Below are 109,651 nucleotides of genomic sequence, written 5' to 3' on the forward strand. Positions count from 1 at the left end.
TCCAGTAAATTTCTAAACAATCCTTTGTATTTTGTGTTTCATTGTTAATAATATATTTTATATACATTATATTAATATTCTCTATTAGGCATGCGGATTTTTACAAGCAGATTCTTAAAAAAAATCGCCAAAAATTGCCTTAAATGTCACGCAAGTGTAATAACTATAGGGTAATCACATTTGTGAAATTGGTCATGTTACAACAAACACTTGGTTAATATCTGTTGAGTACCTAAATGGCGACCCAACCAAAATTGCAAAAAAAAAAAAAAAAAAAAAACGTTGAAATAAATTTAAAAAAAAAATATTTTAATTGTTTCACTCTCATTTATGGTAATTTTCGATCTACGGATGTAATCAATAAAAATCTCTTGATTAGTTAGAGCATTTTGCCAAACACACAAAGCCTTCTGGGAACGATCTTTTCCTGCTCATTTTGGACAATCATGTTTCACATTGTTCTCTTACAGCTGTAGAATACTGCAGAAAGAATAACATAGACATTCATATGTATTGCATAGGTATTACTAGAGACCTATAAAATTCGCGGTTTCAAATCCCTAAAAGACATACTCCATGATCCTCTATGCACTCGTGCAAATTACATCTGCTGATTGGTTACCGACTCGTAACACCTGTTGACTGGAATGATCGTGATTAGCTAATTCTTCTGTTAAAGATTTTTCATTGGCCCAGAGTCCTTCAGATAAACTGTGGCCCAATCACTGAAGCAAAATAATGTCAAAAGTATTTGGACTCTATCCTATCGCGAAATGAATCCGCGAATTTTCCAGGTCTCTAGGTATTACTTATTCATTAGAATGTGTCAGAGACATGTGTGTCTATCACTAAATATTTGCTGTAATTTTTTTATAAACCTCTATAAGCTAGACACTCGGGTTAGTAAGAAACCTCCATAAGCAAAAAAAAAATCGCGGTTCCTTTAACTCTCGCTAATCCATGTTCGACTGTGCATATAGAGACATTAAAGTCATTTTTGGTGGTAGCCACAGAAAAATATACCTCAAAAATTTTAGAAAAATAAAACACTTCATATCCAAAATTAAGGAAAATTTATCAGATATTGGAACTAGTTAAGATGCAGATGCAACACCTCTAAATGTTACCGACTGTTTCTTTACAATTTTTGCAAAACACTGAGAACATAAAGTGGATTAAAAATACAGATAACTCAGTCTTCACGTTAACATGTTGTTTTCGGCATAAATTCGTCATCTATTTAAATATTTATTACACGTAGATTAAGAACATGTTAAACTTTGACGTTCGTTGTAATCATTTCCATACCCAAGATACAATAAGAAAAAAAAACAAATAATACATTTAAGTGAAATATTCAAAAAACTAATTCCTCTATTCAATATTATTCATATCTAACTTTTTGATAATTTATTCTGGACAATTTATATCCAGAACATTTTTGCACATTGTAAATGAGGTCCTGAATTCTATCATTGTAAACTTTTTACACTTGCCAGGTAAGAACATGAACTTTACCTGTTTGAAGACATGTTCCATGTATTCAGACCTGAATGCCACTCTGAAAGAAGATACCGGAGGGGTTAAGTTCCACACGGAAATTATTGGTGTTAAGCAATCAGCAAAAATTCTTAGAGTACAAGTATTATAATCCGTGTTTCAAATTGGGTTACAGCGATATTTATGATAGCATCGGTGTGAAATATTTATGCATTATTAGCATACTAAATAATACAATATGTATTTAATATTTAATGTAATTGCAAGTATAAACCAGACAACTCAAAAAAATGTTCAAGATATAAAAAAAAATTATATATATTTTTTGTTAAATAAAATGTGTTATTTGCAGAAAAACTGATTTTAGCTTAATATAATTCAAGCGGGCCTTTAAGGTAATATTTTTGCGATATCCATTCATGTAGTTTTATTTCATTCTATCGTATGTAAAATATAGAACTAATGTGAGCTTAGTAATTTCTTTTTCCGTGCGCCAACCTCTTTAAAAACAGAAATAAACACTTACTGCGCAAGCCAAGAACTGACATTTAATGACGGCAGCATCAGCAAAAAAATTAAAATCATTACTAATTTAAAGAACTGCAAAGACTGAATTTAAACGTTACTAGTATTAAGTAGAGTTATTTTTTTTTTCCCTTCATTTATATAATATTCCTCATCTACTGAAACCGCCAGTTGTTTTAAGATCGTCTAGTGTTAGGCAACTGGTCTCACATGTACGTAACTACACACAACTTCATGCTGCAGCGTTAAAGTGAATTTAAAATTCAATAAAAATCAACATCCATGGACATATGCATACATGGAGTTCTCTTTGTTTCAACATAAAGATGCCATGTTTGAAGCTTCAGCGCCTTAGGTAAAATCAAAAACCGCATAAAACGTTTTTTTTTTTAACTTGTCCAAGTAAATATCATTGTGTGGCCTTATTTGAAGCACATATTGCCTAACAAGGTCATTCGGCACTTGTTTGGAAAAAAAATTAATATATTGCTAACTATGAACATATTGGAGTTAAGAATTTTTCAACACGATTTGAATTTATTGAACATGTTTTAATAAAATTGTGTAGCACCTATATTTAATTTAAAAACTTAAAAATGTATTAAAGCTTAAGGTGACCATATTTTGGTCTACCATCTTATAAAATAATAGTTTGTACTGTAGTTAGAAGCAAAGCATGTTTTTCATACCTTCCTAAAGATATCAGAAATTTTTGATGGTGTTCCAAAAAAAAATTGTAAGGATTCTTAAAGAATCGTAGATGCATCATTTCGTGCAAGAACGTGTTTCTGGCGTCCTTACAAGGATGCTTATCACCTTTGAGGGACTTCTTGCACAAACTTTTAGTACAAATGTGACGATAGTGGGTATTTGAACCATCCTCTTGTATATTTATTATTGTGAGGTAATGAAATTATTTGCGAACAAATTAAATATTACTCGAATATAGATCGTGAACAGTATGTAAACATAAAAAATTAACTCCATAGTAAATAGACTCCGTACAATTTTGCGTTGTACTTGGCCACCAGGATAGACTTTGAAATGCTTTGCATTCTCGAGGACCAGACAGATTTCCAATGGCCGGCTCCTGTGATAGAAGTAAACTAACTGCCTGTTTGAACGCAGCCACACGGACTTCAATAGCTAGAGACCGGGAAAATTCGCGATTTCAATGACCTGTAGGATAGACTCCATGATCCTCTATACGCACGCGGGAAAATTACATCTGCTCATTGGCTACTGACTCGTGACACCTTTTAACTGGAACGCTAGTGATTTGATACTTCTTTGTTAAAGGTTTTTCATTGGCCGAGTATCAATCAGATAAACTGTGGCCCAATCAGTGATGCAGTAAAAAGGGGAACGTTTTTGGATTCTAGACTATCACGAAATGAATCCGCGAATTTTTCAGGTCTCTATCAATAGCTTTAAAACTAGGATTTTTCCCAGTGGTTAATACGCTCATGTTGCGCGTCGAAATACTGATAGCCTAGACACGCACACAAAAGAAAAACATTTTTTTTTTTAACCCATTATAAAGATTTAATAAAAACCAGGGATAATTAGTTCTGTAAACTACTAGAAATCGTAGTAAATTTGTGGACTTTAGTACGAAGAATACTACTGGAACTGGATGTTCGTAGACTCTTAACTGGATTCCAAATTCCGAATTCTGTATTCGATTTCAAGCAAGTTTAAGGGAAGAGAGTATTTGGACAATTGATTGAATATTTCGTAGGTATTATAAAGATGGTGCTTTTAATTTCATGCCAAAGTAAAAAATTTCAGTAGGCCACCCGGAAATTTATATAGCTCTATAAATTAAGATATATCCATGGATATTTTAAAATTTGTAATTTGCGTTAACATTGTAATAATGAAAACTATACTCTCCAGGTTATCCTTCTAATATTATAAACGCGAAAGTTTATTAATATGGATGGATGGATGTTTGTTACTCTTTCACGTAAAAACTACTGGATGAATTTGAATCAATTTTGGCCTACAGCTAGCTTATAACCTGGATTAACACATATACCCCAAATTAATATGAACTTCCATCCCTAAGGGAGTGAAAAAGTGATAATTTCATTTTATAACAGAAAAAATCATAGGTCATAGACAAATAAATAGTGAGTGAGTGTCATTTCTCTCTGTTTGACACACGATCATACACATAGTGAGGTCTGGCAAATTAATATTTTTCTCCTTTGTGAGACCAGTCCGCTTATTGGAGCTCCCAGCGGCTAGCAAAGTAAAGGCGCTAATAAAAGTTTCGTTCTTAACTTCGTCAATAGATAGAGATGCCTTGAATTTTAAACGCACCATCGTTTGATGAGTTTGTCATGTTTTTAATTTTCTTTTGTTTGTGCCGTGTGCGTTCCTATACCATTCATCCGATTGCGATGAAATTTTAGTGATTAGTTATGCGCATGCCCATGAAGGTTACTGAGACGGTATAACTATTTTTCAATAGTGGGAGCATGAATCGTGTCAAAAAAATGTGTTTATTTCATTTTATATGGCGGCACTTCGTCTGTTTTTGTTGTATAAGTGTGCACGCATGACACAATTTATTTAAATATAAAAGAGAGACCGAGATAGAGTGATATATATAGAGTGAGATAGAGACGGAGAGATAAGTTGAGATAGAGCGAGGTATAGAGAATGAAATGGGTTAGATAAAGAGATATAACTATAGATGTATAGGGCTACATAGAGACTTATATATAGGAGATATAGTGGGAAGTATATATGTAGATATAAATAGATAAATAGAGATAGAGAGATACATAGGTGTAGATAGAGATAAATATATATAGAGAGATGGATAGATGATTTGTATATGTGGAACTACTTCAAACATATTACAAAACAAAATTGAATGAGGCATTGCAATGCAGGTCGAGCATTAGCTAGATAATGGAATCTTTTCAATATTAGTAATCTCTTATTTTTCAGCTTTTTTCTATATTGCTTTATAAAGTCTAAATTACATACAGACCAGGTAAATAACTATAAACTGGCAGAACAACGCCTGTCGGGATCTGAAAGTGATATAAATTAATTTTCACACTTGACATTCAAATTAAGAAGACAATTACTAACTACATCTTATTTCGAAAAAGGTCCCCTTCACCCTGTGTTCAGCCCGGGCAACGCCGGGTATTGCAGCTAGTAAAAATAATTTCTTTGCAGCTTATTGCGTCTAAAAACCACTATTCCGAAAGACTATACTGAAATTTTTTGTAGTGATCTCGTTTATTTACACGTTAGGTACTGTTAAATCGATATGGATATTATCTTACATTTTAAAAGAGTTTTGTTTTCGTTTATACATAAGCTACTTAGGAATACGATACGAAGTACGTTTTATCAGTACAAAACAATGCTTACCTCTTGTACTGGTGCTTCAATGTCTACCATGAACTCCCAGGATTATCTTCACAAACACTCAAAATTATACGATAAGCTATCAAGTTAAGCAAGACGTTCGTGTCTGACTTGAATGGCATAGAAATTTTAAATGATTGAAGATTAATCTATTTTTTTAACATTTCATCATTGCCAGATTATAAATAATATTAGACTGTGATCATGATTAAGACTTAAGACTTTTACGAGATACATAAAAGCTTGAGACGTCAACTTCAAACTAGACCTATTACGTTCGTCTCAAGTTATGCAAACCGTACCTATAGGTATGGATTTATATCTAAAAATGAAGAGAACATAAGGTTATTGTTGAATCAATGGTTAGTAAGGCCAAGCATAATCTGGGCCTCACAAAATGTTCACAACACCCACCAGGAGGCGTTCGCAAAGTGATAAATATGTCATAATTAGATACCTGAAAAATTCACGGGTTCATTTCATGGTATGCTAAAATTCTAATAATTATACCTTAGTGCTGCTTCTGTCATTGGTTCACTGTTAATCTGGAGGACTAAGGGCCAATTAGAGACCCTCACTCATAGAAGTGTCGAATCACAGACCACCCAGTCGAGACGACTCACATGTCAGCAGCCAATGAACAGTTGGCATTTGCCCAAGTGTGTAGAGAATATTGGAGTCTATCCTGGAGGTCATTGAATCCGCGAATTTTTCCTGTCTCTAGTCATAATACGAAATAAAGAATCAGAATCTCATATTTTCCAGCGTGGCGAAAACAGTACATTCCAGATGAAAATATAGTCATTATCATTTGCAGCCTCAAGGAAAAGCCTTTCAACTAGTTTCCCGATCACCCGAAACAAACAAGTCTCTAATATAAGAAGGCAAGTAAGTGCATGCTAACGTAATTATGGCAAAAATTCAACTCAATAGTGCTTACATGCTTTCTTTGAGTAGATATCACACAAACGTTTAAATTTACTTGAATGAAAGCTGGTAAATGCCAAGATTCATCGTTACACGCTTTTCTATATAAATGTGTATGTTTATGTTAATTGTACTGCTATAAGAAGTAAACCTATGTTTACCCGGTTGATTTCCCATTATCCAAGTTTGTTAGATAAAGTCCAAAAAAACTTAAAAAAAAATTGGTTGTCTGTAAAGTCGGTGTACGGACGATAGTTTAACCTTACAACGTCATAACAAAACATTAATGAAATTATTGATCCAGAAGAAAAGTAAATATCATATTCGGCCTGAGACTGAGCCGTAATAGGTTTTTGCAACCAAACCATTAAGGCATTAAAAATATTATATTATTTGAGGAAGATTTTTTTTTTAAATTTTTCTATCTTTTGTATGATAAAATCTACCTCTGCATACTTTTATGAATAAAATTGAATCATTTTTTTTTGTATTATCACTATTTTGTATGGATACAAAGGAGTGAAATTAAATGTACAATTTAATTAATAAATTTACTTTTATTTTCATTCATTAATTCAAATATAAGTATTTATTGCTTTTGAAATGTTGCGTGCTCCGTATTTATTTTTACAAGTACAAAAAAAATTGCAACTACCGGGATTCAAACCGACAACCTATGGATTGGAAGTCAGCCATGGTAACCACACGGCCACGAGGCCATATAGAAAATGATGTTATAGATGTTATAAATTAATAATATTCCACGCACGATATTTGTTTGAATTTCTTTTAATTAGCATATTCTCTGTTGGACTCGAAATATTTACACGCTCGTGGGCTCATAACTATAATACGGTGTGTGATTTAGTTGATCAAATAATAACTCATGACAAATAATTACCAATGTTAAACTAAAGCGTGAAAAGTATCACACCAGCAATAAATATTAAGTTACACAGCTAAAACAACACTCATACAAAACTGTTTAAATATACTGATTTACACTAGTAATTAAAATAATACGTACTTGTAAGAACGCCATTTTCTTGCGAATATACTCCCGTGGCGCGGTGCGCAACAATAACCTCGGTTTGCCGCCACGTGCCGGCCTAGTTCTCTGTACCGTCCGTGGGACATCCGTAGTGGGACAATTTTTCGTGCGTGCAGCCAGCGTTCATCGATTTATTAGACGTTGTCACGTCAAAAATTACAAAAATGTTTTCAGTGGCGAGATTTCAGGCTCGCGCTTTCTACCATTGAGATATCGGGACAATTGGAGTTTATAGAGGAGACTGTGTATTATCAACAGTGTGGTGTAATTTTTATAAAGAATGATATAACTTGGGGTTAATTTTAATATTACTATATTAATTTATAAAATATATTCCAGAGTTTTTACAGTACCACAAAGTTTCAATTGGTACACCAAAACGTTTGTTATGTAGCTTGAATTTTACAAAATACGTGTTTTTGTTGCTACACGTGGTTCCAATATCTTTATGATAAATTTCCGTTCATCGAATTCTGTTCTACTTTCAGGAAATTACTCCTACCGAATGTCATATTCGTAGAGCAAATAATGTTATGGTTAGCGATGAAATCAGAATATTTTCATGAAATTATTTTTAACATTTAATATACACTACGAGAGAGCAAACCTTTTGACGTGACAACGTCTAATAAATCGATGAACGCCGGCTGCACGCACGAAAAAGTGTCCGTTACAAACATTTCCCGTTACGTTGTGTCCCGTTTCGCTCATTGTACGCTTGCGCCGCATCTATCTCTCATCTTTTCGATTAGAAAAACCATCGATTTCACTTTTTTGAGGCACATTAAAATTTCAAACACTCCTTTTCGTTTCCTACTTTTCCTATCATCGTCCTATCCTTAACAGAATAACACAGATTGGAAGAAGGTAAATAGCAAACATGTATAAACGTTATAGTTAAAATAATCTCTTCGTTAAAGTAATGAATAGTGACCCGAAAATTTCGCGGATTCATTTAGTCGCAAGCTAGAATTCAAACCTTCACACTCTCGCTCTGTGTTCATGATTTGACCGCAGTTGTTTGGACACGCCCCTCTACGACCGTGAGCCAATGATGCCCAGCTAGGAGAGATGTAAGCGAATCAGGTAGTGCCAAATAACAAGAATAAAAATGTTCTCGCTAAGAAATCAACCAATGGGAAAGTAAACTCTGGGTCGAGCACAACCATAACTTTGAATTCTATCCTGAGGCCAGAAGAATGCGCGAAATTTCCGGGTCTCTAGTAATAAACATATTTAAATTAATGAGTGCAAATAAAAGTAAATGTATCAATAAAATTGTAGATTTCATTTCACTCCTTATTTGTATCCATACAAAATAGTGATAATTCAATAAAAATGGATCAATTTTATTTATAAAAGTATGCAATCAATTCACGAATGTTTTGTTATGACGTTGTCACGTTGAATTATCGTCCGTAAACAAACTTTACAGACAACCAATTTTTTTTAGTTATGATAACCATTAGTTGGTTGACACGTATATGCCACAAGACTAAGACCGTTGAGAGAAACTGAGGTTCTGGGGGACAATGATTTGGTCAGAACCCTCCCCGCTAATTAATGCACTAACCTTCATAACTCACTCATTAAAAAAAATGCGAGCGAGTCTTTAAGTTCTCGCCAAAGATTTGTAACATCTAGCTAGGTAACGAGCTATTTCATGAGTAGAGACCGGAAAAATTCGTGGGTTAAATGACCTCCAGGATAGAATACAATATCCTCTACACACTTGGGCAAATGCCAACTGTTCATTGGCTGCTGACTTGTGAGTCGTCTCGACTGGGTGGTCTGTGATTCGACACTTCTATGAGTGAGGGTCTCTTATTGGCCCTTAGTCCTCCAGATTAACAGTAAACCAATGACAGAAGCAGCACTAAGGTATAATTATTTGAATTTCAGCATAACACGAAATGAACCCGCGAATTTTTCCGGTCTCTAGACATCGACGACCCAAACTCGTCTCTGGTCTGTCGCGCCGGGGGCTTTTGACGACAATAACATTTGTCGAAGTGCTCGATCTCCGTGGAAAGGCGTGTGACTGGCTGGAGAGAGTGGAGGGAGGGGAGGTAACTCTCAGACCTCGGCGCGGATCTTCGGGACGTGATAAGAGCCCCGGGGAGCGCGACGCAGTCTTCAGACGTTCGCCGGAGCGCGCGGCGTCGAGGTGACCGTCGGCCGAAGACCCCCGAAGACCCCCGAAGACCCCCGAAGAGCAATGCCGGACGTGAAGCAGCGCGTGAGCACGGCCGGCGGCGAGGCCGACCCGAAGCAGAGGCGCGACGGTGAGCTGAACTCCCACACGGTGGTGACACCGCACTTGCGAGGGGTCGTCACCACGACGCCGAAATACCACAACGCCGAATGTCAAAATTGACCACAACTCCGACAGCTAGAAAACTGCTGTGTACCACAACAACGCCGAAATAACAACTGAATGAATTTGTGTGTGTTTCTTAAATGTACCTTAACGACGAAATACCACAATCAAACCTAACCTTACCTAACCTAACCTAACCTAACTTAACCTATCCTATCCTATCCTAACCTAACCTAGCCTAACCTAACCTAGCCTAACCTAACCTAGCCTAACCTAACCTAGTCCAACCTAACCTAGTCTAACCTAACCTAGTCTAACCTAACCTAGTCTAACCTTACCTAATCTTTGTGGCAGTTCTGCAATGGCATTTTTCGGCGTTAGTGTATTTCGGCGTTGTGGTACACATCAGTTTTCTAGCTGTCGGCGTTGTGGTCAATTTGGTATTTCGGCGTTGTGGTGCGCCCCCACTTGCGAGCATCCCCTTCCCCCCAGGTTGTGAAACAATTTTCAAACCATCAATGCTACTTCGGGTAACGCGAGGCGAGGTGTTGCAACACCCTGCATTTTCAACTGTGTGATCAGCCGCTTCGCCTACGGCTACTACTGCGGTCCGTGCCATTGTGTCAGCGTCGAAAGTAATGTATTATTGACGTGATATCGTCTTATAAATTGATGAACGCCGGCTGCACGCACGAAAAATTTGCCACGTTCCGCCCGAGCCGAGCGTGCAAGAACCTGCCGATCCCCCGTGCGAGAAAATCTTCTATAATATAAAACAGGTTAAGGCGGGATTTTTAATCTAATTGTTCGTGATTATATTTAAACAAATTATTTATATTAAATTTGCAAAAATCCTGTAAATAATATTTGAAAATTAAAAAAAAAAGTTTTCAATTTTTCATCAATGTTTTCTTATGACGTTATCAGGTAAAATTATCGTCCGTAAACCGACTTTACAGAAAACCCCCCGTTTTTAAATACATTAATTAATTATAAATCTGCCTTGAATTAAAATTCTTGCTTCCGCCACTGCTTTCAAACACTTGTAATTGTCATCGTCCAAGATACAAATTTTCGAAGAATGTGCTCGATCTTATACGCCATGGCATACGGCATTTGGTGGGAGTAATTCCGGAAATGGGACGGAAGTCACATGGAACGGAAATGTGTAACAACTACGGTGCTGCCATCTGTGGCGGATGGTGCGAACCAAAGTTCAATAATACAAATTGGAAACTTTATAGTATTAGCTGTTTAGTGAACTTTAACAACATAGGTGTATCATGATAAAATTCCTTTTCGTAATCAGGGCTTACGTTTTTTTTTTAAGTTTTTTTAACTTTTATCGGCTTCGTTTCATTATATAGTTTAAAATTTGTCAATCATATGAGTCAACAGTATAGACCTGAAAAATTCGCGGATTCATTTCGTGATAGTCTAGAATCCAAAAACGTTTGCCTTTTTACTGCATCAGTGATTGGGCCACAGTTTATCTGAATGATATTCGGCCAATGGAAAACCTTTAACAAATTAAGTATCGAATCACTATCGTCCCAGTTAACAGGCGACACAAGTCAGTAGCCAATGAGCAGATGTAATTTTCCCGCGTTCGTATAGGATCATGGAGTATATCCTACAGGTCATTGAATTCGCGAATTTTTCCGGTCTCTAGTCTACAGTCGACGAACTTTTCCGGCAAATATTATAGCGGTGCGTGCGAAAACTACGTGTGATTCGTGTCAAGAAATGTAGTTGGAAACACTATTTGCGTGTATTTATGGCGCTCAGTGTTAATTTAAAGATTTCTACATTAAATTTAGTGACAGTGTTTCGTATTATAAGTGACCTTGCAAAACGAGAACACATTAATTGAATCGTTTATGACGTTAGAATTTACCCATTTCTGGCCAGTACTGAAAGACTCGTTACATGTTTTTTTTTTTGACGTGACAACGTCTAATAAATTGATGAATACTGGCTGCACGCACGAAAAATTGTCCCACTACGGATGTCCCACTACGGATGTGTTTTTTTCCTAACCTAACTATTTACTAAGTGTATTTGGGAGGGGTCTGGGTAGGAAAGACTCTAAATGGGTCTCAGGCCGAAGCCTATACGCTCTAAGCATGCAGGTTATGAACCATGCAGGAGAGGTAGCATGCATCATGTGCTAAAAGGGGATTGGGGGGGGGGGGGTTTACCCACCATGGCAACGTTTTTTTTTCCTAGCCTAAATTATTCTAAGTGTGTAGGGGAGGGTCCAGGTTAGGGGAGGACCTAAGTGTGTCTCAGGCCGAAGCCTATACACTCTACCATGCGGGTTTTTAACCATGCAGGACAAGGGTGCGTGCATCGTGTGCTTATTGGGGTTTACTGGCCAGCCATGGCTGCGATTGGCGCCATGACTGACGCCCCATTGGTCGCCTAGCTTAAAAGCTAGCTAAGTGTGGCCCAGGTAAAACCTGTATAGACACAGGGAAAACCCAGGGCCGGGTCATGCGGGGATCAAATATCATGCATTAAGCAAGCAGGTAACTACTGGACAAGAGGAAAATAGGGTCCAGATAAGAAAAGTTGGAGGGGCTGAAAAATCAACCATGCTGGAGTTGGGTGCTTGGGCCTTGCGGTCCGCATTTAAATGTTGGGAACTCCTGGGTTATTATTAACCAGGGGTGCATGCGCCCCCAGGGGCGGGCGACTTCACTCATCAGCCCAGTCTGTCCCTAATCCAGACCCCTCCCAAACACACATAGTTTTAATTTAGGTTAGGAAAAAAAAGTAACAAAATCAGCCCAGCTGCCCAGGCAGCCACAGTTAAAACAGAAGTGGGCAGACGAGCCAGTAAACCGGCTCAAACTGCTGGCTCTCGGAGCGAAAGGCAGCCTGACGTTGCGCCATCTTCATCTTCCTTCTTTAGGTCAACAGCAGTACCTTTCAAGCCATGGTGGGGGGAGGGAACCAACCTCGCCACCCAAAATCCCCGAGACGGTTGAAGGTCGCGCCGCTCGAGGCTACTGCTGCCACAGCTACAGCAGCCCCAGCTGAAGGTTCCTGATGTCTTCCTTCAGAGTTCCGATGCATTTCAATTCCGTTGCGCGCGCAGCAGTCCACAGCTCCGCAAGTTCCAGCCCGCAGTTCGTCTAAACTTCGCTACTATGGCACATCGAGCTCCCCTGCTGTGCCTTCACCGACAGAACTGCTTCCTGCCACGCGCCGAGCTACATTCAGGCTACCTTTCACCCCGATAGCCGTGATAACGACTCCACAGGCCGGCCATTGGTCCGCGGACTGCTATTGGTTATTCACAGCCACCCCAGCGAGATTGCAACTCTCGAGCTGGGCTCCCTAATCCGCCACCCGCGGGACTCGGTCGGTAGCAGTTGGCGCTGCTAGGCCGCCCCCAGCACGCACACAAATCCCACACGCACTGCCAGCCTTCGGTTACCCAAAAGGGCGCAGGGAACTCCCAGCCAACAGAGAGATGCGCACGCCCCGAGAGACGACCACCGACTACGGATGTGTTTACGCTTGCGTGGCATCTCTCTGGTATGTTGCGGACGGTACAGAGAAATCGGCCGGCACGTGGCGGCGTACTGCTCAGGTTTCACCCCGCCATGCTGCAGGGATAGGCGGGTTGCGCCGGTTGGATCACGCCTGCGCATGTCGCCACACACGGCTTGGGGCAGACGACAACATAGCGGGGTTCGAGGTTATTGTTGTGCACCGCGCAACGGGAGTATATTCGCAAGGAAATGGCGTTCTTACAAGTAGGTATTATTTTAATTACTAGTGTAAACCAGTATATTTAAACAGTGTTGTATGAGTATTGTTTTAGCTGTGTAACAAAATATTTATTGCTGGTATGATACTTTTCACACTTTAGCTTGACATTGTTAATTATTTGTCATGAGTTATTATTTGATAAACTAAATCACACACCGTATTATAGTTATGAGCCCACGAGCGTGTAAATATTTCGAGTCCAACAGAGAATATACTAGTTAAAAAAAATTCAAACAAATATCGTGCGTGGAATATTATTAATTTATAACACATGAAACAATTAATATCAATGTGGCCTCGTGGCCGTGCGGTTAGCATGGCTTACTTTCATTCCAAAGGTTGTCGTTTCGAATCCCGGTAGCTGCGAATTTATTTTTGTACTTTAAAAATAAATACGGTGCACGCAACATTTCAAAAGTAATGAATACGTATATTTGAATTAATGATTGAAAATAAAAGTAAATTTATTAATTAAATTGTACATTTAATTTCACTCCTTTGTATCCATACAAAATAGTGATAATTCAATAAAACTGATACAATTTTATTCATAAAAGTATGCAGAGATAGATTTTATCATACAAAAGATAGAAAAAATTTTCTAAATTTCTTCCTCAAAGAATATAATGTTTTTAATGCCTATATGGTTTGGTTGCAAAAACCTATTACAGCTCAGTCTCAGGCCGAATATGATATTTCCTTTTCTTCTGGATCAATCATTTCATCAATGTTTTGTTATGACGTTGTCAGGTTAAACTATCGTCCATAAACCGACTTTACAGACAACCAATTTTTTTACTGTAATATTTTAACACTTCATTTCTGTTTTGTCTAGCGTAGATTTCACGTAAACAAGTAAAAATATTTAAAAATTTAAATGATCGGTAAAATTATTTAAAACCATTAATAACATGTAAAAAGATTATTTTATTGAATTCTTAATATTTAATTATTTATCTAGCAAGAGAAAGCTGAATATTTATTTTTTGTCCTTAAACCCCTATTGTATCAAAACATAATTGTTTTAGTTAAAAATTGTATGTATTATTTAGAGGGTCTGCAATAACTTTGAACGGATACAATTTTTCATACTAAGAGAGTTAAGTGATATATTTAGATTTTTTATAACCTTCCGATTTTGCATATTTACTTACTTTTTTCTTCCTGTACTATCCATTTTTAATATTTTAATATTAGTCTGGTAGAAAGGTTATTTTTCGAAACAAAACATGTAATAATGGTCTGTGGTGTACCATATTATATCTTGCCTAATGACATGAGCCATATTTTAAAAATAACTTGCCATGTTATAATGTAATTTTTTACAGTACGAAGAGGCAAAGTTATTCGATTAAAAATTTTTGCCGCATTAGTCGTGTTCTGGAATATTTATTTTCTCAAAAAGTAGAATTTGATTGATTTTATTATTATTAAGGGTAAAGTTATAGAAGTTTGTAATCATAATATCTCAAAATATGATTCAGATGGGGATTTTAAAATTTTGTAATATTAATTCCTCTAACTCTAAAATTACGACACTTTAATTTTATTAATATTATTATTCATCCGTTATTAATAGGCCTATAAACAGGTTTGTTTTCTTCTGGAGCAAGCGGTATGTTTATTTCTTTATATTTCACATAAACCTTCGAGTTTACGATGGTTTTGAGGTCTAGGTTCAATAAAAAAATAGATAGAAATTTTCCGGAAGTCTTAAGAAAGTTACTATTGCAATGAGTAATGTTTCTTCAAAATTCTGCCTGGAATGCCTTAAACCATTGGATAAATATTTAAAAAAATAGCTCTTGACTGACGTATGAAGAAACATGTGTACGCTATACGGAATCGACTCAATAGCGATCAGTATATTTAGCGACACGTTGCTTATAGATGACTGCGCTCCGCATTTAGCACCTTCTTACCCTTGAGCTGACCTCGTAATTAGTTTATGTACTCCGTCTCGCAAGCTGTTTGTCAGGACGTATCAATGGCTACTGCGTTGCGTCCGGCCGCATACGTAAATAACAAGAATGGATAAATACTGTTTAAATACGACATTAAACAAGGTTTTTTTTTTCGAAGATTCATTTCACCTCAGCTTATTTTCAAACTGCCTATATATCCCGCCATTTTTTAAGGATTTTAGAGAGAGGATGACCATAAGACTGGCATACATTTCAAAAGATTCAGCTTACAACAAAAAGTTTTCAAAAGTTGGTCATTCAATATTAAAAAGAGTAGGGCTCGTAATAATATTTATTTTTCTACTGTAAACAAATAAAGAAATTTAGCGGTGCTTCAAGTAACAAATGTAACATGTAAAGTAACGTAATTATTTTTATATAAATAATGGAAGAAAATCTCAAACTAAATTATTCACCCTTTATGTTTACAAACAAATTATGTGTCAAATACTTTTCTACATTATAGTGTCAATTTTTTTTACTAAAGTGCACACGTTTGCTTATATTAAACAGCGTGAGATGCACATACCGTCCATTTAGCAATCTTTTTTTTTTGTTCTTTTCACTTTTCATTATTTTTATTCAAGGGCTAATTTTAAAAGTTTAAATCGTGAACTTTGTTTTATTCGTTTTTCTGTAACAAATGTTTGCAAAATATATTCACTTAGCGTAATATCATGGATATAAAAAGTCGCAAAAGTGATGATAATTACGAATATTCTTGCGCCTTTTTACACCAGTGATATTACATGAGTAAATACATGTGTGATACATTTGTGGCATAACAACAAATGCAAGAGATATATCGAGATAAAATTTGAGTTATATAAATTTAGAATAATTTTTACGCCCCCCTCCCCCCAACCATATTGAGTGTGAGACCGAATGAACCTTAATTCGTGGGGTGAAGTTGCTAAAGCCAAAGATATCAACGCTCAACGCACACCGAAGCTAAACGTTTCTTCTTTCCACATGTGATTGGTATGATAATCACGAGGTGTGTATATAGGCGTAAAACGCAGAACGCAGGAGTTTGGTACTAACCAGCTTTCCTTAAAGTAAACGTACGTTTTGCGTTACTTTAGACTATCTCAATGTCTGTCAATGCAATGCACGTGTGAAGATTCAACATTCTAAAAAACATTTATTGTTGCCACATTGGTTGAGAGGTCAGATTCTAAGGGAGGGGGGGGGGGGCAAGTACCCGGATAGTTTTTGATGTGCAAAACTCTTAGATATCTGTTTACGGCATTTGATGGGAGTAAATTCGTGAAAATAGAACTGAAGTTGATGAACGAAAATGTTTCACAAATATAGTGGTCCACGTGTATCGACATAAAACCGTGCATACTCACTTACGTACACATAAGGGGACAAACCAAAAGTATTAGTGTACCATATGAAACTTTATGATAGCGATACTACCTTGCAATATGTTTCGTAAGTGGGATACCCGGTGGACGCAATTGTGTGTCTGTGAATTCTCTCTATTTCCCTTCTCATGCATTAATTAATAATTAATTAATTAATTGATTCATTAATTCTTTTCTACATTCATTCTTTATTCTGTCGATGACCCGTTTTCCTCTCATATTCAATATTGATCCGTAAATCGATGACAACCTAAGCCCTAATCCATTGAGTTATTTTTTAGATAATTTTTTTTATATATCTTCTACAGGAAGGTATTGCAGAAGAATATAATTATGCAAATTGTACGTAAATAATATATTCGTAAAGTTACAAAACATTTTAAAATTTGGAAGCAATATTTTGTAAAGATGAAATAAGAAAAACTTATATTAGTTTTATTTGTTATAACTACTTATTATTGTTAATTAATTTTGCTGAAATTTATTTATGTTACAAATAATATTCTAAATAATACCGTAATTATTAGTTTTAATATGTTGTATGCACAATCACATAAATCAAAAGTTAGTTTTTACTTAAAAATTTGTTGAGAATGTAAATTTGTGTATATTCATAACTTTTTTCAGTTTTCTATTTACTCGTAATTCGAATGAATAACTCATACGAAAGAAATTCTACAAACCTGTGTTTGCTTATGTTTCGGGCCTCTAATCTTTCTCTAAGCAGAACTGGGCACAGCTGCCAGAAACTTCAAATATTCTCTACTGAAAATGGCAGCGAAACTATCGTGGTCTCAAAAACCACGTTACATCTCTGAACCGGAATCTAAGATATCGCTTAAGACAACAACTTCAAACTACTGCACTGGTGTATGCAATTTTAAGTAAATTATTAACTTCTTTACATTTAAGTTGAGAATATTTTTTTTCAATGTAACATTTTTCGGTAAAGTTTCATTTTTTACAAATTTTTCACGTTTCCAGATTATAAAAAAAATAATTTAAAGAAAAAGTAATTCAATCATTAATAAATTTTGTTTCAAAAAGATCATTTGTAGTGTTATTTTTTTTGTTTGTAATTTATTAAACCATAAAAAGGTTGAAACTAGTTAAGCTCTCTCTCTCGCTATATATATATAAACTAAGAGGCTGACTGGTAAATGTCGATACAGAAAGTACATCATGAGCTAGACTATTTTAAATGCCTGAAGTGTTATATTACGAATGGCGTTAAATGTTAAGGAATAAGTTATATATATACATATATAGACACACACACATATATATATATATTACGAATGGCGTTAAATGTTAAGAAATAAGTTATATATACTACATATATAGACACACACACACACACACACACATATATATATATATATATAGGTGTGTGCCATATATATGTATATATATAACTTATTCCTTAACATTTAACGCCATTCTTAATATAACACTTCACGCATTTAAAATAGTCTATATATGTGTGTGTCTATATATGTATATATATATAACTTATTCCCTAACATTTAACGCCATTCATAATATAACACTTCACGCATTTAAAATAGTCTAGCTCATGATGTTGTACTTTCTGTATCGACATTTACCAGTCAGCCTCTTGTTTTACTCATGAATTATTATTTCTCAGATTTTACTACCCTTCAAATGTAAACCAAATACGGCTGCAGGGTTAGACACAAATTTTTGTTAAAAACAAACTCTAACCGTCTGATAACATCGCGTCTTAGTGTAGCATAAATATGGGATGTCACGAGAAGTTGACCTTAACGAGAGTACCCCATAGTAAACCTTTTATGATTCAGGAACAAGATGTAAAAATAATATGTTTGCAATGTAGGCCCTTAGAAAAGAAAAGAAAATCTTCGTTTCGAAGAAATAAATGCATGAATGATTTTAGAGGATAGGTTGTTACTTATAAAAAAAATTGCTTTGCTGCTTTGGTTCAAAAAGTGGAGTTACGAATGTCAGCAATAAAAAGTAACCAACTAAAACTTATAATTAACTGATATAGTATTTTTCTTAAAATTCAGTACAGTGTTGCCTATTTACAATAAATACTAAAATAAAATGACCTGGAAAATTAACACAAACAAGCAAAAATTACGATGCAAATCAATATATATATATATATATATATATATATATATATATATATATATATATATATATATATATCATAGGCTGTCGTGGACAGAGCTTCCACCTAGCACGTCTGTGTGGATGATGGCTTGCCCAGCGTTTATAGGAATGCCTTGTTTCAGCATCTTCAAGGGTGATTAACACCTAAGGCTAAGTGTTCTGGCACAGTATTTATACAGAGCAAATAAAAAAGAACCCCAATAACACAAACAAAGAAGATGGGTGCATATTAACGACGGTATTAAAATACAAAAATAACAATTTTGGTGTTAAATATGCTACACTTCTAAGCTAACCTTGTTCCTAGTGCACGATAAGACACGGCCAATCCCTAGGGACCGGAAAAATTCGCGGGTGCAATGACCTGTAGGATGAACTCCATAGTTCTACGTACACTCGGTCAAATGTGACCCACTGATTGGCTGCTGTCTTGTGAGACGTCCCAACGTAGCAGCGTGTGATTCGATACAGCTTTGGTCGGGTGTTTCTTATTGGCCCAGAGTCATCTAGGTGTGTTGTGAGCCAATAACAGAGGCTGCATTGAGGTATAACTATTTGTCTTTATTCTATCGCGAAATGAACTCGCGAATTTTTCCGGTCTCTACCAACTCCTTATTTTTGGGGAACGGATTTTGGTGTCGTATCCGTTGCCGATCTGTTGCCCAAATACAGCGCATGCGCAGAGCTGGGTCTGGCTCCATTTACTCATATATAGTCATTTTTATGATCATCGGGTGACGTAGCAAGCGTGTTGGTGTGCCAAATGAAACCTCGTGATAACGAAACTATCCTGGAATACATTTTGGACACTCTTATGGTGATCACGAGAAATAACGGCAATCTTTTATAAGTACTCGTAGAATGGTCGTTCTATTTTTGTGCGATGGTGTTGCTGTCTTCAGTGTTTTTGCCATAGCAATCGTATCGATGGTTTGCGAAACGTCCGCTAGAATGCGCTGAAACCAGTTTCTAGCCTCGCGCAGGGCACCGTTTATTGAAACGTTTGCCAATTTGGTTCCTGACTCGGATTCGGATTGTACACATTCTGGAATACGGCCCGTTAATAAGATTATGGTTGTATTTCAACAAGGCAGTTCTCATTCTCAATCTTACCAGTATGTCTGTATTTTTTTTTCTACATAAAAATGGACGTTCACCATACAAGAATTAGCCACTGTCACTTTTGCTGCACCTATTTTGCAGACATATCTTGATTTCCCAGACCCTGTTCGCCCATCAAGGCCGTCCAGTGGACCGATCACAGCTTTGTACAGCATTGACAAACATTTCCGCAATGTGGCGACAGTATCTTACACGAAAAAAAAGGAACAACCTTGACTTTATTTTCTGTAAGGAACGTTTAATGTGGCCTGTGTCGAAAACAGGACTTTGTCGTGGAACGTTTATTTATAGTGTATTACGTCACACTGTTGTGCACAGAGGATAAGGTGATTACTTAAGGTATCGAATCAGTGCTCATATAAGTTGAGTCATACCTGATCTGGGACTTAATCTTTGACACTAGTCACATGATTGTGAGTAGTTAGCGAACAACTTTTTTTTATCAGGCTTGTTGATATTTTTCCTTATAATCTATCTTAATGCATTTCTATTGACATTCGTTGGTTTAGTATGATAATTTTACTGACGTTAAAATTTTTTTTGTAAATAATTCAATTAAAACATATTTTCAACTATCTCTTACTGTGATTCAAGCCCAGAAACTTTATCACCTAAAGCCGGCGTGCAATCAACATCGCTACGAATGTCAACTGTCAAAGAAGATTCATATCGTTATGGTGTTTCGTTGTACGTACTTCTGCGTATTATACGGTTGTTTTTAATTTATCTCTTACTAGAACACTTTAATCACATTAAAAGATACTAAAACGAGTGATGTATTTTGAAGGATGAAAAGATTACCACACGATAGCACATGGGATTTTTGATTGGGTAAAATCTTGGAAATTCCCTGACAGGACTGAATTTAATCTGTAATCTGGATGATGGTATTAAAACCAGTTTGAATCCCCAAAAATCTTGCAACTCTCACCATCTCAAGACGTGGCGCACTTAGCTCTCAACTTTAACTTTTGTCTCGAATGAACCGTCTTAAGTAGATGCAGAAACGACGCACATATTCAGAATATTTGGTTAAAGAATTGGAATCTTGTTATGGTGAGATTGACGGATAAAAATGTACCCTACTGGAAAACTTAAGTCGGGTTTGTATTACTTAAGGCTCAGTTCCAGATGGCGATGTAGTCACTGAATTTTCTTTTCATATAATTGTTGGAGGGCTTCTTTTCCTATAGCTAGAGACCGGAAAAATTCGCGAATTCATTTCGCAATAGGCTAAAATACAAATAGTTATACCTCAGTGCTGCCTCTGCTATTGGCTCACAACTCACCTGGATGACTCTGGGCCAATGAGAAACACCCGACCAAAGCTTTATCGAATCACAGGCTGCTCCGTTGGGACGTCTCACAAGACAACAGCCAATGAGTGGGTCAAATTTGACCGAGTGTACGTAGAACTATGGAGTTCATCCTACAGGCCATTGAACCCGCGAATTTTTCCGGTCCCTACCTATTGCTTTCTAGCAATTAATTTACGAAATATTATCTAATAGCGCTAAAAACTCACGATTTGCTCATTATTTTGATATACCACGTGATATACCTCTTACAGCTCTAGAATAACTTTTAAGTAAATGTCTGGTGAGAAAGTTTGTGACCGGACAACCACTGGAAGATAGTTTTCTGCATAAATTTGCAAGAAACTTCCTTGAACGATAGTGACAACAAGAAAGAAAATAGCTGACTTGACGTGTGAGACCAAGGCCTTAAAATCGCTGTCCCGTTCCACGTCATTATTTAATAATAATAGATACCGGAAAAATTCGCGGGTTCAATGACCTCCAGGATAGACTCCAATATCCTCTACACACTTGGGCAAATGCCAACTGTTCATTGGCTGCTGACTTGTGAGTCGTCTCGACTGGGTGATCTGTGATTCGACACTTCTATGAGTGAGGGTCTCTAATTGGCCCTTAGTCCTTCAGATTAAAAGTGAACCAATGACAGAAGCAGCACTAAGGTAAAATTATTTGAATTTTAGCATAACACGAAATGAACCCGCGAATTTTTCAGGTCTCTAAATATTACGTTTAACACGGTTAAACTTATATACATTTGAGTAGTCAAACTTCAACAAAATGAAAAAGTTATGGTTAATACTTATTGTATAATTAGCTGGAAATATTGATTTTTGTACACATTTTTGTCAGTATGGATAAGTATAACCAAACTGAATAAATAACTGAAAATTTTTAGGTTTAAAGGCAATGTTTGTGGCTACTGCGTAGTATGGTTTAAAATTATTTTAAAACTTTAATTCTTTTGTACGTCTTTTAAAATTATCACATTTCTGATTATTTTTATAGGCCGAGTAAAATTAAATAACTCATATTGTATATTACATTATATTCTTCTTAGACATACTCCAAGAAAAATTTAAAAATGCTATTTTTACAGTTAATATGCAAAAACGTATTTGATATATTTTTTTTTTCATTTCGTGAAAGTTAAGCTACTCACATGTCGGCAGTTTTAACTGTGTGGAACTTAAATATAAAAAATGACTTGGAATAAGATATACCTACCCCGTTAATACGTACTTAGAAAAGGTAACATGACTGAAGCCGTTCTTATAAACGATACTCCACTCACTTAATTGTCTCTCGTAGTATCTAGGCCTGTTCATAACGTTGTTTACTACCTTGGGTTTGATAAAAGTTTTACTGACCCAGTTCGTCTGTGGATGCGCGGCGTTATCAACAGACATAAGCCACGCGCTATCTTCGAGAAGCGAAGTGATAGTCTAGTTTCTTCCCAACCATGACCTGATACTGACCAGTCTCAAGGAGTTCCGTCAAAAACATGAACCAAATGTCTTCGTGCTTTACAATATGATTGTCATTGGCAGTAATGGCTATGTAACCAGAGCCAGCGCGTCCATATAGGCGAACTAGGCAACCGCCTAGGGCGCCAAGTAGCTAGGGGCGGCGCAGCACGACACATAACAGCTGATATAATATGTTTAACGATTATTGAAACTAGATGAAAATGGATTTTTGAAACAGTTTGGAATGTTTATATTGATATAAGTAATTATTTAAAGTCCACGGTGACCTGTTTATGATTTGCAAAAAGTAAAAAGGTAAAAAAAACACACACAAGCCTGCTTACATTTGATTGTTGACAAAATGTTAGGCTTACGTGATATATTTTGAGGCAAGGAAATTTTTTTTGGGGTGTCTGGCCCGGGGGGGGGGGGGGGGGGGTAATTAAAGTTTTTCGCCTAGGGCGCCAATTTACCTGGCACCGGCCCTGTATGTAACCTATTCAATGTAAGACTCTAATAGGATACAAATCTTTCAAAAGAACTATTAATTTACACAGTGACTGTGTTATTTTTACACCAATGTTGTATTTTCAGAATATCAAATTACTTTTGATGTAAAATTGCCCGATGCGGTTGTTATTTTTCACAGTAAATATGTAAAAATACACAAACTGCGTGTTTTTTTAATTACACAACACAAATTTAAAATTACACTAACACCGAATGTGTAAATTGTCAAAAATATTTTACAACGTACCTTTGCCCTTAGACTTAAATTTCCATCTTGGATTTCGAGGTTAAGATGTGTTGACGTGGTAGATTGTACTGACGTTTCACGGAAGCCATCTTTGACTCAAAATTCCTCAAAAATGACTCAATAATCATAGAAATTTCCCTATTTTAGAAAAGTTAAGTTTTTTCCTCAAAAATTCAAAAATTACTTAGACAGTACCCAAAATTCTCCAAAAAGGCTTAAATTCCCCGACGAAAATCCACCCTAAGCCACCGAGGTAACTACTTTGACTTGACCGTAAAATTCATTTATTTTATTTTTGTCCAAAAAATTCCGAAAAAAAAATCAAACAAATGTATAAATAAATTGCCTGATTGAAAGATTTAGTTACTTAATCGATATCGTTCCTTGGTTCGATTCCCAGCAACAGTAAACACATAAATTATCAATAAAAACATAAAAAATTCTTAAATTCAATTTTAAAAATTAATAAAATAATTTTACGTCACACCCGCCATCTTTATTTATGACGTAACCGCTGCGATAATCGTTACATAAGTCATCTTGAAAATCCGCAACTTTTATGCTAATAAATAGGGATCAATTTAAAATTTATTAAAAATAATAAAAATTAAACTAAAAACCTTTTCCCATCTTTAATTATCTCGTCACGTCCAACATCTTATTTGCGTCTGCTGGAGGCCGCCATATTGTTTTCTCCTGCTAGAGTGCGCCAACACCTTGTTAGTTTAATTTATACCCAATATAGTGCAGTAATTGTTTATTATTACTGTGGCACCCACCATCTTGACATTTGAACACCATATTGGAAATTCGTAATTATTTAGGCATAAATTCGTGGGAAATTCCAGAATTTATTTTTAAAAATCTTCAATTAATATACTGTTTGATTCGATCGATTCTTCTCCTTGGTTCGAAACTTGATCAATGTAATAAAATATATATTTTATGTAAAAAATAATAATTTAAAACACTATAGTGGAAAGTCCAGAAAGAGGCTTAAATTTCTCTACTACGAGGCTCCAGTAAGCCGATTTTGATGACATATTGACCACCGTCTTGAATGTTTTTATTAATTAACCTAGAAATTCGGGAAAAAATCCAAAATTCATCAACAATATTACTCATTAATTTACTGATTGAATCGATGGATAACTGTCCTTGCTTCATTACTTGATCGATGCAAGAAAGTTTATTTAATTAAAATACCAAAAAATACATGTTCAAGTAATAAAACAACAAAATTACAAACAAAAAATGTGTAGGTACATAAATCATACACTACTGCAGAAAAACCATTGCTAAAGTTAGGAATCTAATAAAAACTTAATTCTGCTTCATGCTTGAATTGACTAATTCTCAGCTCCAAATGATTTACTGAATACAGAGACCACCCAGAGCCTTTACCTACATAGTATTTTTCTTCCCGACAGAGGTCTCGATACTATATCGTTGGAATTGTGAATGGGAGTACCTATTCGCTGTCTTGAATGCACAGTTCTTCACTCAAACGGATATAGTTTACCATACACACATCCAACCACAAGTCATATTTTAAACACCCGTACGTTGATACTTCATCAGGAAACTGATTTATATCGCCAAGAAAAGTACAAATGTATTTGCATCCAACTATCGTAACCTTGTGTTCTGGATGCTTCGTAGACATGATGCATTGAAACCTCGTAGACTTGTAGCTACGTAACAAAGAAGCCATGAAATTTTATAACATAATACTGATGGAGTGGTTGGTGCCAAAAGAGAAAATTCAGCCTAAGACAGATGACGCAATTGGAGCCATGTAGACTTGTAGCTTCGTAGTCAAGAACTCGTGTAGACTTATAGTCCTGTATACTCGCAGTTTCGTAAACTTATGTTTTAGAAGCTTCGTAGCTCTATAGCCTTGCAGTCTCGTAAACTCGAAGACTCGTAGTCACGTAGTCTCGTAACCTCATGGGTCGTAGTCGCATAGTAATGATGTCTTGGAGCCTCGTATACTTGTAGCTACGTAGCCAAGTTTCTACGCTGACTTGTAGCTACGTAAACAAGTAGTCTTGTAATCTTATAACACAAAGCTGCTGGAGTAGTTGGAGCTTCGTAGACTCGTAGAATTGTAGCTTCATAGTCTCTTAGACTCGCAGAATTCTAGTCAAATATAATTGGTGCTGATGAAGTGAAAGCCCGTTGGAGCCAATGGCTGTTGGAGCCAAAAGACTGTTGGAGCTAAAATACTGTTGGAGGCAATGACTAATGGAGCCAATGTCTATTGGAGCCAATGACTAATGGAAATAAAAAAACTGTTGGTTTCATAGACTGTTGGTGACATTATATCCTAACTTATCATTGCCGATCGCATCCTACCGAGTTGAATGAACGAGAGAGAATGTTCCTCCTTTTCGTTTAATGAGATTTCGATTTATAGAATTTCCGTCCAAACGTGCTTCGTTCTCATTAAATGCTTGTCCTGCGCGAACGAAGCGAAGTCATTGTGTGTACATTGCGCATATTGCGTACATTGCATACATTGCGTGTACTTTGCGTTCGTTGCGTGTACTTTGCGTGTACTGTGCGTCAATTGCGAGAACATTACGTGTTAGTTCCGTTTCCTGTGTGTACTGTGTGTACGTTCCGTTTTCTGTGTGTACGTTCATTTCCTGTGTGTACTGTGTGTACGTTCCGTTTCCTGTGTGTACTGTGTGAACGTTCCGTTTTCTGTGTGTACTGTGTGCATACATTCCATTTCCTGTGTGTGGTTGTTACGTTTCCTGTGTGTACTGTGTGTTCATTACATTTATTGCGTGTAAATTTAGTGTATTGCGCGTACATTGCGTTCATTGCGTGTTGTAGCTTTGGATCTAATGGTGCGAATTGTAGCTATGGGCGCATTTAGATTTGATGGTGCGAATCGTAGCTCTTGGAGTCTTGGAGCCTATCGTATATTGGTGAGATCGAATTCATTAGACTAGAACTAATAACACCTCAACGAATTTTTTTCGATAATATGATCCTCTTTTTTAATTGTTGTTTTGACTCTAGTATTATAGTAAATGTTTCTTGATTTGACTAGCGTATTATTCCATCCGATGCATGTATATAAGCGAGTCCTAGACGGTTGGTCGCTTAGTTTGTTACTGACGACAATGGTGTAAGGATCACCTAGTTTGTTTCTTCTGGTGCATAAGTCGCGTAATTACCTGTTCTTGAGACCTCTATGGCATCTTTACCGTCTTTAACGTCGAACTCGATGGATTTTGAACCATCTACAACTGGAACCCTGACGTCAACACTGGAGGAGACTTTAACATAAGTGGTACCGCCAGCAGAAGAGACTTTATTGCCGGTAGTGCTGGATGCACGGAAAACACGTCGAACGCTGGTCCGCCATATATGGAGACTTCAATTGGTGATGATTCGTCAACAAACAACAAACATCGGTGCTGTTACTGCAACAAGATTTTCTCAAACAACAGCAATGCTCGACGACACGAGAATAGAGAATGTGCTAAGAACCTTTATCGCAAAATGATTGGTTGTGAGAAATGTCACAAGCAATTTGCAAGACAAGATAATATGAAAACGCACATGAAGATATGCAAAGGTCCTGCTGTTCGGCAGAAAGTAAAGGTTTCTATACAACAACGCTGCATTGATGTTCATAAGAGTATGCCTGGAGATGTTGCAACTGCGGCAACGTCAGTATCTGCATCGGGTCTGAAAGGCTCGTCTTCACCCCCTCGGTATCCTTGCAGCTACTGTGATATGACATTCGCATTTGCTCATGATGCACGAAGACATGAGCGGAGCAAATGCAAGAAGAATCCTTCTCGCATGAAGTTTCGCTGTGATGAGTGTAATGAATGGTTTACTCGAATTGATAGTTTGCGACGACATGCGAAAAAATGTAAAGGTGAAGTCCGTGCGCCTACTGCTGAACTACCTGCAGCCATTTCGACTCCTCGGTTTAGGTTGACGGCTCGTGAGTGAACAACCAAAAAAACTGATGCGCAGCAAACGATTGCTATGACGTCTGAACATGGAACTAAACATAAGACTGTGTTCGGAGCATAACAAGTGAACGATAATGGCTCCTACTTGGCGCAGACTGCATTTTGTAAAACATTGAAGGACTACTATTATCTAAATACGTTTAGTGAGTCGAAAGACATTTGTAATTTTCTTAATGATATCAGACAGAACATAATCAATCAACTTACTGATGACGTAGCAACAAACAGACCTTTGAAATATAACTTGTGGTTGGACTGTATATATGGAAAGCCGTATCCGTTCGATGACAAAGTGAAAAATTGTGCATTCAAGACATCGGCTGCAGTAATTTACAGTTCTAACGATGTGAAGCAAACTGTTAAACACGGTGTCCGGAAACTCTGCCAAGAAGAGGAGGACTATGTCAGCAAATATTTCTGGTTGGTCTCTGTCTGGTATAAACCGATTGGAGCTAAAAATTAGTCATTTCACACCGATGCGTAACTAAATGATTATAAGATTGTTGGCTTTCTCAAGTGATCCTGTAGTAGCATATAAATTATGTAATAAATATTACGTTTGTAAAAGAACGTGTGGTGTTTAATTCCTCGAACCTGACACTTTTCTGGTATTTAAATTTATTTTTAGCTTCGTCCACGATCGAACCAAGTAACTACTCAATAGGTAAATTAATGGTTGATTTTATTGGTGAATTTTACATTTTTTCTCGAATTTCTAGCTAAATAATTATACGATTCCAAGATCACTGCCGTAACGAAACATGCAACAGTAATAAGATCCCATATGGTGGTCGTAGCATAAAGTGTAACGTTGACATCGTACTCAACTATGATTGTGGGCGTAACGGAACATGCAACATTTATATAATCCCAGATGGTGTCCGTAACGATATGTGCAACAGTGGTTTATAAGTAATGTTTTATTAAATTTTTATTATTTAATTCGATTAATTAAATTTTTTAATGATTTTTAAAATTGTTCCCGATTTTCTAACATGAAAATTACGGATTTTCAAGATGGTGGACATCACGTCATACTAGGTGAAGATATATATACTTTGACATAAGTGGTGGGGGTCAGTCTGCCTGCAGCCACTGCGAGGAAAGGATCGGTCGCCATTTTATTTTTTTGCCCTGACCGGGTTCGGACCGAGGACTCTGAGCTCCGTGTCGTAAATGTATGTTTTTTTATAAAAAATATTTTAAAATTTTATTAATTGAATTTTTTTATAATTTTTAAAAAAGATTTCATTAAAATCGGATAATAAATAAAAATATTAAAGATGGAGGCAGTAACGGAAATTGCAACGGTGACGTCATATTTTAAAATGGCGGCAATGGCATCCTTATTTTCAAGGTCATTACCTCGGCGGCTTAAAGCGGCTAGCTGTTAGGAGTTTTAAGCCGCTTTTAGGAATTTGGGTTCTTTCTAGGGCAAAACGACTTTTGAGGATTTTCGAAATCCTAATTTTTGAATTGTGGAATTTTTTGAGAATTTTTTTCTACAGAAATGGAAATTTTGGCGAATTTTAAGGAATTTCGGGCAAATTTTGGCAAATTTTGGCCAATTTGGCAAGTTTTGAGGGTCAAATTTCAAGGTCAAGGTCAAAGGTCAAGGTCACAACCATCCAAGATGGCCGCCGTGACGTCACAATCAAAGATGGTGGACACCGGCACCGGCACCACTACCTGCATCCCGTGCCCGGACATACATTCATATACTACTATAATAGAATAAATACTTGAAATTATACTAGTTATCAGATTTTTAAAATGCAAGAATAATTAACCTTTATTGCCGAAATTGTTGTTGTAATAAGCAATGAAAACCACATTAACTTTTCACTTCACTTTAAAAACAGTAGACGAAACATTTCACGTGTAGATGACTTGTAATTAATTTTAAAAACTGGCGTTTAGCTATAAAGTTTAAATATAACTATGAACAAGTTTTCATATAAATAAAGTGTAATCAAATATATATATCTTCAATTATATGAATCGCCGTAATTATTTAGTCAATTGTAACATAACCTTTTATTACTGCACTCGCCAACAGATGTTACTTTTTTAATAATAAAATAATATATACTTGAAATTATACTAGTTATCAGATTTTTAAAATGCGAGAATAATTAAACTTTATTGCAGAAATTGTTGTTGTATTAAGCAATGAAAACCACAGATTAAAATTCGTCGAGAATATTTTACGTTTTAGTGTCTTCCAGTGCTCAAAATGATATTTTTAATTGTGGCCCCGGGCACGAAATTTTATTTATAGTTCATTAATAATAACGCCCCTCGCAATAAAGAAAGGAAAATATGTATTAACGAGTGCCTGGTCGCCGTGGAAGGGGATAGATTCCGCGATTCGTTCGGTTCGCGTCCGTCACCGTAGATGAAGGCACCGTAGGGGAATAATATTATTTCGTTTTATAATACGATTTTATAACAAATACGCATCCCAATTACACCAAACTTATTTATAATGTGTTACAAAAATTTTTTAAAACATTGTGCAAATGATCCTGGGTGTGATTTGAATTATTATGTGTAACTGTAAAACACCATTGTTCGAACAAAAGCATATTTAAAAATTCAACATTAGTTTTTAATTTGTGCTGAAAATCGGTGGATGATCTTTAAATTACATAATATTAATAATTCAGACGACGAAAACATTATTGAAAAATCAAATCGATGGTTGTTCTAATCGAGTGGAAGAGAGTTTCGGTGCAAGCGTACAATGAGCGTAACGGGACACATCGTAGTGGGACAATGTGCGTTACCTGACACTTTTTCGTGCATGCAGCCGGTGTTCATCGATTTATTAGACGTTGTCACGTCAAAAATGCTATTTTAGTCTTATTTTAAGAAAACATCAAACTTGTAATTTTAAAACACCTTCTTCACTTTAAATCGCATAATAAACGGTAACATAATACTGAAGTTGAAACAATGCTAATCTTTGCCGTCCTACTTGGTTGAATCTCGTATGTTTTTGTGTACAAAATAACCTATAAGAATGTGTCATCTTCAAAAAGGAAATGACGATCATGAGTTATAGCCTCACATAAAACACAATCGTATATTTCTAGAAGAATATCAAAATTATCTTCATGTAAATGAAAGAAAAAACGCATTTATGAAAGATAGCACATCGGCTTTCAGAATGCATTCAAGTGGCTATTGTTCGATACCTTTTGTTTTTGAAACAAATCTGTATCTAATTTTCACATCATTGTTCAGCAAAAGAAATGTGTTTTGGTTTGTTTTGGATTATCGTAATGTGTAATTGTACACATAAGCAATTTATTGTTCTTCGAGTATTGGAGTTTAATTTTCAAACCAACCACAATCATGATAAGCGTAAGGCAAATTCACAGTCTAATGAATTTTTTTGTTTATCTTCTACACATAACTAAAAACTCATGACTCAGACTAAAGATTTCTAAGATGAAAGGTAATGCATAAGCGTCTACAGCTAAAAGTGATTATTTTTGGGTGAATTAAAACCTATAGCTAGAGACCTGCAAAATTCGCGGATTCATTGACCTCTAGGATAGACTCCACAGTCCTTTAAATACTCGCGGAAATGACACCTGTTCATTGGCTACTGACGCGTGGGACGTCTCAACTAGGCTGTCCGTAATTTGGCACTTTCTTGGTTTAGTGTTTCCCATTGGCTCAAAGTTCCCCGGATAAAATGTTGGCCAATCGAAAAAGCGGTACGAAGGTATAGTTGTTTTGATGCTAGCCTATATCGAAATGAATCCGCGAATTTTGAATGTCTCTACCTATAGCTGTTTTGTTGTCATAATTTTTTTCACATTTATTTCCAATTAGAGAAATATTGCACACATGAAAATGAAATCTTTAAAATAAACGATGCAATAAGAATTATTAAAAAATTCTCTCTTTAAAATGTGCCTTCTCTTAAAAAAATGATTCCTATTAGAGGAGATATTCATACGAGATGAAAAAAAATTACATTCTTTAATTTAATTAAGTTTAACATATACATAAAACTTACAAATTTCAAAAAGTTGCCTTGAAGTTGGCAGAATTTATGTAGGCCATTGACGGTCATGGTCAGGTCTGGCAACTTCCTAACCTTTGCATCGGCGTGTCTCGTCCTCTTAGTGAAGCTCGCGGCGGCCAGCGAACTAACGGCGCTAGTAGTAATTGAGCCCACTATTAACATTGAGTTAAATTGGACAATTCGTATATAATATAATATTATTACTAGTTCCATCTCGATTGTTCAAATTTTTTTCCCACATAAATATTTTTTATTAATTTATGTGCTTGGTAAATGCCTATGGGTAGGCATTTTTCGCGAAAAGATCTGAACACCCATTAGACTGCAACAAGGTATACCCGCACCTGTGGTTTCTTCCTTGTTGATTGGCGGCTGCCTGCGAGAGAATTCGTTGCCTTATTTGACCGAGTCACTCAGGACGCGTTTACTTCCGCACTGAATCACTGTGATTGGTGTTGTTACACTCAATATGTACCTGGGTGAAATTCGCCCAATCACGAAACACAGACGATGCTATAGTGTTTTAACTTTCATCTAGTCTCGAAATGTTTTCGCGAAATCTGCATGGTCATATAAATGCCTCATCTATACCATTGACTTAAAATTTTTCCTCATTTGTCAGTTAAGTAAAAGAGGTTAGAGAGAATGCCTCGCTTTTGTATTACACCTGGTTGTAATAAAGGTTACGGCTGAAAACCGTCAAGAATGTTTCATTTTTCAACGTGCCTTTAGCACACGGTTGAAAGGAAAAAAATAATCATGAAACGTAAGAGTTGAAATCTTGCACGCATTAAAAAGGATGACCGCATCACATTTTAAAGAATTACACTTGCGCAAAATTACAACAAACAGGATGATAATTTTCTTGATTTAAATACGCTATTGCCCCTTAGAACATGTTTTTATATGGGAGATCCCAGTATGTTTGGAATACGCATTCTCAACACTCCAAATTTTAACTGACAACTGCGGAAAATTAACAAGTTATTGCTATATATTTGACACCTACAAAGCTTCCAAATAAATTAAAAATATTAAACTGTAAATGAAGTATAAAACTAAACAAGGTTTTTAAAAATATGGTACAGTAGTATGTAAATGTCGGTCCGAGCTCTGGCTTCTTGCTGTAGTGCCTGGTGCTGGTCCGCCATATTGGATTGTGACATCATGGGGGGCCATCTTGGATTACCTTGACATTTGACTTTGACCCCGGTGGCCATATAGGATTCCGCCAATCTTGTATCTGCCATCTTGGATCCGGCATCTTAAGACCACAGTCTTGGATTATAAATAGAGACCGGAAAAATTTGCGATTTAAATGACCTGTAGGATATACTCCATGATCCTCTACGCACGCGGGAAAATTACATCTGCTCATTGGCTACTGACTCCTGACACCTGTTAACTGGGACGCTAGTGATTCGATACTTCTTTTGTTAAAGGTTTTTCATTGGCCGAGTGTCATTCAGTTAAACTGTGGCCCAATAACTGATGCAGTAAAAGGGCAAACGTTTTTGTATTCTAGACTATCACGAAATGAATCCGCAAATTTTTCAGGTCTCTAATTATAAATTGTATTTTTTAGTTATTTTGTTTTTTATAACTTTCCACAATTTTCAATTATGACATCACCATTGCAATTTTCATTATGGCCGCCAGCTTGTAAATCTATAATTATTAACAGACAAATCTGAAAAAAATTCAATACATCAAATTTATATATAGGATATATAATTTTAAAAAGAACGTATGTCATAGAGTCCTTAGTTCGAAATCAGTGAGGGCAAAATGAAAACGGTGACCAAAACTCCCTCAACGGAAGCTACCGGCAGACTACCACTAATGCCAAGGTAGGCCTATATATAATTCCAACTAGTATGAGGTAATGTCCGTCAACTTGTTTTTGTCTGCTGGAGGCCGCCATCTTTGTTTTGTCTGCTGGAAGCCAACGTAATGTTTTCGTCTGCTAGAGTGTGCTGCCACCATATTGGTTTAACTTTCCCCGATAGAGTGCAGCAGTAATTGTTTATTTCCAGGATTCCTGCCATCATGATATTCGTTTGCCATCTTGGACTTATGTATTTATATAGCTATAAATTCGGGAAAAATTCCGAAATTCGGTAAAAAAAAAACGAGGGGGGGGGGGGGGTGGGTTGTCTGTAAAGTCGGTTCACGGACGATAATTTTACGTGATAACGCCATAAGAAAACATTTATGAAAAATTGTATACTTTTAATTTTTCAAATATTATTTACAGCTTTTGCAAATTTATTTAAATAATATCTTTAAGTATAATCACGAAAAATTAGTTAAAAAGCCCGCCCTTACCTGTTTGATATTATAGAAGGTTTTATCTCGCACGGTGGTTGGCCGGTTCTTGTACGCCCGGCTCAGGCGGAACGTGACCATTTTTCGTGCGTGCAGCCGGCGTTAATCGATTTATAAGACGCTATCACGTCAAAAAAAAGTGCAACCAATCAATATACGTAGAGATCTGAAAAATTCGCGGGTTCATTTCGTTTTAGGCTAAAATTCAAATAAATATACCTTAGTGCTGCTTCTATCATTGGTTCACTGTTAATCTGGATGACTAAGGGTCAATTAGAGACCCTCACTCATAGAAGTGTCGAATCACAGACCACCCAGTCGAGACGACTCACAAGTCAGCAGGCAATGAACAGTTGGCATTTGCCCGAGCGTGAAGAGGATATTGGAGTCTATACTGAAGGTCATTGAACCCGCGAATTTGTCCGGTCTCTATACATGAGGTTGGTGTTGGCGACCGTGGACGTGTGATGTGCCGCAGACGCGGGCAGCCAGGACGAGTCCCAGACGCCGCCCGGGACTCGGAGGACGAGCAGGACCGCCGCGGAGGACCCGCGCCGACGCAAGCAGGCCGTGGTGGTGACGTCGTGCGCATGCGCGCGCGGGCTGGCCGTGCCACAGGACCAGCAGGAGGGAGTCCGTCGCAAGTCCATCCTGCGCAACGGCGGCGCCCAGCCGCCTCCCGCCCGCACGGAGGGTAATGGTTCCGCCAACCTCTGCACGTGTATCTTCCTCCTGCGCCCCGGAGTCGGAGCCCGTGTCCGCCTTCTTGGATTGCGACGACACGGCGGCCATCTTGGATGACCGTCACCTTCAACATTTGCCCAAATATCTGCGGAAAAATATTCGCTAAGATTACCAGTTTTTTGTGTGAAAAATTCTGCCGAAAAATAATCTGGAAAAATCTGTAAAATAAAATTTACGTATTTCTAAGGAAAAATTTCCCGCTTTGATGGGAAAATATCCCGTTTTTTAGTTCTCAAGAAATGCCGGTGGTTTGAAAAGTCCGCAAAGCAGCTTAAAAGTCCACATCTAGAAGTCTTCATAACTCTCTGGGGTCATAATCTTGACAATTATGATGCCATGGCCACCATTTTGCAATTTTCGTTATGGCCGCCATCTTGAAAATCCGTGCTTAAAATTAAAAAAAAATTGAATTTTTTTTAGTATTTAAAAAATAAATTATATAATTTTAATAATATATTAATTAAAATATCACTTACATCATGGTGTCCTCGGTTCGAACCAGGTGAGGGCAAAAATTAAAATGGCGACCGATCCTTCCTTCACGGAAGCCACCGGTAGACTTACCTCCCACCAGTAATGCCAAAGTATATATATATATATATATATATATATATATATATATATATATATATATATACAGGATGAGCACAAAAGAAGTATACAAAATAAAAAATTCATAAAATCTAAACGGTACAACATACGAGCTTCAAACCTTATATAGTTCATAGAGAATCTCTGGAAGTTTTTTTTGACGTATAGACGCCTTTCATTTTTTGCAGACTGCCGCCGCCAGACAGTACTAGCGTAGAAAATGGCTCCTACATCGCAACAGAAGAGCTGGTGTGTCCTGCAGTTAGCAAAAACGGGGTGTGTAACCACTGTGCAACGAGCGTTTCGCCCACACTTTCGTCAAGAACCACCCACCAGAGTATCCATATCAACTTGGTACAAACACTTTGAAGAGAACGGCTGCATTTGCAAAGGCCAGAGTCCTGGTCGCCCTCCTGCGACAGAGCAAGCTGTGGATCGAGTTTGAGCTGCATTCCTCCGAAGCCCACAAAAATCAACACGTTGCGCAAGTCGTGAGCTGCAGATCCCACAAACAAAAATTTCCAAAATCTTTTGTAAACGCTTGCGCATGAAACCTTACCGATTGCAGATGGTTCAGGCACTCACTCCCACCGATTATGCAGCACGATCGGAATTCTGCATCGAAATGTTGGCAAGAATGGAGAATGACGAAAACCTACCAAAGAGGTTAATTTTTAGCGATGAAGCAACATTTCACACAAACGGTAGAGTTAATCGTCACAATGTTCGTGTTTGGGGAACACAACACCCCCATGAAACCATCGCACATGAACGAGATTCGCCAAAGGTCAATGTCTTTTGCGCAGTGTCGAGGGAGAAGATTTACGGCCCCTTCTTTTTCTTGGAGAAGACTGTCACAGGCACTACGTACCTCGACATGCTTTCTTTGTGGTTGCTGCCTCAATTGCAAGACGACTCCGACAACAAGAGGGTGCACCTCCACACTTCCACCTGGCTGTACGGGAACACCTCAACACACATCTGCCTGGGCGATGGCTCGGTCAAGCAGGTGCTGGTGGCCACCACGATCACCAGACCTAACCCCTTGTGATTTTTTCTTGTGGGGTTACATCAAAGGCATGGTGTTTGTCCCGCCCCTACCGCAATCCTTGCAATAGCTAAGATAGCGAATTGCAGTTGCGGTAGAGTCCATCACTACCGATATGTTGTGCAGGGTGTGGGATGAGTTCGAATATCGTCTCGACGTTTGCCGTGTGACAAGAGGAGCACACATCGAATACCTTTAATATGTTAAAAAAACTTCCAGAGATTCTCTATGAACTATATAAGGTTCGAAGCCTGTATGTTGTACCGTTTAGATTTTATGAATTTTTGATTTTGTATACTTCTTTTGTGCTCACCTTGTATATATCGCCAGCTAGTATGGCACCATGTCTGCCATCTTGTTTTCGTCTGCTGGAGGCCGCCATCCTGTTTTCGTCTGCTAGAGGATGCTGCCACCATATTTAGTTTAATTTTGATCAGTCAGAGTGCAGTAATAATTTATTGCCAAGATGTCCGCCATATTGGATGCCATCTTGAAAATCCTTAATTTTTAAGCCAGAAATTCGGGAAAGATTCCAAAATTCATTAAAAAATCGGCAATTAATTGATTTATTAAAATCAGTCCTTGATCAAAAAATTTTGTTTTATGAAAAAAATGTTAATTTCAATAAATATGGAGGAAAGTCCTAAAATAAGCCAAAATTCCTCTACTACCAGCCTCTAATAAGAAGATGATGCCATAATGACCGCCATCTTGGAAATTTGTATTTATTGACCTAGAAATTCGGGAAAAATTCCGAAATTATCAAGAAATCACTCATGGATTTACGGATTGAATCGATCACCCCATATCAATCCAAAAAATAGGTAAATTAATTAAAAATACCAAAAAAATGACAGGTTCAAGAAATAAAACACCACAAAATTATAAATAAAAAATGTATTACATGAATTCTACATTACTACAAAGAAAATAATTTTATTTAAAACTATTTTCTTTTCCTGTATGAAAGTTTAACAAGTAAATGTGAAGTATATATTATAAAGAACATAGTGGCCTTCTAAATGGTTTTACTAGGGTACAAAATTATCTAACTCTATTACAAAAATATTTCATGATTTTATTTGGAAAAGTTTTTGTATGGTGGAAAAGGAACTATTTATTTTATGTAAATTCAAACAGTATTACTGTAAAAATGTTTCGATGTTTTCATACCGAGAATAGCGGTGCAGCGGTGAAAATTATCGTCTCACATTTCAGTGCAGGGGATAAAACTTTCGTCTAGCATTTCGGAGGACTCTGTTTAGAAACCGGTGTCCATCCAAACATTTTATTTCCCGTGTTTTTACCGAAATCACTCCAGGCAAACGTTTGTATGGTTACTTTTAAAAAGCACTGGTAAATTGCTTCTTAAATTTTTTGGACTAACAACGTATGCCGTAGTTTAATAAGCAACCGTCTTTGGAGTAATGGTAACCATAGCTTTTTATGGCGTAAAAATTAAAAAAAAAGGATATGGCGAACGTTTCAGTGTTGTCTTCAGTGCCATTTAAACACGCAGAAACTATTTGGAACATACTCTTTTTTTTATTAAATCACCCTTTCAACAAATAAGTAATAGGAACTAAACAAGAGGATACTCCAACACAGAACTATTATTGTGGCCGAACTAAATATTTTTCGTAAATTCTTTCCAGTTTCGCAAACCAAGGCTGCTCAGATAACTTGAGCAGTTTAACAAATCGCACGTGTTATTTGAAGCAGATAGCTGGGTATTTTCATTGCCACATTCTATTTTTGTGACTTTTTCCTACATTACAATCTAAAAGTAGTAAAAAATTAAAGTTCTCTAAATATTGCCAAAAATAAGTTAAATAATCCCCCTTCCCCTTCAACCTTTATTTGAACAAACGTAAAACAGGCACTTACAAAAAAAATTCAGTTCCAAACTTTTCAATTAGGAGAATCCTTAAAATACTAGAGAGTGATGAAATGACGTATATATGAGACGATAAGGCTGTATTGGAGAATCTTCGATAAAAATATCTGATGAATACTTTAAAAATCACCGATAAAACATTAACGTGGATCGGAGCCAACTATATTTTGCTGTGTGTGTCACACATAACTCTAAATTTGAACAAAAATTTACAGTTAAAGTAGCTTCTCTTACCAATTACCTCTTTTTTCCAAACAAAGTTTGTTGCACAGTCCTACTCTAGGAAGTGACAATATATTTTGTAGCTATACACTGTGCCAGATGATTTTTTTGAACACGTCAAACTGAGTTTGTTGAAATGTATATCAAATCTATTTATAATAATAAATAGAAATACTCGTCACTAGCGTTAAATAAAAAGTTATGTGAATCTTTAGTTTACCACAAAATATTAGCGAAAGTTAATTTTTTCAGAATTTTTCTGCAATCTCAAAAAGAAAGTTTCGAATTTTGAATATTAGTCATATTTTTTTAGCCAGTTAAGTAATTACTGTCCATTATAATATACAATTTGCAATAGCAGCTTTTAAATTTTTGTTGCTTTTACCTTTGTTTTCTATATATTTTACTTTGATTTAGCAGATAATTATTTTTAATAACTTTAAAAATAATTTTGATTTTGGTTACAGAAAACGGAAATATCATCAATAAAGATACGGCTGAACATGGAAAGCATTGTATGGTGGATATTGTAGGTCACAAATTAGAAGATTTGAACATTAATGTTAATGTAGATTCACGCACCGAAAGGTAAGTCCCGTTTAATATTAGAAATTATATCAGAAACTTCTATTTAAATAATTGCTCTGTATAGTTATAACATTTATAATAGTGAATAATTGAATAACAAGCTGAATTAAAACAAAACATTTAATTATGTTAAATAGTTTATGCAGAACATAAAAACCGTAACATGTTAATATGACCAAAAAAGTGGTCTAATTAGTTACATTATAAAAGAACATTATTAACATTTTTTATAACACAATATCCGGTAAGTGTTAAGAGATAACATTTATTATATTTATGCATAGTTTTAAAGTTCTATCCAGAACAGGCATTCTTAATATCTGCATTTGGAGGAGGTGCATGCTATACTATGTATTGGACAACTACGAATCAATGTTTGCAAAATTTTCACAACAATTTGTATTTGTTCTTTTGTAAATTATTTGTGATATTATGCTACATCATTGTAAAGTCATCATAAAGATAGATATGTAGAGGTAATAATTATTATTGACTGTTTTCCAATTTTATTTTGTCTAATCATTCTCGAAAGAAAAAAATACGTTTGTCTGTGAATTCTAGTACCTCTTTAATTAGGTATACATAATTTTTCTAGTAGAAAAAAGACACACAAAGAGTATTCATATTGAGAAATTAACAGCTGGTTAATTTCGTGTAAACTTTACAAAGTAGGAACACTAAAAATTAATCTTTTGGCATGCGCAAAAGATTTTAACCCCCTAATACTCTCTAAGATAAAAACAATTGCTCTATGAGATGTTTTTTTATAATGTAACTGCGTAAAACTTTCTTATTTTGTAATAATCTACATACAGCTTCAAGCTCGATAAAAAGTTAATCTTTCTCTCTTCAGAAGTATTTGTCAAGGTACAAACTCATAGGTTTCTGAAAGCTATTTAAGCTGATGCGTGATGGTAATAACCATCCACTTGACTTCCAATATATTCAAAGACGCCTTATCAGGAATAACGTTATTTACAGCCGACGCAAAACAGATAACAGACATTTTTAAGAAATTTCTAGCTCATGCATATATTTTACTATCAGCATGTGATCATCGTTTCAATGTATTTAATTAGTACAAGTACCCAAAGCCAACAGTCAGCAGATATTAATTATACGAGGGCTGTATTTTTTCAACCTCCAAGGGGCTATAAAAAAAAGACAAATTTACAAAACATAAAAATTATACTACCAAAAGCACAGCGTGTCTTATTTATTTTTATACATAATTGCCAAAACGATCGAGGAATTTATCATATAGTAAAAAATGCTTCTCGTTGCCTTCTTCGAAGAAGTCAGCCTCCAATGACTAGAGATACAAGGCCAGCGCCTTGAGCTCTCTCTCCCTCAACTCAACACTGTCAAGCGGGTGGACTAATAGCGCGGCACACTGGCTCCCGCGTCAAGACTTATCGCCTGGGGATCAGTCCACCCGCTTCACAGCGGCGTCGTGAGGGAGAGAGAGCTCAAGGCGCTGGCCCTGTATCTTTATTCAGTGGCGTCTAACTTCTTTGAAGAAGGCATCGAGAAGCTTGTTTTATGGTATTAAAAATACCTCTACAGTTTTGGCAATTATGTAGAAAAAATAAATAAGACACTTTGTGCATTAGGTAATAAAATATTTATGTTATGTAAATTTATCCTTTTTATAGCCCCTCAGAGTTAGTAGGACTTTCACAAATGGCCTTTTGCAGAGGAGGATGAAAACAACGTCATCCTACATACAATAACTAAGCGCATTTCTCCATTGTGACCGGTTGACGCAAAACCTAAGCTTACAATAAATATTTTAATTGATTCGTGACAACGAGTTATATAAGCGCTCAGTTTTGTAGCAACACAGTTCAGAAAGGTTGTGTGGTTCTATATTTAATCTTAATGAATACTTTTTTTCTTACACAGGCAGATTTAAATGTTAGAAAGTAAATTTTGGAGTTAAAAAACATTTTTTTTACAGTTTAATTTAAAAAAATTTAGTTGCATGATAGAAAGTAATAAACTGTTAATAGCACATATGTCAACAGATTTTTTTTATTGTTGACAGTATTTAATGACACATGAAGTGTCAAATATGAAAACACCTTGCTCTTGGGCCGCTGGATATTAAAACCGACACTCAGCTTTTCGACGGTGATTTCAACACACTGTCTTTGGGTATAAACTTTTAAAGAAGTTTTTTTTGTAGCTTCTAAGCTCTCAGTATATGAAATTTTGTAGGAGTAGCTTCCTGAATGGAACGGAAGTCGCGTTGTAACGGAAATGTGTAACAACGTTGCTATATTATCTGTGGAGGATGGTGCGAACCAAAGTTCACAAAACCAAAGTAATAATAATTTATAGTATTAACTGTTTGATTATGTGAGTGTTTTAATATAATTCCTTGTCTAACATAAGGTGTAAAATTATTGATACATGCATTTTGTAGGTGAACCTTGATGTCGCTGGGGCTGATCCTGTTTGGCGTGGTTTAAATCCCAGTTGCTCAGATGGGTGGTAGAGGGGGTTCGAGCTTCGTGGCCTGGGGGATCTAGCCTAGCGCAGGTGTGTCGCTCTCCCGCTCAGGAATTGTCCCAGAAAGTACCACAGGTTCTTGTTGTGGAATGAGATGATGAACCTGAGAAGTTTCCCGCCATGGTTGCATCCCGCGTCGGCCAAGGTGTCCGTCGCTAGCACGCGCCTCCTGCGCTTCTTCGCTGCCAACCACGACACTGCCCTTCCCCTGCTTCGGCGGCACGAACTCCTCGTGATGTGATGTCTTTGACGACTCGCGTGATTCTCCCGCGATACGACTGTGTCGCCTGCAAGATCCTCTCTCCACCCACACTCCCTCTTCCCAGTGCATCTTTCACCCGTGTTCCCACACCTCTTTTCTTTCGTTAATTTCCCTCCCCCCTTTATCAAAAATTTTCCTCACATGCTCACTGGTGATGTCATCTGGGCAAAGAGGTGGCAATGTGCAACAATAGCATAAGCGACTGGGAGGAGCACTTGGGGCGACGTCAAATTCCCCCCCTCTGCCAAGGCCATTTTGCCCATTGACACCTTGGTCACACACACACTGCTTAACGAAGCACTCGGAAACCTTGGTATCACTGATCGAGGGGCTCTGGGCATGAGTGGGGATCGTCTGCTGAGTAAAAGCACCTGGCTATGGGAAGTATTGAAGATGGGCTGGGGCCCTACGATGTCGGGTGGAATGGCAGGGTGCCATGGGTATTTCTATTTCGTCCTGCTAAGGGTCACCACTAGTGGGCTGGGCCCCACCTCCAACTCCATCCTCATCAATGGGAGCTATGATAACCCCCTCTGGGCCATCTAAATCACCGAGTAGTTCGGGTTAGTGGCGGGTTAGGCGAGTGCGTAAAATAGAGTCTGTTTCCTCCATGGTGTCCTCGGGAAACTTCACTATTGGTGTCGTATTGGAGGCCGGTAAATTGGGATCGTCAACATCTGGGGCTGGTGTAATGATAGGTCCCCTGATCTGGAGTGGGACATTCGAATCGTCCTTACCATTGTAGTGACCTTCCCTGGACCCAGGTGACGGGTCCTTGGTAAACTGCCTATTCATCAGCTGCTCCAGTTTGTGCAGTGTCATGCCGCCTCACTGAATTTCGCGTGATGTCCAGTTGGTGCCATAGGGCGGGTCCCTCTGTGTGGGTTCTGGGATCGTGTTCGAGGTATTTTTCTTCTGGAAGGCTCTATTCCCAGCCGGTTCGGCTTCAAGTGGGGCAGTCTCGTTGGATTGGCCCATGTGCCGAAACTGTGTGGGTACTCCTGCTGGATGGTACTCTGAAGCCTTGGGATTCAAACCCGGCATGGGATTTTCTCTGTCCTCTATGTTGGGGACTAGCTCTGCTCCCGAAATTTCGGTTGTGCTGTGCTGGTTCATTTCAGTTTGTGCCTCAGGGGAAGCCTCTGCTGAAGTAGACTTGTGTTTCGGGGTTGATACCCGTGTCATTGTCCCTTGGTAAAGTTTGCTTGCGTTCTGGTGGGATCGGCTGATTTCGGTCGGGCTTGGGGCGATCTCCCCTGGGTGCTACTATGGATAGCTCAGGTGTTGTCGAGTCGTCGACTAGCCTCATAGCATCGTGGTGGACCTTGGCTGTCCTAACATTGGCTGTCCTGACCAGTAAGTAGTCGTACCCAATCGAGCCATTACCCTCCGAGGTTCAGACCACTTGGCCACTAGACCCACACAGAATTTTCGCCTGCCAGCTGACAGGTGATGAAGATTGACTTGGACCAACTGCCCGGGACGAGTTGGATGGGTGGAGTGGTGGATTGAGGAGTTTGACGAGCTTGAAAATAGGCTTGTAGCCACTGGGCCTCGGCTCGCTGGGTCTCTATTGCGGCCGGGTTCTCGGTCCTAATGGCACCTAATTCGCCTGGCAGCGCTAGGTTACGGCCTTGCAGAAGCTCGGCTGGGGAGTAGCCCGTAACCACATTAGTCCTGTGCCGGATACAATATAGGAGAGTGGGGAAGTGGATATCCCACTTGGTATGATCCTCATTTAGGCGAATTCTTAGTTGAGTATTGTATCTTGATTGTGCCTTTCTGTGGGATTTGCCTGTGTATGGTAGGTGGGGGTGGTCTGGTGTTTGACCCCCCACCGCCTACATGATGCCCACCAGTGACGGATCATTAATTGTATGCCATTGTCTGTCAAGAGTACTCTAGGAAATCCATACCTTGGGAACACTTCCCGGTCCAACAGGGTGGCTACCATTCCCACATTGACGTTCGCCACTGCGAACACCTCTGTCCAATGTGTAAATACATCAGTAATTACCACGATGAACTGCTTTCCCCTGGTTATACGAGGATAGGGGCCCATGATATCAAGTGCTATAGTGTGGAATTGTGTGTCTGACTGCCTGGGCACCTGCTGTTACACTCCGCCCGGTCCGTGCGCCTTGCGTTGCTGGCAGCACTGGCACTTTCTCACTTAATTTTTGACCTCTACAGTAATTCCTGGTCAGTGGAAGATCCCGCTGACTTCCCGTAGGGTTTGCTCTGCTCTGGGGTGTCCTGCAAGTTCAGAGCATGAAGGATATGCAGTACTGTGCCTCCCGCCAGCGCCTCGTGTCTGGAGCAGCCCCTCTCGTAGCTGTGCTGGTTTCAGATTAATCGAGTGCCATACTCAGCAAGTCAGGCTCGGATATTTGGGTCACTCTGTTGAGCATCGTATATGTGCGCAACTAGATCAGCCATTGTGCCGAGTGATGGGTGGTTCTAGTGCATTTGGCCCGCACAAGGCATATAGCATGTAAGGTGGTGGTGCTGTAGCCTGAGTGGTAGTGTGGTGGACCGGGGGCAGAAGGTCATCCCACCCTTGGCTGTAGTGGAAGGTGGTGTCAGGGTCGGGATTTCTGGAACGTTCGTCAGCCAGCTGGTTTTCTAGGCCAAGGACATGCTCCACTGTGAAAGTGAAATTTTGAATCATCAGAGCCCATCTGGTAAATATTGACTTCCCTTCTTGAGCAGAGTCCAGACACTTGAGGCACTGGCTGTCTGTGCGGAGGGTGAAAGGGCGCCCCTCAAGGTGGTGTTGGTACCTTATGAGTACCACAGCGAGGCACTCCTGCTAATTGACATGGTTTTTTTCTCTCAGCCTGGCCAAAATTTTCACTAGTGTATTCAATGACTCGGCGCTGGCACCTTGCATCCAGCTGATACAGCACAGCACCCATACTGTCCTGGCTGGCATCTGTCTGCACGAACAGGGGATCGTCTGGTACCAGCTGAGACAGGGTGTGGCAGTTGCGGAAATGCTGTTTGACCAGCTCCAAGGCCTGGTCAGCGGCCTGCGTCCACCTGAATTTTTGTTTGGAGGAGAGTATGTCGGTTATGGGTGCTGTGATTGTGGCGAAATGGGGAATGAAGGACCTCAGCCAATTCAACAGCCCCATATGTCTCAGTCTGGCGGTACCTGCAACAAGGTAGTCGCTCGTCCCGGGCATCCTTTCTGTCGCCACGATGCTCCTCTTGTCGTGGTTGTCGCCAGGATTGGCCTGGCGAACTTGGTTGTGCAGCACCATGACCTGGTACTGATGCCGTCGATGTCATCGATCATCGGGGTGACAGGGGCCAGGCATATAGTACCACCACCAAGGCATCCTCTGGTGGTATGACAGCTGGTGGCACAGGTGCTTGTCGTGTTCGGGGAAGTTCACGCACTGGTTGTGTTGCTAGCAGGTCCTGTTCTACATCACGAGCCACTGCCAGGAATGTCTCTAAGTCATTATAGGAAGTGCCCCGCAGAAAAGGTCGCAACTCTGGTCTCAGCAGTTCGACGACGATGGATAGTACGTCGTTCACTAGTTCTCCCATTTCCAGGCATCGGTGTAGCCGCACCTTGTCGTGAGTGAATGCCTCCACCCCTTCTCGAGGTTCTTGTGCATGGCAAAATAATGTTTGTTGAAGGCACTCGCGTGCGCGGGGTCCATTAAAACGCGCCTCTAATCGTGTTGCAAATTCGTCCCATATTACATTATAATCTCCTGACTGTGCCCACCAGGTCTGCGCTTTGCCGCGCAGTCACTGACTGATGTACTCTACCCATTCGCACACTAGTATAGAATGACGAGCGAGCTTGTCATGACAGACGCGGATGAATACTCACAGATTGTCATGAACTTGACCTGCAAACTCCGGTAAAGTGAATCCGCCGTCCCCTGTGCAGAAAACGACCACTGGTTGCTTAACTGAGGTGATAATTGCTCGTTCATCACACGCGGTACACAGAAACAATCCATCGCAGAAGCACAGGTACTCGCATGTAGTTGTGCATGCGTGGTGTTTTCTTAGTCCACACTCGTGGCAAAAAGCTGTTTCGCCTATCTCTCCCCGACAACGCACTGCCCTGCATACTAGTGTTCCGCGTCCTTCGCCACTGTCTAACTGTTCGGTTTTTTATGTCCGGTAGTGACGCGTCAGGCATGCAGGCATAACTGTCCGTTATTGTCCTACCGGCACTTAATTCGGTAGCTGTACCGCCCGCCTCCTCGATGTTGACAGCTATGTGTGTGCTGCGCCTCGTCATATCCGTGGCTATCCAGTCCGAGCGGCGGCTGGGTTGCGCCGATGGCGAGGTGCGGACAGGCAGGGATGGCCACCTCTCCTCCCCCGCGACACCGTGTCCCGTGTCCGCTCGCTTATCGCCCCGCGGAAGATGCGACATCGCATCGTCGCACGATATCACAGCGCAACAAAGTTCGGTTACAATGTAGGGAGTGGGGAGAAAAACAATGCCCCAAAGGCGTGATGTTGTAACACGATACTGTTTATCCCGATATGTTGACGGCGTTAATTTTATCTTCGCTCGGGTATTGTGCGGTTGAAGCTCGGCGAGTCGGTAGCAACTTGATCCTGGCGTGAGACGCGCTGACACATAATCATCCTCGCCCGCCTTATCTCGTCTCGGCGCACATGATTCCTATCCCCGCGCGACAAGCGTCTGTTCTTACTGCGTCGCCCTGTTTCAGACACAATTTTGAAACTTTGAAACTTTGAAAATTTGAAAATTACTTGAAGGTCACACGAGCTGGGCGCCAATTTGATGTCGCTGAGGCTGATCCCGTTTGGTGTGGTTAAAGTTTCGGCTGCACATATAGGTGATAGAGGGGGTTCGAGCCTCGTGGCCTGGGGGATCTAGCCTAGCGCAGGTGTGTCGCTCTGCCGCTCAGGAATTGTCCCAGAGAGTACCACAGGTTCTTGTTGTGGAATGAGATGATGAACCTGAGAAGTCTCCCGCCATGGTTGCGTCCTGCATCGGCCAAGGAGACCATCTGCTAGCACACGCCTCCTGCTCGTCCGACTTCTTCGCTGCCAACCGCGACACTGCCCTTCTACTGCTCCGGTGGTGCGAACTCCTCGTGAAGTGATGTCTTTGGCGACTCGCGTGATACTCCCACGATACGACTGTGTCACCCGCAAGTTCCTCTCTCCACCCACAATCCCCTCTTCCCCGTGCATCTTTCGCCTACGTTCCCACACCTCTTTTATTTCGTTAATTTCCCCCCTCCCTTTAACAACAATTTTCCTCACACACTCACTGTTGATGCCATCGGGGCAAAAAGGTGGCAATGTGCAACAACCGTCTGAGCGACTGGAAGGAGCACTTGAGGCAACGTCAACCTCTATTATTTACTACTGATGAAAGTGACCTGCGTGAAGTCTGTGAGAATGGATACCGTGAGTGCTTGTGCAGTATGGATCACAGATCATCGCTGTGAACCATCCCGTGGCTCAGCGCTCACAACACGATGGTGCCACAGGAAAAGTGGTCGAACACTGACCAAGCCAGGTTACGGCACGATATGGGGCCTGAGCTGTGACCTGGGCCGGCAGGTCGTGGTGGCAGGCGCTGTGCGCGAGGTGCCACCAGGCGGACGACGGCGTGCCCTCGTGGGAGCCCCCGCTGTGGCGGTGCCTGTGCCCGCCGGCCTTCTGCCCCTCGTACCGGCAGTTCGCCCAGGTTCTCGCCCTGCTACTGGTCGGCCTGCTCACCTGGGGCGTGGTATTCGCCGTGCTGGGCGACACCGCGGCTCCGGGCGGCTGCCTCTTCGGCCTGGCGGCGCTCTGCATCGCCGCGCACTTCGGCGGCTGGGTCTTCTCGCTGCTCAACCTGCCCGCGCTCGTCGGCATGCTGCTGGTCGGCGCGCTGCTGCAGAACCTGGGGCTCGTGCACATCCTGGATGACTACCGGGAGTTCGTCAGCCATCTCAGGTAACCACCTGCTCCACATACTCTCATCTTAGTTCTTCTGAAGTCCACATACAAGCAGTTAGTCAGCCATCTCATGTAACCACCTGCTCCACACAATCTCATCTTAGCGCTTCTGAAATCCACATACAAGCAGTTAGTCAGCAATCTCAGGTAACTGCCTGCTCCACACACTTTCATCTTAGCACTTCTGAAGTCCACATACAAGCAGTTAGTCAGCCATCTCAGGTAACTGCCTGCTCCACACACTCTCATCTCGGCACTTCTGAAGTGCACATACAAGCAGTTAGTCAGCCATCTCAGGTAACTGCCTGCTCCACACACTCTCATCTCGGCACTTCTGAAGTCCACATACAAGCAGTTAGTCAGCCATCTCAGGTAACTGCCTGCTCCACACACTCTCATCTCGGCACTTCTTAAGTCCACATACAAGCAGTTAGTCAGCCATCTCAGGTAACTGCTTACTCTAAACACACTCATCTTAGCACTTATGTAGTCCACATACAAGAGGACTATAAACCGTTCTTCAGCCATTTCAGATAATTACGTAGTATATTCACGCAAGTCCACATGCAGATGGACTGCAAGCAACCCGTTAGTGATTTCAGGTGACCTCATAGTCTATTCATGGAAACCTAAGCACTATTGAGTTGCAAATATAGGTGATAGGTAGAGCCACGGAATTTTCGCGGATTCATTTAGTCGCAAGCTAGAATGCAAACCTTCACACTTTCGCACTGTGTCCATGATTGGCACGCAGTTGTTTGGACACGCCCGTCTACGACCGTGAGCCAATGATGCCCAGCTAGGAGAGAAGTAAGCGAATCAGGTAGTGCCAAATAACAAGGATAAAAATGTTCTCGCTAAGAAATCAATTTAATGGGTAAGTAAACATGGGTCGAGCATACCTATAACTTTGAATTATATTGAGGCCAGAGGAATCCGCGAAATTTCCGGGACTCTAGTGATAGGTAACGTACTGTGCCTTCTCCCCGGGCAAGGGTGTTCTAGTGTGAATGAGAGGGGGTGTGTGTGGTCCCGGCAGGCACGTGGCGCTGGTGATCATCCTGACGCGCGCCGGACTGGACCTCGACCCGGCGGCGCTGCGCTCCATGTGGACCACGGTGCTGAAGCTGGGGCTGCTGCCCTGGGTGGTGGAGTGCCTCGCCGTGCTGGCCATGAGCCACGCGCTGCTGGGTCTGCCCTGGATGTGGGGCCTGCTGCTCGGGTGAGCCCCGTTAGACTGCCCCATCCATTCAACTACAGTACGAATTGTAGGGTGATGCACGATATATAGACACCTGAAAAATTCGCGGGTTCATTCCGTGTTATGCTAAAATTCAAATAAATATACCTTAGTGCTGCTTCTGTCATTGGTTCACTGTTAATCTGGCGGACTGGGGGCCAATTATAGACCCTCACTCATAGAAGTGTCGAATCACAGACCACCCAGTCGAGACGACTCACAAGTCAGCAGCCAATGAACAGTTGGCATTTGCCCAAGTGTGCAGAGGATATTGGAGTCTATCCTGGAGGTCATTGAACCCGCGAATTTTTCCGGTCTCTAACAATATATTAAAAAAAAGGGGGGGGCGGGTTGTCTGTAAAGTCGCTTTACGGACGATAATTTTACGTGATAATGTCATCTCAAAATTTTTTAAATTGCTGCTTTTAAAAAGCCCACCTTAACCTGTTTGAATATTTTCTCGCATGGTGGTTTGGCCAGTTCTTGCACGCTCGGCTCAGGCGAAACATTGACGATGAGTCATGCTTTTTCGTGCGTGCAGCCGGCGTTCATCGATTTATAAGACGTTATCACGTCAAAGAACATTAAACTATATATTGATATATAATAACAAAATATGCCAGTCTATTCGTCCAATGAACAGGACAATATTGTCTCAATGCTACGTGGTTTATCAAATCTCGAATGTGTGTGTTGTGTACCTACATTCTAGTGGACATACCTTATGGCTATAATTTTTTTTTACTTTATTATTATAAAATAATAATAAAACAAGTTAATATAATTAGAGTGTGACTGACGGGGTTAAAACATAATTGCATGCATATTTTGAGGCCAGCTGAGAGCTAATACTTCGAAGCATCGCCTGTGTTTCGTGACTGGTTGAATTTATTTCAGGCACATCTATACTGTTGGTACACGAATCGCAGCCGTCTACTGTAGAGTATAGAAGCAAATGCGTCTTGAAAGTCAGGTCGGACTAGGCAAATGCTTCTCTTGAATGCGGCCATATAATAATATGAACGCTCGTTAGACTGCAATAAGGTATGCCCGCGCCAGGGGTTTCTTCCTTGTGAATGATGGCCGCATTCAAGAGAAGCATTTTCTTAGTCTGATCTGACTTTTAAGACGCATTTGCTTCTACACTCCACACTAGATGGTTGTAATTCGTGTACCAATAGTAAAGTTGTGCCTGAAATAATTTCAACCAGTCACGAAACACAGGAGACGCTAAAGTGTTTTAGCTCTCAGAAGGTCTCAAAATCTTTTCGTTAAAAATATTTGACCCTTTTTAAATGATTTATAAAATATTAAAACTTAAAGGAATCTAAATTTACTCTTCACTTAAAGGTTTAATAAGAATATAAAGCGATAAAAGACACTAATCAGTAGTACTAACTGTATTATAGTGACTCATGCCTCATCTGCACAAACTATAACAGCACATTTATGTCAGTTGTGATAATGATACTACTAGTACACCTATTGTTTTCAAATAAGTTACCCACCTTATGTTCATATAAGTCAATCACTGAATGTCACATACAGCAGGTAAGTCACAAATTGCATTTAAACTCTGTCCAATCAATGATGAAATCAATAGACGAATAATTATAAATATCAAAATTTTGTTCTTATACCTTCAGCCATCATAATAACTGTCCCTCAATTAAATTAAGACAAGTGATTAATAAGTGTGTTTTAAAAATCTGCTTTAAGTGTAATATAGCCAGAACTTCAAAGCAAATCGACAGTTTTCCTAGAAATACCAATTTTGTCACAAAACATGTATTCATTATTTTTTCTATACAAACAAGAAAAATATTCTTAATTTCAGGTAAACCTTTTTACTGAATATACCAAATGTCTTTATGATGATCTATATGATCGATGTTGCAGTCGGCATCATCAGGGTAGCAGTTACCCAATAGGTAAATAGGTAACTGATACTCTGATGAAGGCGAAGATATCACTGTGTTTTTCTGTCGATATTGCAGACGCGACATCATCAGGGTAGCAGTTACCCAATAGGTAACTAGGTAACTGCTACTCTGATGAAGGCGAAGATATCACCGTTGTTTCAGTCGATGTTGCAGTCGCCATCATCAGGGTAGCAGATACCCAATAGGTAACTAAGTAACTGCTACTCTGATGATGACGAATGCCACATCGACCGAAACTTCGCGGATATCTTCGCCTTCGACGTGGCTACAACCCAGGATACAAGCAACTTCAGAGGATGGCCGCGAAAGCCTGCGGTCTTTGTTAATGAGCAGGACATTTTAAAAAAACCTGCTCCCGGGTCTGGTTGGGTTAAGCTTGGTGGTTGAGTTAGCATGTGAACTGCTACTGACGAGGTGTCAAGGCATCAAAAAACCCTTTTGGGGATGCGTCTCGGCCAGGTCCATCATAGCAGCCGTGTCTCCGGCGGTGGTGGTGCCCAGCCTGTTCCGACTGAGGAAGAAAGGTTACGGGGTCTCGAAGGGCATCCCCACGCTCGTCATCGCCGTGTCCAGCATCGACGACGCGCTGTCAGTGGCTGCCTTCGGCATCATCAGCAGCATCATGTTCTCTTCCGGTATGCTCCCGCCTGTGTGTGGAACTTCCGCAAAGTTAACTGTGCAGTTGAGAGTGATTGACGCCTCCACCTTGGCTGTATGTTTCACTGTTGATGAAAACATAACTGTGCAGTTGAGAGTGACTGAAACCCACACCTTGGCTGTTTGTTTCACTGTTGATGAAAACTTAACTGTGCAGTTGAGAGTGATTGACGCCCACACCTTGGCTGTATGTTTCACTGTTGATGAAAACTTAACTGTGCAGTTGAGAGTGATTGACGCCCACACCTTGGCTGTATGTTTCACTGTTGATGAAAACTTAACTGTGCAGTTGAGAGTGATTGACGCCCACACCTTGGCTGTATGTTTCACTGTTGATGAAAACTTAACTGTGGAGTTGAGAGTGATTGACGCCCCCACCTTGGCTGTATGTTTCACTGTTGATGAAAACTTAACTGTGCAGTTGAGAGTGATTGACGCCCCCACCTTGGCTGAATGTTTCACTGTTGATGAAAACTTAACTGTGCAGTTGAGAATGATTGACACCCACACCTTGGCTGTGTGTTTCACTGTTGATGAAAACTTAACTGTGCAGTTGAGAGTGACTGACGCCCCCACCTTGGCTGTATGTTTCACTGTTGATGTAAAATTAACTGTGCAGTTGAGAGTGATTAATACCCACACCTTGGCTGTATGTTTCACTGTTGATGAAAACTTATCTGTGTAGTTGAGAGTGATTAACACCCACACCTTGGTTTCATGTTTCACTGTTGATGAAAACTTATCTGTGCAGTTGAGAGTGACTGAAACCCACACCTTGGCTGTATGTTTCACTGTTGATGAAAGTGATACTGTTTTCCTTCGCACTGTTGAATACACGATCCGGCTCTACACATATGAATCTATGTTCATTTAAGCCTCATTGCTTTAGCTAGTTTTTAAACTACATGGAAATGGTAAATTAGAATAAGTGTACTTATAAGAAAGTTCAAATATTCGCATTACGAAATAAAGTCAGACAAATAATATGTAACAATTGTTTTTTTTAAATAAGTAATTAACTAGGTTGTATTAAAAGTATTTCTAAAACAATTCTTTTTATCCGATGAAATATTTCTGCAAGAAATGGAAAAAGTAGAGGTTGAAGGACAAATCTTTTCTCAAATACAAAATATGACATTTCATTCGAGTATGAAAAAAAATTTAAGCGAAATTATTAATACATTTTAATGCAAAAATATAAATCAGAAATCTTTGTTAACTAATTTTGACTTAAAATTTGTGATGGTCTACACGTAGTATGGGTACGGTTACAATATACTTGTTTTTTTAGAAATAAATACAATGTAATATAGTTTGTTTATCAGGTTAATTTCTAATAATGAGAAAGTGAATTGGTTGAAGTAAATAGGGATATAAATTATTCTGTAATACAAAAAATATGATTAGTTTTTAATTTGCCTGATCCATAACTACCAGTGCTTGTTATGGATTGTATCTAGTGAATACCTGAACTGTTATTCTCCTTTGTTTAATCGTTTTTATAATGCATTTACAGGTTCTCTTACATTTCAAATCATTCAAGGACCAATCACTCTTATTGGAGGAATAGGATGTGGCATTCTGTGGGGTCTCCTGTCGAAATTCGTGCCAGAGAAAAATGATGTAAGTTTAACAATTTCAATCTGTATTTTGTTAACGAAACATTTTTGACGTGTAAACATCTTAGCTCTCAGTATACAGAATTTTGTAGGAGTAATTCTGTTAATGGAACGTAATTAAATTGAAAAGAAAATGTGAAAACACAGTGCTGTCATTTTAAGAAGAAGGCACAGAAATATCTAAAAGATGGTGAACCCACATGATTAATCTATATGTAATGCTTTCTTGAACATCGCTGAATTTACACCGCGCATAGGTATTAAAACACACACACACACACACACATATATAAGTTCAACTATCCTTTAATACTTTGCGTTTTAATTTATTGTCATAACAATAAATATTTATAACTAAAATAATATGTAACAATCAAACATTACAATTTCTACAATCCTTAGTTAACATAGATATGTAGCGTTAGAGCAGGGTTTCTCATACTGTATGGACACAAGAAAAATGATAGCTTATATATGTATATATATTCTATGGCATTAAAAATATGAGTATTTTGTAATTAAATTTTTACTGTTAAATCTTAGATGTTGAATCAGCTTAATAAGGTTACAATTGGTTTGTAGGAATAATTCACAGTCTGATTCCTGTCGTTTAAGCAAAAAACAACTTAGTGTTATAATATGTGTTTTAAAGTGTTTCAGGTTATTTTGTTTTATGTATATATTGGATTGCATCTTATAGTTTGAAAATTACATAAAAGTAAGCGCCGCGTTCATAATGCTAAAGATAACCAATAAAATGTTAACTATCTTTGATGCCTTGTTTGTTACAAAAGAATTTTCCTGGATAATAAGTTATAGGTATTTTTAGAGTTGCGATTATATCTTGCAATGTATTACAGGATAGTTTTGCAACCATAAAGTTTACTTTGGAACACCAATACGCATAGTACATCCCCGAATGATCGTGAAAGTTAATTTATACAAATGCATGTTGCCACACGTGGTTCCGCCATGTTGACGACTTCATCTCGTGACTTTACTAGTTTCTGTTTGCATGTGCATTGGACTTTCAACCTCTTACATTTCCATTTATAAATGCGTGCTTGTTACATTGCATACTAAATTTTTGACGTGACAACGTCTAATAAATCAATGAACGCCGGCTGCACGCACGAAAAAGTGTCCCGTTACGCACATCGTTCCGTTACGCAGTGTCCCGTTACGCTCATTGTTCCGTTGTGCTGTGTTCCGTTACGCTGTCGGCGAGTGCAGTAATAATAGGTTATGTTACAATTGACTAAACAATTATGGTGATTCATATAATTTATAATAGATATTTGATTAAAGTTTATTTATATGAAAACTTGTTTATACGAGGGTTATTTTTTTTTCAACCTCCGATCGGCTGTAAAAAAACGGGAATGAATTGGGAAATTATTTTAATGTCAAAAGAAACGTACATCTTTACTCTATTTTTCCACATAATCACCGTGCAGATTGAGGCATTTGTCGTACCGATGCACCAGCTTTCCAATACCCTCTGCATAAAATGATGCCTCCTGCCTATTCAGCCACGTTTTAACAGTGCTCTGCAGTTCATCATTGGTGTGCCCTTCTTCCTGTAAGAAACGGATGACTCCACGCAGCTCGTATTTCGCCGTAAAGTTTATCGTTGCAGCCATGTTGACATTCCCATAACCAAGCTTCAACTGAGGTGTGAGTTGGCCGCTCCACATGTTTGGTGGAAGGGGGTAAACACTACGAGACGTGTTGATTCGTGAACGAGCGATTAGGGTATCGATTAATGGGCATGTCATGGAGAAATTAAACTGTAATCACACTGCAGGGCACTGTTAAAACGTGGCTAAATAGGCAGGATGCATCATTCCATGCAGATGGTATTGGAAAGCTGGTGCATCGGTACGACAAATGCCTCAATCTGCACGGTGATTATGTGGAAAAATAGAGTAAACATGTACGTTTCTTTTGATATTAAAATAATTTCCCAATTCATTCCCGTTTTTTTATTACAGCCGATCGGAGGTTGAAAAAAAAACCTCGTAATTATATTTAAACTTTATAGATAAACGCCAGTTTTTAAAATGAATTACAAGTCATCTATACGTAAGCTGTTTCGTCGACTGTTTATAAAGTGAAGTGAAAAGTTAATGTGGTTTTCATTGCTTATTACAACAACAATAATTTCGGCAATAAAGGTTAATTATTCTAACATTTTAAAAATCAGATTTCTACTAAAATTTCAAGTATTTATTCTTTTATTACTAAAATAAAAACGATTCAGTTTTATTCATAAAGTATGCAATCATTTCATCAATGTTTTGTTATGACGTTGTCACGTTAAACTATCGTCCGTAAACCGACTTTACAGAGAACCAATTTTTTTTTTGTTTATTTATCACGCGCGGAATTATTTTTAAGTGCTCTATATTAAATATTGTGTCCGAGTTTCATATTATAAGTGTATTTGCAACATGAAAACACATGCATTTGCTCGTTGCCGTGGTTATGTGTTCACGCATCACTGGCGAGCACTTAAAGACTCGCTCGCATTTTTTTTAAATTATGTCTTTAATATTCTAAATTAAATAAGTTAACATTTTACTTGGTTTACACTGCAAGTTTTAAGTATGGAAAATTGTTTAAACTAAAATAATAATGAAAATTAGTTAAAGCTTTTTTTTGAACCTGTGGATTTCTGCAGTTTATTAATAATAGTTTATTAATTTTTGTTTTTACTTTTTTATTCTACGTTTTTTTTAACCTAAACTTAGATTCCGAATAATGATAAGATATATGTGCGTCACAATGTTTTTTTTATAATTCAAATTCCCTTATAAAACAGTTTATAACTTAGATCAGGAAACTTAAATATAATTTAGACTACAAAATATTCTTAAGTGTTTTTCGTAAACAGATATCACTTGGGTTTCATGATCAGTTTTCAACTGACACTGATACGTCTGGATTTCTGCACGTGTAGGATGTATTTGACTTAATATTTAAGCAACGATAGTACTCACAAAATATTTTTTTACTTAATTATTTTTTTAACCCTTACAAACTGAATATAAAAGTATTCATGCAAGTTTACAAAACAATTGTAACCAATTTATAGCTAAATATGAAAAAAAAATTCTTAATTCAGGAATCAAATTGATTGCCATAAATTCACGTGAATGTGTCAATTATGAGTACAAATAGGTATTTACTATGTTCAAATATTCACAGTATTTTATTTATGTATTGCAAAAATATCGGAAACGAACTTTGAATCTGGTTAATACCATTTTTGGAGGCCGAAAATTATTCACGTCCGAACTTCTCTAGCATTATACCGCAAGAGCAAGTAAAGAACGCAGGGTTCCTAGTAGATAACTGTGTATTAGAATTCTAATACAGCCAGTGGCGGATGGAGTGGGAGGTAGAGGGGTTATATCGCCCCTCGAAATTTGAAAACATTTGCAAAATATTAGCGAATACAGCGTGTTACTCTGTGAGAACCTTCAGGCGGGAGTGGACTTGGCCTTTCTGGCTGCGGGCTGGAGAGCGGGTACCCGGGCTCTGCCTGCTCTAAGGTATCCACGGCTGATTGGAGGGTGATTGTCGTTCGAGGTGTCGGAACTGTTGCCGGTTCTAGTATCCGAGACATGAACCATCAAGTCCGCGGAAAGGGTGTGTGATGCGATTATATAGCCTCTCCACACCAAGTGGCAACCCTCTGCCTTCACGTGGCACCGCTGTTGAGGTTGTGGTGGCTATGTTGGGACTGCTCACCCCGACCTCTGGTCATAGCACCTCATTACTGAAGAGGGCGCTGCCGGGTCTAACTCTGCCGCATAGTATGTATGAGACCGGAAATGGTGAAAGGGCTGAATCTGCGGGCAACAGCAGATGCGATAGAAACCTTTCCGGGGGGTTAACCGGCCAAGCCTCGGTGCATCGGTCCCAAAGGGCCCCATAATGAATGGATTAGGCCCCATGGAAATGGAGTTCGACTGGGTATGGTGGTTGCGGTGTCGGGCGACCGGGCCTAAAACGGGCTGTAAACTGCACGGCGAGGTATCCCCTTTAGCCTTGTAGTCGGTAGAGGTACTGAGGTAACCCCCAGGTGCTTCCTGCCCGGGCACTGTGATGGCCATTTTCCAGCTGGGGTTGATGGCGGTCGTCGCCAGAGGGGTGCAGTTGCATCCGGGCCTTAATCGGCTGTAAACCCGCCGGGCCGAGGTACGGCGGGTCGGAGGGCACTCCGAGGCGACGAGGACACCTCGTGGCTGCACTCTGAAGCGCGGTGGTCTGATCAAACTACCGGCGAACAGTCTGCCGATGAGACCTTAAGTTTGCTGTAGTACTGGAAAGACCTGGATGACTAATGGGTAGCAGTCTGCTGAAGCATGTCCGGCGATTGTGGGGCTCGCTGGACTGTGGAAGCACCTGTCTTGAACCCTTACCTGCATGTAGCTCCATGTGGGGATTTTGGTCTACAGGTCCCTAAGAAGCCACTATGTATGTAGTGGTGGAGGGGACATGTTTTCCTGGATCTGGAAGTTTCAGTGGAAAAGAGCTCTGTATTCTTCAGATCAGTAAGCAGACTCCCAATCTACCCTTAAAGGGCGCACATTTGGGAGGGGTGGTAGGCGGGTGCGTTGGCCTTCGGGCCCTCGAAAACATGTGAGAACCTTCATCACTTACTTCTTTTACTGAAGACCCTGATTCAATGTGTTAGTGTTAATAGTAATCTATATATATATTATTTTCAAGTTTGTTTTTAACATTTTCCTTGGAATGTTGTTAAGTCCAATTTATGGTTTATGGTGATTTGTAATAACGCGAAGAGAAATGTCCTTGTTTCCATAAGAAATCAGGAAGTGCAAAGGATTTTTGCTATCGATATTTCAGGCATTTAACACTTTTGGCTAGTTAAATTTTCGTCTCATTGACGACAGAAAAAAATTGTATCTGTTTCTATTATTAAAGAAAAATTCCAGTAACACCAAGCGACAATAATTTTCATGATTCCAAGTAGCTAAACTATGTATGTATATTTATAATGTAAATTTACTTAATTATTTATTGCCTTATTTTAAGTGGCGAAGTTAATGCGTACCGCCTTGTCTTACACTTAACCACATACATCTTTACTAACTTAGGTACACATTCCAAAAATTGTCACACATACATTTAAATAAAAACTGAATTAATATATAAATACAAATATGAAAATAATAAAAATAATATCTAAGATATATGTTATCCACTCTCATGAATCGGGTGACTGCAGTTGCAACTGGAGCGCGCCACTGTGAACGACCTCTTTGCAGCCGTACGTGGTGCCGCTCCGTGTGTTGATGCTCCTTGGCGGCGGAGTGTTGGCGATGCTGGGCAGCGAGGCCATGGGTCTGGGCGGCGCTGGGCCCTTGTGCTGTGTCACGTCAGCCTTCGTGTCCATAGCGTGCTGGTCGCGGCAAGGCTGGGAGATAGACGACGTGAGTGCGCTGGTCTCTTAAACCTTCCTCGTCAGGTGTATTGTGTGAGAGACGCTCGCTGGTGCTTCTATTGCTGTATCGGGCTAGAGACCTGGAAAATTCGCGGGTTCATTTCGTTATATGCTACAATTCAAATAATTATACCTTAGCGCTGCTTCTGCAATTGGTTCACTGTTAATCTGGAGTAATGAGGGCCAATTAGAGACCCTCGCTCAAAGAAGTGTCGAATCACAGACACTCAGTCGAGACGTCTCGCAAGTCAGCAGCCAATGAACAGGTGGAATTTGCCCGAGTGTGAAGAGTGTAGTAGAGTCTATCCTGGAGGTCATTGAATCCGCGAATTTTGCAGGTCTCTAGGTATTACCTTTGGAAACTATAACATTTTAGACTAAGTATAAACATGACAGAGACGATACAAGATATTATTTTTATATATTATCTTAACAAAGCTAGAATTGAATGAAATTCCCGATTTCAAAGGCACGTGGTTCATTATTTCAAGGTAATTTTAAAATCTGACTCGATTTATGAAGCACACAGCTTGAATTTAATATACTGTAGCTGTTTTTTGAACTCTGATAATATAACTTTGATAATTCTAGGCTATGTTCCGATTAGAGCGATACCAGAATTTAATACCAGATGTACAATTGAAAAGTTAAAAAAACAAAACGAAGTTCAGGGAATACTTTAAAAGCGTCGATTTCATATTTGAAAGAATGCGTAATCTTAGGGCAGTAACTTAAAAGTGATGCTATGGTCCAAATTGGACTGTGTTTTCAATCGTCCATGCAAATTTTTTCGCTAAGTAGTATAGGATAGGGGCTCCTGGCACACGGGTTCTGGGTGTGGTGCCGGTGCCGGTGTCCGCCATCTTGGATTGTGACGTCACGGCGGCCATCGTGGAGGAGTGTAACGGGACAAGATTGACCTTGACCTTTGACCCTCAAAATTCGCCAAAATTGGGCAAAAATTGCCCAAAATTCCTCAAAATTCGTCAAAATGTACATTTCTGTGGAAAAAAATTCCGCCAAAAAATCTCAAAAAATTCCTCAATTCAAAAATTCCCGTTTTCGAGAGAAAAATTCCCGTTTCGAGGGAAAATTTCCCGTTTTTAGTCCTTAAAAATCCCAGCGGCTAGAAATGTCCATATGTAGGCTTAAGCATCCATGTCTACAGCGTACGATAAGCCTCTGACGTCATCATGGATTATGACGTCACCGTTGCAATTTTCGTTACGGCCGCCATCTTTAACTTTTTTATTTATTATCCGATTTTAATAAAAAAATTTCAAATTAATAAAAAAATAACTTAATAAATTTTTAATAAAAAATATTTAAAAAAACAAACATTTACGACACGGAGTTCGAAGTCCTCGGTTCGAACCCGACGAGTGCAAAAAAAAATTAAAAATGGCGACCGATCCTTCTCCCGTGGTGGGTGCTAGCAGACTGACTCCCACCACTTTTTTTCAAAGCATATATATCGTCACCTAGTATGACGTCATGTCCGCCATATTGTCTTCGATGCTGGAAGCCATCATCATTGTATCGTCGGCGAGAGTGCGCTGACGTCATGTTAGTTTAGTTCTTATCCGCTAGAGTACAGTAATCATTTATTACTATGACACTCGCCATCTTGAAATTCGGCCACCATCTTGAAAATCCGTAATTATTTAGCTAGAAATTCGGGAAAAGTTCCAATATTCATTAAATAAATCACTCATTAATTTACATATTGATTCGATGGATTCCTGTCCTCGGTTCGATACCCGATCGATGCAATAATGTTTAATTTTATGTAAAAAATAATAATTTCAATAAACCATGTTCAACATTCGTAAAGAGACTCTAAATCCTCTACGACCATCATCCTATCAGACATCAAGACCACCATCTTGGAAATCCGTAATTTTAAAGCTAGAGATTCGGGAAAAGTTCCAAAATTCATTAAATAAATCACTCATTAATTTACATATTGATTCGATCCGCTCCTGTCCTCGGTTCGATCCCTGGACGATGCAAAACATATTAATTTTAAGTGAACTATAATAATTTTAATAAATAATCATCAAAGTCCTAAATAAAGCATAGTTTCCAAATCAACCATCATCCTATAAGTCATTATGGTCACCATCTTGGAATCGTGTAATTATTTAGCTAGAGATGCGGGAAAACGTTCAAAATTCATTAACTTAATGTGAAATCTATATATACTGATTGATTAGATCGAATAAGGTCCTTGGTTCGATCCCTGGTCGATACAAATCAACTTTAATTTTAAAAAATACCACAAAAGCGACAGGTTTGAGAAATAAAAACACCGCAAGTTCTTTTAAAAAATTTTATTACATAAATTCAATACACTACTACAAGTACAAAAAAAAACACAGACAAATTAATAAAGCCTTTTTGGATTCCTCGATTCAAACAGTCTTCTTATTGTACGGACTAAGCCTTTTACATGACTTTAAATGTCTATCCGATCCGTTCATCACCACAGCCAGAGACGGACTGAAGTTCATATCACTTATATAGTCTCATTAGCCGGTACAACACATGAGTCAAATCAATAACCATGTTCATTATACGTCTCGGAGCATTTTTTATAATGACGATGTAAGCTATCGAGACGTGAAATTAGTTTATTGCACTTATTGCACTGAAATTGTATTCTTTGAACATTATTAGAACAACCGCTTCTTTCATGTCTGCGAGCATTTGAGGTGATAGTAAATGATGCACCACAGTATTTGCACTGATGCGAAGTACGCTCTTCATTAATTGAAGTATTCAATGCTGATGAAACTTCAGCTGATGGTGGAAGAGCACATATCGAAGTCTCCTCCAGTGTTGTCAGAGGAGTTGCCAACGGGATCTGCTCCAACATCGTCGGCGCCGACGTCATGGTTCCCGTAGTCGATGGTACATCCTCCATCGAGTACGACGTTAAAGTCGGTAAAGATGCCATCGAAGTCTCAAGAACAGGCCTGTTACGCGACTTATGCACCAGAAGAAACAAACTAGGTGATCCGTACACCGTCGACGGCAGTAACAAACTGAGCGTCCTGCTTTCTACGACTCGTTTATATACATGCACCGTATGGAATAATACGCTAGTCAAATCAAGAACCATTTACAATAATACTAGAGTCAAATATACAAATTAAAAAAGAGGATCATTTGATCGAAAAAAATATCGATCTCTCCAATATACGCCCGGCTCCAAGAGCTACAATTCACGTCATCAGATCCAACTACATTTTGCTCCTATGCTTCAATTGACCATTAGCTGCAAGTGCTCCAACAGCTCCATCAGCTTCAACACGTAATGTACGCAATTTACGCGCAATACATGCAATTTACACACAATAAATGGAATGATTACACAGTACACACAGGAAACGGAACGTACACACAGTACACACAGGAAACGGAATGTACACACAGTACACACAGGAAACTAAACGGACACACAGTACACACAGGAAACTGAACGGACACACAGTACACACAGGAAACTGAACGGACACACAGTACACACAGGAAAATGAACGTACACACAGTACACACAGGAAACTGAACGTACACACAGTACACAAACAGGAAACGGAACGTACACACAGTACACACAGGAAACTAAACGTACACACAGTACACACACAGGAAAACTGAACGTACACACAGGAAACGGAACGTACACACAGTACACACAGGAAACTGAACGTACACACAGTACACACAGGTAACTGAACGTACACACAGTACACACAGGAAACTGAACGTACACACAGTACACACAGGAAACTGAACGTACACACAGTACACACACAGGAAACGGAACGTACACACAGTACACACAGGAAACGGAACGTACACACAGTACACACAGGAAACGGAACGTACACACAGTACACATAGAAAACGGAACGTACACACAGTGCACACAGAAAACGGAACGTACACACAGTGCACACAGAAAACGGAACGTACACACAGTGCACACAGGAAACGGAACGTACACACAGTCCACACAGGAAACTGAACGTACACACAGTACACACAGGAAACGGAACGTACACACAGTACACACAGAAAACGTAATGATCACACATACAGTAGCGGAAACACACACAGGCTTTGTTGGAAATCAGAATACAAGAAATAAAAAACATTAAATTTTACTTTAAATATTTTATTACTTCTCAACATTACACAAATACAAGTAAAAGAAGCCATTATTGTATGTAGCCAGCTTTCCTCAGTTCTTTGAGTATGAAGGATATTTCTTTGATGCACGGATAGTTTCCTGCACAAAGCGAGCCATGTAGAAGTCTTAGCCGGTCAACCAATATGTTTGGATCTTTCCATGATGTGTAATCAATCTCTTCTACCACCATCTTACTTGCTTGTTTATTATAAATACTTTTAATATCACAATCATCCCAGTGATCATAATAAGCATTATCAGATTTATTTATTATAACACGACGTTTCCATCGTTTCGGTCTCAGGACATCGCCACATTCTTCGATCTTGTCAGCTCTAGGTGCTTCATCACAGTCTATGCCTTTGTCAACAGCCTCAGAGTCACTGTAACAATCACTGTAGAAGACATCCTCTTCACCCAGATTACCGTATGAATTCGCTATCGATGATGTCGTAGTGTCTTCATCGTCTTCATGCTTCCTTTTTAGGGGTCCATCATTTTTACAAAGAATGGAGGATCTACTGAATATAGGCTTGAATGTATTCTCACTTTTCACGGTGTTGATACTTCCATTAGTTTCAGTCTTCCCGAAGCCATTAGCATCCTTCAATTTATGTTCTTCCTCACGATCGGGTGAGCTAATACCATAACGCTCAGGACAGGGAAAATTATTGTCATAATGCAGATCACTCTTCTTTAGTCTAGTGGATCCATCGGTGTCCTCTATGCCGTAAGTAGTCTTGACTTTACATGTTCTACCATGTCTTTTTAAGCTGTCATTTCGTGTTAACAACCTGCTACAACGATTACAGCTTAACATGTTGCGTAGTGGGTTTCTAGCACAATCATTCTTCTCATGACGTCTGGCATTCCTTCTCATGACAAAATCCTTGCCACAGTATCTACAGTGGCTTCCTTCCGATTCAGCTATAGATAACAAACCACGATCCATGATAGCTTCTGTGACTAATGTTAGATACAAACTGTCAGTTTTCTCCAATTGGAACCATTTCTTAAATAGAGTTTTTGAAATATTTCATCAGCGAGAGTTAAGTTATCTAATGCAAAGAAAATTGTTGCAAGTAGTTCCGGCTGTCGTCAACAGATGGCGCCACGTGTTGCTTGCAGGTAAATAATATATATTTCATTAATGTAGGATGCGGAACGCTCACTATCGATCGCAAAGGGAGGTTGGCTTCGATAGTATCCAAGGAGAAAAAAGTTCGTCCTTCCTGCTAGTTCTTCTCAGATTTCTCACGGTCCGCAATCTTGGATTACGACGTCACGGCGGCCATATTGGATGGGTGTGACCTTGACCTTTGACCAAAACCGCAGGAATGATAGCAAGCACACGGATTAACCATCAAAATATAGATAAGAATAATCAGGAGCACACAGAGAAAACCATCATAATATTGGCAAGAATAATCAGGAGCACACGGAGAAAACCGCCACAAGTTTTCTTTGATATCATTAAAATACAAAAAAAAATTAATAAAAAATAAAAACGAAAAAAAAATTCAAACATTCTGGCTTGTACTAGAACTCTATCTTTGCTCAACAATGAGAAGTTCACAAGCTAGCAGAATGTTTGAATTTTTTTTTCGTTTTTATTTTTTATTAATTTTTTTTTGTATTTTAATGATATCAAAGAAAACTTGTGGCGGTTTTCTCCGTGTGCTCCTGATTATTCTTGCCAATATTATGATGGTTTTCTCTGTGTGCTCCTGATTATTCTTATCTATATTTTGATGGTTAATCCGTGTGCTTGCTATTATTCCTGCGGTTTTGGTCAAAGGTCAAGGTCACACCCATCCAATATGGCCGCCGTGACGTCGTAATCCAAGATTGCGGACCGTGAGAAATCTGAGAAGAACTAGCAGGAAGGACGAACTTTTTTCTCCTTGGATACTATCGAAGCCAACCTTCCTTTGCGATCGATAGTGAGCGTTCCGCATCCTACATTAATGAAATATATATTATTTACCTGCAAGCAACACGTGGCGCCATCTGTTGACGACAGCCGGAACTACTTGCAACAATTTTCTTTGCATTAGATAACTTAACTCTCGCTGATGAAATATTTCAAAAACTCTATTTAAGAAATGGTTCCAATTGGAGAAAACTGACAGTTTGTATCTAACATTAGTCACAGAAGCTATCATGGATCGTGGTTTGTTATCTATAGCTGAATCGGAAGGAAGCCGCTGTAGATACTGTGGCAAGGATTTTGTCATGAGAAGGAATGCCAGACGTCATGAGAAGAATGATTGTGCTAGAAACCCACTACGCAACATGTTAAGCTGTAATCGTTGTAGCAGGTTGTTAACACGAAATGACAGCTTAAAAAGACATGGTAGAACATGTAAAGTCAAGACTACTTACGGCATAGAGGACACCGATGGATCCACTAGACTAAAGAAGAGTGATCTGCATTATGACAATAATTTTCCCTGTCCTGAGCGTGATGGTATTAGCTCACCCGATCGTGAGGAAGAACATAAATTGAAGGATGCTAATGGCTTCGGGAAGACTGAAACTAATGGAAGTATCAACACCGTGAAAAGTGAGAATACATTCAAGCCTATATTCAGTAGATCCTCCATTCTTTGTAAAAATGATGGACCCCTAAAAAGGAAGCATGAAGACGATGAAGACACTACGACATCATCGATAGCGAATTCATACGGTAATCTGGGTGAAGAGGATGTCTTCTACAGTGATTGTTACAGTGACTCTGAGGCTGTTGACAAAGGCATAGACTGTGATGAAGCACCTAGAGCTGACAAGATCGAAGAATGTGGCGATGTCCTGAGACCGAAACGATGGAAACGTCGTGTTATAATAAATAAATCTGATAATGCTTATTATGATCACTGGGATGATTGTGATATTAAAAGTATTTATAATAAACAAGCAAGTAAGATGGTGGTAGAAGAGATTGATTACACATCATGGAAAGATCCAAACATATTGGTTGACCGGCTAAGACTTCTACATGGCTCGCTTTGTGCAGGAAACTATCCGTGCATCAAAGAAATATCCTTCATACTCAAAGAACTGAGGAAAGCTGGCTACATACAATAATGGCTTCTTTTACTTGTATTTGTGTAATGTTGAGAAGTAATAAAATATTTAAAGTAAAATTTAATGTTTTTTATTTCTTGTATTCTGATTTCCAACAAAGCCTGTGTGTGTTTCCGCTACTGTATGTGTGATCATTACGTTTTCTGTGTGTACTGTGTGTACGTTCCGTTTCCTGTGTGTACTGTGTGTACGTTCAGTTTCCTGTGTGGACTGTGTGTACGTTCCGTTTCCTGTGTGCACTGTGTGTACGTTCCGTTTTCTGTGTGCACTGTGTGTACGTTCCGTTTTCTGTGTGCACTGTGTGTACGTTCCGTTTTCTATGTGTACTGTGTGTACGTTCCGTTTCCTGTGTGTACTGTGTGTACGTTCCGTTTCCTGTGTGTACTGTGTGTACGTTCCGTTTCCTGTGTGTGTACTGTGTGTACGTTCAGTTTCCTGTGTGTACTGTGTGTACGTTCAGTTTCCTGTGTGTACTGTGTGTACGTTCAGTTTCCTGTGTGTACTGTGTGTACGTTCAGTTTCCTGTGTGTACTGTGTGTACGTTCCGTTTCCTGTGTGTACGTTCAGTTTTCCTGTGTGTGTACTGTGTGTACGTTTAGTTTCCTGTGTGTACTGTGTGTACGTTCCGTTTCCTGTTTGTGTACTGTGTGACGTTCAGTTTCCTGTGTGTACTGTGTGTACGTTCATTTTCCTGTGTGTACTGTGTGTCCGTTCAGTTTCCTGTGTGTACTGTGTGTCCGTTCAGTTTCCTGTGTGTACTGTGTGTCCGTTTAGTTTCCTGTGTGTACTGTGTGTACATTCCGTTTCCTGTGTGTACTGTGTGTACGTTCCGTTTCCTGTGTGTACTGTGTAATCATTCCATTTATTGTGTGTAAATTGCATGTATTGCGCGTACATTGCGTACATTACGTGTTGAAGCTGATGGAGCTGTTGGAGCACTTGCAGCTAATGGTCAATTGAAGCATAGGAGCAAAATGTAGTTGGATCTGATGACGTGAATTGTAGCTCTTGGAGCCGGGCGTATATTGGAGAGATCGATATTTTTTTCGATCAAATGATCCTCTTTTTTAATTTGTATATTTGACTCTAGTATTATTGTAAATGGTTCTTGATTTGACTAGCGTATTATTCCATACGGTGCATGTATATAAACGAGTCGTAGAAAGCAGGACGCTCAGTTTGTTACTGCCGTCGACGGTGTACGGATCACCTAGTTTGTTTCTTCTGGTGCATAAGTCGCGTAACAGGCCTGTTCTTGAGACTTCGATGGCATCTTTACCGACTTTAACGTCGTACTCGATGGAGGATGTACCATCGACTACGGGAACCATGACGTCGGCGCCGACGATGTTGGAGCAGATCCCGTTGGCAACTCCTCTGACAACACTGGAGGAGACTTCGATATGTGCTGTTCCACCATCAGCTGAAGTTTCATCAGCATTGAATACTTCAATTAATGAAGAGCGTACTTCGCATCAGTGCAAATACTGTGGTGCATCATTTACTATCACCTCAAATGCTCGCAGACATGAAAGAAGCGGTTGTTCTAATAATGTTCAAAGAATACAATTTCAGTGCAATAAGTGCAATAAACTAATTTCACGTCTCGATAGCTTACATCGTCATTATAAAAAATGCTCCGAGACGTATAATGAACATGGTTATTGATTTGACTCATGTGTTGTACCGGCTAATGAGACTATATAAGTGATATGAACTTCAGTCCGTCTCTGGCTGTGGTGATGAACGGATCGGATAGACATTTAAAGTCATGTAAAAGGCTTAGTCCGTACAATAAGAAGACTGTTTGAATCGAGGAATCCAAAAAGGCTTTATTAATTTGTCTGTATTTTTTTTGTACTTGTAGTAGTGTATTGAATTTATGTAATAAAATTTTTTAAAAGAACTTGCGGTGTTTTTATTTCTCAAACCTGTCGCTTTTGTGGTATTTTTTAAAATTAAAGTTGATTTGTATCGACCAGGGATCGAACCAAGGACCTTATTCGATCTAATCAATCAGTATATATAGATTCCACATTAAGTTAATGAATTTTGAACTTTTTCCCGCATCTCTAGCTAAATAATTACACGATTCCAAGATGGTGACCATAATGACTTATAGGATGATGGTTGATTTGGAAACTATGCTTTATTTAGGACTTTGATGATTATTTATTAAAATTATTATAGTTCACTTAAAATTAATATGTTTTGCATCGTCCAGGGATCGAACCGAGGACAGGAGCGGATCGAATCAATATGTAAATTAATGAGTGATTTATTTAATGAATTTTGGAACTTTTCCCGAATCTCTAGCTTTAAAATTACGGATTTCCAAGATGGTGGTCTTGATGTCTGATAGGATGATGGTCGTAGAGGATTTAGAGTCTCTTTACGAATGTTGAACATGGTTTATTGAAATTATTATTTTTTACATAAAATTAAACATTATTGCATCGATCGGGTATCGAACCGAGGACAGGAATCCATCGAATCAATATGTAAATTAATGAGTGATTTATTTAATGAATATTGGAACTTTTCCCGAATTTCTAGCTAAATAATTACGGATTTTCAAGATGGTGGCCGAATTTCAAGATGGCGAGTGTCATAGTAATAAATGATTACTGTACTCTAGCGGATAAGAACTAAACTAACATGACGTCAGCGCACTCTCGCCGACGATACAATGATGATGGCTTCCAGCATCGAAGACAATATGGCGGACATGACGTCATACTAGGTGACGATATATATGCTTTGAAAAAAAGTGGTGGGAGTCAGTCTGCTAGCACCCACCACGGGGGAAGGATCGGTCGCCATTTTTAATTTTTTTTTGCACTCGTCGGGTTCGAACCGAGGACTTCGAACTCCGTGTCGTAAATGTTTGTTTTTTTAAATATTTTTTATTAAAAATTTATTAAGTTATTTTTTTATTAATTTGAAATTTTTTTTATTAAAATCGGATAATAAATAAAAAAGTTAAAGATGGCGGCCGTAACGAAAATTGCAACGGTGACGTCATAATCCATGATGACGTCAGAGGTTATCGTAGGCTGTAGACATGGATGCTTAAGCCTACATATGGACATTTCTAGCCGCTGGGATTTTTAAGGACTAAAAACGGGAAATTTTCCCTCGAAACGGGAATTTTTCTCTCGAAAACGGGAATTTTTGAATTGAGGAATTTTTTGAGATTTTTTGGCGGAATTTTTTTCCACAGAAATGTACATTTTGACGAATTTTGAGGAATTTTGGGCAATTTTTGCCCAATTTTGGCGAATTTTGAGGGTCAAAGGTCAAGGTCAAACTTGTCCCGTTACGCTGTGTCCCGTTACGCTGTGTCCCGTTACACTCCTCCACGATGGCCGCGGTGACGTCACAATCCAAGATGGCGGACACCGGCACTGGCACCACACCCAGAACCCGTGTGCCAGGAGCCCCTATCCTATACTACTTCGCTACTATTTCGCGAGACAGTAGGGAACTAGGTTTCATTACTTGTTTCACGTTTAAAATTCCGAAAAAAAAATTATGTGTACACTGTAAAAAAAATTGTTATTTTTTACAAGAAAAATTCTTGGAAACCCAATTGCCAACGATATCTCTTGTAAAACTACAAGGCAGAGCTTTGTAAAATTACTAATGTTGGAAAGCTCTACCTTGCAGTTTTACAAGTGATATCGTTTGCAACTGAGTTTACAAGGAATATCCTTGTAAAAGTACAAATTATTTTACCCACCTTAATTTTGAAAGTTCGAAGCACTTTAAATTATGCGTTTTTTCACTACGCGCATGAATGCATTTAGGTTTAATAGTGCAATGTTTACTATGAAAATAATGAATTCATTCGTATATTTTACTGAATTGCTTTCTATAGGTTATTTTTATATATAGTTATTAAAATGTTCTAATATTTTCATCCATGAGCTTTTTCAACCATTTAATATATTTATTTGTAAAAGTAATGTGATAAAAAATATAAAATTGTCTCATCATCGAACCTATTTTTTATAATTTATATTTCAGGGTTTAGAGTTATTGCTCATTTCATCGTGAGAAAATGCATTAAGTTAAGTTAACTTATCTTTGGCAATTTCTATAATTCGCAATTTTCATCATGCGTAGAAAAGCAAGCTAAAAATTGTAGATGTTTTATCTCGAACAACAAATAAATATAATTCTAACTATGAATTATATGGGCGTTTTAATAAAGTTTATGGCTTATTTATAAATATTAACATTTATGTGATGAAAAATATAAATATTTATGAGAAACCAATTGTATAGTTACTTTCATTATTATTTATATATTATGATAAAACACTACACGGTGAGGCAGAAATATTTAGCATATTGTAAGAGACCTGAACAATTAGCGATTAAATTCTGCAAAACTCTTAAAATTTAAATATTTATACCTTTTTCCCGTTGATTCTACTGGCTAACATTTTTTTTTAGGGTTATGTGCCGGTGAGAGACCTCAAACAAAGAATAATCAAATCACAGGCTACTCAGTTTAAAATGTCTTCCTAGTCAGGAGCAAATGAGCAAGAGACATCATCCAGTATACCCTGATGACTGTGGATTCTACCCAAAAAGTTCAATGAGCTTGCGAGTTCTTTCGGTGTCCATTTATTAAGTTTTATATCTCAGTTATGAATACTTGTTATTTACTTATACCTGGTTGTGAGGTATGCATTACGTATTGTGTGACTTGTGTGTTGCTTTGCAGAATCCAGTCGCCACGGCATTTGAAATATTCTGGATGATATTCGAGCCAATATTGTTTGGTATAACTGGAACGCAACTTAAAATATCTGAGTTGAATGGAGACACCGTATTAATGTGTTTCGCTTGCCTCATAGTCGCTATAGTGGTGAGTAGTACGAGTTTTTGCGGATATTTTTATTCCATTTAAACGGGATATAACTGAGGTGCAGAATAAGTATAATTTTCAAAATAAAAATATAGTTATGTACACATAATTTACTTTACCTTTTACATTGTACAGATACAATACTTAATTGGGCATCAGAAGAATAATGAAAATCATATCCAGTTTTTTCCCCTGTTGGTGAAACATAAATGTAATGTTTGAATAATGTTAAACAATTACTAGTCATTCTGTATACCTAGCAGTTTCCTACCACTTCTCTGTTGTGAATTAGTGCGTAATCTTATTCAAATTTGTTAATATTTTTTGTAGAGAACATGTCTTTTTTTTAGACCCATTACACAAATTATTTAAAACACATTAAATTGTTGGCAAATATTATAACATATAAAAGTGAGGTTTTATGAATAATTCCTTTTTATTTGTTATTTATTATAATAATAACTAGTTGGACATTCTTTAAGATTCACAGAATTTAAATGCAGCCACTACATCGTAAAAGATAATGTTATTTATTCTACACTGTAATATTCATGGAGAGTTTCAATAACATGTTTTTTGTATCAAATGCCACAATTTGTTAAGAATGTATTGTAAACCTTCAAGAGAATAAAGGGCTTCATTTTTTTAATAAATCTGTATCATTTCTCTGAAAGAATTAAGAATTATTAATACTCAAATCAAACAGTGGTAGGTCTTTTAAATAAGAAATGTTTAATTAAGGTTATTTGTAGTAAACTCTTCAAATAATAACAAAATATTATACTTTCAAATTTTTGTGCAAGCTTTAAAATAATTTCATATTAAACGAAAAAATTGAAAACCATATAATTTTTTTATAAAAAATAGTTAAATCATCATTTACAGAAGACATGACAGTCACGACAGCTCATACTTAGATGTTCTTGCGAATTTACAACTTACTATAAACACATTGAGCATAAAATATAATAGGAAACTATTACTTTTGCATTCGTAATTTTTAAATTCCTTTTTTTGTCTCGTAAGTTAACACCTTATGACTTTTTCTTATATGTATGGGCCAATCTATGACGCACAATGACTTGAGTTTGAGGTTTATTAATTGTTTGTGTCTGTAAAAGGTAAGAATTTTAAGCTGTAACCAGTTCCGATTGAATCTACAGGTAACCAGTGCAGCATCCCTAAAAAACATAACTGGTAGAAAATATTGAATTTATATTTATCTAATTTGCATGCAGCAAAAATTCCGAAAGTTAATTTTAACTTCGTCTTATTTTGTTAAACTATTTACCAATTCTTAAATCAAAGTTATAGTGATTTAATTTAGTTTTTTAACGATAAATATTTTGCAAGGCATGATAATATATAATTTTCAGTTCCTTAATCACTTATGTGTGAAGATCAAGTATTTTAAAACAATAATTTAATATTTCCAAAGGTTCTGATAACAATTCTCTATGTAAACATGTTCATGATCAGTAATTTGGTCCATACTGTGGCCTACCCCCCTTATACCGGGGTAGTTGCACACGTCCGCACTCGCCACGCCAGTCCCGTATACGCGTCACCACTGCCATGCTGATATTGAAATTGTAGTAAAATTAAATTCAACAGACGCGCATGGACCGGTGTAACATTTGGCCAGTGCGCAAAATAAATCATTAGCATGCTAAATTTACCGACAGTCCTGCATAACCTATTGTGATAGTTATAATAATGAATTACCAAAAATAAGATGCTCAAAAGTAAGTACTGTAAAAGGGTAAAGGGATCTAAAAGGTTAATTCGAGATATCATTTAAATTACTATAATTGAATTCAACACACGTAGCGACATTTGTATACAGACACTCTAACACTAAACTTAATTATATTCCAAAGTCCCACAAAGTCTATTACGGTGGAGGGGGGGGGGGGGAAACGAAATAGTGACGTCCTTCAGTCTAGATAAATTCAACCAGCAATTCCCGTCGCCGCACTCTGTCTTTCAAACACGTCTTCCATAAGTCATACCAGCCGGGCAAAAAGTACAAAATCTAGTTCTCGCACTTACTTGTTACTGAAGCATACCTCTGTAGTTGGTGACTGCCGGGGTCGGGTGTAAACCCCACTCACTTTTTAGCGCCTCTTGCATCGCGCTGTATCGGTGGCCCGTGCACTAGGCCCCCAAATATCGCGTTCTCGTATACCACCACTTATGTTGCTTCGCCCAAGGTGTCGTGGCGTTACCGTCATATTAAATCTTATTCACGTAACGTAACACCAGTTACTCATCGCTGGGATGCAAATTCTACTATCCACCGAGTAGTTCCGCGGCCGGCGGTCAAACACACACTCTCCCGCTGCAAACAGCTGGCCGTCGCCTCCCCTGGTCACGTCAGCTGACGTCACCCCCCTCCTCTACTACCACCCCTCACTCCGCTAGATCGTTCTGGTTATTTCTTGCAAGTCCCACTCCAGAATAAGGGTACTTAACGTAAAATAAAAAAGGTATACGATTAAAAAGTTATAATAAATAAATAATAACATACACCATTAAATAATATAAACACATAAATAATGTTATTGAAAAAATTAACTCATCTTAAAATAAACTTTACGCAAAATAAAGGTAATAGTAATAACCAAGATGACTGAGGCCACCACAAGTGGCCTCAATACAATTGTAAATATTTTAGATAGTTAAATAAAAAAAGTAAGTGTTATTGTTACACAGTATTAAAAATTAACCTTATCTTACCTCACCTCTTTCAGAGAAAATATTTGTGTTTTCACAATTACAGTACACTAGTAAATGCTTGTTAAAGAGAACCAAATTTCATTAAAGCAGTGAGATAAAAGTCCAATCAAATATACCAAATTATTCAGTTGAGGAAAAAGAGGTAAAAATAAATACTTTGTTTCATCCTAAAAAGTATATAAATCACAACATAAATATAAAATATGTGATTGTTCATAATATATGTAAGTTGAGTTCTTCAAAAAGTGACATTGTTCATCAACTTAATTACCTAAGGAAGCCATTTAATTTAACAACAACCTTTATTTATCTGAGTCATCACAGAAAACTATACACACAATGCCTTTTTAGATCGCACCTACGCCGACAATAATGATATAAAAACATATTTCACTATACAATTTTGTTTTAAATTTATACATCTTAAAAAAATTATTTGTTACACTTAGCAATAACACTTTAGCGTGGATCTTATAGTTATTTATTTCAAACAGTTTGTATGGACTATGTTCTTAGCTGCATTCGAAAAATTGTCTTTTTTTTTGTTTGCGTTAATTCAATCGATACCAGTTTGTATGTCACCGATAATAATTACAAAAGTAACCATTATTCAGTAGCTCTAGTTGTAAATTCATAATAGCGGATAAAAAATTATATGTCTTAGATATTATTTCATATTTACATATTTACTATAAATTTGTTTACATAGTTTAGCTGCTTGCAATCATGAAAAATGTATCTTGGTGTTTAATAATAGAAACAGATACAATTATTTTTCTGTCGTCAATGAGAAAAATTTTAACTTGCTAAAAGTGTTAAATGATTGAAATATCCATAGTAAAAATTATTTGCACTTGCTGGCTTTTTCTGGGAACAGAAAAAGTTCTCTTCGCCTTATTAGAAATCACCATAAACCATAAAATTGACTTAACAACGTTTTCTAATGACACTAAGATATTATGTTTCTATCAAGATTACAAGTGATGTTTTGAGAATCCCATTATTTTTTTTTTCAGACGAGAATAATAGCTACTATCTTGCTGGCTTGGGGCAGTAAATTAAATCTCAAAGAGAAAATATTCGTGTCATTAGCGTGGATGTCGAAAGCTGGTGTTCAGGTATGTCTCTCTATAAATAAACACTTATCTAAACACACAATGTATGTGTTTCTTCTAAAAAAAAAATCACAATTCACCCTGTTTTCGATTCGCATGTAGATTATTTTGATTGTAGTGCTGCACTGTATGTTGCAATATTTCACGAAACTCAGTAAAAGAAATCGGTTAGTTTTTAATTGAGTGAAAATTTGTATTTTGGAATACTTGCTCCAACGATTTTTTTCACAGATACATTATCAAGAATCTAGATAATAGGCTTTCGTGGCTGGAATCACCAACTACTTTCCATTTTATTTAGTCCCATTTCATGAAAATAGTGGTGTGCTTTGTGGCATCCACCTTAAAATCCTTAATGGGCCATTACTAATATTGTTAATCACCCTTGCCGATGGCTGAAACAATGCATGCCAAAACGTCGGACAATGCAGCATTTACAAAGATAAGATGTGGCCTCAACTCCGAAAACAACAAGTATTTATCACTAATCATAACGTCTTAAAACCCAGTATAATCTTTAACATCTTAAAAATTATATACTGAAGTAAAAAAAAAAAATTGGTTGTCTGTAAAGTCGGTTTACGGACGATTAACATGACAACGTCATAACAAAACATTGATGAAATAATTGCATACTTTTATGAATAAAATTGAATCATTTTTAATTAATAATAAAAGAAAAAATACTTGAAATTATACTACTATTCAAATTTTTAAAATGCAAGAATAATTAAACTTTATTGCCGAAATTGTTCTTGCAATAAGCAATGAAAACCACATTAAAATTCGTCGAGAATATTTTACGTTTTTATGTCTTCCAGCGCTCAAAATTATATGTAATTGTGGCCCCGGGCACGAAATTTTATTAATAATTCATTATTAATAACGCTTCTCGCGATAAACAAAGGAAAATATGTATTAACGAGTGCCTGGTTGCCGCGGAAGCGGATAGATAGCGAGATTCGTTCGGTTCGTGTCCGTCACCGTAGATGTCAGCACCATAGGGGAATAAAATTATTTCGTTTTTATAATACGATTTTATAACAAATACGGATCCCAAATACATCAAACTTATTTATAATTTGTCACAATATTTTTTTTTAAATATTGTGCAAAAGATCCCGGGTGTAATTTGAATTATTATGTGTAAATGTAAAACACCATTGTTCGTACAAAAACGTATTTGAAAATTCAACATTACTTTTAAATAACCGTACCGATTGTGCTGAAAATCGGTGGACGATCGTTAAATTACATGATGTTAATAATTCAAACGACGAAAACATGATTGAAAAGTCAAAACGATGGTTGTTCCAATCGAGTGGAAGAAAGATGCGGTGCAAGCGTACAATAAGCATTAAGGGACACATCGTAGTGGGACAATGTGCGTTACGAAACACTTTTTCGTGCGTGCAGCAGGCGTTCATCAATTTATTAGACGTTGTCACATCAAAAATGTAATGGTACAGAAACTGTTGTAACAAAATGTAAGTTATTGGTTCCTTCTTTAAATGATTCTTGCGATGGGTAATTATGTTTTGATGCAATTTCTTGGACATACGCCATTGCAGTTTTGCACTTTTTTTTGCACAATTTTTCCCATGACAAACAGTGCAACGGCATATTAGTCCGATCAATTTAGACATCCGAGGGTACAAAAAATTCGCACCTAGCTGAAAATCGGTAGGATTGTTCAAAACACCATCATAAATGAAATCTAAAAAGTCCTCATCGATCCGACACCTATTAAAAAATAAATTTATTCGGGGTCAAAGGTCACAAAAATGGGTTTTTCGCGATTTTCAGCAAAACGGTAAGTTTTATCATAAAATTAGCGATGAGGACTTTTTAGATCTCATTTATGATGGTGTTTTGAACGATCATACCAATTTTCAGATGGGTGCGAATTTTTTTATCTTCACTGCTATTTTTATGGTCTAATTTGACCGGACTATATGTCCGAGAAACTGAATCAAATCATCTATTGTTAGAGACCGGAAAAATTCGCGGATTCATTTCGTGATATGCTAAAATGCAAATAATTGTACCTTTCTGCAACTTCTGCTATTGGTTCACTGTTTACCTGGAGGACTGTGGGGTCAATTACAGACCCTCAGTCAAAGCAGTATCGAATCACGGGTCTCCCAATTGAGACTCCTCACAAGTCAGTAGCCAATGAACAGCTGGCGTTTGCCCGTGCATGCACAGGATCGTGGAATCTATGCTGGAGGTCATTGAATACGCGAATTTTTCCAGTCCCTATCCATTGATAACCGTGCCTCGAGAGCTGGGTGAGCTGACGGGGGTCTCGCGTGATGCAGGCGGCGCTGGGCCCGGTGGCGCTGGCGACGGTCGCCGACGCAGGCAGCGCCGACGACAGGACGAGCGCCCAGGCCGTGCTGACGGTCAGCGTGCTGTCCATCCTGCTCACGGCTCCCACTGGCGCGCTGCTCATCTCGCTGGCGGGCGCGCGCCTGCTCCAGCGCACCTCGGCGCCTCAAGTGCTGGAGGGCTGGCGCCGCAGCCGCAAGCCGTCCATGCGCGACTTCGCCGTCGAGGAGGAGGCGGCCTGCTCCCGGTAGCCCGGGGCCTCGCCCCTCTGACACCTTCCTCCTCTGGAGCTCCCGAGACCATCGTAGACCACGGGAACCTCTAGAGATACCGAGACCATCGTAGACCGAGGGAACCTATAGATCTCCCGAGACCATCGTGGACCGTGGGAACCTATAGATCTCCCGAGACCATCGTAGACCACGGGAACCTCTAGAGATACCGAGACCATCGTAGACCGAGGGAACCTCTAGAGATACCGAGACCATCGTAGACCGAGGGAACCTCTAGAGCTTCCGAGACCATCGAAGACCATCAGAACCTATAGATCTCCCGAGACCATCGTAGACCACGGGAACCTCTAGAGCTCCCGAGACCATCGTAGACCACGGGAACCTCTAGAGATACCGAGACCATCGTAGACCGAGGGAACCTCTAGAGATACCGAGACCATCGTAGACCGAGGGAACCTCTAGAGCTTCCGAGACCATCGAAGACCATCAGAACCTATAGATCTCCCGAGACCATCGTAGACCACGGGAACCTCTAGAGCTCCCGAGACCATCGTAGACCACGGGAACCTCTAGAGATACCGAGACCATCGTAGACCGAGGGAACCTCTAGAGATACCGAGACCATCGTAGACCGAGGGAACCTCTAGAGCTTCCGAGACCATCGAAGACCATCAGAACCTATAGATCTCCCGAGACCATCGTAGACCACGGGAACCTCTAGAGCTCCCGAGACCATCGTAGACCACGGGAACCTCTGGTGCATCGTGGACCGTGGGAACCTATAGATCTCCCGAGACCATCGTAGACCACGGGAACTTCTAGAGCTCCCGAGACCATCGTGGACCGTGGGAACCTATAGATCTCCCGAGACCATCGTGGACCGTGGGAACCTCTAGAGCTCCCGAGACCATCGTGGACCGTGGGAACCTATAGATCTCCCGAGACCATCGTGGACCGTGGGAACCTATAGATCTCCCGAGACCATCGTGGACCGTGGGAACCTCTAGAGCTCCCGAGACCATCGTGGACCGTGGGAATCTATAGATCTCCCGAGACCATCGTGGACCGTGGGAACCTATAGATCTCCCGAGACCATCGTGGACCGTGGGAACCTCTAGAGCTCCCGAGACCATCGTGGACCGTGGGAACCTCTAGAGCTCCCGAGACCATCGTGGACCGTGGGAACCTATAGATCTCCCGAGACCATCGTGGACCGTGGGAACCTATAGATCTCCCGAGACCATCGTGGACCGTGGGAACCTCTAGAGCTCCCGAGACCATCGTGGACCGTGGGAACCTCTAGAGCTCCCGAGACCATCGTGGACCGTGGGAACCTATAGATCTCCCGAGACCATCGTGGACCGTGGGAACCTCAAGAGCTCCCGAGACCATCGTGGACCGTGGGAACCTCTAGAGCTCCCGAGACCATCGTGGACCGTGGGAACCTATAGATCTCCCGAGACCATCGTAGACCACGAGAACCTCTAGAGATACCGAGACCATCGTAGACCGAGGGAACCTCTAGAGATACCGAGACCATCGTAGACCGAGGGAACCTCTAGAGCTTCCGAGACCATCGAAGACCATCAGAACCTATAGATCTCCCGAGACCATCGTAGACCACGGGAACCTCTAGAGCTCCCGAGACCATCGTAGACCACGGGAACCTCTAGAGCTCCCGAAACCATCGTAGACCGTGGGAACCTCTAGAGATACCGAGACCATCGTAGACCGAGGGAACCTCTAGAGCTCCCGAGACCATCGTAGACCGTGGGAACCTCTAGAGATACCGGGACCATCGTAGACCGAGGGAACCTCTAGAGCTCCCGAGACCATCGTAGACCGTGGGAACCTCTAGAGTTACCGAGACCATCGTGGACCACGGGAACCTCTAGAGATACCGAGACCATCGTAGACCGAGGGAACCTCTAGAGCTCCCGAGACCATCGTAGACCGTGGGAACCTCTAGAGATACCGGGACCATCGTAGACCGAGGGAACCTCTAGAGCTCCCGAGACCATCGTAGACCGTGGGAACCTCTAGAGTTACCGAGACCATCGTGGACCACGGGAACCTCTAGAGATACCGAGACCATCGTAGACCGTGGGAACCTCTAGAGTTACCGAGACCATCGTAGACCGTGGGAACCTCTAGAGATACCGAGACCATCGTAGACCGAGGGAACCTCTAGAGCTCCCGAGACCATCGTAGACCGTGGGAACCTCTAGAGATACCGGGACCATCGTAGACCGAGGGAACCTCTAGAGCTCCCGAGACCATCGTAGACCGTGGGAACCTCTAGAGTTACCGAGACCATCGTGGACCACGGGAACCTCTAGAGATACCGAGACCATCGTAGACCGAGGGAACCTCTAGAGCTCCCGAGACCATCGTAGACCGTGGGAACCTCTAGAGATACCGGGACCATCGTAGACCGAGGGAACCTCTAGAGCTCCCGAGACCATCGTAGACCGTGGGAACCTCTAGAGTTACCGAGACCATCGTGGACCACGGGAACCTCTAGAGATACCGAGACCATCGTAGACCGTGGGAACCTCTAGAGTTACCGAGACCATCGTGGACCACGGGAACCTCTAGAGATACCGAGACCATCGTAGACCGAGGGAACCTCTAGAGCTCCCGAGACCATCGTAGACCGTGGGAACCTCTAGAGTTACCGAGACCATCGTGGACCACGGGAACCTCTAGAGATACCGAGACCATCGTAGACCGTGGGAACCTCTAGAGTTACCGAGACCATCGTGGGCCACGGGAACCTCTAGAGATACCGAGACCATCGTAGACCGTGGGAACCTCTAGAGTTACCGAGACCATCGTGGACCACGGGAACCTCTAGAGATACCGAGACCATCGTGGACCGTGGGAACCTCTAGAGTTACCGAGACCATCGTGGACCATGGGAACCTCTAGAGCTCCCGAGACCATCGTAGACCGTGGAAACCTCTAGAGATACCGAGACCATCGTGGACCATGGGAACCTCTAGAGATACCGAGACCATCGTAGACCGTGGGAACCTATAGAGTTACCGAGACCATCGTGGACCACGGGAACCTCTAGAGATACCGAGACCATCGTAGACCGTGGGAACCTCTAGAGTTACCGAGACCATCGTAGACCGTGGGAACCTCTAGAGTTACCGAGACCATCGTGGACCACGGGAACCTCTAGAGATACCGAGACCATCGTGGACCGTGGGAACCTCTAGAGTTACCGAGACCATCGTGGACCATGGGAACCTCTAGAGCTCCCGAGACCATCGTAGACCGTGGAAACCTCTAGAGTTACCGAGACCATCGTGGACCACGGGAACCTCTAGAGATACCGAGACCATCGTAGACCGTGGGAACCTCTAGAGTTACCGAGACCATCGTGGACCACGGGAACCTCTAGAGATACCGAGACCATCGTAGACCGTGGGAACCTCTAGAGTTACCGAGACCATCGTGGACCACGGGAACCTCTAGAGATACCGAGACCATCGTGGACCGTGGGAACCTCTAGAGTTACCGAGACCATCGTGGACCATGGGAACCTCTAGAGCTCCCGAGACCATCGTAGACCGTGGAAACCTCTAGAGATACCGAGACCATCGTGGACCATGGGAACCTCTAGAGATACCGAGACCATCGTGGACCGTGGGAACCTCTAGAGTTACCGAGACCATCGTGGACCATGGGAACCTCTAGAGATACCGAGACCATCGTGGACCGTGGGAACCTCTAGAGTTACCGAGACCATCGTGGACCATGGGAACCTCTAGAGCTCCCGAGACCATCGTAGACCGTGGAAACCTCTAGAGATACCGAGACCATCGTGGACCATGGGAACCTCTAGAGATACCGAGACCATCGTGGACCGTGGGAACCTCTAGAGTTACCGAGACCATCGTGGACCATGGGAACCTCTAGAGATACCGAGACCATCGTGGACCGTGGGAACCTCTAGAGATACCGAGACCATCGTGGACCATGGGAACCTCTAGAGATACCGAGACCATCGTGGACCATGGGAACCTCTAGAGGTACCGAGACCATCGTGGACCATGGGAACCTCTAGAGATACCGAGACCATCGTGGACCATGGGAACCTCTAGAGATACCGAGACCATCGTGGACCATGGGAACCTCTAGAGATACCGAGACCATCGTGGACCATGGGAACCTCTAGAGATACCATAATCATCGTTGTCAATGGACTCCTCCGGAATCACGAGACCGATGCAGGACGTGAATTTCTGCAGAACTCCAGAAATCATCAAAGCCCGCGCATTCTTCCTGAACCACTGACACCATTGTAGACATATAATTCGTCCAGAAATTCCGATACTATTGTAGAAGAGTGCTTCACTAGAATCCTCAAGACTGTTGTACGACGTAGAATCCTGCAGTGTCCTCGAGCCAAGTTAATCGTATGTCATGGATTTTTCTAGAGCTTTCAAAGTTACTGTTGACCATGAAATCTATGCTATTGCCGAGACCTGTTTAGGACACAGACTCCTGTAGAACTCGCAAGCTCATCGTAGATATGGATTCTTCTAGAGCTTCCGGAAATACCGTAGACCATGGACTCTACAGAATTGCCAGTACCTTTGTAGGTCGTAGACTCCTGCAGAACTATCCGTGCTTATCATAGGTGATGGATTCTTCTATGACTCCTGAAATCGTCGTCTTATAGAATTTTCAAGATTGTTGTAGGATTTGGAATCCCATAGAACATGACTTGGAATCCTATACAACTCCCGACAATGTTTTTGGCCATGCACGAACATAAAAATGATATTTATTTTCGTCTTCCGCGCATAACTCTTGTTATTTAATTACTGTTGTCTAATGGAACTCTTAAAATTAGCTGATGTAAACAATAACAAAATTATTTGTTAATATTTGGTTATAAAACATCCCATCCTTGTTTGATCAAGTCCGTATTTAACTAGATATGAACTGTGATTAGTTGAAACTCAGTTAAACCATGAAAATATACAACCTCTAAAATGTGCTCTGTTTAAGGGGTTTAAAATTTGGCCAAGAGATTAGTTGCAGTGCAGCTTCAGTTGGAACTGACCCAATATTTACTCCACGGCACGAGCCTGTGCTAAGGACATACAGCACATTTTGGCGCACGCTGTCCATTGTGAAATGGCAGCCAGTTTCTGCAAACCTTTTCAGAAGTGTATCGAACTTACTGTCACAAATTTCATCTATAGACTTACAAAAGAGAGGGAAAATTTAAGAAACTATGTGGCAAGTACAGTTCAATATATAATAAATAAGTTAATTATCTAAGTTAAAAAAATTTTAGTTTAATATTTTATCATGAAACTACTTTTTTTTAAATGAATGTTGGTCATTCGTCTGAAACCTAAACGCAAATTCAAAATCAGTGTAAAATATTTTAAGAACATTACGGGTAAAAGTGAGTTAGTAAATATGGTAATTACATTTATTTTTATGTATAATAAAAGTGACAAGACTGTATAGTCTGTGATCATCTTAAGCAATTTAATATGAGAATGATTTGAGATAGCATGCAGCAGCTAGTGACATAATCACGGGCATTCAAATTTAGTTCTGCACCTCGTTACAGTGTTTCAGACCTGGAAATATTTATGATTGATCTTGTGGCTGGTTAAATTTTAATCATCGACACATCATAATTAAAAATATATATATGATAGGGCACGCATATTGGGAAAAGACCACGAACCAGCTACTAAATAAGTTTATCATGGTATCTTTAAAATTTCCAGACCAGTTCAAACTCGGTGTTACACAAAACACATTCTGGACTACTGGCCTTGGATGTTCAGTTGTCTGAATATGCGTATGTGTTGATGCCATTAATAATAAAGCCACGTGTAATAAAACAATGTTTACAAGATAGAGTTGAGTGACAGAACCACTCACAATTCAGGGACGTCCATCCCGAAGAAAGAAGACAGTTCTTTGTGATATTCGATTCCAAAATCTGTGAAAACTCTTTTCCTGTTTGTGAATATCACTGATTCTTTGAGAAAAAAATTTAACAGTTATATTTAGATGTTTGCTGTGATTGAACTTCCTTTGATATTTATACACGCAGCCCTTCCCCTCTGATTTTCTAGTGATTGAAAACTTTTATATTTATAGAGTGCAATCAACTAAGGAAAATTATTCAAAAAAATTATTTGAATGGAAGTCGTCCTGAACGAACAAATACATCATCTACCTTCGAAAAACTTATTTATGTATAGTATTATTTACAGCATATTTGTACTTGAATATCTTTAATTTGTTTCAAAATGCCAAAAAAAAATTTTTAGTGTTGATGCATGTGTTGATTAAAATTTTTATAATGTAATTATATAGTAATAAAACCATGTTTCAATTTCTAAAAATTTTATTTTCATTCCTTTTCTAAGTTTTAAATGAAATTGGAACAAAAAATTTGGCTTTCAGCATATTTTTAGCTACCCTTTCTGTGTTTGTTCTGTACTTTATATAGTTTGCTTGTTGCCATTAACAAAGATGAACACAATTTATATATGAACATCAAAAAAGTGTTATTAATCCTTCCCTGTGTACTTCCTCTTCAATCTGTAAATATCAGTGTGAAAATTCACTATTTTTCTACAAAAAAGGTTTTAATATAATATAATTGCGAGTTCTCTTACTGAGCTTATTTGTACGTATATCTTTATTATTGTAAAATTGTTTTTTTAAGTAAATGACGTATTTTTAGAGACTATTACGATGTAATATATGTCTTGTAATGACCATCAGTAAATATAATAATATTAATTTCCTGATTTACGTTACAGGACTTATTTATTTAATACACTGTATGGACAGATCCCACTGTTAAGTCAGAGAGCTCACTTTATCAACAAAGAAATAAAACTGAATAATTTCCAAAATCTGAATATATATTTGTGTTTATGGGTGGGTGATGAAGATAGACATACCGAATTCGAATTTTTTCGGGTTCCAGGCTATAATCTATAAAAATGTACGCGTATAAGGCGAAATCATGGGTTCATTGGTTGATGCCGTTTATCTAGGTGATTTTCATTTCGCTTCTAGTCCTTGAGGACGAGTCGAATAATCCGTCATCCAATGAAAAGTTACGTTCAAATTTACAAACAGTTGCAATCTGGACTGTCCTTAAACAATAACACGAGCTCCATAGTAATATAGTAATGAGTAGAGACCGGAAAAATTCGCGGATTCCTTTCGCGAAAGGCTATAATCCAAAAACGTTTGCCTTTTTACCGCATCAGTGATTGGGCAACAGTTTATCTGAATGACACTCGGCCAATGAAAAACCTTTAACAAAAGAAGTATCGAATCACTAGCGTCCTAGTTAACAGGTATCACGAGTCAGTAGCCAATGAGCAGATGTCATTTTCCCGCATGCCGGTCTCTAATAATGAGAATTAACTGAAATTTTGAAATAAATCTTAATTATTATTCACAATAAACTGATTAAATACTCAGCAGTTTGGAAAATATTATTTTAAAATAATTTATTCCCAATTATGGTATTTTAGCTGATTCATTGTTTTAAAAGTTTAAGATCTACATTAAAAAATAATTTTAATTGAAAACCCACAAAATGCAGTTAAATTTTATCTGACGGGTAACAGAGTCCTTATATGTTAAATTAGTTGTATAATCCTACTAATATTATAAACGCAAAAGTTTGTAAGTATGGATGGATGGATGTTTGTTACTCATTCACGTAAAAACTACTGAATGTATTTGAATGAAATTTGGCCTACAGCTAGCTTATAACCTGGATTAACACATAGACCCCATATTAATATGAAATTCTATCCCTAAGGGAGTGAAAAATTGATAATTTCATTTTATAACAGAAAAATCATAGGTAATAGACATACAAATAGTGAGTGAGTGTCATTTCTCTATGTCTGACACACGATCATACACATAGTAAGGTCTGGCAAATTCATATTTTTCTCCTTGGTGAGACCAGTCCGCTTAGTGGAGCTCGCAGCGGCTAGCAAAATAAAGGCGCTAATAACAGTTTTGTTCTTAACTTCGTCAATATATAGAGTTGCCTTGAATTTTAAACGCACCATCGTTTGATGCGTTTGTCATGTCTTTAATTTTCGTTTGTTTGTGCCGTATGCGTTCCTATACCATTCATCCGATTACGATGAAATTTTGGTGATTTGTTATGCGCATGCCCGTGAAGGTTTCTGAGACGGTATAACTATTTTTCAATAGTTGGAGCACGAATCGTGTCAAAAAATTTAAATTTTATATAGCGGCACTTCGACTGTTTTTGTTGTATAAGTGCGCACGCATGACACAATTTATTTAAATATAAAAGAGAGACAGATAGAGTGATATAGGCCTATATAGAGTGAGATAGAGAGAGACATAGAGATAAGCCACATCTCCCATTTATAGTAATGGTAAATAAAAAAAAAATTCAGTGAAAATTTATTACAATGCTGTATAATGTACCGGAGAGAAAATGAATAGCACCGATGGTTACCCGACTCGTGCACGCAACGTACAACTGATGTACCCGTACTTCGCTACGGCAGTCTACAGGCAGATCACTCTTGCGCCGCTCATAATACATGCCCCTCGTTGTGGGTACGCCACTGCCGCGCGATGCCCGTTGCCATGGAGACGCAGAAGGCATGAACAATGCAAAATACTGTTCTCATGCAGACAAAGTACCCACTGTTGCCTGGTTTTAACCACCCATTAGATCTAATTTTCGGAAAATGTCATCCTGCGTAACATAAGGAACATTAGGGGCAGGCATATTTCGCGAAAAAATCTGCTCGGCGTCGGCGGTCCCTCTCCCACCCTCCCCCTACCCCTGCCCACTACCGCCACACCTCCCCCTCCCACTCCCGCCACACCTCCCCTTCCCAATACCACCACACCTCCCCCTCCACCCCCCACTTCCCACAACACCTCCCCCTCCCACTCCCGCCACACCTCCCCTTCCCTTCAATGACAGATGGTGGCAATTTCTCTAACTGACCGACAGCCTTTTACTGGCGACAGGTCGACCTGAAGCTATGTCACCACTCTGGAGTCTAGTCCGACGCCACAGTTCGCGACCGCCCCACTTACACGATCATATTACACAGCCACAATGAGTGCTAACTGGCAGCACGACGGGAAACGGCATAAGCCGCCCCCAAAAAGACCAGACCTGACCAAACCAATGCGGACTAAAAGTCCAAGTGCCCCACCCTTGCATAGTAGAACTTCTACCACGCCCCACTCTTCTTCCAGGACCATCCTTCTATTCCTGTAATCCACCTGCTTGTAATAATGCATGACCTTTGCATCCCGCATGTATGTGCCCAGGGTTTTCCCTCTGTCTATGGAGGTTTTACCTGGGCCCAACTTATCTAGTTTTAGTCTAGAATTAAGAGTGAGGGGAGTTAGTCATGGCGAAAACGTCTGCCATGGCTGGCCAATCCCCTCCTAGCACATGATGCACGTGACCTTTTCTGCATGGTTAAAAACCCGCATGTTTAGAGCGTATAGGGCTTGCCCTGAGACGCACTTAGTCTTCCCTACCTAGACCCCTCCCTTACACACTTAGTTTTAACTTAGGTTAGGAAAAAAAAAAAACGTCCCCTTCCCACTACCACCACACCTCCCCCTCCCACTCCCGCCACACCTCCCTTTCCCACTACCACCACACCTCCCCCTCCACCACCCAATTCCCACAACACCTCCCCCTCCCACTCCCGCCACACCTCCCCTTCCCACTACCACCACACCTCCCCCTCCACCCCCCACTACCACCACACCTCCCCCTCCCATTACCACCACACCTCCCCCTCCCACTACCACTTGCAAAATTTCAACGGTGATGAGGACTGCACTAACAATGAAATAGCCGTTGCCATAGAGACGAATGAAGCATCAACAAAGCAACAGCCGTTGCCATGGTGATTTCCTACCAAAAACTGGAAATAAAAAAAAAATTTAGGGGTGGACTACCCCTAACATTTAGGGGGATGAAAAATAGATGTTGGCCGATTCTCATAGATACCGGATAAGCACAAAAAATTTCATCAAAATCGGTCAAGCCGTTTCGGAGGAGTATGGCAACGAAAACTGTGACACGAGAATTTTATATATAAGATGGATAGATAATTTGTATATAAGGAACTAATTCAAACATATTACAAAACAAAACTGAATGAGGCATTGCAATGCAGGCCGAGCATTACCTAGATAATGGAATCTTTTCAGTATTAATAATCTCTTATTTTTCAGCTTTTTTCTATATTGCTTTATAAAGTCTGAATAACATACAGACCAGGTAAGTAACTATAAACTGGCAGAAGAACATCTGTCGGGATCTGAAGGTGATATAAATTCATTTTCACACTTGACATTCAAATTAAGAAGACAATTACTAACTACACCCTGTGTTCAGCCCGGGCAACGCCGGGTATTGCAGCTAGTATGTATATATATAATTAATATATACCTATAATAAAATGAAAAATTTGATAAGAAGTAATGGATATAAAGTGCTAAATGTTTTCATAAAACTTATAATATATGCGATCGATGATGTATATGCTGATAGGTATTCAAAAATAAAACAAATATATTTATAATTTTGGCAGTAGGAAATTATCATAAATGATTAATTTCGTGCTTCATTTAACTATAAAATGATTGCAAGCAAAATATTATGTTTACTGAGCAAATTGTGTTTTTCAACTACGTTTATGAATGCTAATCACAAGTAGTATCCACGCCCGCCGCTAGAGTTTAGCTGCCGGAGCAGCTACATCGAATATTTAATCGTTTTAATTTTCGACCAAAATTTAAAACTACACAATGAAATGGCTCCAATAAAAACGAATAAGACTGAAAAAAATTCTAAACACCGGGTTTTGGGCCTAATTTTCGACAGTGAATTTTATTAAAATACTGCCCATATTGTTAAAATGCATTAAACAGTTAATACTATAAAGTATACCTTAGGCTTTGTGAACTATGGTCCATGTAACTCACCACAAATGGAAGCGCCATGGCTACACATTTCCGTTCCATGTGGCTTCCGTTCTATTTACGAAATTGCTCCTACCAAATATCGCATACCGGGAGCTTAGATGTTACCCATCAAAAAGCAAACACCTATATAAACAAACAAGAAAACGATGCATTTAACACGCACTGAAAAATTCAACAAAGACGATCCAGTGGAATTGGCGAAGAAAACGCCAATGCCTACAGAAATGCTGAATTCACGTTATCATCAGGAGAAATGCAGGGAAATGCTGCGTTGTCATTTGTCCATAGGAAGTTTTGACACGCCCTAAAGGTAAAGAAACCAATAAAAAATAAACCAAAAGGCCCAAACGCATGCAATTCGGCCGGTAGGTAAAAATTTACAGTAGTTAGTAGACAGAAAATATTGACTTATTTAATTAGAGCAGTTGCGTAAACATTGAGGGGGATGGGGAGAATACTGCCTCCCATTTTTTTTAACCGAGCAGAAATTATAAATAATCGAATAATCTTATATTCCCACTGACTCGTGACACCTGTTAACTGGGACGCTAGTGAAAGACACTTCTTTTGTTAAAGGTTTTTCATTGGCCGAGTATCATTTAGATAAACTGTGGCCCAATCACTGATGCAGTATAAAGGCAAACGTTTTTGGATTCTAGACTATCACGAAATGAATCCGCGAATTTTTCAGGTCTCTAAAAATAAAACATTTTTGTAAATTGGTACATTTACATACAATAACTCTATCACTACAAAATAGTGTTGGAAATAACACTGTATTCGGTTTCTTACCCGGGGATTTATGCTTTGTGTTGTCCCAGTGCCTCCAATAATTGAAATTATTTGTAAATAATTCCTTGAGTAGTGCGCTTTAATTAGCATAATAAAACCAAATAATCTCTTGATTTTGAATACTTCTAAGTAGTATAGGAAAGTATTTTCTGGGACATGGCGCCGGCGCGTGGATTGTGATTGTCGGTCCGCCATCTTGGATTGTGACGTCACAGCGGCCATCTTTGATGACCTTGACCTTGACCTTTGACCTTGACCTTGACCCCGGCGGCCATTTTGGATTCGCCATCTTGGATCCGCCATCTTGGATGACGTCATTTTGTTTTCTCGAACTTTCCACCATTTTGTGCAGTAATCATTTATTACTGTGACACCCGCCATCTTGAAATTTGGCCGCCATCTTGAAAATCCATAATTTTAATGCTAGAGATTCGGGAAAAAGTTCAAAATCCATTAAATAAATTTGTAATCTATATACTGATTGATTAGATCGACTAAGGTACTTGGTTTGATCCCTGGCCGATACAAAACAACTTTAATTTAAAAAATACCACAAAAGTGTTAGGTTTGAGAAAATAAAAACACCACAAGTTCTTTTAAAAATATTTTTATTACATACATTCTAATCTACTACAAGTACAAAAAATAATACACAGACATAGAACTAAAGTCTTGTGGATTTCTCGATTCAAACAGTCTTCTTATTGTATGGACTAAGTCCTTTACATGTTCGTAAATGTCTATTCAGTCTATCAGGTCGACATATTGGTACACTACAATTTTCACACAAAACCGAATTATCGACTTCATTAAAAGGACAGTGATATATTTCATGTTGTTTAGCACTTCGAATAGTTGTAAATGTTTTGTTACAAAATATACAGCTTGATTCTGATGAATGTACAGCCAGTCTATCACAATTCCTGAGGTGATGTTTTAATCTTCCATAACGTTTAAACTTGCTTAAACACCTGTTGCACTGATATTTAATGCGTTCAGAGTTATTATTACAATTGTGTATTACATAATCACGTAATTTCAAGTTTTTGATCTTCTCACAGTACGTACAGTTGGGCGATGGAACACCGTTGGATGCTCCTTCCTTTATCAATGACACTGGAACTGTTGACAACCATTGTAACACTGCTGTCATGTTAACTTCGGAAGCCTTTGAGGTCTGCTCTGCGGAAGATGTTGCACGCGTCGAAATCCCCTGTTGTGCTGAGAGAGCAGGTGTAGCTGTAGACGACGCAGTCATCGTGGTCTGCACTGATGATGGTAGACCTTCGATCCAGGTCGGTGTTGATACTGGTAAAGACGCCATCGAGGTTTCAAGAACAGCTAGATACTGGTCTATTATTCAAGTCTGACTACCCGATGCGTTCATCACCGCAGCCAGAGACGGACTAAAGTTCATATCACCAGGTTCTCACTTATATGTCCTCATCAGCTGGTACAACACATGAGTCAAAACAATAACCATGTTCATTATACTTGCACTTAACTGTCTCGGAGCATTTTATATAATGACGATGTAAGCTGTCGAGGCGTGAAATTAGTTTATTACACTTATTGCACTGAAATTGTATTGGTTTCAGTAAATTATTCGGACAACTGCTTCTTTCATGTCTGCGAGCGCTTGAAGTGCTAGTAAATGATGCGCCACAGTATTTGCACTGATGTGAAGTACGCTCTTCATTAATTGAAGTCTCCTCTGCAGTCGGTATCGGGATCTCCGTGACTGTCGACACCGCAGCCACTGAGCTCTCCGCTGTCGTGGTCTCCTCTGCATCCGGTATCGGGATCTCCGACTCCATCATCATTGCTGTCATCGAGGTCCCCGCTGCTGACGGTAAACAGTCTATCCCGGTCGACATTGGAGCAGTAACTAAATCTCACGAAATTGACTGAAGAGAGCAGATCCGTACTGCACCGCGGCCAGAGGTATACTGAGGGTCCACTCGTCTGAACTTCGCTTATATACCCGCGGTCTACTGGAATACTACATTAGTCAAAATATTGTCTGTAATTAAAATTAATTTTTATTAGGTACCTAAAAATTGTAGAAATAAAAAACAAACACAAGTTCAGGTTTTACACATTTATTTATAAAAAAATTACACAAATGCATGTTAGGTTAAGGAATTAAGCATTTTCGCAAGCAAAGTCTTTAATGCTGCACGAACTGCCTCTTCGACTCCGGTTCCAACTGGTTGGCAGGTCACGGGATCAGGAACACAGGTTTCCAGCTGGTCATCTTCTGCGATGTCGTCATCTCGAGCGAGACTTGGTCGATGACGTCTGTGACCACGTCTGCGCCTTGGCTCTACTGCAGTGCTAGTTGGGACAGATTCACTGCCTGAACTTCGACGACGTGACGCACGCCGTTTGGAAGTCTGCGTAGAAGCATCACAGGTCGCAACAGGTTGCAACACGCTCATGTTTGGTGTTGCACGTGTAGACGAGGCGACTACCTCAGCGATGCTAGCAGGAAGGATTGTGTGCGGTCTCATGTGATAGACGGCACAGTTTCCAGGTTCGCAACAATCTAATAGCTACTGAGTCGGTTCGTAGGACACAGGAAAGTGAGCAAACCGCCAATGCTGAGCATCTCCATCACAGGTTTCTGTATATGTAAGTAGATACCCGGAATCCCAGTAGCTGTACTCGACACTGCTGAAGCTAGGTCTTGCGCTCACGTACACGTTAGCAGGATGAAACGTAAACATCTTCTTGCAGGTTGAACGTCAACTGAAGGCATGTACGTAGGTACGTCATTTATATATGCAGGCTCCTACTAACACTGTGCGTGCCATTTCTGCATTAACTGCGAGTTTGTACAGGCACAGACACGTTCAAACTTGTCACTTGGCTGCACATTGTATATTGCACTAAGCTTGCGCAGGGAAGGACAGCCATAGTCGGTCTGTAGGTCTTCAATTTCAACTGCTCCGACATTACACAGATCTCGTAGCCATTTCCTCTGTTCAGGTCCGGCAACGTATATTGTTTCGTTTTGAACTAGTAAATCTTGCAGTGTGTTTTTCACTTGGTGGTATGGGATTTTTCCTTCGTCCCACTCTAGTCCGTGATAATATTTGCATAGCCATTCATTCAAGCGTTTACTTTTTTCGTCTAGTAGTTTCCAAGGATACGGGGGTCGGAAGCTGCGGGTTCGAGTCTTGTCTCCGGAGGTAACGGCAATTTCCTTGAGAACAAAGCCGTTTTGGCTCTGGAAACCTTGCAGGTTGCAGTACATCTTGTCGCTAGCAATGCTCGTTCGTAACTGAATTATTATCGCAAACGAAACAGTATTTAAGTCAGAATTTTCACTAGTTTGTCTCGACAATTGTAAGATGCAAGACGATCGTGAAGTATCAGACAAAAAGCATAGGTGTTTGGTGGAATATTTCCGCTAGTCGTTATCTCGATCCTACAGTCGATGATGTTTGAATTTAATCGATCATCCTGTTTGGAAACGTCAAACACCATTAACGGGGCCTTGTTCTTGAAACTGTCGGGACTCAGTATCGGTGACTGTCTCCGTCCATAGTAAGCTTGCTGAAACTTGGCATACATTTGATATGCGAGAAGAAATCTTCCACTTTCAAAGTCCATGTTCATATCAACGTACGGATAACTTTCGCTGTTTAAAAATATGTTTACATTACGTAATTGACAGTAATCGAATAAGGAGCGACTTACTCCTGCATTGAGCTGTCTTCCGGTCTGAAGCCCGACGATGTAGTATCTTGGTTTTTCCGTAGCGAAGCTGGACTTTACTATCCAATTGATACGCTGACTATGAGGTAAGCCAGGATAAGTTTCCAGGCTCCAGGATCGGAATGGCACATCGAAGTTCTTGCCATTTTCTATGTTCTTCAACATCTTGACTCGTTCAACGGTGCTCACTTGGATGTGGGGCAGCATCCACTCGATAGACTGTACTGTTAGCGAGACATCTTGAGGGTTTTCTGCAGCGACGACAATTGCATTAATGTGCGTGTTGGCTAGAAGCAGTACGAGCTCTTGTTTCGAATTAATGATTATATGCCTGTAGTACTCAGCGAATCCAAGAAGCATGGACAGAGGAACACAAACTTCGAACTTTCCTTCGGCATAAACCGGAAGCTTATATTCATCCTCGAGAGCCCAACCGGCCATCTTTGCAGCAGTCATTTCATTTGGTGTGAGCGAAAGGTAATTTTTCATAGCAGATGTTATGCCTACATCTCTTGTCTGGTCTACCTCGACGCCATTGAGTACATAAGTAATGCGCTCGATGAGGTGAAGAATACCATTGCAGGATATTGACGTCGTTGTCGGATGCGTACCATCCGCCTTTGTAAGCATGCCTCTTATACGTAGAAATGACTGTGAAGGTAAAGTACAAATATCTTGGTGCTGTACAGCAATGCGTACTTCCGATGGAAGTGCGTACGGTCCGAGCAGGAAAGGCTGGTACTCGTGCAATTCCATTTTCGTAATGCTGTCATCAAAAATGACCGGATCTTCCACGTTGAGGATTTCGTCTTCCATATTTATTCGGCACTTGACCAATACTAAGAAGATACTTTATGTTGTCAGGTGTTAATGCTCCGATGTCTGGTAGAGAACTGTTCTTATTCACGTCAATACGACTTCTTTTATAACTGTTCGGTGTTACGAACTTTATGCCCATCACTTCAAGTGCAGCCGTAATGTAATTTCTTCGTCTTGAAAATTCACCAATCGTCCTCGCTGGTCAACGATTCTGACGACGACTTCGTGTGCGCACTTCACGACGACTGGAACGTAAATGATACTTTGCGGTACTTCGACCAGTTTATATCCTGGCGGGACCATCGGCGAAAATTCGTGCAGCATGTTGCTTAGTCTTCCGTTGAGATACGTTCCACTTGCCAAATTACAGTTTATTCTTATGACATTCACAGGCAAAATGTTTACTGCGCGTGTAGATTCGTACGTTCTTCCTGTATCATACACCTTTGATTCGAATCCTAACATCGAACCTATGGTCCCAGGTTTCGTAAAGTCGACAATTTCACTGCATGTTAGAATGCTTTTTTGAGTGTTTGGATTTCCACACAGTTGAAAGTCTACATCCTGTGGTAACATATCCCTGATGTAATTTGCAATGTCGTCAATTTCGTAAGATCCAACAGGTAACTGTATTTCATGAGCGGTCCCATCGCTTTTCAGGAAGCAGATCTTGCAGTTTTCTTCGTCGATATTCGGTATGGCATTATACGTTTGAAAATCTACGAGTCCGATACACCATTCTCCGTCTAAATCCAGAGGCGGGAAATGAACCGCCCGCAGCTCAGATGCGTGACCTGTCAATGTAAGTGTTATCGACATGACTAATAAATTATCATCACTGCACATCCTTTAAGTAGCAATTTTTATTTGTCAGCTAAATTTTTTTTTTTAGTTAAAAAGCGAAGACACAAGTGTCCGCAGTTTGTTTGATTAAGCATCTGTTCCGTTTCGTAATTGTAGAACAGTGTAGTGGTCCGGCCCAGGTACCGCCTAAGTTCAGGCGGAGGTCTCAAATTACCGAAACTGTCGTAGTAAGCAGCTTTTTTTCCAGACTTTATATACGCTACCCAGTGCGTGCCGCGACCTGCCGACGTGTCTAAATTAATTATGGCGCGTTCGTTGGTTTTTGGTTTGCTGGGTAAAGTGTCTCGCATAAACACGCCGCAGAAATTTGGTATTTTCAATTTGCGTGCGTACTTTATTAAATCTACGTTGGTGAGCGGTCGTTTCGGCAGAGAACTTAGGATTTTCGTTTCTTTTTCATGCCTCGGCCTGATTTGTGAGGACGTAAGTACAGGCCTGCACCGTTTTTTTTTTACCAATGGCAATGGCTTCCATGCTTGCATTATGTCGCTGTGCTTCTTTTAACTGCTTTCGCTCATTCTTCGAAGTGTTGACTGCCCGCACTATACCGCTCGTTGCACCGATGAGACCGCCGAGAGCACCCAATGCAGGCAAAAGCAAAGGAAGAAATCCTCCTATAATCTTCTTGTCGAGAGTCTGTAATTTTTGCTTGGCTTTTTGTATGCCTGCTCCAGTCTTGCGTTTGGTCTTGCGTGAGTTAGTCTTTGACTTGATGGAGCTGGGTCGACGAGCACCCAGTCCTAATTTGGTCTTTGCCTTCATGATTTTAGATACGCCCCAGGCCGCGATTTTTTCTCGTAGACCCGCGTGCGACGATTTACTAATATCTTCAGCTTCCTGTGCCAATATCTCGTCGGCCCGGTGCCTGGATTCTAGATCCTTGCTGAGGGAATACGCAATATCGTGCTGCTTGCACTTTTCGTCGAGATAATTAATGCCCACGTCACCGCGAGCTAACCTTTTCGCTAGTTTGGTGCCGGGGCCGCAAAATCTGTATCCGGAAATGTGTAGCTCGAATGGCCGATTGTTTATCAGCGAGTTCACGAGTCCTGCACCTCTGTGTTTTTTGTTCTTACCTGTTCGAGTCATTACGCGCAACTGACCAGAAAGTATAAATGTGTTTGATTTTATACAATTTATTTAGCACAATGCAGGTCGTCAAGCAAGATGTTTGTTTGCCCGTGCGCATTACGCAAGACGATGAAACTAGCGGTCGTGAATCACGACATGGCTTACTGTTGCCTTCTGCTGTACGTTGCATCATGGCGGGACCGTCAAACTGTGGCAAGACGTGTGTTTTACTGAGTTTACTGGAGGAGCCAAACGGTCTTCGGTTCTAGAACGTTTACTTGTATTCCAAGTCGTTGCAACAGCCAAAGTACCAGCGCCTAGCAACTGTTCTACGCTCGGTGGAAGGACTGGAGTATTATCCGTTTAGCGATAATACCGATGTGGTGTCTACCGACGAAGCAAAGCCTAATTCCGTGTTTGTGTTCGACGATGTAATGTGCGAGAAACAAGGCATAATACAAGAGTACTTTTCCATGGGCAGGCACGCCAAGGTAGACTGCGTATACCTGTGTCAGACGTACAGTAGAATACCCAAACATCTCCTACGAGATAATGCGAATGTTATAGTGCTTTTTCGCATGGACGAACTTAATTTACGTCACGCCTACGACGACCACGTAAACACTGACATGTCGTTTCAGGAATTTAAAGACATGTGCTCCTTGTGTTGGAAAGACGAACACGGATTCATAGTCATCGTAAAGGACTGGTCTCTATATAAGGGCAGGTACAGACGAGGTTTCGATCAGTTTATCGTCAAACATGAGTCATAGCATTTCCAAATTCGGTCGTAGCAGCAGACATACTGTATGCCCCGACTCTGATATCCGCAAATACATTATACTACTGGCTCAAAAAGTAGAAAGTGTGAAAAACGAAATAATAGAGTATCTCGTTGCCATCGACCAGCGTGTGGAAGCCTCGGATTCTCGCATTCGCGACATGATTGAAGTATCAAATGCACAAAGACGTGACGAATTGAGGAATTTACAAAGTAGTATGAAAGCATCACTATCGCACTTGACAACTAATTCAGATTTTGCCACACACAAGAAAGAAGTTTCTGCGAATGAATAATAAAGTATAAAAGGAGGACTTGCAGTATGTTTTCAGCCAGTACAATGTCGGACCTGGCCAGTGACCTTCATAGAGCTATACAGTCTGTTCGTGAAAAATATTTACTTGCTAGACGAACCAGACTTGCACGTGAGATGGAAAATGAGGAAATATTTAAACCAATCACTAGTCGCCTCGACGAACTTAAAAACAAGGAAGAACCAGCTATCATTGTGAAGACAGAAGTTGAAGATGAAATGCCAACTGTAAAGAAGAGAAAGTATGAACCAGATCGAGAAGAAGAGGACTTAACAAGTACAGAGTTCATGCACAAGAAAAAATACCGAAAAAGGGACATCAAGTGAATGCAATGGTCCAACCATACCTGATATCGTTTACGAGCCGGAATAATGACACGACCTACGGAGTGTACAGAAAACATAATAAGTGGTTCCTCGGTGCTAAAGAAATAGACTTTCTACCAGGAAATATCGTGCGCGTAGAAGCGTTCAAAACGCGCGGGACTCCGGGTCTGTACGAATTGCTGTTTCGCAGGGAGCCTAAAGTATATTCTCACAAAGACTTACAAGAGTACAAAAAACTGCTAGAGCTAACCAATGCACATTTTCGCGATAACGATCCGGATAGTGGTGTATATAAAGACGTAGATCATGAAAACTGTCCCAACTAGCACTGCAGTAGAGCCAAGGCGCAGACGTGGTCACAGACGTCATCGACCAAGTCTTGCTCGAGATGACGACATCGCAGAAGATGACCAGCTGGAAACCTGTGTTCCTGATACCGTGACCTGCCAACCAGTTGGAACCGGAGTCGAAGAGGCAGTTCGTGCAGGTTTAAAGACTTTGCTTGCGAAAATGCTTAATTCCTTAACCTAACATGCATTTGTGTAATTTTTTTATAAATAAATGTGTAAAACCTGAACTTGTGTTTGTTTTTTATTTCTACAATTTTTAGGTACCTAATAAAAATTAATTTTAATTACAGACAATATTTTGACTAATGTAGTATTCCAGTAGACCGCGGGTATATAAGCGAAGTTCAGACGAGTGGACCCTCAGTATACCTCTGGCCGCGGTGCAGTACGGATCTGCTCTCTTCAGTCAATTTCGTGAGATTTAGTTACTGCTCCAATGTCGACCGGGATAGACTGTTTACCGTCAGCAGCGGGGACCTCGATGACAGCAATGATGATGGAGTCGGAGATCCCGATACCGGATGCAGAGGAGACCACGACAGCGGAGAGCTCAGTGGCTGCGGTGTCGACAGTCGCGGAGATCCCGATACCGACTGCAGAGGAGACTTCAATTAATGAAGAGCGTACTTCACATCAGTGCAAATACTGTGGCGCATCATTTACTAGCACTTCAAGCGCTCGCAGACATGAAAGAAGCAGTTGTCCGAATAATTTACTGAAACCAATACAATTCCAGTGCAATAAGTGTAATAAACTAATTTCACGCCTCGACAGCTTACATCGTCATTATATAAAATGCTCCGAGACAGTTAAGTGCAAGTATAATGAACATGGTTATTGTTTTGACTCATGTGTTGTACCAGCTGATGAGGACATATAAGTGAGAACCTGGTGATATGAACTTTAGTCCGTCTCTGGCTGCGGTGATGAACGCATCGGGTAGTCAGACTTGAATAATAGACCAGTATCTAGCTGTTCTTGAGACCTCGATGGCGTCTTTACCAGTATCAACACCGACCTGGATCGAAGGTCTACCATCATCAGTGCAGACCACGATGACTGCGTCGTCTACAGCTACACCTGCTCTCTCAGCACAACAGGGGATTTCGACACGTGCAACATCTTCAGCAGAGCAGACCTCAAAGGCTTCCGAAGTTAACATGACAGCAGTGTTACAATGGTTGTCAACAGTTCCAGTGTCATTGATAAAGGAAGGAGCATCCAACGGTGTTCCATCGCCCAACTGTACGTACTGTGAGAAGATCAAAAACTTGAAATTACGTGATTATGTAATACACAATTGTAATAATAACTCTGAACGCATTAAATATCAGTGCAACAGGTGTTTAAGCAAGTTTAAACGTTATGGAAGATTAAAACGTCACCTCAGGAATTGTGATAGACTGGCTGTACATTCATCAGAATCAAGCTGTATATTTTGTAACAAAACATTTACAACTATTCGAAGTGCTAAACAACATGAAATATATCACTGTCCTTTTAATGAAGTCGATAATTCGGTTTTGTGTGAAAATTGTAGTGTACCAATATGTCGACCTGATAGACTGAATAGACATTTACGAACATGTAAAGGACTTAGTCCATACAATAAGAAGACTGTTTGAATCGAGAAATCCACAAGACTTTAGTTCTATGACTGTGTATTATTTTTTGTACTTGTAGTAGATTAGAATGTATGTAATAAAAATATTTTTAAAAGAACTTGTGGTGTTTTTATTTTCTCAAACCTAACACTTTTGTGGTATTTTTTAAATTAAAGTTTTTGTATCGGCCAGGGATCGAACCAAGGACCTTAGTCGATCTAATCAATCAGTATATAGATTACAAATTTATTTAATGGATTTTGAACTTTTTCCCGAATCTCTAGCATTAAAATTACGGATTTTCAAGATGGCGGCCAAATTTCAATATGGCGGGTGTCACAGTAATAAATGATTACTGCACTCTAGCGGGTAAGAATCAAACTAACTAGGCGCCAGCGCACTCTCGCCGCCGATACAATGATGATGATTTCCAACATCGAAGACAAGATGGCGGACATGACGTCATGCTCACTGTCGATATATGTGCTATGAAAAAAAGTGGTGGGGGTAAGTTAGTCTGCCTACAGCCACCATTGAGGAAGGAGCCTGTCGCCATTTTTAATTTTTTTGCACCCGTCGGGTTCGAACCGAGGACTCCGAGCTCCGTGTCTAAAAAGTACGTTTTTTAAAAAAATATATATTAAAATTTTATTAATTGATTTTTTTTATAAATTTTAAAATTTTTTTCATTAAAATCGGATAATAAATAAAAAAGTTAAAGATGGCGGACGTAACGGAAATTGCAACGGTGACGTCATAATTCAAAATGGCGGAAAACAAAATGGTGGAAAGTTCGAGAAAACAAAATGACGTCATCCAAGATGGCGGATCCAAGATGGCGGATCTAAAATGGCCGCCGGGGTCAAGGTCAAGGTCAAAGGTCAAGGTTATCCAAGATGGCCGCCGTGACGTCACAATCCAAGATGGCGGACCGACAATCACAATCCACGCGTCGTTGCCATATCCCAGAAAATACTTTCCTATACTACTCTTCTACAATAAAAGTATTGTAACCTTGTACAACTCATGGGTATGGTTATTTTTGCATGTACAAGCAAAAAAAAATAGTTTAATAATCACAGCTACATTGGCCTTTGACACGTCAATTCTACACTAGGGCGCAAGCTAACCTGACAGTTTATACTAGACTGAAAGCTCTCCTGTTACTTTTTTTTCGAGATAATACTGAGTATTTCCAGCGAAAATTTGCGCATAATTTCATATCTCAATGGATGTTTCAGTCAAGCATATTACATTTAACGGTGGAAAAAATAATCGCGTATTCAAAATCAAGAGATTAATTGGTTTTGTTATGCTTATGAAAGCGCACTACTCAAGGAATTATTTACAAATAATTTAAACTATTGGAGGCACTGGGACAACACAAAGCATAAATCCCCGGGGAAGAAACCGAATACAGTGTTATTTCCAACACTATTTTGTAGTGATAGAGTTATTGTTAGAGACCAGCAAAATTCGCGGATTCATTCGGTGATAGGCTAGAATTCAAACACACATACCTCTTAGATAATTTTGCTATTAGCTTACTGTTCATCTGGACGAATCTCAACCAGTTATAAACCCTCAACCAAAGAAGGATCGAATCACAGACAAACCAGCTGAGACGACTTACAAGTCGGTAGCCAATGAACTTGCGTTATTTGCCCGAGTGTACAGGGGTATGTGCTGTCTATCCTGAAGGCCATCGAAACCGCGAATTTTGCAGGTCTCTAGTTATTGTATGTTAGCGTACAAATTTACATATATGTTTTATTTTATATGAATATTTCTGTTTCATTTATAAAGTATTGAAATTAACTACCACAAGTGGTGTATTACTTCATTTTATGTTCTGTTACTTCACTTTCTCTCCCCCTTCACCCCTCCCCCATGAAATTAATTCCCGCATGCACCCTTGAGTACGAGAGTGTATATTTCATTCTGGTACAAGAAAATAATGTGAAACTTTCATCTTTGCACCCGTGTCACATTATTGTAAAAAACCATTAAACATTCCTAGGGTGATTTCAGGTAGCCGTGGACCGCTGCGATCATTATGACTGGGCAATTACACGAAACTTCCGAAAAAAGAGTTCAATTTTTTTTTATCTTGTACAAGGACGCGTCGCGGATTTCCATTGGTGCCAACATAGCCGTTACTTGAGTATTTGAAGCAAAATGTTTCATAATGCCTGAAATATAAATTAGAGGTCAGAAATTGTGAAAGCAACATAGATTTTTATTTTTTGCAATTTCTTTACTATTTATCTTCTGCTATTGAAAAAAAAAGTAAATCAATATTATTCCCTCTCAGACAACAATTTATGTGTTCTCTATATTGCCTAACTATTTACCATGTGCTTCTTGAATATGAGTAGAAAGAATTTGTACTTTCAAACGGTGACATTGGTTATTTTTCCTCTTGATTTGCAGCTCCAACGTAAATTTTTGTTCCTATTTAACATGGATTACACTTGTTTTTCTCCATGTACCCCTATCATTAACTTCAATTAGAAAGTGTTTGAGACAAAGTTTTAGTCAGTATTTTTCGCTTTTATCCATATTTAACATTTAGCACATTTTAGGTATGTTTTAAAGAAAGACTGCGCATTTATTCGTAACCCTTGTGCGACTTCCAGAACACAATGATTTTGGTTCATTTTGTAAATGGGCTAATTGGTCCGTGGAGATATATAACTTCTGAAAGTTTATTTAAAAAATTTATAAAAATATTATTTCTTATGACAACAATATTTCATCGGTTTGAAGTTATTATATCTCCTAAGAGTAAAACCAAAAATTTTTGTTCGAAAGATGTTTTGATAAAACAAAGTAAAAAAAATTGAAAATTAACAAAACATAAATCACTTGGCCGGCGCATATTATCCGTTGAAAGTAATATATTTTAGTTTGATTTACACCATGCGAGTAAAAAGGTCAGTCTAGATGGGTAAATACGGCAACGGTGAGATAACTTTGGAAAATATTTCGTCAAGGTTAATACCAAAGAAATATCCCACCTTTGGCCCTTATTTATTTCGTAAACGAAGGAAAACCGAAGTCAGGAGAATTTTACTGGGATTAAAAGTTTACTATTTTAGTATTAATTGTTTGTTTGAATATCACAATTTTTAAAATGTAAAATACTATTAATTAAATTTTCTTAATCCAGGTAATCTAAGTATATCAATATAATAGTAAAAAACAAAGTCAAAAAATGGGTAGTTAAATTAGTAAAATATTGACGGTTACTGACTAATTATTACATGAAAATCATTACACAAATAAACACCTTAAATAACAAACAAAAATAAATTAATTTATCTTGCAAACATGTAACCATATAATGCAATAAAATGGGAAAAATTAACTATCGAAATTTTTTAAGCTTTCAATTTCTTTACCATTTTACGCCCTCACACAGTGGCGTAAAACGACTTAACAAAATATTTAACAATGAAAACACTTATAAAAAAGATAAAATAAGAGTCAAAAACTTAAATAAGAGGAAGTTTTATGAACCTCAAATTCCAGTTACGTATATTTCTTTCTTTCGGATAAGATTTAACTAACCCTAAATTTTTTCCTACATTACAACTGAGAACGAAAAAGATAAAATTTACAACTAACTAAACTTCGCCTAGAATTTGTACCTAACACTTGGTATTACAATGACGCAGAGAAATGTATCAATTTCATACTATATTTTTCACAAAACACACTATGCTTGAGTAATCCACACTTAAATTCCATCCCAGTGATTCGATAAAGGCTGCAAAGTACATTTTATTTACTATAACTACTTGTCTCTGTATCACCAGCATTGTCAGTCACAATCACCTTTATCACGATTATCTCCCACACACACCAGATAGCAACGAGCTGAGTAGATGATACTAGAATAGTTTTTAGGCTTAAAAGAACTGACAACCTTGTTGCTGATCAAATAATTTTGCAAGCGATTCAGCTATATTCCACAATTTATAGAAGTAGAGAATCTGTTAAGAATAATTGGGGATAAACTAAATTTCTTGGTACCCAATACTTTACTGATAGCCACACAGTTTGAACATCACAGAATAATAAATTATACTTTATACAGTAGCCTACCAATTTTATTCATACTGCTAAAGTTTCTAACATTCGCTTACGTTTAACCAAATGTAATCAACAAAATTTAGTTGAAGTAAACAATAACGATTGCGTTGGTTTACAAAATGGTACTTCAACACACACATAATTTTGTTCAGCATATTAAATGTGTAGCTACAGCTTAACGCCGTGTGTGTGTGTGTGTGTGTGTGTGTGAGTAAACTAGTTACGAAAATCATAAAGCACTTTATTTAAACCAGGAAAAACAATATTTTACAATAAAATATTTTACAACATTAGAATGTCAGATTTTTCTGTCATTATAAATGTTTTTGACATTTTTATAAGCAAAAAAATAGTTATATTTTACAGCCACTGTGTTTTACTACACGTTCCTGAAGATATGAGCTCTGGGTTTGGACAAACTAATGATCAAAAAATAATGTTTCGAACGCAAGAGACCAGACTGCGATGCCAGGTTCGCAGCTGGCTGGCGGCCCTGCACGGCCAATGGCGTCACGTGCCGTCCACTGACTTGAAGCATGCCACGCGCGCCTGGCCGGATTACAAGGGTCGTCCCTACCCCCCTTCCCCCTTCGATCCCCGTGCAACGTCCTGCCTCGGCGCCGTTATCCGTCGCTGAGCGGCCTTGGGAATTCCGTGGGCCGCCGCGTGGAGTGGCGTGAGCGAGCGACGCCCTTCTGGACTGTTCGGGCGTCGGGTCGGGCGAGGGATGACGCGACTCGTCACAGCCGCTCTCGACGGTTCGAGAAGGGCGCCACAGACTACTTAAGCCGTGACGCCGGCCTCCACTGTGGTTTCTGGGCGCGAGATTTCTTGGGGCGGTGAGGGTACCGCGACAGAGAGTGGCGAGAGTGCTGCGAGTTCGGCGAAGAGTTCGGCGACGGAGTTTGGCGACAGAGTTCCGCGGTGAGTTTGGCGACAGAGTTCCACGAGGAGTGCGCGGCCCAGTGAGAAGTGCGGTCTCTAAGAACTTGACAGACACTGAGTGACTTGGGAATAACAATTTTGAAGTGCGAATTAATTGGTTATTAGTAGGGGCATGCAGATTTCGCGAAAAGATTTGGAGACTAGATGAAAGTTAAGACACTGTACCATCGTCTGTGTTACATGATTGAGTGAGTTTCTCCCACGTACATATCGATTGTAATAAGACCAATCACAGTGATTCAGTGCGGAAGCAAACGCGTCCTGAGTGGCTTGGTCAAACAAGGCAACGACTTCTCTCGCAGACGGCCGCCAATCACAAGGCAGAAACAGCTGGTGAGTGTATAACTTGTTGCAGTCTAATAGGCATTAAGATTTTTTCGCGAAAAATGCCTGCCCCTAGTTATTAGGCATTTTTAAGTAAGATTATTTATGAAAATATAAGTAAGCAATAAAACTGTGTAATAAAACATAATTGGGCCATGCCTTACGAACCCAGTTCTTCCCACATAATAAATCGTAACAATAATTAAGGGAATAAAAAAATATATTACTAGGCGATCCGACACACATAGTAAGGGGGATCATACAAGACGTGGTTTCAGCAGCAGTCTGAGCTACAAGCAGCTTATATTGACAGCCCACCGGAACAGGGGATATAATGAAGCGCTACTGCAACGCGCCTGTGTGAATCAACTTTTGATTAGAATAACCTTTGCTGCTAGGGGTTTAAAAAAAGAGGGTTAAAATTAAAATTAAAACCTAACTCCCTTTGTAAGAACACTATCAAATCTGTTCAAATTGTTTGTAAATCTTAAAAATTTTATTTGAAACTTTTGTCGAAAACAATTTTTGATAAAACGAACCATTTTTGCAGGGGGCTGATTAAATAAATATAGATAGAATATAAAAAAAAGTAATTTCCGTACCATGTACAATATAAAAACCGTTCTGTTTTATTGTAATACCTTAAATTAGTATCTGCGATATTTCTCTGAAATATTTTTTTACGACCAACCATTACTGCAAGGGGAAAATATATAGGGGTTAGAGGACAAAAAAAAATTATAACACCCTCTATAGGCATACCATCCCATTCGTTTGGATATTTTGTAAATATTATTTTTTTATCTAAAACTTTTGTCTGAAACATTTTAAAACCACCCAACCACTGCTGCGAAGGGTGGATAAAGAGTAATTCAAATATAAAAAGAAAATAATTCCCTTTGTATGCATACCATCAAACCCGTTCACATTGTTTTCCAAATCTTATAATTTTAACTAAACTTTAGTCCTGAAAATTTTTTATATTACAAATCATTGCTGCAAGGGGTTGAAAAAACATCGGGTTTAAATAATAAAATAAATAAAACTTTTATACCATGTACTCTATCGAACTAATGTTTATTTTTGTTTACCTAATTAAATATTATTGAAAACTTTTGTAATAAGTACATTTTATGTAACAATATTATACTGTAAGGGGTGGAAGTAACAAGGGTAGAAAGACAAAAAAATGTATTTACTTTTTAATAGATATAATATCAAATCCGTTATAATTGGTTGTAAAAAATCCTGAAATTAATCTAAACACTTTGGCTGAAACAATGTATGATGAAACGGATTTTTACCATAAAAACAGGGGTTAAAATAAAATAAAAATGAAAACTTCTTTAGTATCAAATTCGTTCTAATTTCTTTTAAACTATCTTAAAATTTTCTTAAACCTTTGTTTAAATTTTGTACTACCTGATATTAGTGCAAAGGATGACAGGTAGTGTTTGAAGGTAAAAAAATATATTGTATAACTTCTTAGTAGGCGTAATATTAAATTCGTTCTAAGCTATTTAATAATGGATGCATTGAGCTGAAAAAATTCAAAATATATTCGCTGCATGGAAGATGAGAAAAATTTTCATTAATCGTTTTGGAATATTAAAGTACCTATAGAATGTTATGTTCATTGAGTTCTGGAAATGTTCTAAAATATTATAGATTTCCAGAAGAAACAGATACTCCGAAGTCTACCTACGCATGTAGGCTGTGCCGAAAGGAATTTCTTTTTGTTACGGTGTATTTATATATGGCTTGTTTTTAATGCTCCAAGTAAATCCAAGTTCAGATCTTTGTTTTATTTAAATTATTGTGAGTTACAAATGTTAGAGCTATTTAAGTTTCCTGCTGCATTTTTCTATTTCCTTCTTTAAACGATTTTTAAGATTAACATAACATTAAACCAAATATAATGCGCCTTAAATATTTTTTTTATTACAAATACGATTTCAAATATTGTTTGTTTGAAGAGGAGTGAACTTATGGATATCATGAAGATTTCCCGGAGCGATTAAATTAAAGAAAATTGCAATTTTCTTAACGGAGGAATTAAAAAAAAAAACAGTATATGATGAAGAGCATTTGAGTGACTTCAAGAAAAACTATCTTACTTTAGGTTACATTATATATCTATTTGGATGATGGAATTCAGAATAAATGACAATTTTCAAGTTATTAATGACGACAGATTCGCATGTTCGAATGTATTTGACACTTGGCAATAAAAAATGGGCAAGATCGAGGAAAAGACATCGAAATTTATTCACAAAATTTAACTAGAATTCATAAAGAATTATAAGTAAGTTGTGTTTTGATTGTTGACAAACTTAAACCAGTATTCGGCAACACGAATAACGGGAACACAGCAAGAATGTTCTTTAAGGGCGCAGATGTTTCTGTGGATATAACACAACTAGATAAGGAACTGATTACCAAAATACATATAATTATGATAGTGAGATCTAGTGAACATAAAATTGATGTAGTAAACTCTCGGGTGTTCGTACATGATACAGCAAGTTACTTTGTTGATAAATTTCCATGGTTCAATAGCCTCTTAAATTACAGAAATATGTTATTCAAGTACTTGAAAATATATGGTCTGCGTTCTCAAAAATTAATGAACCGCGGAAGAGCAAAAATTTCGTAAAAAGTACAAGAATTCCTGAAAAATATGATTTCAGAAAGTACAGTCCAACTGAAAATATAGTGATAATTAAAACCACTTTTTATTGAGTTTTTATCCCGTCATCTTTTGCAAGTAAAAATTACATACGAAAACACTATCAAAGATAACATTAGACGCATACATGAATTGGCTGATAATGTGAATGATGATGTGGATGATGATTGTGATGACGGAGCGTATTAAGGTAATAATTTTTGAAATTCTAAATTTACATATACATTTCTAAAATTTGTTTTATTAAGTATATATCAGCTCTTTTACTTCAATAATTTTTTTTAAACCTTACGCAGAAAAATATTTTGTGTACTTTTAAAAATTATTCATATTAAAACCGTAGCCAAAAAATAGTTTGTTATACTACAAGAAAAATATTGTAAATTTGTACATCACATGGCTGTGGTTATTTTTCCTATACGAAATACCTTTTTAAGATAATACTGAGTATTTCTTACGAAATTTGGTGCATAATTATATGTTAATTAATGTTTCATTCAAGCATAATATTTTAAAACATGGGAAACATAATCGAATGTTCAACAATTAGACTATTTTGTTCTATTGTGCTTATTATGAAAAGCTATTCAGGTAATGGTTTACAAATAACTTTAAATATTAGAGGTACTGGGACAACACAAAACATAAATGCCAGTATTACTGCAAACACTATTTTGTGGTGCTACATTTGTTTTCATGAAAATGTACAAATTTAGAAATATCTGTGGATTTTGTTCCATTTACAAAGAAAAAATAGAGTGTTGTATAACTGTGTGTTATTTTAAATGATGCCAGTCTTGAAGATTTATTACCTCACTGTGGGATGAATTTCAGCGCTGCGAATAAAAAACCACAATACACAGTGGGATAAGGAAAAGCTCAAACGCCACGTATTGTAAGTAAAACCTTCCTGTTTACAATACACAGCGTTTGCAAATATGATCCACCTCGAATACAATGTCACATTATTTTCAATGCTTACATATATTGTTTGAATAAAATCCAAATTGTTATTACTTAAGATTTTTTACTGTTTTCAGTTATATAAGGAAAAAGTTTAATTCATTATTAAATAACCTTCCTCATTGACACACAGAACAAGCAATCAAATACTGTCTTATTTTAAAGCATACGCGAGTAAAAGGATAAATATTAATGTTATTAATGTTTACGCCCAGAGTTAAGAACACCTTACCTATAAATGCATTCTCAATATAAAGGTACAGAAAAAAATTATTTTGAAATATGTGGTACTCAAGATTTACATATATTATTTTCTTGTATAGTTTTGATCAAAATATGTGGACAAAATGAGTATTTACGTTACATTAGGAACGGCTAGAATATTAAATCCAAATTAAATATTAATTTTATAACGTATCTAGATATTTTTGAAAATATAAAGATAATAAATATGTCATTGGACAAATAACGTATTCATTTAGCTTTGCTAATTACACATATTAGCTAGCCTGATATAACAAAGTTCAGTATAATTAATGTTTTAAGTTTTAATGCAGCATTATAAATAAAACATGTTATGTATAAAAAATTTAATTAATGATTATGAAAACATTTTAACTACCATTTTAATTTGACTAGAATAAATACATTCACAGTACATAAACTAAACACACTCTTTACAATATAAAAAAGAATTTTAAGAACATATATATACATTTGCAACTGCAATGAATACAAAACAGTGAGAACACTTCAATATGATTGAAAATATATTATTTATTTTAATATAGTTTCAAGCCTTTTTCTATGAGAATGTCATGAGGCGGCATACATTTGTGTTTTTGTATTAATTAATTACATAAAAACAGTGTTTATACTTCTGCCATAGTCTCAAATATGCCTGCAATATACATTTTATTGAAAAAAAATCCAATAAATATTTTATAATAAATCTGAGTTTTAATGTCTAAACATGTTCATATATTTTTTCAATAATTAAAAAAAATATTTTAACATTACAAGCTATTACCATATTTAGTTACAGAAGTGAAACTTTTAAACAAAAAATGTATTCAGAGCTTTTAAAAATTAAGTTTATTTTCTCTATAAAACACATATTTAAAAACCATTTTAACAGATGTATTTAAAAAAACTTTATAATGAACTTAAAATTAAAAGTGCAGCAACAAAAAATACTAAAATAAATGTAGGCTATATGTTAACCAAACACTAATTAAAATAACGTTCAAAAATTCTAGACATTATTAAAAAATATATGGTAATATTTTTGCTACGATTTCAAGAATCAAATTAATTAATTTACGGAAAACGTATATTTATTTTTTTTATTTATCACCATAAAAATTTAAATGTTACTATACAAAGTTTTAATGTGTTTTGTTAAAAAAAATTCTAAATACAATGAGTGTAAGTATGTAGGTCACATACGTGTAGCTATGTTAAATGATACGTCATGTGTAAAAAAATAGCACAGCAATTTAGCACATAAAATTTTTTTCAGAAACTCGAAAAACTGTGTAGTTTATTTTTTGCATCGTTTCTAATTTATTCGGGA

The 109,651-nt window shown here is 38.9% G+C and overlaps 1 protein-coding gene across 1 annotated transcript; it reads left to right on the top strand.

Annotated features, from left to right (window-relative positions):
- The first annotated feature begins 8,931 nt into the window (after positions 1 to 8,931).
- LOC134538777 (sodium/hydrogen exchanger 9B2-like) lies at positions 8,932 to 77,491 on the top strand. Its single transcript, XM_063380269.1, has 12 exons — positions 8,932 to 8,939; positions 9,533 to 9,684; positions 34,516 to 34,731; positions 39,007 to 39,127; positions 47,481 to 47,858; positions 48,901 to 49,083; positions 51,504 to 51,679; positions 53,218 to 53,324; positions 58,621 to 58,785; positions 70,817 to 70,960; positions 74,716 to 74,817; positions 77,136 to 77,491. Exons 1-12 carry the CDS (start codon positions 8,932 to 8,934, stop codon positions 77,394 to 77,396), a joined length of 2,013 nt encoding a protein of 670 aa, XP_063236339.1. The 3' UTR covers positions 77,397 to 77,491.
- Positions 77,492 to 109,651: the final 32,160 nt, after the last annotated feature.

The sequence above is a fragment of the Bacillus rossius genome, chromosome 14 (genome assembly GCF_032445375.1).
Source record: "Bacillus rossius redtenbacheri isolate Brsri chromosome 14, Brsri_v3, whole genome shotgun sequence".
NCBI lineage: Eukaryota > Metazoa > Arthropoda > Insecta > Phasmatodea > Bacillidae > Bacillus > Bacillus rossius.

Bases quoted from the DNA above. Each gene is read 5' to 3' on its own strand.
- LOC134538777 (XM_063380269.1), top strand. The intron at 47,859-48,900 runs GTAACCACCTGC...TGGTCCCGGCAG, and splicing joins GAGTTCGTCAGCCATCTCAG to GCACGTGGCGCTGGTGATCA. The intron at 70,961-74,715 runs GTGAGTAGTACG...TTTTTTTTTCAG, and splicing joins GCCTCATAGTCGCTATAGTG to ACGAGAATAATAGCTACTAT.